This window comes from Mizuhopecten yessoensis, unplaced genomic scaffold (genome assembly GCF_002113885.1).
Source record: "Mizuhopecten yessoensis strain PY_sf001 unplaced genomic scaffold, ASM211388v2 scaffold11159, whole genome shotgun sequence".
In the NCBI taxonomy this organism is placed as follows: domain Eukaryota; kingdom Metazoa; phylum Mollusca; class Bivalvia; order Pectinida; family Pectinidae; genus Mizuhopecten; species Mizuhopecten yessoensis.
In genome coordinates, this window is record NW_018408909.1 from 459724 (window position 1) to 603902 (window position 144179).

Below are 144179 nucleotides of genomic sequence, written 5' to 3' on the forward strand. Positions count from 1 at the left end.
TTTTGAGAAGTTCTATCATGTCTCCTCTGGCACATCTGTAAGCCTATGTAGGGAGCTGTAATACCTTTGGTCTCTCTCGGTAGGACAGGTCTGCCATACCCGGTATCAACTTAGTGGCTCTTCTCTGGACGTTTTCAATGACTCACTGTAGAAAATATCAAGTTGAATTTTTCACTGATAAACCTAATAGTTCAACGGTAGAAATGTAATAAATTGTAGTCAACGTCTCCAAAAACAGATATTTTTTTTCATATATTAGACTTTTAGACATTTATTTCAAGAAAAGAAGACTGAGGCATTTTATTTTTACTTCTTTATGAGTTAAATGAATATGATAACTTATTAACAATTTAATGTTTATTTCATCCGACTCTATTGTTACAGTCGAAAAAACTGGATATTGCTTTTAGAAATTCGTTGTATCGATGTCAAAGTGGGGAAAGGATATGGCAAGAAGTTAATGTAAAAAACATGTACATGTAGTAGACCCCGCGAGCACCTGGTCATTTGGTACAGACATGTACTGACTGACATAATGCACGCTAGTGTAGCGGTGTATCTGTTGTAACCAGACCCGATAAAGCGCTGCGAGAGCGCAACAGTGTTCGGGTACAAACACAAGCACTGAACCTGTTAGACTCGGAGTCAGCGTGACCTAACACCGTGGTCAGCGTGCAGCTATGGTCATCGGCCTCCCAGTGACCGGTCGGGGTATGCTCACCTGTAATCGCTTGACCAGTTGAGCTAATGCTGTCCCAGGCATAACAAAGGTTAATGTGAGGCAACACTTCGGAGTCGGGAGGGTACAGGGCCAATCTTTGTTCCGTGGGAGTGAGTCGGGTGTTGGGTGTCCAAGCGGGCCACATTATCGTGAGATGATTTACTGATTGTCATGATGAAGACCAGGTACCGGCAATATGAAAAGGGCATTGTGACCAATTACAAACTACCCTAACCCGCCTTAAACACTCCTCATATTTGTACGAACATATGTGCATCTCTTCAATAGCAACAATTCAACTAGATGCCTGTCTCCAAGAAAGGAGCATTCTCTTCATTAAAATCAATAACTGCTTTCCATGAATATCATTACAGTTACAAATAAATCTAGAAAGTTACAGTGAATTTAATTATAAATTATATACAAAAGTTTAAGTCTTGATAACCTTTTAAATTTTCCGTCAAAAGCCCCGCTTGTTTTCGGTAACCAAGCAGTAATACGTCGCATATATTTCAGTAATGTGTTTCGAAAACTGTAGTTTAGGTGACTAGATAGTCATGAACAGGTGAGTGTGAAGATATATAATCTTAAGTTCTGAATAATGCCACGACATATTAGCATGCAAACAAATCTTTCAAATGCATGAAGTGTTACCTTAGTTGGTTTCAAGTTAATTTAATCGAAAAGTAGTAGATGGCATATGCAATCAGCTTAATGAGTAAAATGTTGTTCTTTATTTCGAGTATTTCGAAAAGAGTGTTATTGTAATAGTTCATGCCGAGGATTACAGGCGACTATAGTAATGAACAGGCGAGTGTAAGAGAGCCTCAATTATTCCGCGAGGTATTCGCAGTCAAGCGAATATTTCAAATGCAAAGAGTGTTACCTATCATTCTATCCCAACAAAAAATCGCCACGTCAAGAAATAAAATCATAGTAGACAAAGACTAAAGATAAACAATTTAATCAACTTGTATGGTTGTATAGTAATAATGGTATATTTTATTGTCCCTAATCACAGACGTTTTCCAATATACGGTCTTTGTTGCAAGCGAGTTACGCCCATCTGTATCTATCTAAGCGAGTCAATGTCAGGTCAATTGAATCATTTAGAACTTAAAGAAAGAAATCGTGCTTGGCAAAATTTCATGACGTATTTGAATTTTTATCTAGTTTAAGATGAAAGGTGAAGCTGACCTAAAGTGACCTCCCTCAGACGTGTTATGTAACTGTAAATAAATAAACCCTACGTGAACTTAGATGTTGTGTCCTCTCGGTGACCTTATACATGTTTATTATATGGTAGTTCTATCTCGAAACACCCCCAACAAGAGGTACAATAATGTCCGCTCAGCAAACACCATGCATGAGACTCCATTGCAATCTGTGAGCGCCGTAAACGGTGTAATTTTATTACGCCGGTGTGAGATAAAGAAACGTGAATAATCCACGGTGGCCTAAGCTGTTCCCGGGTGACAAGTCTAGGGTGACCTGCCCTTCACCTTGTTACACCTGGGCAACCAGGTGTAGTCCTACACATTACCTCATCATTCCACCGAGCTTATCATTTGGTCAAGGCATAAATTGTTATACTTAAATAGAAAAAAACACCGCAACACAAAATTAAAAAACCGTAAATGAATATTGAAATTGTTTTTCTCTGGAATCTAGAAGACATCAAAACAAGAGGTAATACATCATAGAACCAATACAAAAAACACGGGTAAAACATGTACCTGAGGAAGAATAAGAGTGTCCTATAATAATCCGATCACGAAGTCAAGGACATTTCAGTCGCCATCGACATACACATGTACCTATTTGATGACATGTTTCCACGATTGTCTGAAAATTATCCGTATTTTGGTCACCATTGTTTATTTTCGTCTTTTGTGTAAACCTTTCCAGCAATCGATTGTTTTTCGTTCTAGAGCTTACGTTTCGATATCTCTACGTCCTACTCACGTTTGCTTGTTTGCAAATCTTTACCAACACTATGTCCCCTATGTAATAACTGTGTTGGGGACGAATACCACTACTTATACCAATGTACTAATGTATCTGTTGTAGCTCTTAGACAACTTTATATACCAAATTATTATTGTGTCAACCCAGCTTTTATCAAAACGAAAGGAATGTTCTCAATATGTAACACGGTACTTTTAACAAAAGTAAGTAAATTTATACAAAGAGTAATGAAGTTACTTACTATCTAAAAAAAGTTAGCTAAAAGAATTATTGAAATGGATTGTTATTGTATATATTGTATCATGTGTCATATTATGTGTGTACTATGCCCATCAATGTATACTATGTATGTGTGACATCTTGTTACGCACGCATACGCGTAGCGTGAGTGTAAAAAACAAAACTTGAAACTTGTTTCGACAATAGAAAGTCTAAATATATCATAACAGACAATTTAAGATGTGTTTACAACCTTCCTCTGAAGTTATCGTACACAGAGGCTAGTCTATTTTTTCGTGATATGATACCAAGGTAAACTAAACTGTTTCCGTTTGGTAATTTTATGAATATTTTCATCCCCCAAAAGACTTTACTGCTATGAAGCTACCGAATTTCAAATGCTTCATATCGATTTGAATGCTCAGTATTATAATGATTGCACTTGCAAAGCAGCATTTGCATAGACACAGGTGAGGTTTTTTTTTATCATATTACGTTTAAATTTATCAACCCTCACTAATACCGTCAGTTATTTTATTTCAAACTTGCTTCGGTTTAATTTTCATGATCTAGGTCATATGTACAGAAATGTATTATTAAATGAAACCGATTGTTGTTCTGATAAAACGGCATGCGTATAATTGTGTTCCCGAGATCAGAAGATTAACTATGCTAATGTATAAAACCAATCCAGGATATTGTACAATAAAAGATATGGCACAGCGTCAACACATTAGTACAAGACATGAGAACACAACGTCGATACGGAAAAATATGAAGTCAACCTTTATTTCTGTAATATCATAGAACAACGACAAAATAGTATGTAGAGATGTTTTCTCTTTGCCCAACAATATTTAACAGCATCGCTTGTCAATCACAGCTTTTAAAAAACCCCAGTAACGAATATTTTTTTAAAAACTTTTAGTATTGCGTTTTGTTATGCCTGTTGTTTTTTTTTCAAAATGCTTTACGTCAATCAGTTTTCGTTTTGTTGATTTCAAATATTCAAAAGTTAACATACCTATGTGGTGAAGTTTGAATTATGATATATGATGTTAAAGCTTTACTAATGATATCTGCTTACACCCGTTTATATAGATAAACAATAACGTTATAGGGTATTGTAACAGTACTGATGTAAGTATCATATATCTGTCCAGAAATAATGTGGCATTATCTAGATGTTACTATATTAGGTGAAATGACACAACAGATCATGTGAACTATTCAGGGTTAATGACATACTGCTCATCACTAGGTGCTACGTACGGTTGGTGTCGGGTAACAGACAAACCACACAGCCGCGTAAAGCTGGAGGATTACATCGTCCCCGTGGTCAATATCAGTTTTGTTGAATTTGGTAAGAATATCAGTTTTCCAATGGTAATTTACATAATGCATCAGACACAGAAACAACCCAATAAACTTATCATAATCGTTAATGCCCTGACGTAAGGATTTCAACGACATCCCAGCTACAAGTAATCATTACTATAAGGCGAATGTTTCAGACGACATCTAAAATGTCAAAACTAAATGACATATAACCAATGACAGTGATTTTAGCATGGTTTATCAGTAATTGAGTTCTGTCAGCCGATATAGTCATATTTGTGTGCGAGTATCGGTATGTTAGAGCATAGCATTTTATTTCTTTCATATATGTATATCCATAACCGGTGTTTTAATTAGTAGTATTGCTATTTTGGATCAGAATATAGGACGAATTGATAATGTTGCAAATGACGTGATTCTCCAAAACTTCAAAAAAAACCGGGAGAATTGCGATCCTTGCTTTTTAGTTACAATATGAGATATTCACAATATTCAGATACTTGATGTGTCGCAATAAATATGTCGACAATATCAAACTGCGAACAATTTTCCAAAAGAGCATCCGTTGCACTATATACATTATGTGGCCGATCATGATATAGTTCAGAATGACCTCTCACTCACCACACCTATCCAGTGATCTGAAAAGTGTGGGTAAGAGGATTCCAAACGTGTATGTCAACACAACGCTATCAGGCCCGCAGCTGACTAAACGCTGGTTTGCAGATGAATTCACCCCATTTTTAAAAAGAAAACAAAACAATACAAAAAAACCACACTTGATTGTTCCACCCCCTTGCCCTCCTACTAAGGCCCTGTCCTGTACCCGATCCTAAATGACTCCACTCCGAATCGGGGCTAGCTACGCCCCTGGTTATACTTTAATGGCTATTACAGTTATCATATGAAAAATCATATATGGGTCTGATGACCACAGTTCGATGTCTTCATCGTAGAATGGAGCATTTGAGGTTCAGAGTCCCATGTTAACAAATATATTTGTCAATAGGATGCATGTATCCCAAACTTTCTAAGCACTATTTTCAAATGTTGGAATATCTATGACATTTTAATTACACACGCAAGAAAGGTTAGGATGGTCTTGATGAGGAAAGATAAGTTGACAAACATCATTATCATCATTTTTCAATTTACAAAATCGCCAGCGTGGTCAATGTTTTTGTTTACAAAATGTTTGATTTTAGTTATCGACAAACAGATTTAGTAATGCTAAATTTATTACCGCACGTTCAGCAAAGAATTTGTATAGCATGTAAACTTAACATTTAGTCAAGGAGGAATTTGGATGCTATATTCTATATATTCTGTTTTTCAAAACATTTCTTGTTATATAAAAATATCATACTTATATATAATATTGTATAAAATATTTTATCATGTATTTTTGTATAAAATGTCTCATATCATATACTGTTAGATTATATATTGTATAAGATATGTGTTTTATCTTATGTCATATCTTATATAAGATTTTATATAATATTTCTAATGCGATGTTATTTAATCAAGGTTTAACATAAAACAATTAAGTTGACTTGCCATACTCACATTTATTCAAGGGCCAATGTACAGACAGTATTTTATAAAATAATATAACATATTTTATATCTTATAAGACTTTGCTCATCGAATAAATGTTGGGTTGGCTCGCCATATATTTATTTGGCTTTTCAATTGTCAGAGATAGTGAGGAAATCTCTATGTATACTTTGTCGTTAGACTTTATCTTAAAGTCTACTTAACAAATAAATAGCAAAAACAAACCAAAATAGCAGAGATATATATGTACCAGAGGGTCAATACACAATATGAATCCATGCAATCGTATGTGATATTAAATTTATATATATATATATTTACAAAAGTATTCTGATGACAAATATACTTATTGTAGATAGAACGCTGACGTCATAAGATACACACATGACACAGCTATAAATGGTATACCCTACCCTATATAAATACTTACTTCACCTTGTATTAAAATCTTGACCCGTTCATGCACTTATAAATGTTACAATGGAGTCTTGGCCAGAGAAAGGTTTCGTCTCTCCTTGGGTTAGAACACGCAAATCTTGCATAACGACAGTCTCAAGCGACACCCTGAACATAGGTGAGTGTCATCAACACAATACATTGTCGGTTAAAAATAACAATGGAACAGAAATAGGAGGGTTTCTCTGAAAGGCATACAGTACCTCCTTCACCCAGGCACCATAATTATCGTCTGGAGAGATAAGCTAACTTTTAATAGAATTCCAGAAGCAAAGTAAACAGGGAGTGTGCTACCTTATTCAATGATCAGGTCAACGTGTAGAATTGACAAAAAGGTAGCGGATGGACAAGTGAAAATCAATTAGTCTTGTAGTATCTGGTACAATAGGTCACACTCATAGTTCTTGTCATTGATATATACTTTTATTTTCTTTCTTTTGTACAAATTTACAGTTGCATAAGCTGAGTGATGTTTGACGTAATAGAGGTCATACTGTGTAAAAAGAGGTCATACTGATAAATAGAGGTCATACTGATAAATGGAGGTCATACTGATAAAAAGAAGTCAAACTGTGTAAAAAAACAAACCAAGAGCATACCGAAGTATCAACGAAACCATATATAGAGCTGAAAAAAATGAAACTATAGCCAAATATGAACAAAGAGAAAATTTATATGGAGACCACTGAGTCAATCACAAGGAGAATAAGACCAGGTATCCAAGAAGGGTTAGCGTATTCTGCTTCATCGGCGACACCCACCATGTAAATCTAGGTAAAATCCAAGTGAATGTCACACCCTAATGCCGAGAACAGGGGAATTGACAACAAAATAACAAGGTACACTGGCAAGCATGATAAAAACACATCGACCTTCTTTTCACACAAACAAAATGCTTATGATATCATGATGGCAACCATTAAACTGTCAGTTTTCATCAACCTGATTCTATTTCAAATATAGTAAATAATACTATGAATGTCAAATTATTCAGATTCACTTAAAAATTGATCTTAAAAATATTTTACTCTATAATATATATGCTATCTTATTGAAAGATAATTAAAGCTATTGTCGTTGTGGAATCCCGCGTGTACAAGTGCTCAGATAAAGTTGTTATTTGATTGTTGATTCTCCCCACACTCAGGTAAAATTAAGCAGTTATGGCGATCCTAACGAACCGCGCAATCGTCAAGGGCGCATGCAATGTGTGACAAAATTAGAAGTGTTACCTTGCTTAAGTTTCAAAGTAATAGCCCGTGTGAGTTGTCTTTCCCTATGTAGGCAAAGACTGGTTTATCTTTACCCCAGCAAAAAGGGAATGTACCTTTGAAGTGTGGGGGAAAATTCCATCCATGTCCTGACATCTACTTCTCTAGGATGACGTGATATCCGCTTAGCTAGGATAACGCTATAAATGGTGCTATAGTCACTTTCTTGAATATCACTCATTATGTACGTGTGCTTCTGTTTGACATCAAATCTAATTTCCCTTTAAAACAATTTTGACTTGTATTTTACATTCTCTTTTTCATTAATATTTTATCATTCGGTAAAATTGGGAAAACCTACATTTATATATGAACAAAATATGATGTATTTAAGTGAAATAAAAATTATCTACGAGAAAATTAAATATACGTAAAACAAATATAAGAAAGAGCTATTACGGAGTTGGAAGCGTGTAATAAAAAGTACATGTATAACGAAAGTCAGCAGTGTTCTGAATGGAGTGTACACAATGTACAGAAACGTCCTGGAAGGAAAAGTTTATTACAACACTAATAGTACATTATAAACGGGACCAAGCTACAGCAGCGACCGAAAGTAATGGATTCTGTTTGTTATCTGTCTGACAGTAATATAAGTTCTGTTTGTTATCTGTCTGACAGTAATATAAGTTTTGTTTGTTATCTGTCTGACAGTAATATAAGTTTTGTTTGTTATCTGTCTGACAGTTATATAAGTTCTGTTTGTTATCTGACTGTAATATACGTTTTGTTTATTATCTGTCTGACAATAATATAAGTTTTGTTTGTTATCTGTCTGACAATAATATACGTTTTGTTTATTATCTGTCTGACAATAATATACGTTTTGTTTATTATCTGTCTGACAATAATATACGTTTTGTTTATTATCTGTCTGACAATAATATAAGTTTTGTTTGTTATCTGTCTGACAGTAATATAAGTTCTGTTTGTTATCTGTCTGACAGTAATATAAGTTTTGTTTGTTATCTGTCTGACAGTAATATAAGTTCTGTTTGTTATCTGACAGTAATATAAGTTTTGTTTGTTATCTGACAGTAATATAAGTTCTGTTTGTTATCTGTCTGACAGTAATATAAGTTTTGTTTGTTATCTGTCTGACAGTAATATAAGTTCTGTTTGTTATCTGACAGTAATATAAGTTTTGTTTGTTATCTGACAGTAATATAAGTTCTGTTTGTTATCTGTCTGACAGTAATATAAGTTTTGTTTGTTATCTGACTGTAATATAAGTTCTGTTTGTTATCTGACAGTAATATAAGTTTTGTTTGTTATCTGACAGTAATATAAGTTCTGTTTGTTATCTGTCTGACAGTAATATAAGTTTTGTTTGTTATCTGTCTGACAGTAATATAAGTTCTGTTTGTTATCTGACAGTAATATAAGTTTTGTTTGTTATCTGACAGTAATATAAGTTCTGTTTGTTATCTGTCTGACAGTAATATAAGTTTTGTTTGTTATCTGTCTGACAGTAATATAAGTTCTGTTTGTTATCTGACAGTAATATAAGTTTTGTTTGTTATCTGACAGTAATATAAGTTCTGTTTGTTATCTGTCTGACAGTAATATAAGTTTTGTTTGTTATCTGTCTGACAGTAATATAAGTTCTGTTTGTTATCTGACAGTAATATAAGTTTTGTTTGTTATCTGACAGTAATATAAGTTCTGTTTGTTATCTGTCTGACAGTAATATAAGTTTTGTTTGTTATCTGTCTGACAGTAATATAAGTTCTGTTTGTTATCTGACAGTAATATAAGTTTTGTTTGTTATCTGACAGTAATATAAGTTCTGTTTGTTATCTGTCTGACAGTAATATAAGTTTTGTTTGTTATCTGACTGTAATATAAGTTCTGTTTGTTACCTGACAGTAGTATAAGTTTTGTTTGTTATCTGACAGTAATATAAGTTTTGTTTGTTATCTGTCTGACAGTAATATAAGTTTTGTTTGTTATCTGACAGTAATATAAGTTCTGTTTGTTATCTGACAGTAATATAAGTTTTGTTTGTTATCTGACAGTAATATAAGTTCTGTTTGTTATCTGTCTGACAGTAATATAAGTTTTGTTTGTTATCTGTCTGACAGTAATATAAGTTCTGTTTGTTATCTGACAGTAATATAAGTTTTGTTTGTTATCTGACAGTAATATAAGTTCTGTTTGTTATCTGTCTGACAGTAATATAAGTTTTGTTTGTTATCTGTCTGACAGTAATATAAGTTCTGTTTGTTATCTGACAGTAATATAAGTTTTGTTTGTTATCTGACAGTAATATAAGTTCTGTTTGTTATCTGTCTGACAGTAATATAAGTTTTGTTTGTTATCTGTCTGACAGTAATATAAGTTCTGTTTGTTATCTGACAGTAATATAAGTTTTGTTTGTTATCTGACAGTAATATAAGTTCTGTTTGTTATCTGTCTGACAGTAATATAAGTTTTGTTTGTTATCTGTCTGACAGTAATATAAGTTCTGTTTGTTATCTGACAGTAATATAAGTTTTGTTTGTTATCTGACAGTAATATAAGTTCTGTTTGTTATCTGTCTGACAGTAATATAAGTTTTGTTTGTTATCTGACTGTAATATAAGTTCTGTTTGTTACCTGACAGTAGTATAAGTTTTGTTTGTTATCTGACAGTAATATAAGTTTTGTTTGTTATCTGTCTGACAGTAATATAAGTTTTGTTTGTTATCTGACAGTAATATAAGTTCTGTTTGTTATCTGACAGTAATATAAGTTTTGTTTGTTATCTGACAGTAATATAAGTTCTGTTTGTTATCTGTCTGACAGTAATATAAGTTTTGTTTGTTATCTGTCTGACAGTAATATAAGTTCTGTTTGTTATCTGACAGTAATATAAGTTTTGTTTGTTATCTGACAGTAATATAAGTTCTGTTTGTTATCTGTCTGACAGTAATATAAGTTTTGTTTGTTATCTGTCTGACAGTAATATAAGTTCTGTTTGTTATCTGACAGTAATATAAGTTTTGTTTGTTATCTGACAGTAATATAAGTTCTGTTTGTTATCTGTCTGACAGTAATATAAGTTTTGTTTGTTATCTGTCTGACAGTAATATAAGTTCTGTTTGTTATCTGACAGTAATATAAGTTTTGTTTGTTATCTGACAGTAATATAAGTTCTGTTTGTTATCTGTCTGACAGTAATATAAGTTTTGTTTGTTATCTGACTGTAATATAAGTTCTGTTTGTTACCTGACAGTAGTATAAGTTTTGTTTGTTATCTGACAGTAATATAAGTTTTGTTTGTTATCTGTCTGACAGTAATATAAGTTCTGTTTGTTATCTGACAGTAATATAAGTTTTGTTTGTTATCTGACAGTAATATAAGTTCTGTTTGTTATCTGTCTGACAGTAATATAAGTTTTGTTTGTTATCTGACTGTAATATAAGTTCTGTTTGTTACCTGACAGTAGTATAAGTTTTGTTTGTTATCTGACAGTAATATAAGTTTTGTTTGTTATCTGTCTGACAGTAATATAAGTTTTGTTTGTTATCTGACAGTAATATAAGTTTTGTTTGTTATCTGACAGTAATATAAGTTTTGTTTGTTATCTGACAGTAATATAAGTTTTGTTTGTTATCTGACAGTAATATAAGTTTTGTTTGTTATCTGACAGTAATATAAGTTTTGTTTGTTATCTGACAGTAATATAAGTTTTGTTTGTTATCTGACAGTAATATAAGTTTTGTTTGTTATCTGACAGTAATATAAGTTTTGTTTGTTATCTGTCTGACAGTAATATAAGTTTTGTTTGTTATCTGACAGTAATATAAGTTTTGTTTGTTATCTGACAGTAATATAAGTTTTGTTTGTTATCTGTCTGACAGTAATATAAGTTTTGTTTGTTATCTGACAGTAATATAAGTTTTGTTTGTTATCTGACAGTAATATAAGTTTTGTTTGTTATCTGTCTGACAGTAATATAAGTTTTGTTTGTTATCTGACAGTAATATAAGTTTTGTTTGTTATCTGACAGTAATATAAGTTTTGTTTGTTATCTGTCTGACAGTAATATAAGTTTTGTTTGTTATCTGACAGTAATATAAGTTTTGTTTGTTATCTGACAGTAATATAAGTTTTGTTTGTTATCTGTCTGACAGTAATATAAGTTTTGTTTGTTATCTGACAGTAATATAAGTTTTGTTTGTTATCTGACAGTAATATAAGTTTTGTTTGTTATCTGTCTGACAGTAATATAAGTTTTGTTTGTTATCTGACAGTAATATAAGTTTTGTTTGTTATCTGACAGTAATATAAGTTTTGTTTGTTATCTGTCTGACAGTAATATAAGTTTTGTTTGTTATCTGACAGTAATATAAGTTTTGTTTGTTATCTGACAGTAATATAAGTTTTGTTTGTTATCTGTCTGACAGTAATATAAGTTCTGTTTGTTATCTGACAGTAATATAAGTTTGGTTGCTATCTGACAGTAATATAAGTTTTGTTTGTTATCTGACAGTAATTTAAGTTTTGTTTGTTATCTGACAGTAATATACGTTTTGTTTGTTATCTGTCTGACAGTTATATAAGTTTTGTTTGTTATCTGACAGTAATATAAGTTCTGTTTGTTATCTGACAGTAATATACGTTTCGTTTGCTATCTGTCTGACAGCATTATAAGTTTTGTTTGTTATCTGACAGTAATATACGTTTCGTTTGTTATCTGTCTGACAGTAATATAAGTTCTGTTTGTTATCTGACAGTAATATACGTTTCGTTTGTTATCTGTCTGACAGTAATATAAGTTTTGTTTGTTATCTGTCTGACAGTAATATACGTTTCGTTTGTTATCTGTCTGACAGTAATATAAGTTCTGTTTGTTATCTGACAGTTATATAAGTTTCGTTTGTTATCTGTCTGACAGTAATATAAGTTTTGTTTGTTATCTGTCTGACAGGAATATACGTTTCGTTTGTTATCTGTCTGACTGTAATATAAGTTCTGTTTTTTATCTGACAGTTATATAAGTTTCGTTTGTTATCTGTCTGACAGTAATATAAGTTCTGTTTGTTATCTGACAGTTATATAAGTTTTATTTGTTTTCTGACAATAATATAAGTTTTATTTGTTATCTTATAGTGAAATAAGTTTTGTTGGTTATCTGATAGTAATATACGTGTTGTTCGTTATCAGACGGTAATATAAGTTTTGTTTGTTATCTGACAGTGAAGTGAGTTTTGTTTGTTATCTGACAGTAATATAAGTTTTGTTCGTTATCAGATAGTAATATTAGTTTTGTTTGTTATCTGACAGTGAAGTGAGTTTTGTTTGTTATCTCACAGTTATATACGTTTTGTTTGTTATCTGTCAGTAATACAAGTTTTGTTCGTTATCTGACAGTAATATAAGTTGTGTTTGTTATCCGACAGTAATATACGTCATATCGTCTTTCTAAAATTGTCTGGGGTGATGTTTTTTTTTTATCTGACGGTGAAATGAGCAAAAAATTACATTTATACTTAATTAATAGATATATAGGTTAAATGCTGTTTGTTATCTGACAGTGATATATTTTCAATCTTATTCGTATCAGATATTTTTAAAGATTAACTGTTGTTTGTGATCTGACAGTGATATTAGTCCGATCCTGTTTGTTATCTGATAGCTATAAAGGTTACATGTTGTTTGTTATCTGACAGTGATAGTAGTCCGATCTTGTTTGTTATCTTATAAATATAGAAGTTACATGTTGTTTGTTATCTGACAGTGATAGTAGTCCGATCTTGTTTGTTATCTTATAAATATATAAGTTACATGTTGTTTGTTATCTGACAGTGATAGTAGTCCGATCTTGTTTGTTATCTTATAAATATATAAGTTACATGTTGTTTGTTATCTGACAGTGATAGTAGTCCGATCTTGTTTGTTATCTTATAAATATATAAGTTACATGTTGTTTGTTATCTGACAGTGATAGTAGTCCGATCTTGTTTGTTATCTTATAAATATATAAGTTACATGTTGTTTGTTATCTGACAGTGATAGTAGTCCGATCTTGTTTGTTATCTTATAAATATATAAGTTACATGTTGTTTGTTATCTGACAGTGATAGTAGTCCGATCTTGTTTGTTATCTTATAAATATATAAGTTACATGTTGTTTGTTATCTGACAGTGATAGTAGTCCGATCTTGTTTGTTATCTTATAAATATATAAGTTACATGTTGTTTGTTATCTGACAGTGATAGTAGTCCGATCTTGTTTGTTATCTTATAAATATATAAGTTACATGTTGTTTGTTATCTGACAGTGATAGTAGTCCGATCTTGTTTGTTATCTTATAAATATATAAGTTACATGTTGTTTGTTATCTGACAGTGATAGTAGTCCGATCTTGTTTGTTATCTTATAAATATATAAGTTACATGTTGTTTGTTATCTGACAGTGATAGTAGTCCGATCTTGTTTGTTATCTTATAAATATATAAGTTACATGTTGTTTGTTATCTGACAGTGATAGTAGTCCGATCTTGTTTGTTATCTTATAAATATATAAGTTACATGTTGTTTGTTATCTGACAGTGATAGTAGTCCGATCTTGTTTGTTATCTTATAAATATATAAGTTACATGTTGTTTGTTATCTGACAGTGATAGTAGTCCGATCTTGTTTGTTATCTTATAAATATATAAGTTACATGTTGTTTGTTATCTGACAGTGATAGTAGTCCGATCTTGTTTGTTATCTTATAAATATATAAGTTACATGTTGTTTGTTATCTGACAGTGATAGTAGTCCGATCTTGTTTGTTATCTTATAAATATATAAGTTACATGTTGTTTGTTATCTGACAGTGATAGTAGTCCGATCTTGTTTGTTATCTTATAAATATATAAGTTACATGTTGTTTGTTATCTGACAGTGATAGTAGTCCGATCTTGTTTGTTATCTTATAAATATATAAGTTACATGTTGTTTGTTATCTGACAGTGATAGTAGTCCGATCTTGTTTGTTATCTTATAAATATATAAGTTACATGTTGTTTGTTATCTGACAGTGATAGTAGTCCGATCTTGTTTGTTATCTTATAAATATATAAGTTACATGTTGTTTGTTATCTGACAGTGATAGTAGTCCGATCTTGTTTGTTATCTTATAAATATATAAGTTACATGTTGTTTGTTATCTGACAGTGATAGTAGTCCGATCTTGTTTGTTATCTTATAAATATATAAGTTACATGTTGTTTGTTATCTGACAGTGATAGTAGTCCGATCTTGTTTGTTATCTTATAAATATATAAGTTACATGTTGTTTGTTATCTGACAGTGATAGTAGTCCGATCTTGTTTGTTATCTTATAAATATATAAGTTACATGTTGTTTGTTATCTGACAGTGATAGTAGTCCGATCTTGTTTGTTATCTTATAAATATATAAGTTACATGTTGTTTGTTATCTGACAGTGATAGTAGTCCGATCTTGTTTGTTATCTTATAAATATATAAGTTACATGTTGTTTGTTATCTGACAGTGATAGTAGTCCGATCTTGTTTGTTATCTTATAAATATATAAGTTACATGTTGTTTGTTATCTGACAGTGATAGTAGTCCGATCTTGTTTGTTATCTTATAAATATATAAGTTACATGTTGTTTGTTATCTGACAGTGATAGTAGTCCGATCTTGTTTGTTATCTTATAAATATATAAGTTACATGTTGTTTGTTATCTGACAGTGATAGTAGTCCGATCTTGTTTGTTATCTTATAAATATATAAGTTACATGTTGTTTGTTATCTGACAGTGATAATAGTCCGATCATGTTTGTTATCTTATAAATATACAAGTTACATATTGTTTGTTATCTGACAGTGATAGTAGTCCGATCTTCTTTGTTATCTTATAAATATAGAAGTTACATGTTGTTTGTTTTCTGACAGTGATAGTAGTCCGATCGTGTTTGTTATCTTATAAATATACAAGTTACATATTGTTTGTTATCTGACAGTGATAATAGTCCGATCATGTTTGTTATCTTATAGATATACAAGTAACATGTTGTTTGTTATCTGACAGCGATAGTAGTCCGATCTTGTTTGTTATCTTATAAATATATAAGTTACATGTTGTTTGTCATCTGATAATTGTTTCATATTTACTAAAACGAAAGGAGGTTACACTTTTAATGTAGATTGAAAAAAATCAGGGTGATATCGACAGGTTAGGTATATTACTGGTGTGTTATTCGTTACTGGTACTGCTTTATAACAGAATGAACGTATACCCACGCACTGATGGACCCTGGCCAGCACGTTATACATATCAAGGAAATGTGTAATAGTAAGATTTGCGTCAATAAATTATATCTACAAGACAATGGAACAAATGATGGTTCCGGAGTGTGACTGGGTAGCATCATATCATAGCTAAAGAAACATCGGTCGTGGAATGTACAATACTTCATCACGTAGTACTCCTAAAAACCAAAAATGTTTCAGCATTTTTATAATATCCTATCTTGTTTTTCTTCTTTCTTTCTTCTTTTGTTATTATTATTTTTCATTCAATGTCAATACATAATTGATTATTATATGGTTACATGAAAACATGATAAAAAGTATTGTATTAATTGATATTATTTTATTTGTGTTATTATTTTTACCGAAATGGTAAGACGAGCCAAACGTTTCTTCGTTCTGTTTCTATAGCCACATAACAAGAAAAGAGCGTTACCTGTGGTTTTGAAACCTTCATTTAACATAATCATTATCCACGTTTTGGCAAATAAAATCACTAAGCAACTCCGAGAGCAAAATGAATGGAATGACGTCAATTTCCAGCATTATGCCGAAAGAGGTGACTTTCTCACCAAACTCGACAACAAACATTATGACGTCATTTTTACGACAGTCAATTTTTTCCCCTCAATATCAATATAGCAGCTCCCTTGATTATGTAATTGACGTGTCAAAAACCGAAGTGAGAATGACACCCTTTTTCGATCTCAAAATCGATAAAATTTAATACTTACACAAGACTATTCATTTAGCAAAAGGAAAAATAATATTTCCCAATTTTGCCACGATAGTGACAATCTTCTCATAATCTCTAACAATCCAAATCTCTCGAATGCTATAATGTTTACTCTAGAACATGGCTAATTATCTTCGACATAGGGCTAGTGCTATCAAATTCATGTCGTGAGAAATAGATACTGTAAATGCAGCGGTCTCAAACTTTTTAAAAAAAACTTTTTTAAAAACCAATATTTAAATCTTCGACACAATTCATTAGTTTGGAAATATGTAATATCAAAATTTTGCTTCATGCACAATGTAAGTAGTAAACGTGTAACAACGTTTCAAGATCGACTGATCCCTTTGTCAAGCTATGACTAAATGAGCGTGTATTGTTAACCTGTACATCGATGTGACGAAATTGTATATTTCATATGTCACTCGACCCGGGACGCTTCGCCTATCGATAGAGAGCATATACTCACTGTATCTAATAGTCTACGGATAGGGTGTACATCTAGCCCCTCTCCCGTTAGGTCAGTATCGGGTCATACAGATGACTCTGCTAGTGCCCCCATCGTCTCTGTTCATGTTATACATTTTTCTGATTTTGATTGCTTCTTTGATTTGTCTCGTTCTTGTATGCTGTTCTCTTTCAACTATCTTGGCATTGTCCCAATCGACGATGTGATTATAGGTTAGCGTGATCTATTAATGCCGATTTATTGTACTGGTAGTCGGAGAAATTGTGATTTGTGGGGGGTTTCATGATACCCTATTTATGTTTCACGATACATTTTCGTTTGTTTTGGTTTATTGGGTTTCACGATACCTTTCCTATTGTTGTTTTGGGGGTTTCATGAAGACTTCCATTTTGTTATGGATTGTGGGTTTCACCATACATTTCCTTTTATTTTGGTTTGTGGGTTTCACCATACATTTCCTTTTATTTTGGTTTGTGGGTTTCACCATGACTTTCCTTTTGCTGTGATTTGTGGGTTTTATGTTACCCTTTTTGCTGTGGTTTGTGGGTTTTATGTTACCCTTTTCGCTGTGGTTTGTGGGTTTTATGTTACCCTTTTCGCTGTGATTTGTGGGTTTCATGTTACCCTTTTTGCTGTGGTTTGTGGGTTTTATGTTACCCTTTTTGCTGTGGTTTGTGGGTTTTATGTTACCCTTTTTGCTGTGATTTGTGGGTTTTATGTTACCCTTTTTGCTGTGATTTGTGGGTTTTATGTTACCCTTTTTGCTGTGGTTTGTGGGTTTTATGTTACCCTTTTTGCTGTGATTTGTGGGTTTTATGTTACCCTTTTTGCTGTGATTTGTGGGTTTAATGTTACCCTTTTTGCTGTGATTTGTGGGTTTTATGTTACCCTTTTTGCTGTGATTTGTGGGTTTAATGTTACCCTTTTTGATGTGATTTGTGAGTTTCATGTTACTCATTTTGCTGTGGTTTGTGGTTTTTATGTTACCCTTTTTGCTGTGATTTGTGGGTTTTATGTTACTCTTTTTGCTGTGGTTTGTGGGTTTAATGTTACCCTTTTTGCTGTGATTTGTGGGTTTAATGTTACCCTTTTTGCTGTGATTTGTGGGTTTCATGTTACCCTTTTTGCTGTGGTTTGTGGGTTTAATGTTACCCTTTTTGCTGTGATTTGTGGGTTTAATGTTACCCTTTTTGCTGTGGTTTGTGGGTTTCATGTTACCATTTTTGCTGTGATTTGTGGGTTTCATGTTACCCTTTTTGCTGTGGTTTGTGGGTTTTTTGTTACCCTTTTTGCTGTGGCTTGTTGGTTTTATGTTACCCTTTTCGCTGTGATTTGTGGGTTTTGTGTTACCCTTTTTGCTGTGGTTTGTGGGTTTTATGTTACCCTTTTTGCTGTGATTTGTGGGTTTTATGTTACCCTTTTTGCTGTGATTTGTGGGTGTCATGTTACCCTTTTGGCTGTGGTTTGTGGGTTTTATGTTACCCTTTTTGCTGTGGTTTGTGGGTTTTATGTTACCCTTTTTGCTGTGATTTGTGTAACCCTTTTTTGCTGGGGTTTTTGGGTTTTATGTTACCCTTTTGCAGTGATTTGTGGGTTTTATGTTACCCATTTTGCTGTGGTTTGTGGGTTTAATGTTACCCTTTTTGATGTGATTTGTGGGTTTCATGTTACCCTTTTTGCTGTGATTTGTGGGTTTTGTGTTACCCTTTTTGCTGTGCTTTTTTGGTTTTATGTTACCCTTTTTGCTGTGATTTGTTTAACCCTTTTTTGCTGGGGTTTTTGGGTTTTATGTTACCGTTTTGCTGTGGTTTGTGGGTTTTATGTTACCCTTTTTGCTGTGGTTTGTGAGTTTTATGTTACCCTTTTTGCTGTGGTTTGTGGGTTTTTTGTTACCATTTTTGCTGTGGTTTGTTGGTTTTATGTTACCCTTTTTGCTGTCATTTGTGGGTTTTGTGTTACCCTTTTTGCTGTGCTTTTTTGGTTTTATGTTACCCTTTTTGCTGTGATTTGTGGGTTTCATGTTACCCTTTTTGCTGTGGTTTGTGGGTTTTTTGTTACCCTTTTTGCTGTGGTTTGTTGGTTTTATGTTACCCTTTTTGCTGTGATTTGTGGGTTTTGTGTTACCCTTTTTGCTGTGCTTTTTTGGTTTTATGTTACCCTTTTTGCTGTGATTTGTGGGTTTTATGTTACCCTTTTTGCTGTGATTTGTGGGTTTTATGTTACCCATTTTGCTGTGGTTTGTGGGTTTCATGTTACCCTTTTTGCTGTGATTTGTGTTACCCTTTTTGCTGTGATTTGTGGGTTTCATGTTACCCTTTTTGCTGTGATTTGTGGGTTTTATGTAACCCTTTTTGCTGTTGTTTGTGGGTTTTATGTTACCCTTTTTGCTGTGGTTTGTGGGTTTTATGTTTCCCTTTTTGCGTTGATTTGTGGGTTTCATCATACCCTTTTGTTTCGGTTTATTGGGTTTCACGATACCGTTTCTTTTCTTGTCGTTTGTGGTGTTTCACGATACTTTTCCTATTGTTGTTTTGTTTGGTTTCATGAACCCTTCCTTTTGTTGTGGATTTTGGGATATTACGATACCCTTTTTTTGTTGTTTATCGTTGTGATATATCCTCCGTTATTGTCTTTTCATGTCGACTTTGATCAAGGAATTAGTTCTTGAGATGTGACAATGTGGTACATTGTATTCTTTATTTTACTTTTATCTAAAATGTATCAAACATAGTATAAGGATTTAATATATGAGTACATATTGTGGTGGATAAGGACAGTATGTACTGCCAATATCAACTGGCCAGCGTCTGTCCTTACACCTGTACGTCGCCTAACCAGGTCATGGCAGTCACTGGGTCGACCTGCTCTACGCATTATTGACCAACAGTGTCCGAATGTTACATAAGGGCCAGGTGTAGACTAACCACTGATAAAAGCCAGCCCAGCGCTTTGTTGACCAGTGGCCAGTAGCCTTATCAACACTACCCCGTTAAAAGAATTCAGATCCTGCTACTGTCACCTTATACACGTGAACATACGTCCTTGGGAGTAAAACTTCTATAATGTTAAGTACAATTATGATGTTATCTTACGGCAACATGTAGCTGAGAATATAGGTCGATGTATTTTCTAGTTTTGCATGCACTTTCACCAATAAAGTCATTATAGAGAAAACGATATCGTGTAATTTTATAACAGCAGTCTTGTATATATATACACATGAAGCTACCATAACTAGAAATATCACATGGTTCAAAGATATGGGTTACGTCACGGTAGGGAGGTCGGGGTTTTTGAATCTTTTGTTTTTGGGCTGTAAAGATGGGTGTAGGTATTGTTTATGCATATGTTATGTAAATATCAATCAATGGATATATCGGCCGCCACTAATGCAATATGATATATTCGTCTGAATGTTGGTTTCGTGTCTTGTTTTTGTAGGGATCATTATATCTTTTGTTTAGGTCCTTTTACACCTTATGTATAGATCTTCTTGTTGTGTCTCAATAGAAATTCATGAATGCATTTAATAAGGTGACTACTGAATATATCCATGGTATATGATGCGATGTTATTCTGAATCAAGTCATTTTTTGAGATTAAGAAAAAATAATCATATTCAAGTTTAAAAAGAATATCTTTTTTGAGCAAACTCTTATTTGTTTTCTTTCGAAATTGAAAAGATATTTTGGCTTTTTATAACCGAATTTTGTGAAGGATTGAACATACTTGTTCATGCTTGTTGGATAAATATTAAACAGAAAACATGTTATCTGTCGATGTTTCTCAAATATTGGCTGCTTTTCTTTGCGAAATTGTTACTTGTATTTATGATATCCGTTTATACTAGCTATTTCTTAGCAGATATATTGGTATCCCCCTATCCCAATACAACTATCTCAATAGAACAAAGACGTTTGGGAAATTACATCGTTCACAGACGAAGAATGCTGACCATAGGTTTACAAAAGGGTGGTACAAAAACTTTACTATGTTCTTGTCGTTTGTGAATACGAGTTCCCTATCGAGGGAGGTTAAGTAAGAAGTATATATACATGTATATGTAATATTTAAATCAAAAGTGTATACAACATTATATGTTTTATGTGTATATTGATTTTTTCTTCTTGTCGAACTCCTTCAATTAAGAGAATCAATGAACCTTACTGTGTCCCTTCCCCCAACCAAAATAACACGATTAACTTGCATGTTGACATCTGACGGTTCAATTAAAGTTTAAAGGTTTGTTTTATTTGTTCACATTCGTCTGGTTGCTATTTATACAATACTAAGTCTTAGTCATATTCTTTTCGAACATAACAGCTTGTCAGCCCGAAGTCGAGGTAGACCATCACAGGTTTGGGAACAGTTAATCATCTTATTTCAGCGTGCATTTTATTTTCCTTACATAACCTGTGGGTTGTAATTCAAAATACTTGAAAATACGACTGAGAGAGTGTAATTTACATATCAACAGTAAGTATCATTGGGATTAGTGTTCTCGAAAGAATTAAATTGAAGAAAGAGCCTTTTTGTGATGTAACGCAAATTTGATCGAAAATAAAGTAAGTTTTAACCGGTTATACAAATATTGCATTATCCACAAAAAATCATAAGGTTTTTTGTTTTTTCCGCCTATAAAGATTTAAGATATGAAATTTACATTTGCATGGCATTGTCACTAGATAACCTACTAAAAAGATGTGACCTGTGTCGTTGATGGGACTTTAAATGACATGCACCACGAGACACAATTCTTAGCCAATCAGCACGCGACAATACACTGTTCAAGTTTTTAAATAAATGCTCAATCTGTCGATAAGGCGTGAATTTTAGATTAAATTAAAATTGGTAACTTAAAAAACCCGTTAAAGGTGGAGAAAACGTAAATATAAGTATTGCTCTGTTTTTGTATGGCATTTATGATCTATTTGAATGACACAACAAATCACAATGCGCTAGTGCGTATTATGTTGTTTGCTTGCAAAGCTGTGTCATTCAAATATACCATAAATACCTTAGATCAACAGTTCAATGCTTATTTACTGATTCTACATACAGAATCCACATAAATCACACACTGATGACACATCATAGAGTTGATTTCACGTGAAATATTCCAAATAAGATGGCACAACAGTTAACATTTCAGAGTTGGAATAATGACAATCCATAAATGATACGATACTTTGTTTTCAGTTGATGATAAAAAAAAGAGTTGCCGATTTGGATTTCGCTATCAAAAGAGATTTTATTGGATCATCGGCCAAATTGTAGATCAGCATTTTACATCAGACAACAGTTTGGATTTTGTGTTCAGCAGAACACCTGTTGCCCTATGTAAAGTAAGATTTTTATTCTATAATACAGGATAAGCTCGGACGAATATTATTCCCAAATTGCTCATTATGTATATCATATCCTAGCATATTTCATGCTTAATATATCACTCTAGATACCCTTTAAAATAAATAGTTGCTGTTGTATGACAATTGCCACCCAAAAGCCCATCTCGATTCGAGAGTAAACATTCGACATCCCGTAAAACTTTCTCTTATTTCACTGTAATTATTGATCAAATAGAACTTGTTTTAGTGCTCAATACGAGCATGTACTTATTATGTAGTTAAGTGAGTCTTGCAACACACGTTCCTGTAGTAAAAGCTACTGCCGTAGTCAACATTGTTTATGTTTGTTACAATGTAGTAGTTTTGTTACAATGTAGTCGTTTTAAACTTTTAAAAAAGTTCGTGAATGAAACAAAACATGAATAAGAAAATCAATTTCAAAGGACATGTGACGTGATGGTCGATGTCTTTGATTATTCTCACTAGTGTTTCTCATTGTGTCGATGTCACCACTACACGACTTCTCACTTTGAGGACGAAATGTTACTTGATTGTCGTCCACGTATAGCAGAAGACGCTTTCCCTTCCGGGATACCTGGTCCTATTATTCAGTAGTTTCAATGTAAATCTTTCCTTCGTTCACATTTTGTCCTATTTTTATCGACATCAATTTACTATTTTGTTGTCACTTCGGTATTCTCTTGTTAGTTTTAGAACAGTGAGGTTGAGAATTTCAAATGATCGTTTGGGGTGCAAGTTCGTGTATTGACGTTTGACTAGATGACATCCCCAGTTTAGGTCATGTCCCAAACTGAGATTAGATGCTTAACATTGTTAATGAAGTATTCGTTTCACCAATGCATGTTTCTACACACAGAAGATTTTACCAGTGATTTTATCTCGACTTCTGTCCCATCATGTACAAAGTATAATAAACTCGTGTTTCGGTAGATTTAACCACACCAAGAATTGCACTCAATGGAAGAGTTCCTATAAATCTCCAATACACTTTCTCAAGTGATATTGATATTGATGTATTCGGGGACAAGAACAAGTTTCTGGCATACGACAGTACCAGTGCAACACAGGCTGTGCACTATGGGAAATTATGGTTGAACGGTTACAAAAATATTTCGAAATACCAATTCGTAATATATTTTATTTATTTCATACTAAAATCGGTTACACTATGGTTATACTATGTACATAAATCCTCTGCTGTGTTCAATAACTGATATGGAGTGAGAAGTCTGGTCCTTTATATCTGCTACAACACGGCGTTAAGAAAGTCCAACTTCTGAGCACGGTTCTTGGCCATCTGTTTAAAGGAAATGCAAACTAGGTATTTCTAAGGTCTCTGTAGACAGATATTTCTATTGATCCTCTTCCTAACATTTTTACTCATTAACCCCTGAAAACACATTTGAACTATTACAGTTCGTTCAAAGGTTGGGAAATTTCATTATAAAATTTCGGGGGTGAATGAGTTAAAGCATTTCTGTCTCTGTTAAAATATAAAACACATATCACACACGCCTATCATATACAAGAGCAATTAACATTTAAGATACATTGACAATCTTCTATCAATAAATCTGGCTAACTATTATGGGATATTACATAAGCATTTAATGAAGAACACGTGATGCACATACAAACGATTCATTACCTTAAACAGTTTACCAATGAAACATTTGCATGGAAGTAGTACTAAACATAGTTTTCGTCCCCTAATGTTAATTATAATATAGCATATAAACATATATCCTTACATATTCACATATCTAATTGTAACTAAGTGAAATAGACTTACAGCTAGATATCTCCGAATGTAACAATTAAGATACTTACAGCTTTATCTCTCTTTGACTTCTTGACCTTCATCTTGATTCTTTTCCCAGAAATAGCACTCCTGTTTTCCTCCTCTTTACTGTGCGATCTTTTAATGAACTAAACACAAGGACAAAAATACAGGGATCAGTGATTTTCGTAATTATTTAAATCTAAATGTTCCTTTCCAAAAAATAAATTTGGCAATAAATATCAATATATTCTGTAAGATTACTTTTTTCCAAAAAAAAATGTTGGCAAAAATTTACCCGGATGGAGATATTCAGGTCAATGGTCAGGGTATCCAAGTTTTGTTGTTATTATGTATCAATTAGCATTTGATAATTCTATTTTTTTTTAATTTATTTCATTTATTCTACGTATAACTACTACATGATTATAAGGTATATATCAGCGATCAACTTCCATGCAAATACACCATCACGCATTGTATAATATAGCAACAACTGTCATGTGATATTTATTTTCTATTTATATATTCTAGCCTTACATATAGTTTAAGGGGTGAATGCGGGTTGACACAATATGAATATGTTAATTGTAAGATAAAAAGAACTTGACCATTAAATAGCAGTTTGTATCGACATACATTTCTGGCTTCTGCTTAATAAGTTTTATTTCATACATACATACATTCGTAATTTGAAAGACATGTTTAAAGCAAATTGATGAAAGTACTAATATGCAATCGTGTTTTCCTGGCTGATCGAAGATAACTGCATTGTTCCTCAATGACTAGCATCATCGATGTTCCATAAAAAGTTATGTTCCGTTTTGTATATCTATATGATCATTACTGCTACTTTTCTCTTTGTCATATGAAGGGAAACTAGTTTCATCACTATCCCAATCTGCATCACACCCGCACACATCTATAAAATGCAGATATGATACTGTTTTACATATATCCTATGAACTTCTGTATTGGCGTCATATTCGTTAATTTCCTGGAGGTGAGATTCCAGTATGGCCTGTTATAAGTTTTTTGTAGAAGACATTCACGATCTGCCCGTTTCTTTGTAGACATCTACAAAAGTAAAGGAATGTTGTGTGTTTTGTACCACACTTAAATGTTCTGCCCCACTGGTGAACTATGTTGTATGCCCCACTGGTGAACTATGATGTCTGCCTCACTGGTGAACTGTGTTGTCTGCCCACTGGTGAACTATGTTGTCTGCCCCACTGGTGAACTGTTGTCTGCCCCACTGATGAATTTTGTTGTCTGCCCCACTGGTTTACTTTGTTGTCTGCCCCACTGGTGAACTGTTGTCTGCCCCACTGATGAATTTTGTTGCCTGCCCCACTGGTGAACTATGTTGTCTGCCCCACTTGTGAACTGTTGTCTGCCCCACTGGTGAACTATGATGTCTGCCCCACTGGTGAGCTGTTTTATCTGCCCCAGTGGTGAACTATGCTGTCTGCCCCACTGGCGAACTATGTTTTCTGCCCCACTGGTGAACTGTTGTTTGTCCAACTTGTGAACAATGTTGTCTGCCCCACTGGTGAACTTTGTTGTCTGCCCCACTGGTGAACTATGTTGTCTGCCCCAGTGTTGAACTTTGTTGTCTATCCCACTGGTGAACTGTTGTCTGCCCCACTGGTGAACTGTTGTCTGCCCCACTGATGAACTATGTTGTCTGCCCCACTGGTGAACTGTTGTCTGCCCCACTGGTGAAATGTTGTATGCCCCACTGGTGAACTATGCTCTCTGCCCCAGTGTTGAACTTTGTTGTCTGCCCCACTGGTGAACTATGTTGTCTGCCCCACTGGTGAATTTTGTTGTCTGCCCCACTGGTGAACTATGTTGTCTGCCCGAATGGTGAACTGTTGTCTGCCCCACTGGTGAACTTTACATCTTCAAGTTTACCCTCCTGAACATCTTTCATTGAAGCCTCCTTTACATCTTCAAGAGTACCCTCCTGAAAATCTTTCATTGAAGCCTCCTTAGCATCTTCAAGAGTACCCTCCTGAACATCTTTCATTGAAGCCTTCTTTACATCTTCAAGTTTACCCTCCTGGACATCTTTCATTGAAGCCTCCTTAGCATCTTCAAGAGTACCCTCCTGAACATCTTTCATTGAAGCCTCCTTAACATCTTCAAGTGTACCCTCCTGTACATTCCTCTAGCGCAGTCTCCTTCTTGCACATCTTTCATTGAAGCATCTTAAGGATCCTACTGGGAATCCTCTCCTACAGACACAGCAATTCATGTCTGCCATCTGCATATCTTTATATGATCACACCACCAACAGAAATAGGACAATCAACATCTTGTTTTTTTTATTATATTCTTTAGTCCAACGCATAAAGCTTCAGTTTTAGGCTTGAAAGTGACTTTTTGTATTTTGTCAGCAGATAGCTACTAAATGAATGCAGTTTTTAATAACATGGGTTTATCCTTGATATTAAATGTTATGACAAAGACACTGACTGCTGAATTGCTTTTGGACGCAAAGTTCATGAAATGCTTTTACAAGTCACTAACAAACTTTCTTCAGTTCTAGAATCATCATCATACATTCTCGGAACACATACTTTTTTTTTATAACTCTGTTGGTGTTGGTTTTGGCATTCCCTTTTACAGTTTTGCATTGCAGGACCTATTCAGCTTGTTATGGATAACCAAAATTATCATTTTTATAAACACATCTACATTTAATAAAAATATCAATAAAGCAGGTAATTACTAGTCTATTTACCTTTGAAACTGACTTCATTGGAGAATATATGAAAAAGTTGTCCATTTAAGAAAGAAAAAAAAGAATAATTTAATTAAGTAGAATTACTTCTTTATTTGGTCACTTAACTGACATTTGATGCTGAATAAAATGGCAAACATATTTCATAGAAACCTAATTATATGTTTTGGTCATATTTGGTGTTCTATGATATGTCTACTATATGTAGCTTTTAGACAAAAGCTTCTTCACATTACCTAAACACTGACATTTTTTTTATAAAATGATTAACCCTCCGGAACATGTTGATATATATCGCCAACGGTCTCAAATAAAAGTCCTACATAATTACATAAACCACAAAAACTACTAAAGGATTATTGGTAATCAGTAGAACATACAATCTAACTGTGTTGGCTCTGATCATTTATATACACTGTTAATTGGATATGTACTTTTACACCAGTTGAACGGACTCCGAGAAAAGGACCACTACAAACGGTAATTGTCCTGATTTTTGTCAGTTTTTTTATTTCCTAAATTTTATTTTTTTAAACAATATTATCGGAAAATAAATTTGGATCTTATATCATGTTGCATGATGAATGATTATCCCACTATAAGTTGTTTGGTTGCAATACAAAACGACCTATTCCAATACACCTTTGTTGTGCTTGGACGCCGCATTCTGGGCCAAGGGGAGACAACACTGTGAAAATTGTGATCTCTTGGTACACAAACTGTAAATCTGTACAAACTGTAAATCTGTACAAACTGTAAATCTGTTCATTGAATTTTGAGAACGATTTTGATAAATAAATCTTAATTCAAAATTGATAACTTGATAATAAGTATCAATGAGGAAAGATTTTCCAGGCATCTCATCTACAACACACACAAAAATAAACCCGGACAGTTGTACAGGGTTCATTGATTTATCTATTTCCATAGTGTTGTAAATTAAAAGGCATAATTTTGAAGTGCAGAGCTCAATAAATGTACTTCGTGGAATTATTTATCGGAGGCAAATTAGTAATGGAACGCTTTACGATTATGAGTGATCATATTTTCCCTATAAACAGGTGATTTAAGTGATTATCATATAGGAGGCACGGTAGTCTACTGGTAGGACGGCGGGCTTATGACCAAAGGGTGGCGGGTTCGAGTCACGACACTGTGTTGTATCTTTGAGCAAGATACTTTACTCCGCTTGTTCCAGTCTACTCAGCTGTAAATGAGTATGTGGTTGGGCAGTGCTAGAATTGTAGAATGCTAGCTATGAGCGCCGAAATGGCAGCACCGGCTGTATGTTCAACAGGGAGTTGAGAAAGATATTGGCTGGTTGCAAAGGCTCTATAACCACGGAAAATAATTTGTGAACCGCTTTGAGACGACCTACAAACTAGGTTGTGATAAAGCTGTATATAAGAACCTCAAATTTTTATCATTATTATTATAATTATGTAATTAAATGGATTATCATTTGACTAAATGAATTACAGCTATATTTATTTAATGGGTATCTTTAGATCTAATGCAGTATCTATAGAAGGTAATACAGTGTTACTGAATTTGATGTTTTTATTCTTGACAGATTTTGATTTTGGACATAGTATCTAACCCCATGTACCAAGTTTCTGTTGTCTCCAATACACATTAAATCAGAACATCTTATGTCAAAATTCTGATGATTCTTTGTAAAGAGATTTTTGCCTCCATTCATACTAAATAAAATTTTGCAATCAGATTGAAGGTGATCGTTCAAAAATAATTTAAACATAAGACAGGTTTACAGTTAATCTGGATATAGTGACAGGGGCAAGAATGTTAGTGTGAAATAAGGATATAACATCACAGTATGTATGTGTTCCATAACCAGACACTGCTAGTGTACAGATGTACCACCAACTTACCTTAGACAATTGTACAGGGCCACAGTCATCTTTGGAAAGCTTTCGGTGCTTCATTGACTTTTTCTTAAGTGTCAAAGAGTTGACACATCAAGATGTCCAGGATAAGTTTTGCACAAAGCCACATTTCATCACCAGGTCAAAGGTCAAGGTCACCATGGTTCATGCAACAGGAACAATCACCAATAACAACATAATTCTTCAAAAATTCAAACAAATCTCATTGAAATTGAAATGGCTAATTTTGTCCAAAAGGTTACAAATGTACCAATATACAGAATTATTTGTTCCCATTTTACTAATTGGTTGTTGTGTGATGGTATTTTTCAATCTATCAAACTGATTTAAACTATTACCTTATGTTTGTGATCATGTTTCCTCTTTTTCTTCTTCTCTTCCTCTGTGTTAAAAACCCATTAAAATATGATTACCTTGTAGACATTAATAACTATCTTCACACTATCAGTGAGCATGCAAAAGCTGTTACATATTTTGAATATAAACATTGTCCCGTTATATTCTGCAGTACTGTTAAACACTTCGAGCACCGTTAGGAGAATTTCAATTGCTTCAATCATCAAAATACAGAATTTGTCTGCTAGTTTTGAACTGTTGAATTTATTCTTTTTCTGAAAATCGTCTATTGTAGGAAGACTGATTTATATATCAAATTCAAATTGTGTTCATTGTCATTAAAGAAATCTTTCAGTTTGACTTTCTACAGACCTGATGAGCTAGAGCTGGACGATCTGCTCCACCTGTGCCTTTTCTTCTTTGATGGGAAATGTTCTGAAAGAGAAAATAAGAAGGTAGATCATTCATGAAGTGTTTTCAAGAAGTAAAATTCATGAAACCGTTACTAGCTTAAAATGTAAAGGTTTGGTTTGGTTTAAATATGTTGTTTAACGTCCTATTAACATCTTTTTATAAAAAATATTTATAAAGAAAGCACCAGTGGCTTGTATGTTCTTTATCATGGCATTAAATATCATAGAACACCAACAACGGATTCAACATGATTTGGTGATAATAATAATATGCAACATTTATACAGCACCCAATATTTTTTTGTAAAATTACTCTCAAGTGCTTTACAACATATGGTTAATAGTATTAGTTATAACTGATAAACAAAAAAAGGCATACAAATCACCATTATACATAAAGTGAGAAGATAGTCATCTCAATATGCATATAAATGAATATCCTAAAGGGTGATGTGTACATGATAGTTAAAGCTGTAATCCATAGCAACAATTCCCACAGGATATTGTATGTCATGGTGGCCTCAGTAGGTAGAGGATTCGTGATCACTTACAAACCTGAGATATAACAGTTTCCTGTCATTGTGATAGGATTTAAAGCTTTTTATGAATAAGCCGTCTGTGATAACCCCTGTTTCATTTAATACCATTGTTTTATTTTTTTCAGTATAAATAAATATGTTTGTTGCATTAAAAGCTCAAAAGAGCTAATGTTTCTTATTTGTTTGTATGCAACTCTAAATAAAGTTTCTTGTATCTTTTATGCTGCGCACCAGTAATTATTTACCACAGAAGTGGCATAAACAAAAGCAATTTTATTAAAACGTCTACAAACGGTGTGGTAAAGTCAAATGTCTGTTCGCAAAAGAATGTTTTATAGTACTAAAATTGTTTCAATCACTGCTGCCATGGCCCCAATTGTTAAGAAAAATGGCAACATTTTGTCCTTTACCATGCAATAAACTTATTGATGGGAGGGTGTCATCAAGTTGACATATCCCAGCTGTCTGTTAAAGATGTAGAAAACTGTGGGATTTAGCTTTTAAACAAAATGTGATATTTAGTTTTTTAGCAGCATTATTTCCTTGCTTGTCTTGTTATTGTTTGAAAATGGCTTTCATATACCAGTTGATATGGTTCAAAATTCATTTTGATGGGTTGTAAGCTGTTCCAGGTCAATGCTCAAGTTTAATTTTACTGACAGTATGTATGGAAAGCTAAGAACTACTTATTTAATGCTAGGAAAATAACCATAATAATTGATATTTTTTCCAACATTAAAATGATGCCAAAAGTAGCAGGAAGGTGAACTCATCCTTTGAACAGTACATAGTTGATTGTGTGCATACCACAAAACCCCAAAGACTGGACAAGTTTGTCCACTTCAATACTACTAACAACAAAAGGGTTCAAATTAAATTTTCTGGCTATGAACTACAGCTCAAAAACAACACTCAAAGGGGAATAACTCTAAATAGACGATTATTTTTCCAAGTTTTGCAATATGAGAATGATCAGTAATTTGTGCTGGCCTAGTGAAATCAGGAGAAGCTTGGCAGTACATGTATATATATATACCTGAGCTAGAACTGTGTGATCGTCTGTGCGATTTTTTCTTTCTATCTGGTGAGGAGTCTGAAAAATAAAATCTCAAAATAACAATTTATTTTTTCAGTAACGGTTTTAAACACGAAAGTAAGATGGTTTAAAAGACGAAACATGGAAAAATTAAGCTTTTCTCTTTCATTGTAGATTGATGGATTTAAAATATATGATTAACTAATTGAACTACACAGTTACTGGCAATTGAATCAGTCCAAATCTGGTGTAGAACTAATCTATTTCTTTTTACTTTAACTTTTGATCTGTTCAAGATTAAAGTATACGTTATTATACCTTTGTATTGGTTTTTTTCCTATCATAACTTCTAAATTTTTAACATTATAGAATACAAGTGTTTGGCAATAATTCAGCTGTTAATTTGAACCTTGCTAATTACATTTTCTGTTGATCTGTGTATCACTGCTCTTTCATGTAATGATGACACACATTAGTGTACACAAGGACTAAGATAGCAATCTTATCTATTTCCATGGTGTACACTAACATAATTTAAGACTAGATATTGCAAGGTCCTCTCATAATGCAATACCAATTCCTACTTACGATAAAAACAATTACGACAAATCACCGTGGAATCATACTCCAACTTTCTAAATTTGCAATAACAAGTAGAGTATCCGCAAAACAAAATTGCTTAACTCACAGGAATCCAATCTTTGTTAAGTTTTTAGATTCTATGTCTACAATTTACTTGCGATGTTATCTTCTTCTCCACTCCGGTGTACTCCAACAATGTTAGAGGTTTTACACGGCGAAAAACTTTTGACAGGCGCCGCATAACAGTGGCAGTCGGCAAAATCATATCCGATAGAAAAAAGGCCGACCAGTGGCCTCTCATTTTATAGGAGTATACTCCGGTGATGATATATAGTACTTGGTAATAACACAAAGCTGCTCATGTTCATAACTTAAAGAATTATACTACTGAAACCATTATTTTTATACCATGGGTTATTGAATTCTATCATCAATGACTGATTATCACAATATAACGTCCGAAGCTGTGTTATCATACTGTTTAGATAAACTGACCTGAACTTGAACTACTTGAACTTCTTGAACGTCTTTGAGACTTTTTTCTTCTCTCTGGCGACGAATCTAGAAATATCATCCAAGATAGCTAAAATACATATGAAAAGCTTTGATATGAAAGTATACCATTCTCCTGCAGAAATGCAAATTAATAAACAATAATAAATTATTTAAGTCTCATCACTTTAAATAGACAAAATCTGATTTCAAGAATCTCTCTTATAACAAGCAGGATGATCATTATCCTACAGTGGGAGCCTCCATAATTTCCACAGCAAAACTATGTGAATTGTTTTTTAACAATGTTCTACCAATCTTTTTTTATTTTTATTTTTTGTTAGACAAAAAGAAAGTTGAGATTGAGATTGTTGATCAATCTCATTACAACACACTTTGTTATGTCTTAAATTATTGAAACTGTATGAAAACATTGATTCCAACATCAGATAAATCAAATGTTAATGATTATAACTGTAACTTGATTTAGGCTTCAACATTTTCTTTTAAACAAATGATACATACATGTAATTTTGACATTTTGAAAAAAAACTGAATCCTCACAACTGATTATACCTGAATCGGATGAAGTACTGCTGGAGTCACTACTTTCTGAAGTAGAGCTGTCACGCTTATGTCTTCGCTTATTACTGACTGAAACAGAACAAATACACTTGATTAGTGACATTAAAAGTTGGATTGATTACAAATCTTATACATGTATCATACCTGTAGATTGTATAGGAGGTAAGTATAGATCCAATGTCTCATACCTGTCTATACAAAGTGACTACCCATTCTATTATTGTCATAATGATTAAGGTAAAGTTAGATTCCGCCTATCCAAGTCTGTGAAGTGCGACTTCTGGCATAGGTGGTATAGCATGTTGATTGTACTAACTCTGAAGGACAGTTATCTCTCCAGATCCACCATGGTATACCCTTAATAATTTGTAAATATAGAATGATTAAAATTATTGTTATTTTATATAGAAATAAGTAAGTCTACTTAAGTCACATTGATGGTATTTTAAATGTATTGATTTTTATCATTGTACTTTTAGCATACAGTAACCAGAGTATCCTCTGGCCCTGAGTCACCAGACCTGGACATTTTGACAGAGGCTGCATATCTCACTATCTGGCAAATTGTCATAGTCTGGTGTAAGGGCCAGAGGAAAATCGGGCTTAATGCACACATGAACATAAGAATAAGTTACTACTGTGTTTAATATTAGAATCTGATGAACCTCTAATGCCACCACACCACCCCCATCCGCCCCACACACCTCTAAAATAATGGTGTAATAATTATAAGGTAACACATTCCTGGGTCCCTGCATTGTCACTACAAGTTTGCAAACATCTTAAGAAAACAAACAAATATGTGTTGTACAAATTTAGGATATGACAAAATTCCTTCAAATTGAATATTTAAAAAATTGTTTATTTTTTGTCTTTATATAACTTACCTTTGTCACCTGCCATGTTGACAGCTTTGAAAATCAGGAATCACATCGAGGTCAGCAGATTACAAGCGTTTTGTACCATTCTACACTACAGTACTGGCATCAGATGCGGTGAGAATGTAGTGCACCTGTAGACAGAAACTATGGTTAAAGTCGTATAAAATAATAAGTACAGTAACATTTTGAAGACGGTCCACGTCGTGGTACCAGTAGGCCTACACTACAGTATAGTTTGTGGTTTACCTATAATTTGACCTACATGTACTTTCAATTTCTATGATAATTTCACAGTACTTGTCAGTAGTTTGACATCCGACTCGGCGGCTGCATCATTCCCAAATTCCTCATATATACTTTGGCATTCACGTAGTTTGAGGACCTGTCAAAAGAAACGCAAAATACTGTCTATAATATCCCCAATGTTGACTGAAATCTTGGTAGACTTACCACTTCGTCTAAACACAAGGGGCGTAACTCCTACAAAATGTAAGAAAATGGTATCACAACACTATTTCATCACCGTTTATCCAGGGGTCGACACTAACACTAGTCAGCTAATCATAGACTAGTAGATTTCAGCAAGGACTAGTGAAACACCTAACCTAACTGGTACATGTACTTTGGACTTTTGAAAAATATTATCATAAAATAAGAATATTCCCTTTTCAAAATTTAGAAAACTGCTTAAAATAAGATATATTTCCTGATAGTTGTCATTTTTTTTTAAACTTCACCATATTTTTATGGCAGTAGTTATTTTAAGTCCCCTACAGTTGATTACTTTTGATCTTTCGTGCTGTAGATCGCGATGTTTCCTTAAGGAAATATTGGACCAGTTAGATAATCTAATTCCGTGCATTGACAAAGGACTAGTAAATAATCTATTCAACTAGTCATGTAGAGTACCAAGCAAAATAAGTTAGTGTCTAACCCTGGTTTCGGGGTAAAATTGTACTTTTCCCTCAACAATGGAAACGTTTCTGGATGTGGCTCCAACTGTTTTCATACCTTCAAACTTTGGATTTTTTTTCCCCCGGGCCAAAAAGTGAAAAGACTAAATAAACAGTTAACAAGAGTACCGCAGGGGAGGAATAACATACAGTAGGCCTGTTCCGACCCTTACCAAACTCATATGTATTGCTTTCTTGTATTGAAGTGTATGAAAATATTTAAACGGGACAAGAAGAAACTACATGGATAACTTTCTAACGTTGATTTTATTCTGTGATAGGTATACGTCCGTCAAATATGTTCACGGGGCTATGATCAGAGGAGCGTCCGTCCGTTTCACTGTCCTCAGACTACCTTAGTTTTGCAAGGATAGTCCAACGATTTTGCAGTCGGTCTTCTATAGATAAAAAATAATGCTTTGTTAAGCTAAATTCTTGATTTCTTTCTTTTGTTAGTTACTTAAGTAATTGACTCCAGTTGTTTTTCTCAGACCGTTATATATGTATGTCCGGTGGGGGTTATATACTTATGTAACGTTAAATTATATTGGTAGGGAAAGTCAATGTCTTCTTCCTTTCGGTGTCTTCGCTAATTATAGGTTAGTCCTCTACAACACACCGTTTTGTGTGGTCTGACTGTGTACGGTTTCTTCATAAAACTCTTAAATATCCTTACATTAAAAAAAATCAGTTTTTGAAATCAAGATGAGACGAGAACAGAATTTTTGAGTATACTCGATTTCTGTTAGTTATAACAACCTGATATGTTGGGGAAAATAGACAAAAAAACATACCATTTAAACAAGCAAGTTTAATGTTTAATGTCATTTGTTAGTTCAACATTTTATACATATATATATACAAAAATGTGCATATTTTTACAACGTAAATTTAGCAGCAAATTATGTGCAATGTACATTCCAAATTTAATCGATAAACACGTGTGTCTATTGCCTCTTTCCAGTCTTTATTTCTTGTGTTTATAGCAGCTCATTTGCTCGCTAATAATCATACATACTTTGATAAACATGAAAACTACTTTTTAAAGCTAATGTCGCATCCCGTACACCATTTACATTATATTTTGATGCTATATTTTAATCTGTACAACATCTCACTAGATTTTATCTCTAATAAACTATTCTACATACATTTACTGACGAATTAAAGTATAAGAAAGAAAGCATATCATCTATTCTTTCTATCCTTCTTTCCTCCGTAAAATTCTGCAGTACACTGCAGTGTAACAGAGAAATATTGTAAGTATATATTTGTCCTTTTTACCACAATTATAATCTGATATCAGAACGAGTCCTGTTCTGGCGGAAGTAGTCTGTGATTGTCCTTTGGTTTGTCATCACCCCCTTGTGGTGTGCCTCGATATCGTCGTGTACCTCCCACACCGTGTCAAGGTGTTCCCCCAGATCGGGATGCTGTTCCAGATAACGGATACACAACAGAGCACCATGCTTCGCTTCTGAAGCTGTAATGATGCGCTTTGTTGATATAGGCAGGATTGTACGATGAGGACGTCTCTGATGACTTGAGCATTCTGAATTGTCTTTTTCCTTTGGAACGTATTGTCGCCTTGATGTACCGTGCGCCTCGTTTTCGCACTCTAATTGCAGCAAAGGAGAATGGGTAACACTGGTTTGAACGGAATTGCCACTTTCGTCAGCCTCGTTTACGTCATAGTAGTCGTTGCTGTTTTCGTTGTCGGAGACATATTCCTCCTTAATTATCATTTCAGTGGGTACAGCGGAAGGGGATATGGCTTGTGATTGAGAACTGTCACTAACGCTTTCTTTTTGCCCATATATGTTCATATAGGGAGGATAAAATTGGGATTGATCCATGATTCCAGACTCGTTTACATTGGAATCATAAACGTTAGTAAACATGTTCTGTGTACCATGAAGCATTGTTTCAGAATCAGAACCAGAATAATCGGGGAACTTTCTATTAAATGCCACTCCAGGGTTGCGATCGTTATATGAGTAGCAGTCCTCTAAAATCTGGAACCGTCCTGTGGTGCCCCTGCTTTTAATCCCATGGCGTTTCTTGAATTTGAATAACCAACCGTTAGAATACGAAAACGACTGATCAATATGTAATTCCTCTCCGAGGATTTTGGCATGTTCGATGATCATTTGATCCGATAAAGTAATCGATGTGTCGATTTTCCTTTGAGCCGATATCCACTTAAAAAGTTCCATTTCCAATTTGTTGTGTCGTCCACCCCTACTTCTCCTCATCTCTTCCTGGTCAGGTGTGATACTCAACCATTTATCCTTCTGGCGAAGTATCTCCCCTAGGGTTGTCCTTCCAGCCGGCAAATTCCATTTGTCTTTACAAAACTGGACAAGATTTTCCTGTGTTGCTTTCGGGTTAAATTGTTTATACAGACAAATCTCCCTTTTGTGTCTAGCTGTAAGGCCAACACGGGTTCGTTTGATTTTCTCTGTTGACAATCCAGACGTATAGTGCATGGTTGCGTCGTTGCGCTGATAACAGTGAACCTCGTCCGCCATTGTCCTTATATCGGAATGTGACCTAGTTTGTTCTTCGGTTGAATACGGCTCTTCCTCAAGACTTTCCATACCGCTCAAACAAACACGCAACTCGAAATTCAGTTACACTGACACAATGAATTACTGTAACCCACGAATTAAGTTACGTTCACAACATGCATATGAGCAGCTCCACCATGACTCCGGGCAGTTTACAGCGTATGCTGATATAGCGCATGCGTATATATACATGTGTGGGAATTAAATGGCAGAGTACGTAAGCGTGCACATATACAGCGTGTGTGTATACGGAGTTGTGTCGAGGACACTGTTGTGAACCGACTGCCGTCCGTTTAAACTAATGTATACAATGTGAACTTCTGAGTTAATCTGGTAAAAGCTTATTTCATCTCATTCATTGGCCGATTGGGACGTCATTTCAAATATCATTGTATTTGACTACATATCATCCCTATATGCCTACTTATAAAAAACATATCATAGTAAGGATCAGAGGCTTGTGCTTTACTACAGTTTCCCGTTCATTTGTGAAAAACGTTTAAATAAATTCAATGTATCTGCTTGGAAAGTTGTCATTGGGTATAATCTACCCACCCACTGTCCTTGGTGGTGTAAACGTGCGTATACATAGCCTTTGTCGTCTGCTCGTAATGTTACAGTGAGAGCTATTTGTTGTCGTGGAGCTATAAATAGACCCCGGTTACTATAATCCGACGTTCCGATAATGCTGCAAAACGCATGCGCTAATGGATCATAAACCGGAAGAGAAACACAAGTGTACGAACTGATGTGTACAAATTCAGACAATGTCCCAGACATCTGATAGGTTATCGGATCTGCATATTTAACGTGAGTAATGGTATACATTGAAGTTATAAAGTATGTATTCATTGGACTTATTTGACACGTTGAAAGCATGCATGACGAGTTAAAATTGGGAGTTTGAAGGTGAATTTGTGCTACCGGTCAAATGAATATGGCGGAAGAAGAGAAAAGGAGTTTTTCAGACACTAATATTGCTTCATTCACGGCTTTGTCAGACCACACGAGTGAATCACCGAGCTCAGACAACGATGACAAGGTTCCGTCGCCAGCAGAGGATACTGAGAACACGACAGAATCGTTAATATCAGTCACTGGTGATAACGACACAACATCTACAGCGATCACTGACAATACCGACACAACATCCACAACGATCACTGACAAAAACGACACAAAATCCACAGCTGTAACAGCTGATCGTAACCTTCGTAAGAAATTGGCCAAAGCCATGCATAAGGTCAACAACGAAGTACGGTTGGGGACTTTACCATCACTGAACGCTGGGGCTACAAAACCAGCAAAACGTAATAGGGTGGAGATCACGGCCAAACATAAACGTGAAATATGTGTCTACAAACAGTATCATCCTAAAATTACGTACGACGAGTTGGCAAAACATTGCTTAGGTAAATGGAACTTGAAAATCGGACGTTCAACTTTGAGTGATATTATTCGACAGAAAGAGAAGTGGCTGAATATCACTCCAGACCAAGAGGACTTGCTGAGAAGCAGAGGCGGACGCCATCGAAAGCTAGAGACTGAGCTTGTGAAATGGCTTGCAAATTTACGAAAATGTCATCCTAAACTAGTTTTCACTGACAAGTTTATTCTGGACAACGCAAGACAAATAGGATCGATTTTAAATATTGACCAGTCGTTTTCGTATTCCAAAGGCTGGTTAATAAAATTTAAGAAGCGACAAGGACTAAACACCAAGGATGGTAAAGAAATCGCCCGCAGACTGTCCTTGATGGAGTTTGACACAGGAAGTAGTATGGACCTCAGTTTATTGGAGGGGAATGAGGCGTTTACACGTGGCAGTCAATACAACGTTGCTGATTCTGGAGCCGATCAATCAGTTGTTGACGAATCGTTTCCTACTGTTACACATTCCTGGTCATTCTTAGGCGATTATCGAAACACTAAAGTAGCACAAACTTCCGAAATGTCAGATTCGAACCCGAACTCTCCACCCCCTGACAGTATGGTCATCAAACAGGAAGTGTGTAGTAACGATGGGGATTATGGGGAATGTAACGACACTGCATGTTCAGGAAACATGAACGTTGATCAGGAAGGTCAAGGTCAGAATCAATGGGAATCGGACTCGGATATTCCTAATTCGCTTTGTGTCGATCCTGACGGACATGACACGGAGATGAACAGCTCATTCCCCGTCCCAGTGTTGTCCTTCCGTACACGGCAAGGTAGTGCACATCCAGGGACATCATGTGAAAGGTCATTTGAGGGTCAATGTCTTGAGACTCATGAGCAGAAAGAAACGTCATTTCCTGGTAATACGTCAAACTATGTGTCTGTACAAGAGGCGAAGCATTGTGCCATTCGATGCATTCGATTTTTTGAAAACCATTCTGATTCGGGAGAACACCTTGATGCTTTGTGGAACGTGTTTCATACCTTGGATTCCATTCCAACACTGGAGATGTCAAGACAGGCTACTATCAATCAATATTTCAAGAAAAAATAGTCCAAAATCCATCGATATATTATAATGTTCTGTGGGAATGTGATTTCTTGTGGAAAATGTGATTCTGAAGACATGAGAGGAGCTGTTACAGAGATGGTAGTGTTTTTTTTATTATAAATAACGCACAAATCAGTACTTCTTCGTCCGTCGACTTATTATTTTTTTAACTGGAGTCGGTGGTCAATTCACATACTTATACAAGCATCCTGTATCTTTCTGTTCGTTTTTTATATACTTTTTAATTATTAAAAATTTGAACCAACTTTGCTATATTTATATAAACCACTGTTGCATATCACTAAGGATAATTGTACAGCTTTGAAGACATCTCGCACTGTTCATGACTGTCTGTAAATGTTTAGCTCTAGTCCTGGATGAAATTGTTCCCTGGTGCGTCCGTCGTTCGTCTATAAACCTTTTCCTTTAAAAATTCGACTCCTGAACCACTAATCATACTTTAAACAAATTAGATATGAAGCACCACTGGGCCAAGGGAACTTATTTTGGTATGTACTCTGTACTCTAAAACACACACGCATGCATCTTGCACACAGGGACGGCCTCCCCTATAAGGAGGCTGCGATATGTTCGTATCACCCAGCAGGACACCCCACCAGGTCACATTATACTGACAACGGGCGAACCAGTCGTCCCACTTCCGCTTCACTATCGAGTAGTTCGGCTATCCAGCAGACCAATAATGCCAACTGAATTGGGTAGGGTTATATATTGGCAATGCTATACGATGATAAATATAACCTGGACACGCGTACGGTAGCATGGGGTGTTACATGTAGGTGTATGTGGCTAAGGGACTCTCTCTTCGTCCCTCCCCACACGACATCACATTGTTCAGACCTTAAATTGCATCACAGACAAACAATCAAATATCTTTATGAGTTTTATATTCCTGAAATTCATAACAAAAATATAATCTGATTTAAAAAAAAATTATATAAATAGTACGTACCAAGACAAATATGTAATTACGTAAGTATGGGGCTTCCATGCAGCACCGGATATAGAAAAGTTACATGTATTTTTTTGCAAATTGATTTTGAGGTTACATAGTAAGGCAGGTAATTATATGGCATATTATGAACTAGGAAGGTATCCTATGAATATAGTTCGAAAATTTCGTATTTTCAAATATTGGATAAAATTAAGAGGTTCTGAAAACTATATTTTAAAATAATGCTACTCTGAGATACGATGTAACTAGGATATATGGTTAGTAAGGTGAGGCAAGAATTATACGTAATTGGTCTGGCTTATGTGTGGGAAGCCCCGAGTCTAAATAATGATACATATTTTTGTATATTCAAACAAGAATGTCTTGAAAAAATAACATCCTCTGCAAAAGGTGCACTTTTATCAATATATTTGTTATTTTATTTGTATAAATCTATCAATATCAATTATGTAAAACATCTTTATAAAATAAGACTATCAGCACACAGATTAAATATTGAATGTGGCAGGTAAAACAATATCGAAAGAGGAAACAGATTGTGGACATTATGTAATATGAATGAGGTAGAAATTGAATTTCGTTTCATTTTGAAATGTCCTTGTAATGCTGACATAAGAGCTAAATTCATATTTTATTAAACATATGTTTTATATATTATATTGTACTGTATATATATTGTAACTGATAAGTCGGAAGACTTAAAGTAATAACAAACTTGTAATGACATAAGTATATATTGATGTGACCGATTTGTAATTACATTAGTGTAATTATATTCATGAACTTTCGTTTATTACATCTGTATGATTATATGTGACCTATCTATAATTACATCTATAAAATGATACAATGATATGTGACAGATATGTAATTATATTAGAGTAATCATAAAACAGATCTGTTATTACATCTATAGTAATGTGTGTGACAGATATGAAATTACATTAGTGTAATCATATGACAGACCCGTAATTACATTAGTGTAATCTTATGACACACCCGTACTACATTTGTGTAATCTTAAGACAGACCGTAATTACATTAGTATAATCATATGACAGACATGTATTAATTAAATTTGTGTAATCATATGACAGAACCGTAATTACATTAGTGTAATCATATGACAGACATGTAATTACATTCGTGTAATCATATGACAGACATGTAATTAAATTTGTGTTATCATATGACAGACATGTAAATAAATTTGTGTAATCATATGACAGACCTGTAATTACATTTGTGTAATCATATGACAGACCTGTTATTACATTTATGTGATCTTATGTCAGATATGAATTACATTTATGTGATCTTATGTCAGATATGAATTACATTTATGTGATCTTATGACAGATATGAATAACATTAGTGTGATCATATGAAATTTCGGTAAATATATATCTATACTTTGGTATGTGAGGAATCTGTAATAACATTTGGTTGATCTTATGACAGACCTGTAATCACATCTATACACAATGATATTAGTGTATTCATATACCAGATATGTAGTTTCATATATAAAAGATATGTGACAGATGTATAATTACACACGTTAGTAAGAACGTGAAATATGTATCCTATGTATTTGCTCTCTTCCAACAATGTATAACATTCACAACAAATATTTCATCACTGATTTATAATTGTATATGATAGTGTTCTCCTTTTCAAACAAGAAATAAAAAGGGCACTTCATTACATCTTGCTTGTGACATTGCACAAATGTATCAGTCAAGACAAAACAATCATTCCTGTAAATTCATTTGTGCTGCACATATATAGTAACACTCTAGAATATTTGAAAAATTATTCACTTTTACAAAACAACGAAATCATTATATTATTATTTCCGTTTCCGGTTATCTAGATCTAGTTCCGCTTCCTCCTTGCGTATACCACATCACCAGTGTGTATGGTGTCATTATGGTCCATGGCAAGATGGATTCCCAGGCATGGTTTCGGACCATAAGGTGGCTTCAAACGGAACCTGTGAATAGATGGGAGACACAGAACATAATTCTTTTTGAGGCGCAGCCTGATGTCATCTATCTGTTCTCCTAGGAATATTAACCATATTTGTTTTAACATCATACGACATATCATTGTGGTTTATCAAGCTTTCTCTGAACTAAATAAGACTGTGGACTAGCCCGAAATTCCTCTGGCCCTGACATCAGACTAAGACATTTTGACAGATCGATATATATATCTAACAAAATGTCCAAGTCTGGTGTCAGGGCAAGAGGAAACTCAGGCTAGAACATAGGTGAACATCATAATGTGATCTAGAACATAGGCAAACATCTTAATGTGACATTGACAACAAAAGTCTGTTTGTTTTTGTCAGTAAATATTTCAATTTTTTTTTTATACCAAATACTTTGAAAGAAACTTCACATCAGAATTAAAATTTTCATGAAGTTCAATGTCACTGACATATCAAACATTTCCGACCAGTCCAATATAATATTGAACACGATATCGATCTGTGAAGGATTCAGAACATGAACTTCCACTTCTCCACTTACATGTCTGTGTTAAGTAATGGATTATTTCTCATACTAGTATTACTTTGACCGGATATGAATAATCCAGCTTATGGAGATTTCAAAACTCACTACAAAAGAGGAGAAGACTCACTTTTTCAGCGTGGTCAGTGGTTCCTCATCCTTGCTCTTCTCTCCCTTAAATGGATCTACCGTCACCAAGATACACCTGTAGACAATCACGTGTTATATCGTAAATCATGTTCATACAACTGTAACTAGGATACACATGTAAACAAACGTGTTATCTTATAGTGTTCATGTTTTACAGTGACTCTACTGGACTCATTGTGCTGTGAATATCGGTGTTGATTGGCTTGTTAACATAATGTGCTGGGTTCATTGTCCATGTTTGCGTTGTGTTGATTCTCTTTTTAACCCTGTATGACCGTAAATATGCTATGTTCATTCAAAATTAAAATTATGGTGTTCGAACGCCGCTTAACTTACGTATTTTTTTTTTTATATAAAATTGTCAATTTTGTGTCTACAGCAAACCGCAAAATGATTGCGCTGTATATCATACCTTGTGCATGCATCGATGTTTCTGAATGTTGCTTTACCGATCTTAACTTCGTCCCAATCATCCTGGAAGTGAAGAGCAACCCCACAGGTTATTCCATAAAATAGAACAATGAATTGGGTCATTTACCGTTAATGTATCTAAACATAGCTTACAGTGTCATTAATGACATGGTGTCATCCGGTAGTTGTTCTTAGACTAACGTGATTGCTACTAACAATGTATAGATCCTGTGACTTCCAATATATAGGAATCCATTGCGTGTACATTTAGATTTATTGTAAACATCAAGAAAAACACATGTACGAAACATGTTCAAATCATATTTCAGACACGTTTTAATTAATTTCATTTAAATCTGAGTAACATAAGTATGGCATACTTTTCGAAACTCTCAAACCAATACAAAAACTTTCCCGAAATATCCACATCGCCCGATATTTGCCCCCTGATAATATGGGGTATGAGTTACCTCATCAAAGGCTGGACATTCGTCCACCACAATGTTCGCCCGGAAGTTCAGCATGGTCACTGGCTCAGCCAATCGTTTGTTGAGCTCGTTAAGGCTTGCTGAGGTCATTAGCATATAACCACAATAGTCGGAGAACGCCAGCTATAATGAAATAGAAAAAAAAATCATAGGTGTCAACCTCTGAAACCTCCAATGAGGGAGATCTCCAACATTCCGCATTTCCAATGAGGGAGAAAGTGGTGAAACGCGACTAAAACCGCTTTGCTCAATTTATCTTTCCTTTATTATGCATCAAAATAACTCCAAAAAGCATCCATTTGATTCAGACACACCTGTTATGATCATTACACATACCCTGCAGTAACTAGGAGATCATTTGACCAAACGATGTAGATTTTGAGTTTGTGTGAGTTTCACTTGAATGTAGGAGTTTCGAGGGCGATTGATAATTTTTGGTCAAAATGAGGGAGTCTCCCTCCTAATAAGGGAGGGTTGACAGCTATGAATTTCAGTAAATACAGTTTTTTCTAAATTAAGACGTCTTAACATTATGAAACACCCTATCTGAATAAGTACTATATTTTTCTTTTTTTCCTGACAAAATATCTCAATTTGTTTTAACAAAGCTATCCCACATTGCTTTAAAGATATAACTACCGAAAACGGTCATAACTATGTACAGAGTTAAAACTGTATGAGACACGGAATGGAAATCTGGAATAATGATCTATCATGTTCCTCTCTTACTCTCCGACAGAATTTGTAAATAACGTAAATGGGCCATTCGACATGTCACTCTGAAACTGGTAGGTTGGGACCAATCTCTCCCCGGCTTCCTTGTCCTACACTTAATGTTTCTGTGGACGACAAGGAAAGCTGAGAGGTTGGGGCGGTGATTGTTATAACCTGTGTTTTGGCTACTATCTGACCTAGCGCGTGCCCTAGAATGGATACGATATTACCGTGTCGCCCTTTTTGGCGTTGTGTTTCCATAGTTTTGTGACATTAGACGCGTCACGCTTGTCCATTTCTGGGGACGAGAAGTGAACACGTAGTCCAGTCTTGCCAAGAAACTTGTCCATCCAGCTGGCCGCCTCATCACCGAGGTCCAAAGAAGTTGACCACTCCTCCTTTATTCTGTAGTAAATCATATAACAATACTATATTATTATTCGATGATTTCCACATTTATACGTAAAAAAAATAATTGTACAGCATTGGTTGTCTGAATATTTCATGATTATTGTGTCAAAGTCAAAGTATTTATACATTTAAGCTGTATTCTGAACAAAGAGCAAACATAAATTCGTACTTAATTTTCGAGACCCATGTCTTTGGTCCCTGCTTGGGGTGGATAGGGATAATGAGGGAGGACATCCCTGGGGCGTCCAGGAGCATAGTATCTCCCTGTAGACTGGTGGAAATGAGCGCCATCTTAGGGATCTGGCGCTGCGTGACGTAAACTCCCGTGCTCGCCGCCACAGCCCAGTGTCTGAAACGAGAAAACGTTATCGTACAATACTGTGGCGATTAATGAAGCGATTCAGTGCATTTCATCGTTAATCTTAAATAACTTTGATACACGTGGTTTATTATTAACTTGATACAAGCCTGGTCATTCCTGTATGTACAGTACAGGTGATGATCTATCATTCCCGTACAGTACACGTACGTGATATATATTATAACCCGATAGAAGTTTGATTACTCCCGTTAATAAGTTCACGTGATCTATCAATAACGACCCGATATAAGTTTGATCAATCGAGCGTTGTACACGTATCAATATATCTTCCCGCGCAGTACACGTGATACAGTATTTGCTATTTCACACTGTATCCGTTATGACGTCATCCTTTGCGCGATGATTTTGTCGATCTTTAAACTCCCGTTAAATGATGGTAGCTCGAGTCTCCTCTGGCCCTGACACCAGACTTAAGACGACTATCTGTCAAAATGTCGACGCATGGTGTCAGAGACAGAGGAAACTCTGGTTAAATCAAACGGAGGATATGTAAAAAGAGGTCAAGAATTTTGATATATTCTTGTGTAATTCTCTGGTTAAACCTTCCAACGTCAGGATTACTGAAGTTACAATTGATAATCACGTGTTGGGCAGTTTTTTTTCTCTCATAAACCAAAAACAAGGGAAATAAAGGTAATGTGACGTCATGTCGTGCGCATCCACTTGCAAGCGCTCTCTGCGCCCCTGAATTATGTCAGAACAATTAAAGGCTCAGATAGCTCAATGGTAGAGCGTCTGTCTAGAGTTCGGAGGGTCTCGGGTTCGAACCCTTTGTCTGGACTAAACTTTCTACTTTATGATGTTTGTATCATCCATTTCCATTTTTTATTTGCACAAATTTCGCAATTTATGGCATACACAATTTCGTTGAATCACAGGAAAGTTAACAAATTGACGGTTGGATTGTACTTACCCATAACATCAGTTTCCCGTGATCTATATATACCTTCCTGTGATATTAGAGTATATTTGAATTGCAACATATCTTATAATATATAGGTCCTAGTTATACACTGTACTTAAACATCTGCTATCAGAAAATTGTAAAATATTTCACACCTTATCAAAACTCCAACAGAAAGAATGGAATAGACATACAGCGGTGTCTGTTCACAGTATAAGTCGGCGCTATTAACTGGAAATATTAGTCCTAAAAGTCTGAAATTCTGCCATCTAACACTGTTAGGTGCAATATCTAGTTTATTGTCTCCATTGTATAGTGTTTAGATGATCTTGAAATCTGTGATGTCATTTATTTTTGTTTTATGGTGTTGCAATAGGTCATATATATATAACACACAGGGACCAGATAATTTGTTACAGCTATATTTGGACCTAAACTTTGGTGTTCAGAGTAATTTTACATGTTTAGGGGTTTAGGTCGACTTTCGGTAAAAACGACACTCCCAATGATCATCCTCTGTATGATCATATATAGGCTATAGCTGTAAATCATTCCGTAAATCATTCTCAGGCCATTTTGGTCTCTGTTGAGTATAACATATAGATAGAACACGACTTCGTGCTCAGGTCGCATGTACATGTATATCATGAGAGAATTTACTGATTGGCATTGTCAACATGCATTTGATAAATATATTATAGGGCGTAAAGGAAGATATAAATATCATTACATACTTCAATAACCGTCCATCTTCTAACGAAATTCATGTTGATAATACTTTAAAAAGAGTGCATCTTTTTAACAAAGAGTGATAATGCCTTAATAACTCTGTATCTTCTAACATAAGTTCAATGACTCACCTGTCTGTGACACCTTGAAATGTTAAGCCAGTGGGTGTGCAATCAGCCGAGTCGACTCGAAGCCCCCCGAGCGATTTGGTCGGGAACACGTACAGCTCCGAAATAGTTCCGACCTTCTCGAATGGCCTGGTTCGATACTTGTTGGACATCCAAACTAAACATGTGTATTTAAAGACAGCGACACCTGCCAGTGTCGCGGCTAGAGCCACCGCATTTGGACGATCCGACATTACGAAAGGCCTAGTTTAAGTTATAATATGCAAAACTCTCCTCGGATACGTGTAAACACACTGATTTATAGCGTTCTGATAATGTAGTAAGCAGGCGGTGTTGCATGAACAATTGTAACACCGTTCAAAGTTCCGGGGAAACATACGGTCTTTTTAAGCGCTAAGTTAAAACACGGAATTAGATTGCTAAGAAACTGACGTCACGTCGTGCGATGTTATTTTTTTAATGAATAAACCACTGTCTAGGAATAACATAGCCGAATTCCAGTGAATCAGTAAAACAGGTCAAAATATTAGGTCCAGCTGGCTATCTTAAAAACATCTGAGTATTTGATTGTGATAATGCGTCCCCTTGACCTATAGGCCTACCATGTTAATATCACTGATATTCTCTATGGACCTCACGGTGTAATCAAAGAAGAAGAAATCATTTAAAATTCTGAAAATATAAAAACCTCCATACTAATATATTACGGTGTATAACATGAAAGTATCATTTTAGATGTTGATAAATGTTAAAAGTAGCAAACGATATACTGCTTTGTCTAAAGATATAGCATCAAACACGGTCAAGTGGTGCAAAGGTGAAGGTCCTTTTAATTGTTCGTATAAAGAATGACATGTTCCGACGGCACCTGCTTGTGTTAACATCCATGATTCAGTATAGATGTTTTGGTATGCAACTTCAGTTGCATTTTGTTGGTATCTTTAATATGCATTTGTCAAGCTCCATGGCAGCCCTTCATTCAACTTCACAGTGTTGTGTTCAGATTGCTTTGGATTGTTTTGGAAATGTCAGTATTATCCTTGCACAGTATTGGGGTTATAATATTTGTTACAGAGACACATGCGACGTATTATATATCTCTGTTGATGCACGGGCTCTAATCTAATTCCGTGATTGATGTAAATATTCTAAAATAAAATACCGTATTCCTTAATTCACAGCTGAAGGGTGTACATTTCTGTCATGAGACCTTCTACATGACAGATCTTATCTTTTAAAAGTTATTAATAGTTATTTCATTATATTAAACTTGATGAATATTCTGAACATAATTGTAATTAATTGAAAGGGTCTTTTTAAACTGATGTTATTTTTTGGTTACACCGATATGTGTATAATATTGCACGGTACGTCGATGATTATAATGGAAGCATAACGATGCACTTATAGGTGTATAAGTTCTACTATTTCTATGAATAATTTCTTGTATTTTCTTAGATGATGTATGATGTTACATTTCTAACTTCAAAATGATACATTCTCATGCTTAAGGAATTTTTACAAAAGTCTTGATCATCAATATCATTATACAATGAATCAAAATTGGTTTGGCTAATTACCTCCCTTGTTTCAGTACTCTTTCTACTCGGAGGTTGAAAACGATTGACAACAAGTTTGTTTCAAAATGGCGTAGAGAACCTGTCGATGAACTGTCAATAGCAGGAATCAAATCACCAGTCATGTCTGCTAAAAAAGAAAGCACGGAGGTCAATGCCGCAGTAGAACGGCTTTTGGAATTGGGTAATGTATAGGTGTTCCTATTTCAATTTCCTGCGTGAAAAGAGGGTATGGAAGAAGAAGAAAATATAGTTCAGTATGTAGCTTTTTAATTCCTGTAGGAACTCTAGGTACTGTAGATCTACTGTATCTAAATCAGAGAAAAATATAACGATAGAGTTTCTATTGTTATAAATCTCTGATTTAGATAGAGTTCCTACAGGAATTAGTAGCTTTTAGGACCACAGTATCCAGATAAACGTAGACTTACATGTATAAGCTGAACAGAGCATTGTCTATTTTTCATTCTTCCCATAGGAGTTTTTATAAGGTTTAAAACGTTTTACCATTTTCTGATCGCAGTTGTTCAAGACGCTGTAACTAGGACCTGTGGTGATGAGTAAAATGGGATGTATTACAATATATGTGCTAATGTATGTGCTAAATATAGGATATGTTGAACATGTACTATAATATCACAGAAAGGCATTTCCAAGAGAAGGGAGAAATACTCAAATAGACAGAAACAGTCTACTTTAGCGGTATTTCAGAAATCGTCACAACTAATTGATGAAATGGTAGTTTAAGCATATAAACTTGCATGTTTTTGTACCTTGCAACATGTTATTGGACACTGAGTGAATATTGGTTAAGTGCCGTTTCTGTCGAATAGTCTGTCTGTGTGATATCTTATTGAGACTTTGCATTTTGCTCTATTATCCTAATATCTAAAGCCCAAAGGTCATCAAACGTAATATGAAGGTACGTACCAATATATCAAAATCACATATACTTTTAAGTTAAAAATATTTTCTGTTAATGGACTTATGCTAGACATTGCTTTTACTGTCAAAGTGGGAGCAGGAACATATATATGTTATACATGCTAACATATTCTAGTCTTCAGATGTTTTTTTATCCACTTAAACCACATTTGAATGCAACTATATTCAAGTTAATATGTATTCCATCTTTAGCTGACCGCATGAGGAGTGAGGATTTTGGATTCATCGAGAAAGATGTACAAAACATAGATGGAACCATAGAAGCAATTCAGGCATTAGTAAGGTTTCCTTTATTTAATATGTACTGAATAATTGTTAAGGTTGTACGAAAAACAGTTTTTGTTACCATTATCATTATCATTATAAATATTGTAAGAGTACAATATTGATTCAGTAAAATAAAAAGAGAAAAATTGACCTTTGGCCTCTTTCTAATGAAAAGATTCTTCTAAATTGAAAAATATATTTTTGCAATACAATAATGAACATATATATTAGGAAGCCATATATGTAAGAAATAATATCAACAGTTTTTTGTTATTTATCCATTCATTTCATTTCTCAGGAAGGGGAAAGATTTCGAGTCCATGAAAAACTTGAAACAGAAACAATTCATGCCAGTATTCTACGTCACAAACTTCAGTTCTTGCCAGGAGAAATTAAAAAGGAAATCAAAGGTAAAATATAATGTTGTGTAATTATATAGTTGAGAAGGGAATACAAGATAAATCTGAAGCTGATAAAACAAGGAATATTCCAGAAATAAATATCCAGAAATTCCTTGCCTGCCCCTTACCACTTTCACTCCTTGAAATCTGGAATAATCCTAATTTGTATTGATTATGATTGAATACAAGCCTGTATAACATTGAAATAGTCTTTAATAAAAGTGATGAAATAACATTGATCTATAGATGTCTTTTTGAAACTTATTTCAATTAAGAAGTCAAACAGGGATCTTATTTTGTGGTTTATAATTGATATATATATATTTTGCTCTGATTTGTAGCTGCTGTTGAGTCTGCCAGACAGTCCAATGCTGATGTCCTGCAAAAATTACAGGAACAACTGGATGGAATCAGCCACAATACAGTGTATCTTGAAAAAAGACAGCAAGAGCTGGATAAACAAAATGCCGTTTTACAGTGAGTTGACTGCTATTAGCTTGCTATAAGAATGTGTACAGGTACTGTTCATATATTAGAATACCTTTATAATGTAAATATCTACTTTAGATTATCCAAAGACAAGATACATTGTACCACAAATTTATATTTAAGGACATTTCTACATTGTAATACAGATGTATACATACAGATATTTTTGTTTTGACTTTTTTTATGTAGAGAATGTTCAAAATTTATCACACAAGGTGCACATTTTATGTTGCATACTTTTAATTAAGAGAAGTTAATGTTTTTGTTTTGGGCATCATGCTACCAATATACATGTACTGTTTATACATTTTGATCATGACATTCAGTATTTTATGAATGATCATAAAATGCTCAAATTTAATCACATACTTTCTCTTTCAGTCCACAGAGAGAGCTTGTCAAAGAACAACATGAGCAAATTATTTCACAGCTCAACCAACGCATGGCTGAAAAGGCCAGGTATGTATTTAGTTCACCTAAGCAATATGCAAGATACAATAATTATGGTTATTAAACATAAAAATGATATATCATGTGTCTCTTTGTAATTATATGGTATCTGACCAGATATCATGTATGTAATTGTTACCTTTTTTGTGTTTTTACATGGCATGTTACCAAACTCTATGAACAAAATTGACATGTTTTTTATTTTTTTTTGAAAGCTTGCAGATTACCCTGAATGAAACAAGGGATAAAGTAAGACAGACAAATCAGGATGTGAGTATCTTAAACCTGCATGTATTCCTGCATATTTCACTCATCATTATATAAATACAGTATCAAATTTGTAATACATTGTACATGTATTTAAAAAAGAACATTATTAAAGAACAGGTTCAATATAAGTTTAAATGGTTAACTACAGAATGTAATAGATCTTTGTTAATAACCTCACCATGAAATGGGGTCGGCTATTTCAATGTTTATGGTATGTTTTAGATTGTTGACCTTGAAGATGGAATCTTACAACTAAAAGAGGACCTGATTGTTGAGCGGAAAGAAGCACGGACAGAAAAAAAGAAACTGAAGAGGGCTGTGGTGAGTGTCCTTTGTTAAACATAGTTTATTGGCTTCATTGAAACTCTGAGAACCTGAATGATAGCTGATGATACAAACATGTACTGCTGAGCTAATTGTACAAACAGCTGATGATACAAACTTCTAATAGGTGATCATATATACTGCTAGTAGCTGCTGAAACAATCTGCTAGTAGCTGATGATACATACTGCTAGTGGCTGTTGTAACATACTGCTAGTAGCTGATGTAACATACTGCTAGTAACTGATGATACATACTGCTAGTGGCTGATAATACAATGTGCTAATTATAGCTGATGTAACAGACTGCTAGCTATATATATAGTGGCTGGTAATACATTGTGCTAGTAGCTGATGATATATACTACTAGGAGCTGGTGAAACATACTGCTAGTAGCTGATAATATGTACTGCTTGTTTATAAATATGCATACTGCTAGTATAGCTGATAATACATACTGCTTGTATTTGAATAAACATACTACTAGTAGTTCATTATACATTGTGCCGGTATACGTAGCTAATGATACATTGTGCCGGTATACGTAGCTCATTATACATTGTGCCGGTATACGTAGCTGATGATACATTGTGCCGGTATACGTAGCTCATTATACATTGTGCTGGTATCCGTAGCTGATTATACATTGTGCCGGTATACGTAGCTCATTATACATTGTGCCCGTATACGTAGCTCATTATACATTGTGCTGGTATCCGTAGCTGATTATACATTGTGCCGGTATACGTATCTGATGATACATTGTGCCGGTATACGCAGCTGATGATACATTGTGCCGGTATATGTAGCTGATGATACATTGTGCCGGCATACGTAGCTGATGATACATTGTCCCGGTATACGTAGCTGATGATACATTTTGCCGGTATACGTAGCTGATGATGCATTGTGCTGGTATACATAGCTGATGATACAGTGTGCTGGTATACGTAGCTGATGATACATTTTGCCGGTATACGTAGCTGATGATGCATTGTGCTGGTATACATAGCTGATGATACATTGTGCTGGTATACGTAGCTGATGATACATTTTGCCGGTATACGTAGCTGATGATGCATTGTGCTGGTATACATAGCTGATGATACATTGTGCTGGTATACATAGCTGATGATACATTGTGCCGGTATTCGTAGCTGATGATACATTGTGCTGGTATACGTAGCTGATGATACATTGTGCTGGTATACGTAGCTGATTATACATTGTTCCGGTATACGTAGCTGATGATACGTTGTGCCGGTATACGTAGCTCATTATCCATTGTGCTGGTATCCGTAGCTGATTATACATTGTGCCGGTATACGCAGCTGATGATACATTGTGCCGGTATACGCAGCTGATGATACATTGTGCCGGTATTCGTAGCTGATTATACATTGTGCCGGTATACGCAGCTGATGATACATTGTGCCGGTATACCTAGCTCATGATACATTGTGCCGGTATACGTAGCTGATGATACATTGTGCCGGTATACGTAGCTGCTGATCAATACTACCAATAGTTCAAGGAACATACTGCTAGTATCTGATGTTTCATGCTGCTGATAGTTGATAAAACATACTGCTAGTATCTGATGTTTCATGCTGCTGATAGTTGATAAAACGTACTGCTAGTAGCGGATACAATGATAGATCCTTTAATGCATATCATTATCAATGGAATAAATGTTATGTGATTGTTAAAGTTTTTGTGTTGGAGAATAAAATTCAGTAACTAAAATACATGTCAAAATGTTTGTGTTATTACACAAAGATATTTGTCAAGAACCTTACATTGGTGCCTCTATAATTCACAGACTGACACGACAGAAAAAACAAAAGACCAAAGAGTACTGAATATTGTAAAGAAGAAGTAAGTACATTGAAATATTCAGATCTGAACACTTTACAGATATTATATAGCTTCTCTGTAGATCTACCGACTCATGCACTAACATTGGATATAGGTATGTTAAGTATCCGTATACAGTATTTTCATCTGATGAAGGTGACAGAGTATAAAAATATATATAGGATCATGCATGAGTTTTCATTTCATATGAGACTTATGAAAGGAGTCTAAGAATTTTTCGATTAAACAGCCTCTAGTGAGCTAAAATGAAAAATTCGTGACAAGTTTCATAAATTTCATATGAAATGAAAATGAGTGTAATATCCCTTTTATCACATAATAAAGATTTGTGGCATTTATTTGTGTAAAACGAAAAATTTCATGCAACCTTGAAATGTGAAAAGCCGCCTTTTTGACTCCAGTGTGTAAGTCTGTGACGTGACGTACTTGTCCTAAGTGTGACGTAACAAGTGAAACTTGCAACCAATCACAGGGCTGATAGGTCATAAACGTGGGTTATTACACAAAAAAATAAATACATAGATTCATCAAAATGTCACAAATAAACAGCTGAATGTGCCATATAAACCTGTATACAATCTTTACCATATAAACCTGTATACAATCTTTACCTACTAACCTGAAGAAAATGTTAAGTAACAGTGATTTAGGACTGGTGTTACATAGCCATGCTGCATAATGTTCTTATCCAGGTACATGTTCGATTTCCTTTAATTTATTGCATGTATTTAATTTATCCAAAATAAAATCTTATTTCAACAATCACTTTTTAGGGAACTTGATGTTGTCCATGAACAGTTACTGGAGAGTGAGGGGAAACTTGAATCAATAAGAAGGGTATGTTTTTTATCTGTGCTGGATTCTGACTAACTAAATAAAGAAAATGTCAATTACATATATATATGTATATATACTGTGACAAATTGATATTACAAATATTCGTCTGTTTCTCTTCAAGATTATGAAAGTTGAAAAAATAGCAGTTTTATTACATATTTCGTGTTATTTAAAACATATTTACTTCATTTAATAAATACTGATTTATAAAGAATTGGTAATAAACCGCACTCTGAACGTACATTTTGCAGTAATAATATGGATATTTGATGCACAAGTTTTCTTTTAATTTTTTTAAATAACTTATATTTTTAGGATCTTAGAAAATATGAGACATCAAAAGCTAAATTGGAAGGTCAGGAGAGGGCATTGAATGCTCAACACCAGAAACAACTCAAGCAAAACGGTGAACTTCGTAATAAGGGGTAAGGGAATAACAAAATCATACATATGTTGTAGAATTGGCAAAATACTTGTTTAATTTCCTATTCCAAATTTTGCCAGTTTTAAAAATGACTGCAGCCAATACTTAACACTTTTTATTTATCCTTGACAACCAAATTTCAAACCTGTGTAGATATTTTTTTCTTTTAACATTGTTGGGAAATACATGTATATATATTGCACCTGAAGCTATTATATTTTGTGTGATGTTTTTGTTTAACAGTTAGATATGTACGTACTGTGAAATTCATGTGTTGAGATGTATTCATTTTCCTACAGCAATGCAATAATCAAGGAAGATATGCAATCTCAACAAGATTTTGAAGATAATGAAAAGCAGCTACGGAAAAAAGTAGAAAAGGTAAGTTTTTTCCCAAAACTGAAATTTTTGTATGTTTTTGATCATCACTAGTAACCTTGACAGTCTTTTTTTTATTTTTTTTTTATTTTCAAGGTATTTTTAATATTACAATAACATATACATTTCATTATACATAATGATCGAATTCCAATTTCACACATACTTTCATACTAAATCAATATTGCTCTTCTTGTAAATGACATTTTATTTTTGTAATGTTATATTAGAAAGGAAGAAAAATCAGATAAGAGCCTTAACAGTCGTAGTAGTGTTGTATTTTATCCATTTCTCTATAGTTAAATACTCTATGGCACTTTAACATTACAGGGTCAAACTTTCGCTGTTTCTGGAGTAGATTTGCTAGATCAATTTACATTTGTACATGCTGTAAAAGTCCTAACTTTTTTTTTTAGCGGAAGGGAAACAAATTACTATATAACATAAAATGCTTGTTGTGTATAAATGTTCATGGTTTTCTTGGTTGCTCCACAACATATAAGTGTTATACAGTAAATATAAGTATAATTCTCTAGTGTTATACAGTAAATATAAGTATAGTACTCTAGTGTTATACAGTAAATATAAGTATAATACTCTAGTGTTATACAGTAAATATAAGTATAATACTCTAGTGTTACTAAAGTATCTATTGTGGGGCCCTGTCTCCTGTATTGTAATAATTAATATCACATGTAATATTGATTTAATAGATGAAGTATGAAAGTGAGAGGGAGGAAGAGAAGAGTATGAGGCTACAAGGACTGAAGATGGAATTACATTTAGGTAAGGTTTGATGTTGTAGACTTAATTGTAGGCTTCAATACAAGTCAATGATCAGCTTAGATGCAGTATGCAGTAAATGCAAGACAAATAGGTCTGAACATGACATTGTGTACAGGATCTAGGTTAAGCTGTGTACAGGATCTAGGTTAAGCTGTGTACAAGATCTAGGTTAAGCTGTGTACAGGATCTAGGTTAAGCTGTGTACAAGATCTAGGTTAAGCTGTGTACAGGATCTAGGTTGAGCTGTGTACAGGATAGGTTAAGCTGTGTACAGGATCTAGGTTCAGCTGTGTACAGGATAGGGTAAGCTGTGAACAGGATCTAAGTTAAGCTGTGTACAGGATCTAGGTTAAGCTGTGTCCAGGATAGGTTAAGCTGTGTACAGGATCGAGGTTAAGTTGTGTACACCATCTAGGTTAAGTTGTGTACAGGATAGCTGTGTACAGGATCTAGGTTAAGCTGTGTACAGTATAGGTTAAGCTGTGTACAGGATCTAAGTTAAGCTGTGTACAGGATCTAGGTTAAGCTGTGTACAAGATCTAGGTTAAGCTGTGTACAGGATCTAGGTTGAGCTGTGTACAGGATAGGTTAAGCTGTGAACAGGATCTAAGTTAAGCTGTGTACAGGATCTAGGTTAAGCTGTGTACAAGATCTAGGTTAAGCTGTGTACAGGATGGAGGTTAAGCTGTGTGCAGGATCGAGGTTAAGCTGTGTACAGGATCGGGGTTAAGCTGTGTACAGGATCTAGGTTAAGCTGTGTACAGGACAGGTTAAGCTGTGTACAGGATCTAGGTTCAGCTGTGTACAGGATAGGTTAAGCTGTGAACAGGATCTAAGTTAAGCTGTGTACAGGATCTAGGTTAAGCTGTGTACAGGATAGGTTAAGCTGTGTACAGGATCGAGGTTAAGTTGTGTACAGCATCTAGGTTAAGTTGTGTACAGGATAGCTGTGTACAGGATCTAGGTTAAGCTGTGTACAGCATCTAGGTTAAGTTGTGTACAGGATCTAGGTTAAGCTGTGCACAGGTTTTATACTATACACAAAGTTAACTTGAGATATTGTGTGTTAACTTTCAGATCTGGAACAAAAGATGAAAGTAAGACAGGTAGATGCTGAAAATGTCTCTGACCTAAACGATGAGTAAGTATTATACAACTATCATATATCAGTGAAAGTACATGGAGTGTATAATAACTTGAGTACATATATTGAAGTACAGTGTATATCAATTAAGTTTGAGTACATATAAATACAGTGTTTATCAATTAAATTTGAGTACATATAAATACATTGTTTATCAATTAAGTTTGAGTACCTAGGTGTGCAGTGTTTATCAATTAAGTTTGAGTACATATAAATACATTGTTTATCAATAAAATTTGAGTACCTATGTGTGCAATGTTTATCAATTAAGTTTGAGTACATATGTGTACAGTGTATATCAAAGTAATTATAAGCACAATTTCGATTCACTACTAGTCAGGAAACCTTGTAATAGACCTCAAAGAGGGACTTGAGATAAATGTACATTATAACAAAATGTATATTATGAATCTCCAGGTAGCCCTGGGTTAAATTATCTATTGTCTACATCTGTATCAACATCACATGTTTATATGTGAAATACATTATTAATAAGTTAGATGTGGTACTTTTGTGAAGCCCAGTGCTAGATTGTCTACATCTGTATCAACATCACATAGTTATATGTGAAATACATTATGAATAAGTTAGATGTGGTACTTTTGTGAAGCCCAGTGCTAGATTGTCTACATCTGTATCAACATCACATGTTTATATGTGAAATACATTATTAATAAGTTAGATGTGGTACTTTTGTGAAGCCCAGTGCTAGATTGTCTACATCTGTATCAACATCACATGTTTATATGTGAAATACATTATGAATAAGTTAGATGTGGTACTTTTGTGAAGCCCAGTGCTAGATTGTCTACATCTGTATCAACATCACATGTTTATATGTGAAATACATTATGAATAAGTTAGATGTGGTACTTTTGTGAAGCCCAGTGCTAGATTGTCTACATCTGTATCAACATCACATGTTTATATGTGAAATACATTATGAATAAGTTAGATGTGGTACTTTTGTGAAGCCCAGTGCTAGATTGTCTACATCTGTATCAACATCACATGTTTATATGTGAAATACATTATTAATAAGTTAGATGTGGTACTTTTGTGAAGCCCAGTGCTAGATTGTCTACATCTGTATCAACATCACATGTTTATATGTGAAATACATTATGAATAAGTTAGATGTGGTACTTTTGTGAAGCCCAGTGCTAGATTGTCTACATCTGTATCAACATCACATGTTTATATGTGAAATACATTATGAATAAGTTAGATGTGGTACTTTTGTGAAGCCCAGTGCTAGATTGTCTACATCTGTATCAACATCACATGTTTATATGTGAAATACATTATGAATAAGTTAGATGTGGTACTTTTGTGAAGCCCAGTGCTAGATTGTCTACATCTGTATCAACATCACATGTTTATATGTGAAATACATTATGAATAAGTTAGATGTGGTACTTTTGTGAAGCCCAGTGCTAGATTGTCTACATCTGTATCAACATCACATGTTTATATGTGAAATACATTATGAATAAGTTAGATGTGGTACTTTTGTGAAGCCCAGTGCTAGATTGTCTACATCTGTATCAACGTCACATGTTTATATGTGAAATACATTATGAATAAGTTAGATGTGGTACTTTTGTGAAGCCCAGTGCTAGATTGTCTACATCTGTATCAACGTCACATGTTTATATGTGAAATACATTATGAATAAGTTAGATGTGGTACTTTTGTGAAGCCCAGTGCTAGATTGTCTACATCTGTATCAACATCACATGTTTATATGTGAAATACATTATGAATAAGTTAGATGTGGTACTTTTGTGAAGCCCAGTGCTAGACATGAAAACCATCTTTACATCTAACGCAACCAAAAGTGAATCTTAATTTTGTTCTGGTGTTATCAAAATTCAAAATCCATTGAGTAACCAAAGCACACCCTATACACAGTTGACTGAATTAACACTTTATGTTTGTACTAGCTCTGATTTACATAATGTGTATACTCAGGCTGCAGGCAGAGAAGCGAGCACTGGCCATGAAGGCTGAGGAGATGGGTAGGATGCAAGCAGAAAACGTTGAAATGCACGACCAGATAGAGAACCTAGATGAGTCCCACAGGTAAGTGAGATATACTTCCAGACAAATCACGTCCTTATAAAAATAATGAAATACATAGAAATAAGCAGCCTGGAATATGCTAATACTATACACATCAGATTTTCTCAAAAGAACAACAATTGCTATGCAGTATTTCAATGTTTATTTCAGGGCAGTGATGGCTCAACTCAACAAGCAGATAGAGGACTATCGGGAACAGCTGGGCAAGGAACGCAAGGAAAGGTAGGATGTCAGTTAGTTAAAACTCTTGTTGTTTCTTGGTGCTTACTGGTATTTTCCCATGTTTATACTTTTTTGTAGTTTGTATTCCTTTAACTTTTCTCCTCCTGTTTCAAATGCATAAAATATTGTTTAATAGAAAATGTGAATTGATTTGCAGAAATAATATTTTGGTATTTTTCACATATATAGATGCCTTTCATTGTAAGATAAATTGTTTGAGGACCAAAAGAGCTTTTGCTGTTGCAGTTTGTGGAATCGTTTGTCTTCTGGTCCATAGTTGCTACAAGGGGTGTTAACTGCTCGCCTGGACCCAGAGAGATAGGCCAGATTGGGGAAATAGGGGAAATCTAAACAAAGACTATTCCTAAATAGGGACAGACATATTTTAAATAAAATAAGAGATTCAGTTTTGTAAAAAATAAAGGTAATGTCCCAACCATGAGCAGAGGAGTGGAACCTATTTTAGAAAATATGTATATTAGTCCAATATATATCTTTAAATACTCCTTTAACATTGCTTTACATATTTCAACTCTTAATTGATGATTGTAGATATGATTCTGAAGTGATTTGCACATAAGATACAGTCTAACGGTGAGAGTATTTGAGAAAAATGTTCGTTAGTTTGTTGACATACATGTAATTGCACCTTTTGGTGACGTATGGGAAGTATGGAAAAAAGGGGAGATATCTTTAAATGACAGATCTTGAAATTGATCTTGAAAGTAGAAAAATCCTGTTTTTGAATGTTTCGGTAATTCCCAGAAGAATAAACTAGATACAATAGACTGAAATGGGAGGTTGAGAATGAGTTTTATAAATCAGTGTCAGGAAGTGGGATTCCTAACTACAGTCAACAGTCAATTGATAGAACTATATGAAGAGTAGCACATTCATATCAAGCTGTCTCATTTCCTTAATTTCTCCCTTTTTTATTTTAACATTCACCTTTTGTTATGTATGTTTCACTCCTTTTTTTTTATAGATAATTTAACTTTTCATGTTGTTGATTTACTAGAACCACCAAATACCCAACAACACTATGTGGATGTTTGATCTTGTATATGTTGTACCTGGTATTTTATTTTACTAGAGTCATGTAGTAAATTATGAATATAAATAATATGTATTAAATTGATTCACATATATTTTTTTTATCTGAAATTATCATTTTTTTTTTCTTTTCTACTACATGTACTGAGTTTACCTAGAATTCTATGTAATTTTTGATGTAACTACTCCATGAATAGTCACTGACAGCTGTAACAGTGTGACAACTCTGAGTTAAGTACAACATTATCATATGTTACTGGGAATTTGGTGTTGACATAATTTCTTCTACACCTTGTTGAATAAATTAATACACAGATAAAATGATTTCATCTTTTTCTGTTTTGCACATTTCTTTCACTTAGCCCTCCCCCAGAACCTGTGCCAGTGGTAGAACCCCCTGCACCCTCTCCGTCCCCTCCTCCTCCCCCACCCCCTAAACCAAAGAAACCAAAAAAGAACAAATTGTCCAGTTACTACCTACAGACTGGAAATGAACCCAATTATGGACCCCCAGCTGCCCCTCCCCTAATAAATGTTCCCCCACGGCCCCCGTTATCCTCCTCCTCTGACGAAGATGACACCGATGAGGATGGGTAATTATAAGATGTCACATGACTTGATCTGAGTGCTATTAATATCACTAACGGATTCCTAATGGTGGACAGATACTCTGCAGTAATCAGATTGATAATAGAGAGTGGGTTTACTTTTATAATGTGTATACCGTTAATTCATTTTAATGATTGTTTGATGTATTGAATCTTGTTGCAGGTAAGGATGAGTGTATGAGTTATCATATTGTAATCTAGTGTTGAGGTGTTAACCTTAGTTTCTTGAATTGATATTATGCAGTGAATAACAAAGATGATACTGTATATATAATCAGATATGTAGACAATTAGGTGGTGTGTAGCTTCAGACATGTTGTGTATGTTTGATCAGTGATGATACTGTAGATATATAAACAGATATGTAGACAATAAGGTGGTGTGTAGCTTCAGACATGTTGTGTATGTTTGATCAGTAATGATACTGTAGATATAAACATATGTAGACAATAAGATGGTGTTGCTTCAGACATGTTGTGTATGTTTGATCAGTGATGATACTGTAGATATAAGCAGATATGTAGACAATAAGGTGGTGTGTAGCCTAAGACATGTTGTGTATGTTTGATCAGTAATGATACTGTAGATATAAACATATGTAGACAATAAGGTGGTGTGTAGCCTCAGACATGTTGTGTATGTTTGATCAGTGATGATACTGTATAAATAAACAGATATGTAGACAATAAGATGGTGTGTAGCTTCAGACATGTTGTGTATGTTTGATCAGTGATGATACTGTATATATAAACAGATATGTAGACAATAAGGTGGTGTGTAGCCTCAGACATGTTGTGTATGTTTGATCAGTCTCTGTAGTTATAATGTAGCTCTGAGATGATGTACAAAGCTAGAAATACCTTCTGGTTTTTTCTATGAGAAAATATCACTTGATCATCTCATCCTTTGGGTATGTACCAGCTGTAACGTTGAAATAAGTCAAACACTTCTGTTGTGTTATGCTACTTCCACTCATTATAATGATGGCGTGTAAGTAAATGTTTCCCGTTCATACTTGCATGAACACTGGACAAATCCAGATTAAATCTCTTTATGTTTTATAATTCTGTGCTTACCAAGGTAAATAGATTGCAGTGTAATACTGAGGTTGAAGGTGTTCAATATTATTTGGGTTTTCAACATTCCAACAAGATATAGTGATACTTGATTTGCATCCAGTTGTTTTTAAACTACATAGTGTATGTATTAAGATGCATGTTCTAATGAAGTTTTCAATAGATTTACACAGAATCAGAGAGAAAAGTAAAATTAAAACAAATCTGTACCACATATATATGTGTCTCTAACAGCATGCTGGACAGTTTGTGTCTATTCTATAAACCATATATATTCTGGTGTCACAGTTGTTTTACTATAACATTTAAACTTTATTAAGATATACAATATACATTACAGTATAACTCAAAAGGGTAAACTTATATTTACAAAAACAATACAAATCACGAGATGAAAAATATTTGTACCTGATAAAACAAACAATAAACGACAGATTATAAATAATCTCATTATTAGTCAAGGGCAGATTAAATGTTATATCTGAATTACTTAGAAGTTTGTGATAATGATATATTATATCAGATGGTGATTCATTATATAGAAAACATATTACATTATTTGATTATCCTGGCATTATATTAGTCCTGTATATAATTTTAAAGTATTAAACTTTGATAATACATGTAATTAACTGAAATTATAGCTTTCATTATGTCATTTACAGATGCTAAATAAATACATGTGAAATATATTTCATTGGTTGAAGTTCAATTGATTTTGTGGAATTTGAAGGAAAAACACCCAACATAATGAAACATTTTAAGAAATGTTTGATATCTGATGTGCTAGTTTGACCCATGAGGTAGATTATCTTTAAACATGTAAAACTGTTCTGATATAAAAGTAAAGGAATACTGATGCTTTTGAGGAATTCAGAATCCAAGTTAATCGTAAGATTTTATTGGCAGTGTGAGATTGTGAGGTAAAGCTGTAACTTAAATTCTGACTGTAGAATCCAGGTGCAAGACGAGAAAAACAGTGTGTCGAAGAAAGTGGAGGACTTTAAGGTGGACAACCAGAAGTATCTATCAGACATGAACAAGAAGATACAGGAGGGCAAAGTCCGCCATGTCGATCTCTCGAATGAGGTGAGGGACACTTATCATCCGAGTGAAAACTTGTATCCAATTGTTAATCTAGGCCTTCTAAAAATACTCAGAAAATAAACAATAATTACAGGAATAACGTCAATTATTTTTAAATATGAATGTAAGAAAAATGAATGTTCTGGACAATCAATTTTAGTCTGAATTATCAGTACAAATAATAAAAATCTGGATGATCAGATCATGCAATTGGATTATAAAGTATAAGATAAAAAAAAACGTACAATTTTTTATTTTTTTTCCCCCTTTTTTCTAATTGATGCCACCAAATGGTTTTCCCTGTTTTTAAGACTTTTTAAAATGAACTATGCAATTGATTTTTCCAGTACTTCTTCATTTTTCTCAGCTTGACAAGCCCTAATAGGGAGAGCAAAAAAGAACAATTAAACTGTAGTCAAAATTTTCCAGTATGCAATATATATAGGTTTTTCAGAACCATGAGCTGTGGTGGCCACAAGTACCATAATGTTGTCACATCAGATCTATATTCAGTTTATAATACTTTTTAGTACATATATTGAATACAAAAATAAAATCTGAATAACAATGTTTGATTTGTCAACCTACCAGGGAGCCAATTTACAACGGGAACTGAAGCTGGATGAGCAGGAGATCTCCAACCTGTCCAGTGACCTTAGCGAAGTTCAAGGTCATTACGAAACCATGTACACCAGTATGCAGGGCCGCATAGAATTGATGGAGGTAAACAATTGGGACATCAGGCTATTTTTAGTTATATTTTATTAGATGTACATTTTCATCATCTTCATAATATATAACAGAAAAAATACAAAGTTGCACATATTGTTCTGTGAGTGCATCAATGATAAACATCAAATGAAAATATTCTGAAAACAAGAAAAATGAAAAACTAAAAGAACTTCACATTAATCTAGGTATGTACTGTTTAATGTATGGTCTTTTGATAAAATGTTATTGCATTGTTAATTACATTATGTATATGTATAATTAAATTTCAGATAACTCCAAATTAAAATCTGCAATTTTGTGGTACAGTAAAAACATCATTAATGTAGGCAAAAATGACCAGAAACAAAGATTTGGCTATTAACTGAATATAACAAGAATTGTGTGAAACAAAATTATATCTATTTAGATCATATTTTAGGGATGCAGATTTTTTATTTCAAAAGTAATTGACTTACTCGAGATAGGTATTATATTCTTTATAAATATAAGTGTAAGAACTCTCTAATTCATTGAAATAAATAAACAGAAATATTTTTTATCATCATGTCTTTCTATTCACAGATGCAAATTGTGCAGTATGAACGTGCGATCGTGGAGAAGAAGAAGAAAATTGAAGAAGAGACACCAATATTTCACGATTTAGAGAAATTGTTTGAGGAGAGAACTAATGCTTATGATGAACTGAAAAGGGGCATAGCTAGTATGTGAAACGCTTTCTGTTCCCTGTCACATTTGTGACTGTGCACGGCCAAATTTCACGGCAAAACGTTCTCAGAGAGTTTTTGTTATTTGCATGATGTGTTTACGCGTGTGTCTTGTTGATTTGATGATTTAAATAGTTCACTGCTGTCTAATACACAAATGCTTTCTTCAGTAACTTCCCTCTTTGTCACAGAGGTACCACAGTGAACTGTAACACTCAAATTTTGTTGCAATGTTTATTCTTTTATGCAGTAGATTTTAGTATTTTTGCACCAAAGTTTTCAGTCATAGGAGGAGCCCTGTGTTTTTCTCCCAATATTGATCATTGTTGATTTAATACAGATATATTTACATATAAGGTCCCTATAATGTTCTAAAATATTTGGATAATCATTCATCAGTAAAAATGTACTGAAATATTTTATCTAAATCAGTCCATGCTTACTGACATGACGAAAATATTTAGAAATTATCTAATAGATCAAGTTCACACAACTACAACTAAATTTCCAACTTGACCTTGAAAAGATAGAATGTTGTTTAGTTGCTAGCTCTATATTCTAGTTCTACAAATCATGAACAGTAGTATTATGTAAAGTTTAGGGCTGGTGTGTCAATTAATGTTACAATGTGCTAATAGATTTGTCAATTTAATGCTTTTGTAACAGAAGAGAAAACTCTCAGAACGTAAGAAAGTATTTGCAAAACACCCAGAAATTTGTTAAATGGTATGGGTAATTTTGCATCACAGATTGGGGATGGCCTGCGCATCACATACAAGTCATGTCCTCCTGCTTAATGTTGCCTTACACAATATTAGTAACACAGTGACCAGATATAGACAGATATTGGGTCTGTAACAAAGTTGTACCAGTCCAATATTTCTCCTTATTGGGTGACTTAAGTATAGTACTGTGTAAAAAATTATCCTGTTGACATGCAACTCTTCATTTATATTTAATTCTATAAAAATGACCCCGAGGCATCAGTATCTCATTCAACCTTGGCTTTTCGAAGGCTTCAAACTTGTATTATCCTGCTGTGTTTCGCTGAAGTATGTTATCAAGTTCTTGTCGCCACCTTATCTGCCGTGAGGATATTGTACAAGTTCAGCTTTAAATCACTTGTTGCTTATTTCTTTGTCTGGCATGGGACCAAAATATTTGGATCTTGCATTGTTGTCAATATCAGAGAAAAGTTCCAACGAGGAACAGTAACTCATGCATTGATGTGATTTAGAAATTAATCGCGCTTTTAAGACCGTTGTTGCGATATAAAAATTTCCTCTCCTTTTGAAGACCGTTAATGTGATGTAGCAAGTTACTTGCCCTTGACAGACTCTTTCAAGGTACCGTGTGACGTCATTTCCACTAATTGATACAGTTTTTGCAGTCAACAGGATAAATGTGTTAACATGTGTCAAAAATATATGGTGTAACAGTATTGTGTCTAAACTGAAGTAACAGGTGTATGGAAGACACAATAGTACAATAGTTAGCAGAATAGCAGAATTAATTAGTATAATTAGAATTGTGTAAACTTCATTTTTTCAGATGTTATTTTATTTTTCTGCTAATAAGAATTCAAACTAACTGGATGAAAATTTAAGCTCTATTTTGGCAAACATTTACTTACAAGTATAATTAAATGTTGCATAATATTCTTTGTGTTACACATTAACGCTGTTTGATCTTCTAGAAATGCGCCAGAAGAAGAGCGCTCTGGATGAACAGATACGGAAAACCTTAGATGCCAAGGACAACCTAGTTGGACCAAAAGTAATTTTTATTGATGTTTTTTTTTCATCATTTCACACTGGTGATTTACCTCAGGCAAACTTACTGAATCTGTTGAATTCCACAAGGCACTCTCGATGTCAATTAGTTTGAGCAAAACGATTCACTAAACTTAATATAGAATAAGCTTGAAATCTAAATGTTTCTTCAGAAATAAATTCTTCAAGCTTAATTTGAATTGTTACGAATAGTTATCGTAGTCATAGATTTTGCACAAGTATATTTCTTAAAGGAAAAACTAAAGGAGTCCTTAAGAACCAAGCGAGCTGAATCCATAGAACAGCTGAAGAAACACGGCGAGGAAAGACAGAAAATGGAGAGGGAAATATATCAGGCAGGATGTAAACTGAAGAGGATAATTGAGGAGAACAAGAAGATTGAAGATGTATGTATAAGACCATGGTCAGATCTGTTTTCGTCTTTGTTTACAAAGCCCAATAGAGGGCTTGTAATGGTTGTCATGAGAGCCCAACCATTAATATTGACCACGGGAGGCTAAATATTTGATACAGGCCTAATAGGGCACAAGTATTTCATCTATGAACCTAATGGATGATATCTGAGCCCAACCATTAATATTGACCACATGAGGCTGAATGTTTGATATAGGCCTCATAAGGCACCCATATTTGTTAAAGGGACCTTATGGTTAATATCAGAGCCCAACCATTAATATTGACCACAAGAGGCTTAATGTTTGATATAGGCCTCATAAGGCACCCATATTTGTTAAAGGGACCTTATGGTTAATATCAGAGCCCAACCATTAATATTGACCACAAGAGGCTTAATGTTTGATATAGGCCTCATAAGGCACCCATATTTGTTAAAGGGACCTTATGGTTAATATCAGAGCCCAACCATTAATATTGACCACAGGAGGCTTAATGTTTGATATATGCCTCATAAGGCACCCATATTTGTTAAAGGGACCTAATGATTAATATCAGAGCCCAACCATTAATATTGACCACAAGAGGCTTAATATTTGATATAGGTCTCATAATCAAGGCACCCATACTTCAGAGCCCAACGATTAATACTGACCACAGGAAGCTTGATATTTGATATAGGCCTCATAAGGCACCTATATATTTGTTATTTATTGTTATTTATTATAGTGACCCAACAGTTGATGTAAGGATCAAGGTTGATCAGATCCCAACGTTTACTTTAGACCCTAAATGTTTTGAAGATTGGGGCCTAATTTATTGATATTGGAATATTGGAACCTAATGGTTGAAACCAGAGCTGAATGTTACCTTATGTTATGTAATCATAAAAAACTAATGGTTGATAAATATATTGAAGACATCAGTTTGATATACATGTACTAATAGTCTCCATTTGTTCAAAGTGATTATTTTAACTCAAAACTCTGTTTGTTATTGACATTTATTATAGTTATATTTTAGATTGTGTTCCCATGTGTTGAGGAGATTTCTACCACAAGGTACCGGTGTGGATCTGTCTTACAGAATAGTGGGTATACCACAACGTACATGTGATTACTCCATTTTAAAAACAGAATTGTTTTTTGTAGGGATGTAACAAATATCGAGCTGACATGGATGAACTTCAGAAACAAATGGATGAAGATGAACATGTGAAGGAAATGCTTCAAAATACCCTGGCAGAAGCAAAAGGTAAAGCAACATTCTAATTCATTTGAGATGTAACACAACATTTGATTAGTCAATCATAATAATGTGCTACGTACATTACAACCACGATATACTGTCCGCAAATTTCTCATTTGCATATGTAGCCCGGATGGCAATGGTTAATGACATCAATGACCTCGATTGACCCTCCATGTCATGAAATTGATTATTCATCATGTCTGAAACAATAGCGTGACCCGAAAGGTCAATGTACCTGGGTAATTCCGCCAGAATTGCAAGAAAACACTCAACAATATATTTTGCTGGTTTTGGCTTATTTAAATTATAATGGGGATAATTCTTCTATATTTGAACATTTGTGGCGGTACATCCCCTTCACCAGTAAAACTCAATTTGTGACATTATAATTACGATGTAACCCCTAACTAAGGCTGGCTTTCAAATTTTATAAAATCGTTTTTGTATTTGTGAGAAGAATGTTATGTTTGAGAACAAAATTTTGCATTATTTTGAGAGTAAAGATATAAAATATTTTGTGTTACAGGCTGCCTCACAGACAGCTGGAAAAGTGACAGAAATATGGAGGAGGTTGGTACTTAACAAAGCTGTGCTGCTCAACAAACTTATCATCTTATTGAAAAAAATAATTCATCAGATGATATTTAAATGTATGATTGTAAAATTTATCAATGATATTGAAATAACATACTGAATCACCTTCTTTAAAAAAAAAAATCCAAGGATGGTACATTTATACTATACGTATACAGTAATTATAATTGATTGGATGTATACAATCTTTACAGAGGTATACCGAGCGTGACTATACGTATACAGTAATTATAAATGATTGGATGTATACAATCTTTCCAGAGGTATACCGAGCGTGACTATACGTATACAGTAATTATAATTGATTGGATGTATACAATCTTTACAGAGGTATACCGAGCGTGACTATTCGTATACAGTAATTATAATTGATTGGATGTATACAATCGTTACAGAGGTATACCGAGCGTGACCAGATCATTGTGGACGACCTTGGAAAGCTCATGCACAAAACAGAAAAGCGAAGTGAAAAAATATCTGAGATTTCAGATAATTTAGAGGGGGAATTGATGATGTTGGCTGGATTCCTGGAGAATCTTGCTACACGAAGACCAAGAGGTAGGTGTCAGTTTTGTGTTTGAGAAAAAATGTGTTCATTCATATAGTGGTAGAGTAAATAATCTTTAGAATTGTAAGGAATAAAATTCTTCATGTTTGTTTCACTGTAGTATGACTTAATCGAATATATTTCATTATATAGAATCTTTATATTCAATAAGATCAATTTTATTCAACCACGTAATTCTTCAAAAAGTTTTATTCATCAAGGGGATTCTTAGATTTTACGATAGATTTATTCTGTTAGAAATATGTATTAAAAGATGTAGTCTAATTAGAGTAAGAAAATATTAGTTTTCTTACATAAAAGTAAGTATGTTTGCCTTCTTATTCCTCTATAGCAGTGAATACTTAGTATGCCTACCTTCCTCAATTTCTCACTTTTGAATCAGAATTTTGAATTTATGGTTTAGTCAAGGCAGGGATGACTGATTATTGATTAAATCCAGGGTTGAAAAACATTATTCTGATGTTTTAACACAGCAAATACAAGAAGCATTTAACTTTTGGAAATTTGTTCAAGTTGCAGACATACCAATTTGCTTCTTAGACAGTAAGATTGAAAAAGTGAAAATAGATGTTTCTATCATGAGTTTTTAGGAAGAATGAATTCATGATATTTAATGAATTAATGTACATTGTACATATTTACAATTAAGTGTAAAATTCATGTTGATCTTACCTGAATTAGATTGTACAAAGCCGGTGTTAAGCAACTCTTCCCCTCTATATGTCTAGAAACACAGCACAACTTGTATGGTTTAGTTTTACTACTGTGACACTTTGTACTACAACGTAGTTCCTCTAAAGTCATTATGTGTTTGATATTAACATGATTTCTTGTTTCCAGTACACAGATCTGCTGGGGCATGGGGTGGGGGATATTGATGATCATGTACATTTATTTGTCATAAAGTAACAATGTGTATCATATTCTTCATCAAAATTGTAATCACAACTTTATAGGGAAGAAAAAGCAGAAGGACAAGAGGTAACGTTCATCTTCGCACGTAAATTAATTTCTGTTGTTATTTTGTCAAACCACATGTCAAGGTCAGACTGATTATGTCGTATCATTGTGTATGGAATAGTTGGCTATGACAATCCGCTACCACCAAACGCTTTTCATATGTCACCAACCCACAGCGTACACGGGCTAGATTCCTAATGAATGTATGCTTCGTCATGTTATTGGTAATTGCCTGAAGTTAAAAGCATGAACCCTTGAGCATCACCGATACCCTAATATGTGTGTCAAGTATTTAAAAAAAAATACATTAACTATGAGCAACAATAAATTTACCCGGGTTTTTATTTGGCATGTATTTAATGATATAAAAATTTAGTGACAGAATTTACTTAATTAAATTTATTTAGGAAAAAGAATTAAAGAATTAACCCAACAACTTGAAAATTGATTTCCTTAGCCTCATTTTTAATTTTTTGTTTGATAAGTTTTCTTTATGTGCTTCCAAAATAAGGTGTCACTGAAATGCTTTTTGGCTATTAAATCATGAATATTATATGTAAAACATTAAATTTATAACTATCTAACATTTGTTACTGTTTAATTCTATGGTTATTCAGCATCTGTTACAGTGTAGAAAGCATTGTATGTAAATATCTTCCTAGAATTTGAAATATTTATGAAACATAGAATTTTATTGCTAGGTTTAATTTGTTATGCAAGTAGCTGCAGCAAAAAATCAAGCTAGCTATATTAGGGAAAGGTTGATGAAGTGTTTTGATGTACAAATATATAGTTTGATATTAGCAATTAAACCATCTTTATCTGATTATCGGATAAAGGACTTCTTAAGATGGAATTATTGCTTCAACCAATGTCATAAAATATATCTCACCTCTTGTACGTTTGTTCAGACTGTTGGTCTTCAATGGTTAGATACGTATACATGATAAAACAAAAGAATTAACTAAAAAAAACTTGAGATGTGATTTAAATATTTTCATGTTCATTTTCTTTCTTTTAGTTTCAATGTGTATAAAATATATATCTATTGTTTATTTTTCTGGTGAAGTATTGGTATTTGATTTAGTTTACTTATCTATTTCTCAACAGAGTTAAAATGGTCACACAAGAAGTTTTCTTGCAGTTTTTCATATTCTCATTTTGTATTGCACCAATGAATTTACCCAGTTTTAATATTTAAACCTATAATGCCATAACAATTATATAAAACTAATTATGTTAATACATTTTCAAGAAAATCTTATGTACCTGGTATTTATATTTTAATTGTATAGTACACATCTCTGAAGAAAAAACCCAGGTATTACTGTTCCACATTTACATTATAACGAGGATAATTAGCTCCCCTGATTTGGTGGTTAAATTATTTGCAGGTGACAGATATGGATATGACATGTTATAATGTTATGTATGTGCTCCTCCTCAACAGAAAAAATTATAAGCATCCCTCTGGAGACCTGATCATTGAATCCAGGTTATATGAACCTCAAGGACATGAAATTCAAATCTACATGTATTCTGAAATCTTTGTGTTGTAGATATATAGTACTGGAGTATAAAAAATCAGTAGAATTTAAGTTTATAGTCAGGAGAATGGTAGTAGGGTTATCTATTATGGTTTTGGTATAAATATTATTTTCTTATTGATTAGACATAGTTTTATTTTCCAGATTTATAGTTCACCATCATCGAATAACGAGCTTTGTCCTTTAAACAATCACTATTTTTCAAGTAAAACAGATTTTTCTCAAACTTCTTAGTAGGTAGGTTCCCCTGGTCCTGTAGTAGGTTCCCCTGGTCCTCCTGGTCCTGTAGTTGGTTCCCCTGGTCCTGTAGTAGGTTCCCGTGGTCCTCCTGGTCCTGTAGTAGGTTCCCCTGGTCCTGGGTTGATTTCTTAGGTAGTAGGTTCCCCTGGTCCTGGTTTGTACATGTATAATTGGTCCTGGTTTGATTTCTTATGTAGAAGGTTCGCCTGGTCCTGTAGTAGGTTCCCCTGATCCTGGTTTGCTTTCTTATGTAGTAGGTTCCCCTGGTCCTGTAGTAGGTTCCCCTGGTCCTGGTTTGCTTTCTTATGTAGTAGGTTCCCCTGGTCCTGTAGTAGGTTCCGCTGGTCCTCCTGGTCCTGTAGTAGGTTCCACTGGTCCTCCTGGTCCTGTAGTAGGTTCCCCTGGTCCTGGTTTGCTTTCTTATGTAGTAGGTTCCCCTGGTCCTGTAGTAGGTTCCCGTGGTCCTCCTGGTCCTTTAGTAGGTTCCCCTGGTCCTGTAGTAGGTTCCCCTGATCCTGGTTTGCTTTCTTATGTAGTAGGTTCCCCTGGTCCTGTAGTAGGTTCCCGTGGTCCTCCTGGTCCTTTAGTAGGTTCCCCTGGTCCTGTAGTAGGTTCCCCTGGTCCTTGTTTGATTTCTTATGTAGAAGGTTCCCCTGGTCCTGGTTTGATTTCTTATGTAGTATATTTCCCTGGTCCTGTAGTAGGTTCCCCTGGTCCTGGTTTGATTTTTTATGTAGTAGGTTCCCCTGGTCCTGGTTTGATTACTTATGTAGAAGGTTCCCCTGGTCCTGTAGTAGGTTCCTCTGGTCCTGGTTTGATTTCTTATGTAGTAGGTTACCCTGGTCCTGGTTTGATTTCTTATGTAGAAGGTTCCCCTGGTCCTGGTTTGATTTCTTATGTAGAAGGTTTCCCTGGTCCTGTAGTAGGTTCCCCTGGTCCTCCTGGGCCTGTAGTAGGTTCCCCTGGTCCTGTAGTAGGTTCCCCTGATCCTGGTTTGCTTTCTTATGTAGTAGGTTCCCCTGGTCCTGTAGTAGGTTCCTCTGGTCCTGGTTTGATTTCTTATGTAGTAGGTTCTCCTGGTCCTGGTTTGATTTCTTATGTAGAAGGTTTCCCTGGTCCTGTAGTAGGTTCCCCTGGTCCTGTAGTAGGTTCCTCTGGTCCTGGTTTGATTTCTTATGTAGTAGGTTACCCTGGTCCTGGTTTGATTTCTTATGTAGAAGGTTTCCCTGGTCCTGTAGTAGGTTCCCCTGGTCCTGTAGTAGGTTCCTCTGGTCCTGGTTTGATTTCTTATGTAGTAGGTTCCCCGGGTCCTTGTTTGATTTCTTATGTAGAAGGTTCCCCTGGTCCTGGTTTGATTTCTTATGTAGTAGGTTCCACTGGTCCTGGTTTGATTTCTTATGTAGAAGGTTCCCCTGGTCCTGGTTTGATTTCTTATGTAGAAGGTTCGCCTGGTCCTGTAGTAGGTTCCCCTGATCCTGGTTTGATTTCTTATGTAGTAGGTTCCACTGGTCCTGGTTTGATTTCTTATGTAGAAGGTTTCCCTGGTCCTGTAGTAGGTTCCCCTGGTCCTCCTGGTCCTGTAGTAGGTTCCCCTGGTCCTGGTTTGATTTCTTATGTAGTAGGTTCCCCTGGTCCTGGTTTGTACATGTATAATCTAAAATTTCTTGATCAGAAAAACATTTCATGACCAGCGCAAGCAGTAAGCATCTTTGATTTTGACACTTAATGTTTGTGTATTATGCTGTTTCTCAAAAAGTACCGTAGTTAAAAGATCTTTCTCAAATTTCATATGTAGGTTCCATTCGGTCCATTGTTGTGAATGTTTAAATTTTTGAAAAATTGACAGTTGAAGTTTTTTATCACTTTTTCTCAAGAAATACTGGAGAGATTTTCCCCAATTTTATATGTAGGTTCCTTTGTGGTAGTGCTTTAATTTGAGACTGATCAGAATTTTGGATTTTCGTGGTTTAATTGAATGGTATCACAATTTCTCGGACATCTTTTTACACATTAAGTACTATTCTAATCAACCAACAATTACCTCCCTTTGAAAGGACTTTGGTGAAACACAGTTGTACACAATTTTAATCAAAAGTTACGAGATGAATTTGCTGTTGACAAGATATTTAGATCCAACAGATAAAAAAACAAAAGATTGAACTTGCAGAGAACTTATAGGGCTTCCTTTGTATGTACATGTATGTTGTTTGTTACATGTTGTTGTGGCTACTGTAATGCTCCCAATACCAACTGATCTGACCTAAAAAGATGCATGTCATTAGGATAATCTCAACTTTATTTTTTTTGACATTTAATTTTCAACATTCAAAGGACTAATCAATATTTATTTTTAATTCAAAATAAGTCCATGCTATTATAACAATGAGCTCAGTAAAAGTGTGTTTAACACTACAGGAAAGCAGTGGTGTACGTCTGCTAGGTTCCAGAACTAAAATTGCACTAGAGACATATACAATGTAATAAGTGTGCTAGTATGTTCAACTGAAAATGTTGACAATGCTTGTAATCCTCACAGACAATGGCTGCCGGATGCATGCTATTTCCGCCAAACTTAGTGAAAGTTTTTGTGTTGGCATGTAATTATGGATGTTTCTTTATCACGACATATTTGTTACATGCAAATGGTACTTCTAGTTACAGCTGAAGATATAAACTATACTGTTGTTCAATTGGAATACAATTGCTCTTAATTTGTCCATTTCAAGATGTCTGTTACTTCAGATATTAAAGCATGAACCTCAGTTACCACTACCGTATATCAGTCATTGATAATCATTTATGTAAATGTTTTCCAGATTAATTTTCAAACAATGTTACAACCCTTATGCATGCTGTATGACATTTCAGCATTTTCCTAATCAATGGTGAACAGCAATCTTGGAGTGTTTTTTTTTTATTAAAGAACCGTAAAAATCTCGTGTAATTTGTACAGTTGAGTGTCACCTTTGCATGTTCATTGTATCTTAGCACATAAAAGCTGGAGGGGAGAGGGGGATTTTTTTCTGCTTTCTTGTTTATATATAATGTTGAAAGAAATACACTACAATGTAAAATACAATTCAAAGTGACTTTCACAAGTGTTCTACTGTAAAACAATGTGACAAATTTTTAGCTGACCTGGCCCGAAGCAACGTCCTTCGTCCCGCAACTTTTTCCTTTAAATCGCTACTAGTCCTTAACGGCTCAGTGGATTTTGACCAAATTTTGTATAAACTGAGGTGTGTGGGCCCCCTTCTTTGGGGCAGATTATGGGAAATAGAGGATCTAGAGCATCTTGGGAAAAGAACACCAACTTTGTTTCTTGTACTCCTTTGATAAACCTGTATGGTACTCAGCAGGTTTTAAATTGAAAATAAAATACCAGGTGAGCTATTAAGCCCCCTGGGCCTCTTGTTACAAGATACTATGCTGAAATACACATAAGGATGTCCAATCTGCTGATCAGATACTCATGTTTGGCCAAAGTAAGTCACCACTGTCCACTAACACTCTTGCTTTTACAGTACATGTTCATTTAGATGTATCTTTTTATATACCTATGCAGTCATTTCTTAGAATTCTTCCATGTTAAAATATTTTTTATTTAATCTCATAAACCTGTAATATAATATTTCAGACACTCCCGTAAGCAGGACAAGGTCTGCTCGTTCAATCCATCTCGCAAGGCAAGAAACTGATCTGTCCACACAGAAGCATACACCCATACCCCCAATTTCATCATCACCAAGGAAACGGGACACACCATCTCCAAGGAAACAGGACACACCATCTCCAAGGAAACAGGATGGTCGTGTCTCTCGACAGGATGCCAAAAAGGGAGGGGCTTCTCGACAGCCGAGTGCTCGAAGTGTGGTTATCATGGAAGCATAACAAAAAACTTTGTAAATATTTACCTAGTATGAATTCACTGTGATATATTTTATGGAAAATTAAAAAATAAATAAATATATAATCAGTTGTTTTTTTAAGTACATTGTACTTACTCAGAAAAACAGCTACATGTATACAGAACCATAAAATTCATGGAAAGACAGGATCGAAAAATAATACATATTTACTAGCAAAATCGGTACAGGTACATCTGAACAGTTGATAATCCTTTATCCCCAGCATGCTTCTGGCCGAGTTTAGTGATCCCAGGTCTCTTGGCTATACACTCTTACCATGATATCCAGGAACATCTGAACACTTGATAATCCTTTATCCCCAGTATGCTTCTGGCCAAGTATAGTGATCTTAGGTCTCTTGGCTGTACACGCTTACCAGGATATCCAGGTACATCTGAACAGTTGATAATCCTTTATCCCCAGTATGCTTCTGGCCAAGTATAGTGATACTAGGTCTCTTGGCTATACACTCTTCCCAGGATATCCAGGTACATCTGAACATTGGATAATCCTTTATCCCCAGCATGCTTCGGGCCAAGTATAGTGATCCCAGGTCTCTTGGCTATCCACTCTTACCAGGATATCCAGCAACATCTGAACATTTGATAATCATTTATCCCCAGCATGCTTCTGGCCAAGCATAGTGATCCTAGGTCTCTTGGCTATACACTTGTACCAGGATATCCAGCAACATTTTACCAATGTCCAAGGAGAGTTCACTCATCCTCCGAGATATAACTTACTTCCCAAGGTTTTAATTAATATCCCGCGATCATGTAATTAATATCACTGGAATTTGGTGTGATTACAAGGCGATTACCATTAGGAAAAAAATCACAAACAACAGAATTAGAATTATGATCTCTCATTTAATCTCCCATTCATACGGTACTTATACAGTGCACGTCTGTGTGTATATATATTAATATTATATGTAACCTCATCATAACAAAAGAGGAAGATTTAACAGAAAAGACTAGATATTTATAGGGTTAAACCAAAACCTTACAAATATTGAGGAACCATTCTGGATCTGTAAAATAGATCCGATTAAACCTTCCCTTTCCTAAAGTAGTACATACACATATTATATGTATCTATGTCTGTGACCTTATCCTCTCTTTCAAATATTTGACTTTAGACTCGATTGTAGAAGGTAAATGAAGTACATTATCTAAAAGTCGGACATGGTAGACATGCTGTTATATAACCAGCTATATATAAATCTAAACTAAATTTTTGATCCACAACTCTATGTTCTTATCACTTCTCTAAGTGCTAGTACAAAATCACACTGCATAATCTTAAATTAAAAAATATGATAAATATGAGCTTATAATGGATACTGTTCTATTGTCTATATTTATTGTTTAATGTTTATTAGCTATAAATGTAGGACAGTATCTCTGCACTTCTTGTATAATCAGGTATGAAGTAGGTAGGAAACAACCAAAGATATATACATGTACGTACTGTGTGTTGCACTCAAGAGGAACAAAATCATAGAATAAAAGTGTGATTTTTAGACTCGTACCTATCAAATCTTACCCGCTACGCATGGATGCAATCCCATCTGGACGTAGTTTGGATGCACATTTGAAGTATATTATACTAACCTAAAGGGCAATGTCTTATGAAATAAAAATAATAATAAGATGCTGACAAAATACATATATTACATTTAAGTATAAATAGAGGAGTACATGATTTAACATTGATGTATTGGTACACTTCACCATAATTTTCAGCAGATATGGAGGGAAACAAAACACTGAAGACAATCTTTGTACAAAGAAAAAATATTCATTTATATGCACTCAAACTATTAGTTCGATCAAACATACACTGTAGACATTTAAAAACAATGCTACACCAAGGTACTTAAACATCAAATGTAAATGGAATGGACACAGAAATCATACACTATGGTTATAACGCTCTACATGTACACATCTTCATATTAAAATTGCAAGTATAAGAAAGAAATAAAAGAGTATTTGAAAACATAACATATAGCATGATCTCTCTAAATCTAATATGTATAAAGCCACAGTATTCAAGTCTTAAGGCCTTTTTGGGAAGATAACGAACATGAGCACAAAGAAAAAGGCCAAAATGGCCTGGATTTGTTGATTTTTTGTCCAATCTGCAGCTCACACTTTTTCTCAGCAAACACAGACAGTGGTAATGACAGCAAAATAAAGATGAACATTCAGATATTGTATTGTAATAATGTCAACACATATTCCCTGGTCCCTGTGTATTCAGCATGTTTAATTTTACCTTTCTTTCCTTTCACATGTTCACAGATAAAAAAACTGAAGGAAATAAAAAAATAGTTCTTAACTTAAGATGGTAACAATATTTTAGAACAGATGCTAGGAGTATAAATTGTATATACAAAAACTGTATATACTAGTATTTCAACTTTTTTTGTTGAAAGCTAAATGTTACGACAAATTTTAATCAGTTTACCTAACAAATTCTTCTAAAACAAAAGTTACCTCACAGACATCCCCAGTTTCTCCAATGACTACAGCAGTGATCTTAACACACTTCCTACTATTGTACAGACTGGTGTTTCAAGATGAATTTAAAATGCATAATATTAAGTTACAAACAACACTGGTTCTTATGAGTGTCTTACAGTACCCTATATATAATCTTGTTTCAGATTTCCCATCTGTAATAATATGCTAACAAATGCCCACCATCATATGCCGGTATGTTCACAAGTACAAAAAGAGGTTTTACCGAGTTTAAGTTAAAGATCAGTTTGAGATCCATTAAATGGATCTAACCAACAATTGCACATTTATAAAGACACTAATATTTTGTTTCACAAATATTAAGTGAGACGACACCAACATTACCCAATTGTAATTGGAGAATGGTTATTTAGCCAATTAACTCTGCTGTTTCTATAATTTATGTCATAGAATATTCTTGTGTATAAACCTAAACACATCTCGCATACAAATTTGTAATTTACCTATTAGCCAATTCTAAAAAGCAGTGTTTTTTACAAATGAAGTATAAGACACCTGCAATTTTCATTCCACTTGTTTTTCATCACACGTTGCCATAGCAATGTTCCTTGATGACGAAATAAGTAAACATTCCTGCGCTGTAGATAAATTGCCCGGCAACATTTCCCACATATCACATTTACATCATCACACTGTATGGACACTTCACGCTTCCTCTCTCATGGCAGATATACAGTTTTTAAGAAGTTGTACTTGTGCCTGTGTGAAGAATAATTGAAAAGTTCATTAAATTTTCCGAAATACATGTATTTTGAAAAAATGCAGCTATTTACATTTCCACTTGACAAAATTAATATAAATATTCTTATAACATAGCAGAGTTCCTCAAACTAAGACAAGAGTCTTGAATTCTGAGGTCCTCTTTTAAGATAAGCAAAAGTTTTCAGTATTGAGAACCAAATAAAGATAAAGTCTTGAGTCTAATTGCCCTCTTAAGATAGACATCCCTTATAGAAAACAAGGAAGTAACTCTAACTACCGCTCTGTGTGTGTAGCCTGTCTGTATAAGCTTTATTGTTTTTATTTTGCAACAATTTTAAAACAAGATTAACTTATATTAATCATTCTTGTTGGCTAGGGGTTCGGTGAAAGGGGAGTGTGCTATCAACTGCACCACTAACCACCCACAGCCTGTCTGTCTAATGAAGGAAGATCTACATGTTCCTACCGTGGCATGCTTAAGTGCTAGCTCTACTAAATCCACCCACAGCCTGGCTGTCTAATGGAGGAAGATTTACAAGTACCTACCGTGGCATGCTTCAGCTCTAGCTCTACTAAATCCACCCACAGCCTGTTTGTCTAATGGAGGAAAATCTACATGTACCTACCGTGGCAGGCTTCAGTTCTAGCTCTACTAAACCCACCCACAGCCTGTCTGTCTAATTGGAGTGTGCTATCAACTGCACCACTTACCACCCACAGCCTGTCTGCCTAATGAAGGAAGATCTACATGTTCCTACCGTGGCATGCTTCATTTCTAGCTCTACTAAATCCCCCCACAGCCTGTCTGTCTAATGGAGGAACATCTACGTGTTCCTACCGTGGCATGCTTCATTTCTAGCTCTACTAAATCCCCCCACAGCCTGTCTGTCTAATGGCGGAAGATTTCCATGTACCTACCTTGGCATGCTTCAGTTCTAGATCTACTAAATCCACCCACAGCCTGTTTGTCTAATGGAAGAAGATCTACATGATCCTACCGTGGCATGCCTCAGTTCTAGCTCTACTAAATCCTCCCACAGCCTGTCTGTCTAATGGGGGAAGATTTACATGTACCTACCTTGGCATGCTTCAGTTCTAGATCTACTAAATCCACCCACAGCCTGTCTCTAGGGGTTCGGTGAAAGGGGAGTGTGCTATCAACTGCCCCACTAACCACCCACAGCCTGTCTGTCTAATTGGAGTGTGCTATCAACTGCACCACTTACCACCCACAGCCTGTCTGTCTAATTGGAGTGTGCTATCAACTGCACCACTAACCCCCCACAGCCTGTCTGTCTAATGAAGGAAGACCTGCATGTCCCTACCGTGGCATGCTTCAGTTCTAGTTCTACTAAATCCCCCCACAGCCTGTCTGTCTAATGAAGGAAGATCTACATGTACCTACCTTGGCATGCTTCAGTTCTAGTTCTTCTAAATCCACCCACAGCCTGTCTGGCTAATGGAGGAAGATCTACATGTATCTACCTTGGCATGCTTCAGTTCTAGCTCTACAAAATCCTCCCACAGCCTGTCTGTCTAATGGAGGAAGACTTACATGTACCTACCGTGGCATGCTTAAGTTCTAGCTCTACTAAATCCACCCACAGCCTGGCTGTCTAATGGAGGAAGATTTACAAGTACCTACCGTGGCATGCTTCAGCTCTAGCTCTACTAAATCCACCCACAGCCTGTTTGTCTAATGGAAGAAGATCTACATTTACCTACCGTGGCATGCCTCAGTTCTAGCTCTACTAAATCCACCCACAGCCTGGCTGTCTAATGGAGGAAGATTTACATGTTCCTGCCGTGGCATGCTTCAGTTCTAGCCCTACTAAATCCACCCACAGCCTGTCTGTTTAATGGAGGAAAATCTACATGTTCCTACCGTGGCATGCTTAAGTGCTAGCTCTACTAAATCCACCCACAGCCTGTCTCTAGGGGTTCGGTGAAAGGGGAGTGTGCTATCAACTGCACCCCTAGCCGCCCACAGCCTGTCTGTCTAATGGCGGAAGATTTCCATGTACCTACCTTGGCATGCTTCAGTTCTAGCTCTCCTAAATCCACCCACAGCCTGTCTGGCTAATGGAGGAAGATCTACATGTACCCACCGTGGCATGCTTCAATTCTAGCTCTACTAAATCCACCCACAGCCTGGCTGTCTAATGGAGGAAGATTTACATTTACCAACCTTGGCATGCTTCAGTTCTAGATCTACTAAATCCACCCACAGCCTGTCTGTCTAATGGAAGAAGATCTACATGTACCTACCTTGGCATCCACCCACAGCCTGTCTGTCTAATTGGAGTGTGCTATCAACTGCACCACTTACCACCCACAGCCTGTCTGCCTAATGAAGGAAGATCTACATGTACCTACCGTCGCATGCTTCAGTTCTAGCTCTACTAAGACCACCCACAGCCTGTTTGTCTAATGGAAGAAGATCTACATTTACCTACCGTGGCATGCCTCAGTTCTAGCTCTACTAAATCCACCCACAGCCTGTCTCTCTAATGGAGGAAGATTTACATGTCCCTACCGTGGCATGCTTCAGTTCTAGTTCTACTAAATCCACCAAATTCTTCCTGAAGTACTGTATCCTACGCCCCTTGAATTCTGTTAATTCTGCAAAAGATTAAAAAAAAGTTGACCTATCCACCATTTTATTAGGGACAGACTTAGTGGTCTTACACCAAGTGACTGGTTCCCAACAGCTTTGACCGTCATCATTTTTTGTAGGCAGGCTTGCGTTACAGTAATGGAGTATTTTCAATCACAATGACAACAGTCTTGGATTATTAATTTCATTTAAGTCAAGATGAAAACATCCAGGAAATCATTATACATGTAATGCTAAAATGCTTAAATTACTTAATCAATGAAAGTTAATAACACTGTTTTTCAAAGCTTTTGATTAAATGAGTTTTAATTTTAAATTTATTCTATGCAGACTGAATGTAGGAATTAAATCTTCCATACTGATTTTCTTGTCTCAATATCATTTAACAACTGAAATTTATCAAACACTAAGTATATTTAAGAATTAATATTGAGATATTCTTGAAATCGTAAGTAAGAAAATCAAACCCTAATTACAACTTCAAGCTGACCAGGGAATCACCTAAACAGGTTAAACAAGGAAATACTTTGGAAAAGAGTTTACCTTTTTTGGCAACATCTGATATCTTTTCAAATTTCTCGCAGCATTGTGTTTGGTGTTTTTCGGCCTGAAATGTCACAATAAAAACATTGATCAACATTTAAAAACAAACAGGTTGAATAAGAGGAACATTTATGATACATTTACTATCTACTGTGATCAGCATGGTGCTTTCTAAAATATCTTTTTTATGATACAATAACACATTCAAAGTAATTACCTGTGCAACCTCTTTGTTTTTAGTTCTAGCTTTTTCTAAGGCTTTGTTGGCAGACTCGTAGTCGGCAAGCGACCGTGTGCGTCTGTACAGGAGGTCCTTAGCAGCAGCCGAATCCCTCATGTAGTAGCGCAGGGTGTCACTTAGCTTCAGGTCTTCGTCTGAGGACACCCGGCCCTCTAATTTCTACAGGAAATAACAACATAGCAATAGACGTTTAAAACCAGCCCTGGTTGGATTTAAGGTGTAGAGCATTCAACAAGAGTTTAAACCCTGGTATTTGATATAGTAAGGTGCGACTCCCCCTGTCAGGGGGACGTAGTATTTGATTTCCAACTGTCTGAAGATACTTGTCTAGATATTGTTTATTTCAGGGCAGCTCTTCAAGAAAGTTTCTCTAGAACATGTCAAAGTTTATGCTATATATATGTATGTGAAATATAAAATAAAAAGCAGCTGGAGAGATACACTCAGGAATTACTAGTGTTCTTTGATCTCCATATAATGAACACAGGACCAAAATGTTTATCCCAGGGATTGTCTGCTTATAAAGTCTAAAAGCTTTATAGTTGGCAGTAAATGATATCTGTGTGATAGATCCGAGGCCAACCTATTCTAACGTCATATTCTAAGTTAATGAGGGTTAATAAATACAGAAAATCTGGAAACGTAAACAATACGGTATATATGCACTGCCAGCACACTGGTGTTGAGTTCCAGACCCATCACTGTTCAATTATGATAATAACAAGATGTCCATTCTATTATAAATTACTGTACTTATTTACAGTATTGATTTAAAATAAACATAATTGTACCACAATCAAAATATGAAAACTATAATTTGTCATGAGATTTCTGCAGACACTATATGTTTGAACTATAAACAAACAACAACTTACTCTTGCTTTTTCTAATGTCTCAGCTACTTTAGTAAACACTCTGGAAATAAAACAGAAAAATGTCAAAATCTACTGAGGTGAACTTTGACCACCTTTAGGAGCTTGAGTTTGTTACTAATACACAACGATGGGAGCAGGGATGGGGTTTGAACCATTTTCTCAGAATCAATGTTATTATGCTTTCTGTCCAATTTTAGAAACTGTTTCAATAGGTAAGGACAGCTTCCATTTCAAACTAGATGTGTAGGAAAGTAGACCAAACAATGGTTTTACATAAATTAATGCCAGATAATGAGAACTATTCCAAAATTAATTTTATGAAACACTTTAATCAGAAATACATGGGTGGCATAGTAATCCAGATTAAACCTACTGTTGTTTTTTTTTTTTATACCATTTCACTTTTTTGAAGTCGATGGTTAATGACCTGCCAATCTTCACTCATAATTAATACACGATTATATTCTATACAAGTCAGAATAGTCCTAAACTAGAAATGTACTCCGGAGGATAACTCATACCCTCCGCAGCTGGTAATTTATACGTCATTTAGTGACCTTGACCTTGGGGTCAACTTACTGAAATAGGAACTCGTTTGAGATACTTTGGCTCTTTACATATAGGCGAAGTTTCATGAATATACATAAAACAGTAAAGTCAGTAGAAGCCATGCCAAGTAAATAATTTAATTAAAATGCTGGTGCACAAGTACATCAGATAGTGATCAAATATCAATGCAAACTTTCAATGAAAATAACTTCGTTGCGAGGGGTATAACTAGAACACTGACATGTCTGCAAGGGCCCTGCCATATGTCTGACTATAACCTCCCTTCCCCATAAATCTATTTTTAGTTACAGTGACCTTGACCCTAAAACCTTTTTTAAAACCCTATATGTTGAGATAAGGACTGTAAACAAACAGAGACAGGAAAATCCTAAACAAAATTAAAATTTTAAACTAAGACATGTATTATTAAGTTGGTATTTTCCGACAGAGGGGTTTGTATTTCCCGACAGAGGGGTTTGTATTTCCCGACAGAGGGGTTTGTATTTCCTGACAGAGGGGTTTGTATTTCCCGACAGAGGGGTTTGTATTTCCCGACAGAGGGGTTTGTATTTCCCGACAGAGGGGTTTGTATTTCCTGATGAGAGTGTCCACTCACTTGTCTAGTTCCGTATTCTCTATTGTTGCCATCTGTACAAACCCTGAGGAAATCTGAATGTAATTATCTGCTACAGCTGGAAGTCAACAAAATTGTTTAAAATTAAAATATGGCAAACTGAAATATTTTAACATAATGAACTCTTCATTACATTATTCTGGCAATTCTACAAACAAATAATGAATACATTGTATTATAGGTTCAATACTGATAAATAACATAAGAGTAGTTCACATGTAAAATGTTAATAACCCTTTCACCACTGTAGACCATTATGGGCCAAGCCAGATCAATGCATGGAAGAGTTTACTTAAGTTACAAAGGGGTGAAAGGGATTAACTACGGAATCTAGATGTAGATATTCCATTTTTTCTGTTCTTAATTAATAGTTCACATAGTTTTGATATCAGTATACATTATTCATTGATGTTCAAATAGCAGAATAACTCTTGCGACAAAAACCTTGAAATAAAAGAAGAATTAATTATTGAAACTTACTTTTATGTGATCTTGTCATCTTATCTGATTTCATTGTAGCGTCCTTTATTTTAACATGGTATTCCACCAAAAATCCTTTTTCTTTCTCAAAGAAATCATCGACATCCTGTTTCAAAACAAAGTTTTCAAATTAACAAAAATCATTTTTCTTTCCATAAAACCATAAATAACGTTTTTTTTTATCTTTTATTCTCCAGTTACAGAACTTTGACCCATAACCAACCAGTTTACACTCACTACCAATTTACAAAATATACACCACAAATATGAAATGACTAGGAGAACTTAAATCAGCCAGTGGGCTTACATCCCAAATAACAAATTGAACACCCCTATAAATACAATTCATACATATATGAATCATTTAGTGCATGTTTAATTAAGTACAAGATATTTGAATTTCAAGAGTGTATTGTACAATGTATTGTACATTGGATTTTGTCTGCAGCAACTTTGATCACGTAAATTCATAAAAAATATCATACATGGCAATGCACAACTGTGGACAAGTCTGATTTACTTAAGGTATATTTAGACAGTTTTTTTTTTATTGCACATTGTATATAAGGAATATTCAATGTAAAACTAGGGAGAATTTAGTCTATTTATGAAAGCTCTCATGTTTTGTGATGCCTCACCTCATTATCATGCCAATAAGCAGTGAAGGTAAGAGAATATCAATGATAACGTCCCTCACCTTTTGTGATGCCAGTAGCACCTCGTCAGCTGTTTTAGTGAGGCCTTTGAAGAAACCTCCAAGCTTTTCCTTCTTATTCTTCCCTCTCACACTTAACTGGAAACGAAACAGCAATGCTGCTATACGTAAGAAATGTACACTTACATGCGTTACATAGCAGCACTTCATATTGACGATATGATTTCAAAACACACAAGAGATTTTTATGATTTTCATTTTCAACAGAATAAAATTGTTTGGCAATTAATCATATAGAATTGGTCCTCAAAATCAGCATTTAATAATTGATACCCACATAAGGGCGGTTCCAGAAATAACCGTATTGGGGAGGGGTGGGAAACCCCACCACTCATCAAATAGGGAAATGATTGGATTCCAGGAAGGGTAGACATATCTGGTTGTAAATAACACCAGCCATTGTATCAATAGATGCCTCTCATCTCCCGCATGCATTTAATTATGGAATAACCCAAAACAGATAACACTAAAGAGTTGGCTAAGTCCAATAAGGACAGTAAAATAAATATGAAACCTGAAACTTTGTCAAATTATGATTGTAAAGGAGAGAACTTTCGGTGAAGAAAGAAACAAAGTCCTGTTTTTCGGTATATTGGTCTATAGTTAAGTTTGAGACAACGTTTATTGTGCGCGGGCACAATTCAGGTTCTGTAGTCTTTTTCCTTATTAAAGGAAATGTGTCACAACCAAGTAACAAACTTACATCTTGATCGTATTCTAGGAAAACTTCAAAGTTGACATCTGTCCTGAGTAGGGGGTGGCCAGCTATTCGTTGGAGAAACACTTCATGCATGGCAACAGTTTTCTTGAATGTGGCGAGGTATTCACTAAAACAACATAAAAATGTAAAGAAAATATTGATATTGTAAATCTGAATTGTTCAACAGTCTACATCTGAATTGTTCAACAGAGTCTACCTCTACAGCTTGATCACCTGTTTACCTCTACAGCTTGATCACCTGTTTACCTCTACAGCTTGATCACCTGTTTACCTCTACAGCTTGATCACCTGTCTATATATATAGCTACCTCTACAGCTTGATCACCTGTTCACCTCTCAGTTTTTCTCTACAGTTTACTGGTAATACACATGCATTTTCCCAGAATAGTACATCTAATTTACCAGTATTAATCATGTCTCTATCTACCTCCCTAGTTCACCCCTGAAATTTCATAATGAACTATTCCAACCTTTGAATTGGAAGCGTTCAAATGTGTCCTCAGGGATAAATGAGTTAGTAATACTCACGCCTCTAACTCTTGCTTCATCTTGGTGAACTCCTCCTTGGTCATTGTTCCCTCCCCTTCTCCCAGTCGCTGCAGCTTTTCCCGTGACGCATCAAAGTCTGGTCGTGGGGGTGCAGGGGGTATCTGGATGTTTACAAATACCAAAATGAAGTTACATATCATGAAAATATTAAGATTAGTTGGTATGCCTTAATATTTCCATAACTGCCATTGGTTTTATTACTCCAGCCTATGGGATGTTATAAAATAACCTTACATAACATGATGTTACGCTGTCTTTATCTACTTTTTTGTTACGAGAGAAACAACATTACTGTCCAATTTGTGATTATGATTTACATTCAATGTTGAGAATTAATTCTTGAGCGTAAGCAACTAACTGAAGCATGCAGGTAATATCACTTCAACGGATATACCAGTAAATGTTGATGTGAGCTCGGTTATCGTTATCTATTGGATATATTCTATATACATTTAGTGTCAAAAGTTAAGATCTTAAAAGTGAATTTACAGTTAGTAAACTGAGCAATGCTTATATACAAGTGGCATTTTTAACTTCATGAAACATATTACAGGTAGTTATCCAACGAAAAGATTCAATTTGCTAGCAACAATAAAAGGCATAACATGTATAACAAGTATTATTTTTTTTATTTTTCAACTGTACCAGAAATCTCCTGAGCGACATTTTATGCCCTTGGCAACTGTGTATCATACCTGCACTAGGAAATGACTATGGGTAACATTACTGATTAGAGGGGAGGGGAAGAAATCATGGTAACAAATATTCTTTCATACAAAACTTACAATAACACCAGCATACTCTTCGTTCTCCACGTAGCGATCGTGTAACCAAATGAACTCCTCATGCTGCCGTACAACAGAAAACTCTCCCTCCTTGAACTTTTGCAATGATGTCTAGAAAGAGAAAAATAAGCAGGTTTATATATATATTCTTTCCTCAAGCCTGCACAGGAATAGTTATTTACAACAATCACACCTCAACATCTTCTATGCAAGTTTCTGTATACTGAAAAATAATCTTATCAAATGTTTCCTTCTTTGATGTCTTTTGAAGATCAAAATTAATGAGATTTTGACTTCAAATTGGCCATTATACTTTGATGCATTTATTTTGGTAAAACAACAGTTAATTAAGATTTTTTTTTTTTTTTTATCAAAACTGATTCCCTGTCACCTAGAAACTGTGTTTGCTTACCTTAGTGTGAACTGTAAACTTGACTTTATCTCTCTCACTTAAAGCATCAGAAATGTCGACTTGAAGGGATGTATCTGTTGACAAATCTACTGTCTCAGATCTCGGCTGCAGCGAAAACAATCAAGAACAAAAATAATAACATCCTTTAGAAAGATGCCAGTTTATTTTCAAACATACTGGTACCAGTGATAACTAAATGTTCTTCAGCAAACGAAATAGGCCGGACAATGTGGACTCCAAAGTTGATGTAAACATATGTACAATCTTCCTTTTCAATTAATTGATCAAGATTTAAATTTATATCTGAAATATAATATAAGTTGGTCAAATAAATGAATCTCAAGATTCCAAAGTGAGTGACTGCTTGTAGAACTTAAAGTTTTCAACTATCATATTTTAAAGAAGAAAAGTTTTTGTTACCCAAAATTTGGAAATTAATTTAACCATTGTAACGGTTGTCCAGACTTGTGGTACATGTACTTCTTTCTGCAACATTTTTAATGAGTTTAGAAGTGTCATAAGCTTACTAGTAAATGTAAATATAACTTCATTTACAGTTCATTACCCGAAGGTTGTTTTATCATTAATGTGAGACACATTTTTGGAAGAAGGTGAAATTGAATATTTGGTGGCGTTTCCCTGTTTAGAAGCTGAGCAGAATGTTTTCCTGACCATTTCCAATGTTGATGAACTGGAATAAGTAGTATAGATAACCAGTGATTACAGTAGTTCAGTAGCATGTACTTAGATCTTTCGGTCAAAAGTCAGAGGTCACCAGTTATGTATGGACTGGAAGTTCCCCCTTTGAAGGATAACCCTTAATGTTGAGGTAATAGCATGACCCCTATGGAACTCTCCCTACCACCTTACCCACCACCATGGTCTTCGGGGGATTACTTATTTACAACCACCACCACACCCTGGCCCAATTGTATAAAACATCTCAAAGTTAAGGAAAATCTCAAGCAATGTATTGTCTATGGGAAATCTTAGACTTGAGGAAATCTCAAGAGTTGAGAAGTTTTATACAAGTGGGCCCCTGACACCAGCACAGGAAAGCTAGAAGTGATTGATTGGAGGCCTGTGTTTTAAGTGATGGAAGAAGCTGTAGTACATGTAGAAAATCATCGTGTCACCAGAGGGATATAGCTTGAAACTCCATGGACATATCAGCCGGACGAACAAGGCTCGGACATATCAGTCGGACGAGTGAGGCTCAAATCTGCAGCCCAATGTGATGGCAGTCATCTTTTTGTCATGCATCATTGAAAAGTCCAGAGCTTTTGACAATTGCACCATCGGAACACAAAGGGATTAATTTATAGAATTATAAACCTTGATCAGTTATAGAGTCTCAGTCTGGATTTCCCCTGTGAAGGTTCACGGAAAGAATAGAACTGTGGTATCCCTCTACATATCGTAAAAGGTGACTATTGTGTGGGGGTCCCTGCAGGATCAGGTGCTTTTTATGTGTCTTCTGCTAATTAGGGGACATTGAAGAAATCACAGTTGATCTGCTGCAACATTTGGAACCTTTATATCGTCTCTATATATGGATAATCCTGAAAGGGGCCATTGACCCCTGGGCCTCCATGTTCCAATTATCTTTTAATTTTACATAGAATGGCTCCTATTAATTTTGATATTGACTAAAAATTGCTGAGATGGGACATTCCAAAATCCTTAAAATGGTAGTTCTTATTCCTTGCCTGATGTTCATGATCAGCATTAACGGTAGTCGTAACAACTGGTAGGGCTGTAACGGTCCACCGCGGCGCACCGAAAACTGCGCTAAATTGCTTCGGTTCACAATATGTTTTTTCTGTGTTTCGGTTCAGTTCGGTTTTTAGTATTACCCGACTTCCGGAATTTAACCATACATGTGTAACGTAAAATTTGATTGGCTCGTATGATAAAACCTGTGCAGTAGTTGTGGCTGTTACAAATTTTGCATAAACAAACATGCTACATATATGGCGGAGCTTCAATTAAAAAACCCTCCCGCTTCCTTTCGCTCGCCTGTTTGGCAGCATTTTGGATTCCGGCTAAATGTTCCCGATGGAAAATCACACCGCATATGGTTCGTAGATGTAAGTTACAAGTCAGGGAACACGACAAACATGGGGACGCATTTGAAGAGGAAGCATAACATTTCGTCATCCTGTATCTTATCAAAATGTATCGTATCGTGGGTGAATATCGTGATACGTATCGTATCGTGGCATAGGTGTATCATTACAGCCTTAACAACTGGTTTCCCATTTCCAGTTTAATGTGACCAGTTGGAATATAATACTGTTGGGGTGCCTTCAGCATGGTATTTCAGTCAGGTAGCACTCTAAAGTTGATATCAGATGTGCGCTATCACAAGATGGCAAACACAACATACCCTGCATCCAGCACATATACACACAAGCACACATACATTACACACATGGAGGTACGTCCTTAAATGATCATAGCTGTCAAATAAAACCAAACCCAGTCTGTTGTGTACGTTACAGTTCATGATTGACACTCCTTATAACATCTCAGGAAACCAACCAACTAAACAGCTAACAGGTCCAGTACACTCTGCCGATTGAGCTATATAGCTGTAAAGACCTATAATAGCTCTATTGACCTATGTGAAATAGGTCTTTTGAGCTATTTTCAATTGATTTTNATACGTCAAAGATTTCGGTGAAGGAAAGAGATATATAACTTGACTTGGTCAGTCAATGTTGACCTGCCTGCAAATACATTCATGGCGTCTATATTTCAGTGATTCCATGGCCAGGATGAATTGGGTACATTATAGAATATAATTTAATCATACCGGAGTAGGATATTGCAATGGATTATTGGAAACAATATTAACATATAGGAAAACCTAATTGACTGGAGTAATGTTATACAGAATGGCAATTGGGAAACTCCGGGAGTGCTCGCTCTAGTATTCACAGCCTACACGTCTTTACCGGTCTTGTTTTACCTTTTAGTTTTACACCCCTCCCCCTTTTCCCAAATGATGGCGAGCGACTGAATCATTACCGGCAAACAATACGCATTAAATGCAATTTTATGTCTTATAGTCTATGGTCATCATCTGTGTTTACATTAGAAATGTCCATTTGTAGTATGTGACGTCTGTAAGGTGAACAATGCCGAGTTGACTCATCACCGTACAGGTAAAATCTGGTGAAGTCACTAACTGTTTTGGAACTTTAGTGGATGTCAAGGTAGCAATATTTGCATGTTTACCTTGTTTTCCTGGTCCCCTTCCAAAAGGTCAGGCCCGTCATCCAAACCGTCCTAGAAAAAAAAGAGAAACATATGCATTAAAACATAAATCAGAGAAATAAGTTACTATTTACATATCCACAAACAGGAAACATCAATGCACACCCACCATCATGGCTGCAGCTAATCACGTGATTATAAAATTCGGAACCCATCGTGATTTTTCATTTTCTAATATATTTCGAAATATTTTCTGAAAACAAGTGACTTATTTCCCTTTGACCATATACAGTAGTAAATTAACAGTCATAATAAGGATACATTTTTTAATGGCTTATGTCTTACAAATACTCAAAAAATTAATAACTTATTTATCAAATTTAATTTTATAAAAAATAACGTTATATCACTGAAAAAACACAGGGACTCGGTTTAGGGTTTTTGAGTAATAACGTAAATTGTATTTTTTCGGTAAATATTAAACGTAACGTATATTTATACAACACCAGTAAATAATAGCAACACCCTTTTACCCGGTTTTTGCATACATTCTAAAACCTCATAAAAATTGAGGGTACCGACTTTTTTTTTAAAACTAAGGAACTAAATTTGTATACGGTTATAAAAACGGATAAAAAGTGTTGTTGTTATTATTTACTGGTGTGTATACGTTAAGATTTACAGAAAATATTACGATTTACGTCATATATTACTCAAAATCTCGAAACCGAGCCCCTGTGCTCAGAAACTGTTGCATGATTGACGAGCGACTGTCATTTATGACTAATATTTGCCCCAATAAGACAAACATGTACTGTTATACGTATTTATTTCAACTCAATATACATAACGTTATATATTTGTAAAAGAATACCTGACTTTTTTTGTTTAAAATACGTGCATATTCCGCCCAATCATTATTTCATTTTCAAATGTTTCTAACTTTAGATTAGGCCTATATGCAACCCCAACCCACACCCCAGTATTTTCTTTTTCACCCTCCTACCTGACTTATTTAATTTCTTGTTTTGTATAAGACCATCTTTGTGCAGTAGCGTAGGCTCGAGTAAGCACATGCCTACACATGATTTTGTCACTAAGCTTTTTAGTCTGTAAATTCAAGAAATTGAAAAGTTGATTATATGTTTTCATTAAAGTAAAGGATGACACTACATGTTTATCCATGCTGTTTTGTATAGGTCTAGTACAAAATACGGAAAGTCTAGTTATCGGGAAAATCGAAATATCAAAAGGCACTAGGAAGTAAAAAGTAGTAAGGAGTAGAGAGAAACATGAAGATCCCAAACCTTGCAATGTGCGCAGCAGATTTATTATGGTCGCTTTTGTGTCCCCAAAAAGAGGGCACCAAAGCGAATCCCCTATTCTGCACGCACGGGATATCAGTCGGATTTATGATAAGGTGACTCTTTTCCCTGCACGATGTGACGACAGCCACTTTTAGTTTCTAAGGTAATGAAGATTATTTAAGTCTTTCTTTGAAAAACTTATTTAACTTGCAGCAATTATTTGCTACACTTATCCCAAAGAGTAAAACGAAACTAGCCACTTGAAAAACAACAGGAAAATAAAGCACAAAATCTGTATTTCCTGACCCCGATGTACAAACAACACTCAACAATCCGCATGGCAGGCATGTATTCGTGTGTGTGAGCAAAGCATCTAGCATTTAAATCTTTGTCTCACAAACACTATAACGTACATTGTCTACGTGCAAACATAGCACTAAGAATGCTTGACAACCAATTAAGGTAACATCTACGTTGTGTTTATATACTTTCCAATTCTTCGAAAGACGAATTACTAGTTAATCACATTAGTTAAAGCATTAAAATCTTTCCGAATACCCATTACTGATAAAGATATCGACCTTCCTCCTTTGTATTGGATTCCGAAACTCTTCAGAATCCTTAAAAACAACGTTTTATCGCAACGTTTAAGAGTCCTTATAAAAAATGAGTTATCGCGATCTCATCTTTTTTTGATCAACCAAACCATTATGCAAACCTTTAATACATACCATTCTTAGTACCATTTTATCCGGATTACAGTCGTATGGTGAATCCGTATACTTGCTAAGTAGAATAAATGGAGTATGGATTTTGAAAAATTCAAAAGATCTTTTGATCAATCTTTGAACATTCTCTTTTCAAAAGTTTTTTTTCTATGAAACGAAACAGACGAAACGACTTCTTTCTCTTATTACGAGAGTTTACTTTTCAGAGAGAAGGGCGAACAGTGATATACATTTATTGTTATAGGGCTGTATACTTATTTTTGAGCATCTCTTGTGAAAAGCACAACAAAGGTTAAAATAAATATACAGAGGATTGGATTGATAGAATGATTAAGTTCCTGGTTATCAATAACTTTGTTAAGCTCGATGACAAGACTTTCCAGCAGTGAGCAGACTGTAGGCATTCCAATGGTAATAAATTAAACTGAGCCCCTCTCCTATGGTCGACTTTTTGTTTATAGTTGTTAGGACAAAAAACACCTAGCCAAGTCCTTCAGTTGTGCATTCAGATCGATCGACGATGTAATGTGTTAAAAAACCATTGATTGAGTGCGTCGATCGTATATACCCTCCCGAGCTTGAAATTAAAGATACATGTACTATAGCCGTTTTCCTCGATCTTTTCTCACAGCATGATCAAAAGGGACCTCTTACAAATATACGCTTTACAATAAGTGGGGCCATTTTTATTTTCCGATCATAAAGTTTCCTTTTCTCGACAGTAACATTCATGCCTCCCCATGTTGCAGTTAATTTGGTCGGTATTTAAGAGCTTGCATCAGATAGCATAACTTCATGACTTCATCATGATATAATGGATGTCGACTGCTGACTGACAAACTTACAACACAGGGTTTTAAAAAAGGCAGGTTAATGAAGACTAGTGGCCAGTTTTATAGCCGCCAGCATGATCAAATATACCTTTTCTAAGTGTAATATGAAGGTCGTTATTTTGTATTATGCTCGTTAGGATGGTTTTGTTGTCACTACCACAGTTCTCACTTTGAGTACGCCACATTCCTTTGATTTTACCACGGATTTAAATTAGATATCTAAGTCTGTGATTTTGCTTAGATTTACATGTCGGGTGTCGTCGATGAAGCAGAAGACGCTTACTCTTCCGGAACTTCTGGTCATATTCCCTTGTATGTTTTGAAGGGTTTCAATCCTTTTGTTAATATTTTGCTTTAGTTTTATAGATTTTGAGTTTAAGCTTTTGTTCTGTTGACGTTTAGGTATTCTCTATTTTAGAACCAACATAAAAAGTTGAAGGTAGTTTATATATTTTTTGCTAAACGATTCCTGATTATTTTATTTTAAATCATTTTATAAAATATTGTCACTGGGAACTAGTCGAAAATGTTTGCTTACATACTCTCATTCAAATTCATTTTTAGAAATTGGCGTATAATTTCGTATCACTTTTACATTTAATTATAAAACGCTCTGGTATTTTTAACAATTGATTTTATTAAATCTTTTAAACTGTTGTCATTGAACTAAAATACATATTTACCAGCCAATTCTCAGCTTCACCCCTGATTGTACAGGGTTTAATGTCCTTTCAACAGCTAAGGTCATTTAAGGACGATATGCTACAATACCAATTATTTTAGGTGACATCTATTCGAATCAGTGATGGCCAGGCCTCCATATATATACTGAATAGTGGATATCTGATAACCTTAGGCCAAGGCCGAACAGAAGTGGGTGTTGTGTCCCCGTTTCTTTTGTTATTGCCATTTATAGGCTCGGGATCCCTACTGTATCTAATTTGTGTACATATGTTACACTGAATCCAGGATAAAACAAACATGTATAAGGTTTGAACGATTTCGATTGACAATGATCCTGCCAAAATATTTCTTTCAAATTAAAGATGGTAAATTTGTATGCGTTATTGAAAAGGTGGGTCCATAGGAATCAATATAAACAACAAATATTTAAATATGAAAACATTTAATTAGGACGCCACAAGTACATGTACAGAATGAAAAATAGGCCTATTTGTAGTTGATAACGGATCCAGGAGTAGTCACTAAAGTCGCGCGACTTGTGTTAGTGTGAGGCACTGTCAGTGTAGGGGGTTAGCTCACGATCATCATTGGGAACACGAAACAAAACTCGTAATTGTTGTTTTCGTCCTTCAGGTCCCACTGTACGTCTAAACTGATCTGAAATGGGAAGCATGTATATTGAAAATAGGACCGGAGTGTCGAGAAAAAGGTCACGAGACAGAAAGAAACCCGTCAGTTTACCCTTCAGAGTATTTCATACGTCAAATATAGCTGTATATACATATATACAAAAAAACCAACAGAAACACGAAATACTCTGACAAAACCGTGACCATTATGATTAAAGATAACCAAATGAAGAGTGCAATCAAATTCCTTTCATGTTGTAGTCCTGACCACAGGGACCTGAGGATTCGTTGCAGCTATATTTGAACCTAAACTAAGATGCTCAGGATAATACGGGTTTAGATCGAATTTCGGTCATTGGGGGCGGCATTTTTACCGAAAGTTGATCCAAACCCCTAAAATGTGTAGAATTACTCTGAACACGTTAGATTAGGTTCAAATATAGCTGTAACAAATTCAAAGGCGGACGAACATAGGCGATTTAGTTATTAAAACATAACAATAAATGTATAATAATTAATTCAACGGCGGACAAACATAGGCGATTTAGTTATTAAAACATAACAATAAATGTATGATAATTAATTCAACATAGTTAGTTCTGGGTAAAGTAGAAAACAGGAGGCGGTGTGGAGGCTGGCGTGATGATGCAGCCGAACTTACCATTGGGTATGTTGGAATGACCGCGAAGTATTGAACGTATGTATACTTTGTTGAGCTGGTGAGGGGACACTGCAGGCCTGACTCTTTACACCCGTTAGAGTTGGGCATGGCAAACTTGACCGGTATTCCCATCACTATGCCGTATATCTCCGATGTCAGCGTTGTGGAGGCGACGGCTAATGTAAATACAGAATGAGACAAGGTCCACGTTATATAGATGGTAAACATATGTTACAAAACACCCATCACAAAATCTTGGGGAGTAACGTTCCTCCAGTTTTAGTCTAGATGGGAGGATCTCAGAATTTCCAATATTAAGATACAATGGAAATGCTTTTAGCGTTTGATAAAAAGTGAAATTATACCACAAACACGTACTTATCATTAATATTAAGAATTAACCTAGTATTCCAACAGTACTCGTTTGGAATATTGAAATCAAGATACATGATTTGTTTGCCTTAATCTCAGTGTTTGCGTTCACTTTCCGATTGTTATACATTGAGAAAACAACTAAACTTGTAAACTTGCACATTGTTTTTTTTACTGGAAAATGTTAGACCTACATTTTGATTTTTTAAGTAAGTATGACCCAGATTACTCACGTGCTGTAAAGTTGACCGTGACTGTCACATTCATTCCGTGTTTGAACTCGCATGGTTGTTTAGAACATGGGCTGATGTCTACACTATCGATAGTCTTCTGAGCTTTCTCTGTAATGACAAAACAGTACGTCATTCAAGTCCATCAATGCATGCACACAACATATACCCTTAATAGCTTTCTACTTTCTCTGAAATGACAAAAATATACATAGAACACACCAGCATGTAAGTACGTCATTCAAGTCCGTCAATGAATACACTCAACATATAATCTTAACAGCTCTACTTTCTCTGAAATGACAAAAGAATTGCGTCATTCAAGTCCATCATTAAAGTGTATCAATGACTTCACACAATAGGTACTCTTACAGTAATAGCTTTCTACTTTCTCTGTAATGTTCAATAAAATAAATCTAGGAATATCGTTTAAAGCACTCGTTCGTTGAAAAAGAAAAAAAAAAGTACAAATGAGTTCCTGTCTCTTAGCTATAAATAATAATTAAAAAATTCTACTTTCGATTAAAAAGTATTCCCTTCGGTTCAAGGAAAAAATGATATACGCACTTTGTATCATTTAGTTTTTGCAAGAATGTACTGATTCTGGAAAAATAATAACTATTTATATATTGCGTCATTTTTTTCATTGGAATAATAAAAAAAAGTTGCAGTGTTGGGAGTTTGGCGTGCGTCCAGTTTATTCGTCGGTAATTAAATTGCGTACGCCTGTATGTAATTAACTATAATATTATTTAACATAACCTTTAATGATAATAACACTTTTAGGGGTTTAGGGGGTACAATTCATTTAGTAAACAAAGAAGGCTAATCTCCCAAGAGTCTCTCTTTATACAATAACAAAACAATTAGTAATCAACATGCACTATCATGCTATGGTTAGACAAATACTTGTGTTAATCGAGTATTTGTGACATTTTTCCTTAAATTCATTTACCTTAAACAATGGTACAAGAGTATACACCAATAGTTCTGGAGGATCTGTTAGTATAAAACGTTATACCCACTGACCTGGGTGCTTGTTAACCTAGAGTATGGTCATCTTATTTCAATCTGATTTCTATTGCAATCGAGCTAACGATGCTCTGTGTCCTGTTGAACTTCCGTCTTCAATGACATGTGGAAATTCAAATATATCTATAGGTTGCTTAGTTCATACACAACTCATGTGTTGGAATTTTTCTTCGTCAATCTTTGTGTTAGAAAATATTATATATAAAAAAATATCTGTGCAAAATTTATTGCGTGAGCATTTTTTGCACGCTCATGATACTGATTTGGGTCAGAACAGTACACCAACAATAAACTTACCACACGTTTTAAACTCGATGGGTTCTGCGGTACAAATGGCCAAGACGGTTACGGCAATCACCGTACATATTAGCACTGTGAGAGACATCCTGTTGGTATCAGCTGTACAGCAAGAAGTCAACAACAATACTCCTCATCGTTTTTATATAACCGGTAGGCCTATGTTACCCCAGTTCTTCACCCCTGTTACGCTGTCTTCAACCAAAGTGGAGACACGTGTATAGTCGGCCTTGTCTCGAATGCACATCCGGTTCAAAAATACCTCGTCTCTCCTCCTAACAAAATCATTTTTGTTCGGAACTATTGTTTTGTGGTAAGGTTAATAAAAACAGCACTTGTGGTAAAGCCAGTCCAGAGTTTCAAAATTTTTCGCTGAAGATAATATTTGTTATGCCAGTGACGGTGAAGCACAGTTCTAATACCTAACTTGAGTTTGAAACGCATTGAAATACGATTAAGGAAATAGTGAGAACGTGATCGCTTTGCACAAAAAAACAGACCCCTCTCTCAAGAAAAGAAAGAACACAAATAGAACAGGGTAAAGAAATACCCTTCGGAATCACTTGATGAAGGAACTTGCAAAAATTATTCCAAATGTAGTACGTTGTAAATAAAGTAAAATAATCCCAAGAGTGCAACCTTTAAGTCAAATACAAATCCTGATAGTTCATTAATGCAATCTGTAATCGTCAGCATACACATGATTTTTTTATTCAAACTGAAATCTGTCCAACAAAATTAAATATATAATTGCCTACATCAAAATTAAATTTATTTTTCATAGCCCTGCATGCTCCTGAAATGCCATTGAAGATGACAATAACATGGACTCTGGAGTGATTCTATTTTCTTTGTCAGTTTGTTTTATACTAACATCTTCATAATCAATATTATTTTAATCAACTATCGTTATAATTGTCTTTCAAGCATGACCCAATCCCATTTTTGTCTGTATATGTGCTTGTTTTCTGTTTTATTAATGAACAAATACAACATTGATAACATGTCGGCGACGTATCAGCGATATGGGCCAGAAATAGTCTGCTCGAGTGTTTGTTTCCTCCAGTCTCCTTATAGCATGAGATTATTCTCAAACTTATCGAATATTTAGATTATTTTTGTTGACCAAAGATAAGTCATGTTACGGCTACGATGTCAACAAAGGACGGTACCCCGTATGGGATTGGCGGAAACAGTGATGACATTTCTGTCTTGTATTTCAATTATTATAACTGACTTTTTACAATTCCCATAGAACTAGTCCGAATACATGTCTTAGATCCTTTTCTGTCCAAAAGTGAATGTGTTTTATCACTTTTCCCCTCATTTTTTATATTACATTTAGCTGAGCTATATTTTGACAGATATTGAATTTTATGGATAAAGTTTTCATATTCAGTGTTTATGATTGTTTCATATGATATCAATGTAGAGAAACAGAAAGAAAATGACCGATGGAAGTTGGAAGTAAAAAAATATTGTTAATGCTTATCCATGTTAAATGTCTTGCAAAAACTGATTCTTAGGCCCAAAACTCAGTGTCTTCACATGTGTATTTTCGGAAGAAAAAACCAAACATCTGTTAATTGTTACCTCGATAATGAGTCATCTTTATCTTGCATTGGAAAGTGTTTCTCAATTTGTTTATTTTATATCTTTCAGCAGCCATATTCTAACCACGTTCCGTCTCACACACACAGCCTCTGAAATACACATGTTCTGTGAACACCGGCACTCTAAAACAAAGTATCACTGTCCTTCATTTTGAAAACCGCTATCAGAATTGGCTCTCTATAAATAGATTCCACATCCATATTAAGACTTTTATCGTGGTGTCTATTAAGTTATTAACCCGATGTGTTACGATATCTGCCTAAGTGTGTCTATACTGGGACACGGCTGGTGTTCTGGTTGATGGCCATCGGTGAACAGGTTCATTTTTACATCGGGCTGGCAATGAATGATTAAGAATTTTTTTCATTTTATTTTTGTCAATAAATAAAAGCCTACGTGATAGCAGCTGTGGTGCTGTAATAGGTAGGACAGCTGTAATAGGTAGGACAGCTGTAATAGGTAGGACAGCTAGCCGGTTTATAATTCAGCTAAATGTAACTGTGGTTGGTAAACTATGTAACTCTGATTGGTAAGTCACTAGACTATTTTTGGTAAGCCATCTAAGTCTGGTAGGTAAGTGTAGTAGCCGTGGTTGATTAGCCACGTAACCATAATGGAATGCAAGTCAGACTTTAAACGCAGCTAGGGTGAGGGTACCCAAATTTGAACACTTTGTAAAGAAACATATTAATATTTCCTATAAAGTTTTTGAAAGACCAACTTTTTACTGTAATGAAACAGTACATGTCTTTAGCCTTCATTTTATGTATTTCTTGGGTTTCAACAGCGCGTGTGTCTATTTATAGAGCTCATTAAAGAAAGTCAGATTAACTTGAAATTTTAAACTGGTCGAGTACCCAAAATCGAGCACTTTATCATATAAGTCAGCTTATGAAATAACTGACAGCAATCAAATTATTTTCTTCATTTCAAAAACGTTTTGAAAATTTCTAACAATTTTTACTCATTTATACCCTAAAATATTCGTTTGAACATAAAGTTTTCCATGTTTAGAAATATGATCAAATATTTATGTCTTGGCATCGTACTGTTGCCCGCGATTTATTTTCATTTCATTTTTTTTTAATATTTCAATTGAGTTTATGAGCAATGTTCAAGAGTTAGGCAGATGAAATTTTCTCAAAATGCATAAAACTATATCAATTTTGATTGAGAATACATGCCATTCATTTTTATTGCAAAATACAAATTGCTGCGTCATATATATCAAAAGTATTCTATTTTGGGTACCGTTCCATTTTGGGTGCCCTCACTCTAGTACCAAAGGGACATAACCTAGTGTTTCCTTAATGAATCAATGTAGAGTGTTCCCGTAAAATGACAAGGTCCTGAGATAGAACCACTCCCCAAATTTAGGAGTGTGCTAACAGAAGGTGCATGATTATTTTACCTTATGACCTTCTGACCACATAATCGACAGGGTTCTGAACTGTGAGAAGCCGTTATATATACGTCAGTGGAAGTATATCTTATTTTGACCACTAAACGGACACTATGGCCTTGATATTTGATCTTCTCTCTATATGTCGTCATTCAACAGGAATAGATACTTGGTGGACAGATATATTACTAAAAAATCTAAAAAATCTAAAATTACTTCAAAATCCCCCCCTTGTTTGGATAATTATCCTATACAGTATTCAGGTACTAAATAGACAGCTACTCTTCTTTGAGCCGGGGAACTGTTTTTGCGCAACTGATCACTTTTGCTTGACTTCGCCGTTCTTTCAATATCCTATATAGAAAGTTACTCAAGTAAGAGTCCTAGAACGATTTTCGCAGAATATCTCGTGCAATGGTTCACTAAGGTTTATCATCAGATGAGATGTAAAAACCGACTTATAGAGGCTGGTTGAATAATGAATATACGACTGTTCTAGCGACACTAGGGGTCATAATCACCATGTCCTTCCGTCGACCTGTCCCTCTGTAGACGCATTCATACCTTACAAACTTTGTCTTCTTTTGCAGCTCCTTTCATCAAACACCACATGACAATTACAAGTATACCTTCACTACATCAGATTCCAAAATTACACAATACTCCTTTCAGCTGTTTTTTAATATCAGTAATTTGTTAAACTAAACCTCGAAATAAAACTCAAATATGGATATATTGAAGTTTTAAAGTAAGTAAAACGTTAAAGATATACTACTTTCGCAACACGATAGATAATACAATAATTACAGTCAATATGTCAATACAACAACGGGAACAAGAGAAAACATCAACACGAAGGAATGTCCTGTAAACACTGACATCAGTTAGTTTTGAAATCAGTTGTACTGGGAGGACAATACGCGTTTCTGCCTCCGCTTGACTATGTTGCAATATTCAATAATTTTATATTTGTATTCAATAATTGAAAATATATGTGCAATAATTTATATTTGTATTCAATAACTATAAATATATGTGCAATAATTTATATTTGCATTCAATAATTGTAAATATATGTGCAATAATTTATATTTGTATCCAATAATTGTGAAAATAAGTGCAATAATTTATATTTGTATTCAACAATTGTAAATATATGTGGAATAATTTATATTTGTATTCAATAATTGTATTAGAATACAAGTTTTTTTTAATTGAACATAAAAAAATTTCCGAACATTTTTTTTTCGAATACATATTTATTTTTCGAACAAACTTATATTTTATTGCACACATATATTTTTTATTTATATACTTTTATCAAATGAGTTTGGTTATAAGAAATATCTTGATATAGTAAACGTTATTTCTTTTAGAAAATCTTTAACAGCGCTTCGCATATCTTCCCATAGATTAAATATAGAAACAGGGAGATGGCATAGACCTAACCCAATACCTGCAGAAATGCGATATTGTAGTGTGTGTACAAAAATTGAATGTGAATATTATTTTGTTATGGAATGTCCGTTATACTCTGAAATTAGATCAACATTTTTGAAAAAGAAATATTACTGTAGACCAAATATGGACAAATATGTTGAACTTGTTTCTTCTGAAAACATTTTTTTTATTAGAAATTTAGCTATGTTTATTTACAAAGCTAATGAAATTAGACATTGAATTTTGTTTAATGTGTAACTCAAATTAATTCCTTGCATCCTTCGCTTCGCATTATTTTTTTGTTAAAGTCTATTGCATCCTGTGTTCATGCTTACTATTGTGAATGAATATGTTCCTTGTGAATGTGTGTTATTTTGCTGCTATAAAATTCATGTAAATATGTATTTATTATTACCATCATGTCATTGTCATGTTTAAATGTGTGTAAAGCACAAAGGCATTGTTGCCTATTGCAAATCAAATAAAAGGAAAAGGTATATTTTTATTGAACAATTTGGATTTTTATTGATTTTTTTTAAATTCTTATTGAACGTATATTTTTGTTATTGCATACCCACCATGCTGTACTTTGTTAAACCCAGAAAACAATGTCCTCACCGTTCTAAGACTCGTTGAACCAGTGTTTATACATATATAATTGTGGTAGATACATAGTTTTAAGTTAAATGTCAGGTCATGATTACGACCCTAACATTTCTAAGTAGTAAACAAGTATCATATATCAAGAACAACCTTATGCTTAAAATAGGCTTTGGAATATGACATATAAACTCCTTAAGCTGGAGAGGATAGTGTGTTAATGCTGGGAAGACGCATGTTAAAGACTGTCACGCTTGTTATATAATGTAGTGGTGAGGTCAATGTTATTGTCACACGCTAGTTATAGAATGTAGTAGTGAGGTAAGTGTTACTGTCACACGCTTGTTATAGAATGTAGTAGTGAGGTAACTGTTACTGTCACACGCTTGTTATAGAATGTAGTAGTGAGGTAACTGTTATTGTCACCCGTTTGTTATAGAATGTAGTAGTGAGGTAATTGTTATTGTCACACGCTTGTTATAGAATGTAGTAGTGAGGTAACTGTTATTGTCACACGCTTGTTATAAAATGTAGTAGTGAGGTAACTGTTATTGTCACACGCTTGTTATAAAATGTAGTAGTGAGGTAACTGTTATTGTCACACGCTTGTTATAGAATGTAGGAGGGAGGTAACTGTTATTGTCACACGTTTGTTTTAGAATGTAGTAGTGAGGTAACTGCTATTGTCACACGCTTGTTATAGAATGTAGTAGCGAGATAACTGTTATTGTCATACTGTATGTAAATGTGATATATATTGAAAATGAGACGACTATTTCTAGCATTATAAAGTGAGGTAAATTTTATTGTCATACTGCATTTCATGTTGTTGTTTTCACTCGCCTTTCGTTAATAAGCTTACATATTCGTTTCCTTTTTACAACCACAGAGCATAGCACTTTGTCGATTATTATGTTCTGTACTGCAATTCTGGTCATGAATGCTTTGGTTGGTGTAAAAACGTGGACATTTTCCTATGGTTGTCACCACAACGTTGAAGAAGAAGAGTAGTGTAGATGCTGCGTTATTTATTATACAAGTTTTATAGGATACTACGGACTTCCGATAAAGTATAAACGCAAATATCGACTAACACACTTAATTAACAGTCAGTGATCTCGGAATAGCATGAACGTTTTACTTAGGATGACTTAATTATTTCTGTTGAGATGTCCATGGATGCACGTTTTTATACTTTTATTTTAAATGTATTATTCATTTGTACACTTGGCTGTTATCTATTACATCTCTGTGTAGAATTTATTTGATAAATTATCCTCACTAACATTCAATAATTTTAATTCAATATATTCGATAAAAGAACAGTGGCCAAAGGGAGTTAATCATACTATGACACAGAAGTCCTGGAATTTGAAATGTGGTTTACCAAAAGTTCATATTAGGTGTTCCTCATTTCCTGATAGTACACAGGTTCGAAGAAGCCATGTATGTAAGAGTTGACATATTTTGGTTGATGCAAATTAAAAAACAAAATCTTAAAATGGGTTTGATAGCTGAACTACATGTAACTAACTTACTACTTGTCCATTTTTAAACCTATCTAATCGTTTGCGCACTCATTTATTGCAGAAATACTAGTACCTTGTTCATGTCTCATTTGTTTTTGAGCATGGTAGGATGGGGTTTTATATTTCACTTAAATTAAATTAAAAATAATAATAACGCGTGCCGTTGTTTTTGTGCACGTTAGGGGAGGGAACTATGTATTCTCTAAACACACCGTTCATAGCTAGATATGGACATCATTATCATCCTTTGATATGGCCATTACAAAAGGTACTCACTTTTTATATTTGTTCCCTAAATATTTTTTTCGTTGACCTCCATTATAACACAATACCATATTGGAATTTTCTGAAGTACACCTGTATTCATTTTGATACGCCCGTCAAATTTAGGACGTTTTATATGTTATGGTGTTGTCCATCTCTGCGTACGCTCATTAAATTATTGTTCCGGACAACATTGGTTTCCATCCGATTTCATCGAAAATTAACAAGAATTACCACCAGCAGATGTAGCGGTATATGTGTCTGGTTTATTGATCTTATGATAATCTACAGAGATGTCCAACTAGTTCATCAGATTGCATCCAGTTACCCGGGTATTTGGTAAGGTCAGCATTGACGTTTACCTACAGGATTGTAAACCGGCTAAACTCACTATCAAACCTCGTGGCTATTCTATTTCATGAAGGTTAGCTCCCCCTCCCGAGAAGTAAGATTCCAGCTTGCATCGTTAATGGAGTGTACATAGGAAAGTTGATTTGCTACTCCAGACCTTCATCGCTTCTAATTATAAAGATATTCAGTGGTCTGTTCTAACCAGACAGTTCTGCGCCTTAGAATATATTTTGTAAATTTCCAAATGTTGTATATTATTATATCTACCTGAGAATGTTAACCACTAAACTACACTAAAATGGTGATCTATTTGAGAGTAATGACCTAAACGTTTAACCAGGGATCTTTACCTGAGAATGTTGGTTAGTAAACAACTGAAAAGGGTTATCTATTTGAGAGTAATGACCTAAACTTATAACCAGGGATCTTTACCTGAGAATGTTGACCTGTTAACTACAAAACGATGTTTTATACTTAAGAGTTTTGGTCTGTTCCCCTGTTCTAGATGTTGTAGTATATCCCTGGTTCCAAATGTGTGAAAATACTATTATATTTGGTTCATCAAATGCATTTTTGGGTCCTCTATAATGTAGCATCGGAAATCTGTTATGCAAATGTTTGTCCGGAAACTAGGTTATCATATTTTATCGCAGTAGTCTAAAACTTGTTAGATACTAGTATTCTCATATATGGCAGTACCCCGTCCATTACACCGAGATGTTTTAATTGTTTATTTGATTTACCTATTTGATCGATTTCGAAAATGTATTATAAAGATGGCCATGTAATGGTTCAATGCTTTTCTGTTTAAGTTTAACATTTCCCAGCTTGAACATTACGTTTTAGAGTTATATAATGTTGATAGAATCGTTACTTATGTGACATCAATTAAGTTTTTTGTCTCATTGCGTTGGAGTTACACGATGCTGGAGGACTACATTATGTTTAAGTCATTATGGTCACAGCCATAATTATTCTCTCCAATGATTATTTTCGACTCCTAAAGCTAGGGAAAAGTGTTCTGTGTGGCGTTCTCGACCCCCAACAGAGTTACTTATACAAAAAAATACCCACACACTTTGGAATGGCAATGAGTGGATTACTATTGGCTGGTTACTTTAATATGTCTCTATGGCGTGTTTGCGCACAGACGTTAGCGTGTTACTTATTCTATGTGAATGTGAAATCAAGCTAAATACGAAGATTGAGCACCAGAGTAGGACGGGTATAAGTAGTGTACAGATACTACAATCACGTCATAATTCAATCAATCCTAATGTGATTTGTTCATCAATAAACATGTGAAGGGTAACCAATGGTGTCTAACCAATTTCTTAGACATAAAGAACATCTCAAAACATAAATATTGATTTTTTTTTTTCGACAATTACGAGATCAGTAACTCGTATATACGAGAGGCTTTGTGGTAATTTCGACATGGAAATATTTCTACAAGTTGCACTTATGACTCTTGTAACAGACAATTAAACAACACTGAAAAATAACATGGTTTCAACATCTTCCATGATTAAGACATGCTTATTCGGCAAAACTCGAACTGCACGGTGCTTTCTTTTCTAGATTCGAAGAGGTACCTCACGCTGGGTGCCACGGGTGGCACAGGTATCGCTTACACTTCCGACACTCTATCGTCCCTCCTGGGTTTATTGGGGATCATGATGATGTCTTTCTTTGTTTGGTTGTTTCCACGGTTTCTGTTGTTCTCCGTATCGACTCTCCCGATTGTATTCTTGTATTGCGACGCTAAGCTGCATTAATCTCCTTGTAAGTGATGAATCTTTGGTGCCAATTGCGTACGCGGTACATATATTGTGCATTATAAATATATAATCTTCACTGTTTTGCATTAAAAAAAATGCGTTATGGGACGTGCCTGTGAGTAAAACCGAGTACTCAATATCTTAGACTAGCTGTCGATAGGGGTTCAAAATAGGTTATTTAAAGAAAATTCACGTAGTTGTTCATCTTTTGTAAATATTTGGAAAAAGATAGATTACAATATATAACAATTTCAACTTTTCATGTTTTAAAGGATTAAATCAATATTCGTCCTTGACCTCAGTAGACACGACACACATCTCTTACTACTCAACAAATCTGTGCTTATTCTTACATAATGACACAGAGGGAACTGTGCTATCTATCACGTTAATGTGTTTACTCACCTAAACTGTCTCTTTCGTCAAAGAGTTAGTTGAAATGAGAGAGTAAATAATCTTCCAGTTTCGATACGATGCTATATCAAATAGCATTAGGTTTCCATTACCGTTGTCAAATTTTAGGAGGGAACATATTTAATATCAAATGTGTCATTTCTAAAAATATTTAAGAAAATACCAGGCCATTATGTTATAGTAGGATCTATACAAAAAGTGCGTGGGAACAAATAAAAAACGAAACATTATCAACATTTTATAACATTATTCACACAAATGTCCTGTATTGAAGCCATCTCATTAGTTGTGATATATATAGAGGATCTGACACGAGTGTTCATATAATATTGAATTTATTAAACGAGTTTATTCATTTCATATGAAATTTATAAACGAGTTATATAAATTCAATATTACATGAACACGAGTGTTAGATTCTATTTATTATATAATTCGAGAAACACTCTTTTTCTTGACACGACTCCTCTATATAAACTACAGATGGCTGACGAAAGGACGCATTTCATGCATTTTGTTTGGAGCTCGCTGCGCCACAAACTTTTTTTTCAGAAACTTCTTCCCCAGAACCTTTTCAATGAACAAACAATCATTTAGAATTGGCGTTTACGAAAATAGCAGTGACGTCACATATTTGGCACAACGGCGCGTGCACTGTCAAGGTAAAGGTCATACCAATACACATCGAAGTCTGCACTTTTTAAAAGTTTATATGGACTGGAGTGATTGTCACTCTCTATAACACAGGGGCATTTCTTTGGAGAGGGTTGTTGGTAAATGTGAACTTCGATGTTTCCGCCTGTCACTGAGCCAGAAAATATACTGTAGAATCGAATCCGCCATGAAACTGGAATACTGATGAAGTTGACCGGTTACACGTGTTCGCCATTGATTGTGTGTATGTCGGAGGAGTTCAAGTGGAATTTGAACATGCATGTGTTGAATTTGTGTGAAGCTAACACTCGTGTTTATATACTATTGAATTTATTAAACTCGTTTGTTATTTTTATTCTCCCAGTGCCCCTGCCTCTGCTATCAATGCAAACACTAATTCGGTCAGCCATTTTGTTTACAAACGTAGAAGTTGTAGTGCTTAGGAATATGACCTGTTTCCCACGATGACAAAACTCATTTGCATGTTTATTGTACGTGTGCTATATCGTTTTTATTTAACAGCAATATTGCACGGAAATAGCCTGTATTATATAATCAAATTTAGTGTTAAGTGTATATCCTAACGGACTGAAGGCTAAACAGCAGTATATAGTTAGTTGTTTGATATAAAACGAATATACTGTGAAATAAATGTTATAAAATGTTGAAAATGTTTCGTTTTCGATTTGTTTCCACGCACCTTTTGTATAGAATTTACATAAACATAACTGTATGGTATTTTCATACATTATTTTTAGAAATGACACATTTGTTACTAAATATTTCTGCTCCTCATAGTTGATAATGATAATGGAAACCTATGGCTATTTAATATAGCTTTGTATAGCATCGTATCGAAACTGGAAGGTTATTTACGGTGTTTTCATTTTGCCTAGTGAAGAGCAAGTCTACTTTTGGAATCCAGGCGTTTTCATGTTTGACCTTTCCTCGATATGTAAAGTTAATATATACCTTTTACGCTAAGTGTTAAACATAGGAGTAACAGAGATAGTACAATGAACTCCAAATTGTATCAACAATGTATAGTTTATATATACCTTTCACCCTAACTGTCAAACATAGGAGTAACAGAGACCGCACAAAGATCTCCAACTTGTATCAACAATGTATAGTTTATATATACCTTTCACCCTAACTGTCAAACATAGGAGTAACAGGGATCGTACAATGAACTCCAACTTGTATCAACACTGTATAGTTAGTATATATCTTTCTCCCTACCTGTTAAAAATAGGAGTAACAGAGATCGTACAACGAACTCCAACTTGTATCAACAATGTATAGTTCATTGTACTATATCTGTTACTCCCATGTTTAACAGTTAGGGTAAAAGGTATATATAAACTATACATTGTTGATACAATTTCGAGTTCATTGTACGATCTCTGTTAATCCTATGTTTAACAGTTAGGGTAAAAGGTATATCCTAACTATACAGTGTTGATACAAGATAGAGTTCATTGTACTATCTCTGTTACTCCTATGTCTAACAGTTAGGGTAAAAGGTATATCCTAACTATACAGTGTTGATACAAGTTGGAGTTCATTGTACTATATCTGTTACTCCCATGTTTAACAGTTAGGGTAAAAGGTATAGTTAGTATATACCTTTTACCCTAACTGTTAAACATAGGAGTAACAGATATAGTACAATGAACTCCAACTTGTATCAACAATGTATAGTTTATATATACCTTTTACCCTAACTGTTAGACATAGGAGTAACAGAGATAGTACAATGAACTCCAACTTGTATCAACACTGGATAGTGAGTATATACCTTTTACCCTAACTGTTAAACATAGGAGTAACAGAGATAGTACAATGAACTCCAACTTGTATCAACACTGGATAGTGAGTATATACCTTTTACCCTAACTGTTAAACATAGGAGTAACAGATATAGTACAATGAACTCCAACTTGTATCAACAATGTATAGTTAGTATATACCTTTTACCCTAACTGTCAAATATAGGAGTAACAGATATAGTATATTGTATCAACAATGTATAAATCTTTCATTTTTTTTCAGAATAACAACATTTTCATACTGAAAACATGAAAGATTGATACTTGTTTATACTTGAATGTAAGTGTAGTTTTAACAAAGACAACCATTGAATGTGTATACGGTTAGTGTACTTTGCAATAACACTGAATATATAGGAAACATTGAAAGTGCTTTCTCTTATGTTAAGTATAATAGTAGTAAAAGTGAAAACTCACATCGTTTTAATCATATTCGACGATGTTTATATAATTTTAAATGCAATCGTTTCATATGATATTTCAGTGTTTTTTTTCTCGTAACTGGCATGTGTGTTGATAAAGGGATACTCGTTTTTTTCTATTTTTTGGTTTAAATCAATAAATAATCTTTCATCTACTTGACTTTCGGAATTATTACAATTACAATTATTGCAAGTTTATATGAAAATTCCAGTCTACTTTCATTTTTTTTTCTTTTCTTTTTTGTGTTTGATTTTTCATTTCAAAATTCATGTGACAGAAAGAGATACGCCTTAGTCAGGTGTTTGTTTATTAAGAAATACTTTAATTAATCAACCATATGGACATCGAGTGCTGAACTCGTCATACACCTTTCAGCATTACCGACATATTTACTGTGCCATTCATCCTATCAGCACCTCGTGTATATTTGTCCACTGGAACTGTTCAGCCAACCACGGGACCAGTAGAGTCGGTTAGTTGTGCTGGTAAAACGAAACATACGATGTTGTTGCCGCTATCGTCTTTTATCTCCCATTGGACAAGAAGCCTCATCTTAAAAATGGAATCAAAGACAATACAATGTAAATTATATTTTATGTTACGTGTGTTTTCCTTGTTTCAATCTATATAATATAATCACCAGAAATACAAAGTAAAGTATATTTTATGTTACATGTGTTTTCCTTGTTTCATCTACATAATATAATCACCAGAAATACAAAGTAAATTATATCTTATGTTACATGTGTTTTCCTTGTTTCAATCTATATAATATAATCACCAGAAATACATGTAAATTATATTTTATGATACATGTGATTTCCTTGTTTCAATCTATATAATATAATCACCAGAAATACAAAGTCAATTATATTTTATGATACGTGTGTTTTCCTTGTTTCATCTACATAATATAATAACCAGAAATACAAAGTAAATTATATTTTATGATACATGTGTTTTCCTTGTTTCAATCTATATAATGTAATCACCAGAAATACATGTAAATTATATTTTACGATACATGTGATTTCCTTGTTTCAATCTATATAATATAATCACCAGAAATACATGTAAATTATATTTTATGTTACATGTGTTTTCCTTGTTTCATCTACATAATATAATCACCAGAAATACATGTAAATTATATTTTATGTTACATGTGTTTTCCTTGTTTCAATCTATATAATAAAATCCCCAGAAATACAAAGTAAAATATATTTTATGATACATGTGTTTTCCTTGTTTCAATCTACATAATATAATTACCAGAAATACAAAGTAAATTATATTTTATGTTACATGTGTTTTCCTTATTTCAATCTATATAGTATAATCATCAGAAATATAAGAAAGCAAGAGTTATTTGTTTGGTAGATACAGAGAGTCAAATAAGGTTAAAATTCTACTGACCATTTTGTATTATTTTGCCCGGGTAGCAATGATCAGTGGTAATAAGGTCAAAACAATTATATTACATTTTTAAAGCGTTTGGATGCACATGTATAAGCACAGCAAGAGCATATATATAATTAACTACTAAATATATAACTTAATACTAAATATATAACTAAATACTAAATATATAACTAAATACTAAATATATAACTAAATACATAACTAAATACTAAATATATAACTAAATACTAAATATATAACTAAATACTAGCTATTTAACTAAATACTAAATATATAACTAAATACTAAATATATAACTAAATACTAAATATATAACCCATGGCCACAAAATATCAGCCATCCTAACTGTAAACTGCAAGAATGATTACCAGGCAAAAGTTTACCCTTAAGTTTTTATTGGTGATATCACAAGTCCAGTACTATGTAAGAAGTACCTGTGTTTTCACAGTTTCAGTCTATATAAAAGTGATGACAGCCGAAGCTTGGGCGTTGTGAGTTACAGGAGAAAGTAATTTGATTAAGTTTACAGCATGTTTATTTATAAAAGAAAAATCCATTTTCCTTCAGAAATTTCGAGTTTGAACGCACGTACATGTATCAGTGAAAAAACATACTAAGTTGTTGTTTCAGAACAAGTAAGGTTATTGTATAGTTTCATGACAATGTTTTACAGAACAATTTTTATTGTAGTGTTTCAAAATATCTTCAAATGCATTGTTTTAGGACACTTCTAAGAGTACAAGGACACCTCTCAGAATATTGTTTTGATAAAACAACTGTAAATTTATTATTTCAGAAAGCATGTTTGTGTAAGAAAATTTGTTCATGCAGTACTGTTGCAGTATTGTGTCATAACACTTTATAACTTTAAAACCCTGCCAGTACACATGAACGTATATCATTTCAGGACGAGCATTATAGCACTTGTTCAACGTATCACTTTAAGAAACATAATTCGAAATAACACGTGGTATTCATGTAACACATTTTGTGTGGCATAACCAAGTAATTATCATTGAGTAGTTATGTAACATATATAGACGTAGTTTGTATGGCGGATATGTAACATATATAGACGTAGTTTGTATGGCGAGTATGACCAACTAAACTATTGGGTAGTTATGTAACATATATAGACGTAGTTTGTATGGCGGGTAGAACCAACTAACCATTGGGTAGTTATGTAACATATATAGACGTCGATTGTATGGCGGGTATAACAAACTAACCATTGGGTAGTTATGTAACATAAAGACTTAGTTTGTTTGATATAGCTAATATTACTTACCAGTGGGTAAACAGGTAACACGGATACGTAGTTGGTGTAGATGTTTCTGGAGTTGGCAGCAACTGGACAGGCTAAGTTATTGCTTTTGCAGCTGTCGTGTGGCACTGTGAGGAATGGCACTGGAAGTCCCAGAATTATCCCATACACAAAAGTGGAAACGTTAGATGTCTGTACCTCTGTAATATCAAAAACATATTGAAATGAAATATAAATAGTTTTGGTTTTATCGTTTGCAAATATAAAATTAAAGATAGACCATAATTATAGTCAGAGATGTAGTGGTAACAGTATTCATTATTCTAAAAGGCTGACTTGTTCGGGCTTGCGTCCATACATATTATTGCAAGTGTTTATTATTATTTCAAAGTGTCAGTTAAACATCATAGGATACATTTATGTGTATTTAGAACGCTATAGAAAAAGTGTTTGTATTGAAAACTTTAGTCCTTTCTACATGAGTAACCAAAGCTAGAGAAGGCCGTTTATGTTTAAAAGTAATACGTTCTCATTTTATACATGCATACACTGTATCACGAAAATGGGGAAATCCAGCTTCAATAAAAAACGTTAAAATAGCAACAGGAATTCCCAAAAGTTGTCCGAACTTATTTTCCTGATTCATTAAAAAAATAAATTAGATTACGTGTGCCCTTTTGAGCCAATCACGATCCTTTTCACAGGCATAAACATACCAATTTGGATAATACATACATACATGTATCCTTGAAAATATCGCATTACACAAACAGAAGCAAATCATTTGATTAATTTTGTTTTAGGATATTAAGTTAAGGACAATAACAATAAAAAATATATATATAAAGATGTTGAAATGATCTGAGATGTCGAGAGTACCTGAGTAAATGTCGACATCAGTATAAGTTATTGCCGAATATACTCGCAGTTTCCGATTTAATTTTCCCTAGATATTTATCCAATAGTATGTGACTTGACTTCGTCGTGTTAATATTCGGTTGTGATATCGACTTACTACATACACTTGTTTCTCTTTCAGCAACAGGAAACAATATTATATTCAACAGATTATATAACCGACTGTATATGTATGATTATTCATGCCCTGGCTTGATGATTCGTACCTAAATTAAACAATCGCGTATTCATTTGTGAATTCAATATTTGTCATATGATGTTATGAAAGCATTAATACCGTGAGCACTAGTGATAGCGGGGTATTCCTTTAAGGAGTTTTGTATTGACCTTAAACATTAGTTACTAGACTTATTGTGTCAATACTTGACATAAACTGTTCTCTCGAGAGAAAATATTAACATGCTTGATTTAATGACAAAATAAAACAAATCAGTTCTACAGATGAATCAAGAAAGGGGCGTTTTTATATTTTCATTCGTTGATTCATGCATACTGTTGGAACTCTGAACAAAATGCATTCATGGTCTTAGCGATACATATTTCCGCTTAAACAATATGCGGTATTTATGTATGGCATATTACGGAACCCAACTTCCGCTGATGCAGATCATTATGGCTAAGGTGATGCAGCTGACTACAGAGCGTGTTGGCTATTCTTTAACTAGTATTATGTACTTTCTATCATCTTCCCTATAGTGCTCTAGACATTCTAAATCTGCAATCAAGCATTATTGTGAGCAAAGAAGACAGGAAAGATTTTTTTTTAAATTTCAATATAGATTAGCATGACAATTCGTCTTTATCCCCACAGACAAAAGCATCGGTTGCATCTGTGTATAATCTCAAATTAATGTCAATTCGGCTTAATAATAATCCTTCCTTTTGATCGCACACACGCTGGCTCAACTCTTGTTAGTTTATCGCATTCAAAAATAAAAATTCATCTGTTAGTATTGCCTATCTATTGAAGTGACAAATGAAAGCCATTGTGATGGTAATGTAGAATAGAATAAGAACGAGTGCTGGCACTGCACTGGATGTCACCATTTCAGTGTAACCTGTTTGAATCGACTTTAGCTATTTTGACAATTGATTCTTTATTATATTAAATAAAATGTTAGCTTTCTGTTAATACGATATTCTTAATATACCCGTAAGCATCCGTATGTTGGTGAATATCTGTTTAATTAAGAGGATAGGCCTTACTCTAATAAGTAAATTGATCTTCGCAGTCTACGCCGTATGTGTTAGGTATGTATTGTTGTACTACCATACTCCTACATTTACTGGAGTTCTGAACAACTCCAACATTTACTGGAGTTCTGAACAACTCCAACATTTACTTGAGTTCTGAACAACTCCAACATTTACTGGAGTTCTGAACAACTCCAACATTAACTGGAGTTGTTAGTTATTCCTACATTTACCGGAGTTCTCTACAACTCCAACATTTACTGTTGTTCTTAACATCTACCTCATTAACTGGGGTTCTTAATTCCCACATTTACTAAAGTTCTTAACAATCCCTGCATTTACTTGGGCTTCTAATCATGAAAATAACTTAAATTATTTCATTTAGCTGGAATTGAGTCGACTACCACATTTTCTTTGGTTGTAACCGGTCAATTCAATACACAACGGATAGTTCTAGGAGCAGTATTTACCGGGGTTTTGATAACGTATAGCATTGAAGCTCTCCTCTAGACATATTAAATGGACCTTGTACTTACTTGACGTGAAATCAACCTCTACCGACACATTGGTTCCTCGAAGCAAGTCACACGGATTGTGCAAACAGGGAGGCGTTAATTTTATGGAGTTTATATGCCCTGACGTTGAGCCTGAAAACAGAAAATTATAGCAAACAAGCTTCGAATATTCACGTTAAAAAGCTATTTCTTCGCCTTTTGCCTTTTCTGATATCAAACTTGTAAAAAGATTTGAAAGTGAATATTTAACCAAATATGTATAAAGGTACCGGCGGCTTCGTCTCTGGTTTCTCTTTTTAAATGGATGATTAGACAAATTAGCCATTCCACAGTGAAATAATCACCAGAAATACGAAGTAATGTTTCGTTAATGCAGAACGTCAAACATAGTAAGTATTTCTTAACAATAAAGTCATTTCGTCCCTCATAAGTGGTAGTAAAGTAATCAGAATAATTGGAATACAAAACGATATGAGCTTTCCTGCTTAGAGCATATACATGATTTACAACTCCCAATAAAGGTTCTACAGGAAAGGCTATTTAATTATCATTATTCGACACCACATAATCACAAAACAAACACTATTGGAAGTACAAAATTTAGATGGTAGATATTTCTTGATATCTTTCTTGTCATTTTGTAAACGAATTTGATTTGATTATCCGTACAACTTCAACAAAACTGTAAAGCGGTGGTGCTTCGTCCTCGTACACAAATGACAATACCAATTACATCAAAGATAACTTACCACAATCTCGGTAGTCGGTTAGGGCATTAATAGCGGATAAAGTTAAAATAACGACCAAAATGCTCAGTGTCTTCATTTTGACGGCAGGCTGAAAAAGTGTGGCCCAAACAGACATATATAACTCTTTTGTGTGGTCTGATGTCTGGAAAAGGAGATGGTCTGATTTTTGGAAGGTCAGTTTGAACGTTTCTTATTTGTTTATAGACGTGGCGCGATATGTCTCCCTAGGAATGTTGATCCCCTAGCTTAACCTTATCGGTGGTGGGGTGTATCTACCCATGGTTTGACTGGGTGCCAGCCGGATACGGACTTTGTCCATAGCTTTTAGAATAGCCTTGATAAACTGTTAAGTGTATCTGAGTATGCTTATCTGTCCTTGAACTCATATATTACAATTTTTGTCGTCTTGTCCATTTTGTAAAAGAACCGATATTATATACCAGGACTAAACTGTTTCAAAATATCTGAATTACGTACCTGGTTTGAAGCAAATGCAATTAAATAGAGATAATTAAAGCAATCCGATAATAGCAGTGTCGATGAAATTAATTACAGAATAGGGGATTTTTTTAAAAGAAAATATTATCCATGCAACATCTTTTACGTTTCAGCAATTTTCTCCGATCAGTTGATAAAATATCTTAATTTTTGTAAGAATAATCTTTATTTAGCAAAGTGTGCCAAGTAAAAGAACATAAAGCACTGCAATAAAACGACAAATATTCCTTTGACACATGACCGATACACATACTAACGACCGATACACATACTAACGACCGGTACACATACTAACGACCAGTACACATACTAACGACCGATACACATACCAACAACCGATACATATACTAACGACCGTTACATATACTAACGACCGATACACATACCAACGACCGGTACACATACTAACGACCGGTATACATACTAACGACCGGTACATATAACAACGACCGATACATATACTAACGACCGGTACACATACCAACGACCGGGACATACACCAACGGCCGGTACACATACTAACGACCGGTACATATACCAACGACCGGTACATATACTAACGACCGATACACCTACTAACGACCGGTACATATACTAACGACCGGTACATATACCAACGACCGATACACATACTAACGACCAGTACACATACTAACGACCGGTACACATACCAACAACCGATACATATACTAACGACCGGTACATATACTAACGACCGATACACATACCAACGACCGGTACATATACTAACGACCGGTACATATACCAATGACCGATACACATACTAACGACCGATACACATACCAACGACCGATACACATACTAACGACCGGTACACATACTAACGACCGATACACATACTAACGACCGGTACACATACTAACGACCGGTACATATACCAACGACCGATACACATACTAACGACCAGTACACATACTAACGACCGATACACTTACTAACGACCGATATACATTCCAACGACCGATACATATACTAACGACCGGTACATATACTAACGACCGATACACATACCAACGACCGGTACCTATACTAACGACCGGTACATATACCAACGACTGATACACATACTAACGACCGATACACATACTAACGACCGATACACTTACTAACGACCGATACACATACTAACGACCGGTACATATACCCACGACCGATACATATACTAACGACCGGTACACATACAAACGACCGATACATATACCAACGAGCGGTACATATACCAACGACCGGTACACATACTAACGACCGATATACCCATACTAACGACCGGTACACATACTAACGACCGCTACACATACTAACGACCGATACACTTACTAACGACCGGTACACATACTAACGACCGGTACATATAACCACGACCGATACATATACTAACGACCGGTACACATACAAACGACCGATACATATACCAACGAGCGGTACATATACCAACGACCGGTACACACACCAACGGCCGGTACACATACTAACGACCGATACATATACCAACGACCGATACACATACTAACGAACAGTACACATACTAACGACCGATACACATACTAACTACCGATACACATACCAACGACCGGTACATATACTAACGACCGGTACATATACCAACGACCGATACACATACTAACGACTGATACACATACTAACGACCGGTACACATACTTACGACCGATACATATATACCAACGATCGATACACATACTAACGACCGATACACATCCTAACGACCGATACACATACCAACGACCGATACACATACCAACGACCGGTACTTATACTAACGACCGATACACTTACTAACGACCGATATACATTCCAACGACCGATACATATACTAACGACCGGTACACATACAAACGACCGATACATATACCAACGAGCGGTACATATACCAACGACCGGTACACATACTAACGACCGATATACATACTAACGACCGGTACATATAACAACGACCGATACATATACTAACGACCGGTACACATACCAACGACCGATACATATACCAACGACCGGTACATATACCAACGACCGGTACATACACCAACGGCCGGTACACATACTAACGACCGGTACATATACCAACGACTGGTACATATACTAACGACCGGTACATATACCAACGACCGATACATATACTAACGACCGGTACATATACCAACGACCGGTTCACATACTAACGACCGATATACATACTAACGACCGGTACATATAACAACGACCGATACATAACGACCGGTACATATACCAACGACCGGTACACATACTTACGACCGATACACATACTAACGACCGGCACATATACCAACGACCAGTACATATACCAACGACCGGTACATATACCAACGACCGGTACATATACTTACGACCGGTACACATACTAACGACCGATATACATACTAACGAACGGTACATATAACAACGACCGATACATATACTAACGACCGGTACATATACCAACGACCGGTACACATACTAACGACCGATACACATAATTACGACCGGTACATATACCAATGACCGGTACACATACTAACGACCGGTACATACAACAACGACCGATACATATATACCAACGACCGGTATACATTCTAACGACCGGTACACATACTAAGGGCCGGTACATATACTTACGACCGGAACATATAACAACGACCGGTACATATAACAAAGACCGATACATATACTAACGACCGATACACATACCAACGACCGGTACATATAATAACGACCGGTACACATACCAACGACCGGTACACCTACTAACGACCGGTACATACAACAACGACCGATACATATATTAACAACCGGTACATATACCAACGACCGGTACATATAACAAAGACCGATACATATACTAACGACCAGTACATATAACACCGACCGATACATATATTAACAACCGGTACATATACCAACGAACGGTACATATACCAACGACCGGCACACATACTTACGACCGATTCACATACTAACGACCGATACATATAACAACGACCGATAGATATATTAACGACCGGTACAGATACCAACGACCGGTACACATACTTACGACCGATTCACATACTAACGACCAGTACATATAACAACGACAGATACATATATTAACGACCGGGACATATACCAACGACCGGTTCACATCCTAACGACCGATATACATACTAACGACCGGTACACCTACTAACGACCGATACACATACTAACGGCCGGTACATATACCAACGACCGATACACAGACTAACGACCGATTCACATACTAACGACCAGTACATATAACAACGACCGGTACATATAATAACGACCGGTACACATACTAACGACCGGTACACATACTAACGACCGGTACACATACTTACGACCGATACACATACTAACGACCAGTACATATAACAACGACCGATACATATATTAACGACCGGTACATATACCAACGACCGGTACACATACTAACGACCGGTACACATACTAACGACCGGTACATATACCAACGACCGGTACACATACTAACGACCGATACACATACTAACGACCAGGACATATAACAACGACCGATACATATACTAACAACCGGTACATATACCAACGACCGGTACACATACTAACGACCGGTACATACACCAACGACCGATACGCATACTAACGACCGGTACACATACTAACGACCGATATACCACGTATATATATTATAAACAACCACGTATATATATTATAAACAACCACGTATATATATTATAAGCAAACCACGTATATATATTATAAACAAACCACGTATATATATCATAAACAACCACCTATATATATATATATATATATATTATAAACCACCACGTATATGTATTATTAACCATTACGTATATGTATTATAAACCATCACGTATATATATTATAAACAACCACGTATATATATTATAAACAACCACGTATATATATTATAAACAACCACGTTTATTTATTATAAACGACCACCTATATATATATATATATATCATATAATGCAGCATTCCTTGGGCTTATAAAATGGGAACCAAAACATGTGGCGTATTTTTTGGTCCCCACCTTAAACCAGAGACAATATTAACATTTTTCATGAATAATATTAAAATTCTATAACTGTCGTCTTTTCTAATGAATAAAAACGGCCATTATCAATGCTACACCAAGGTCGTTGTTATATATATTGAGTTGGTCCTGTATAAATATTGATATAGATCTAATTTGTTACCTGGGATCGGTCAATACCTGTCAATACTTCGGCACTCCTGTGAATTTCTTTTTATCTATGTAACACATAATTTAATTCCTAATTTTTTATGTAACATGTGATTGAATTCCTTTTTATTTATGTAACACGTGAATGAATTTCTTTTTATTATGTAACACATGAATGATTCCTTATTATTTGTGTAACACATGTCTGAATTCCTTTTCATTTATGTTACACATGAATTAATTCTTTTTATTATGTAACATACGAATGAATTTCTTGTTATTTTGTAACACATGAATGAATTCTTTTTATTATGTAAGACATGAATGCATTTCTTTTTATTATGTAACACATGAATGAATGTCTTTTTATTATGTAACACATGAATGCATTTCTTTTTATTTATGTAACACATGAATGAATTTCTTTTATTTATGTTACACATAAATGAAATCTTTTTATTTATGTAACACATGAATTAATTTATTTTATTTATGTAACACCTGAATGAATATCTTTTTATAATGTAACACATGAATGAATTTCTTTTTATTTATGTTACACATGAATTAATTTATTTTATTTATGTAACACATGAAGGAATTTCTTTTTATTCTGTAACACATGAATGATTCCTTGTTATTTGTGTAACACATGTCTGAATTCCTTTTATTTATGTTACACATGAATTAATTCTTTTTATTATGTTACACATGAATTAATTTCTTTTTATTCATGTAACACGTGAATTAATTCCTTTTTATTATGTTACACATGAATGCATTTCTTTTTATTATGTAACACATGAATGCATTTCTTTTTATTTATGTAACACATGAATTAATTTATTTTATTTATGTAACACATGAATGAATATCTTTTTATAATGTAACACATGAATGAATTTCTTTTTATTTATGTTACACATGAATGAAATCTTTTTATTATGTAACACATGAAGGAATTTCTTTTTATTATGTAACACATGAATTAATTTATTTTATTTATGTAACACATAAATGAAATCTTTTTATTATGTAACACATGAAGGAATTTCTTTTTATTATGTAACACATGAATGAAATCTTTTTATTTATGTTACACATGAACTAATTTATTTTATTTATGTAACACATGAATGAAATCTTTTTATTATGTAACACATGAATGAATTTCTTTTTATTATGTAACACATGAATGAATTTCTTTTTATTTATGTTACACATGAACTAATTTATTTTATTTATGTAACACATGAATGAATTTCTTTTTAAAATGTTACACATGAATGAATTTCTTTTTATTCATGTAACACGTGAATGAATTCCTTTTTATTATGTTACACACGAATGCATTCTATTTATGATGTAACACATGAATGAAGTCTTCTTTTTACGTAACACATTCATGAATTCCTTTTTATTTTGTAACACAAAATTAGTTTCTTTTTATTTATGTAACACATGAATGAATTTCTTTTTAAAATGTTACACATGAATGAATTTCTTTTTATTATGTAACACATGAATGAATTTCTTTTTATTTATGTAACACGTGAATGAATTTCTTTTTATTATGTTACACATGAACTAATTTCTTTTTATTCATGTAACACATGAATTAATTCCTTTTTATTATGTTACACATGAACTAATTTATTTTATTTATGTAACACGTGAATTAATTCCTTTTTATCATGTTACACATGAATGCGTTCTATTTATTATGTAACACGTGAATGAAGCCTTTTTATTACGAAACACATTCATGAATTCCTTTTTATTTTGTAACTCATTCATGAATTCCTTTTCATTTTGTAACACATGAGTTAATTTCCTTTTTTATTGTTATCACTGTATTGTTTATTTCAATATGCCCGTACATTGGTCATTAATTAGAAATTTAAACAAAATTCACGATAAAAACACACACAAAATGCCAATATCGATGATCAAAGACTTAAACTGTATACTTATAATCAATGACCTCAGTCGTATTATGATAATTAATTACCTTAGTCGTATTATGATAATCAATGACTTATTATGCTAATTAATTACTTTAGTCGCATTATGGTAATCAGTTACCTAAGACGCAAGCTTGCCCTAAAAGTATTAAAAAGTTTTTTTTTAAATTTGAGGTATTCCTATGGTATCCCGCATTTTTGTCTGACCTTAGTTTAGGTAAACTTAATATAAAAACTGTGCTATATTTAGTGTTGTATTAGCATTGTCTATGTCCTGTTTAGCGAAAATTTCTGCCAAGATGTGAGAGAAAAATAGTCAATCATTATGTAGGTATTATCAATAAGTGTACTCAACCATCGGATGCAGAATTTGGTCAGGATCTCGGTAAAGCCTCGGTTCTTTACCCAAATTCTACACCCTTATTATCTTATTGTAAATTGTAACAATTTTTACTTGAATAGAGTCTTAAAACGACTTATTAGTGTCCTTACAGAATCATATTTAAATAAGTTATGTTATATCATTGAAGAATGTCATAAAATCATGGAAAACATCAGAAGAACTATTTCTTTTACCTGAGCCTTTGTTAAAATCATTTCTATATTCTATTCCAATTGCACCAAGTTCATAATAGCCATGGCATGAATAACCATCAAACACAATCTCATTTTATAAAAGTTTATTTAAAAAAAAAAAAAAATCCTTCTTTGTAGCAGAAACTGATAACATGTCAGTATGAAACACACACAAAGGACCGCATTATCATACTACCTTATTTTTGCACTCATCTTCACATGCGTGCTAACTGTTAACGTACCGGATGGTGAATTAAAAAAAACTTATGCGTAAAACAATTAATTGCACAAATGTATATGTTTGTATGCGGGGCCGCGTTGGACAATTCCACTAGCCTTCCACCACTGGGTCGGGGTTTCGAGACATACATGGGGCAGGACTGCCAGGTACTAACCGTAGGTAGGTGGTTTCTCTCTGGGAATTCGGTTTCCTCCACCAACAAAACCTGACACGTCCTTAAATTACCATAACTGTTAATAGGACGTAAAACACAAGAGGCCCAGAGGGCTCGCCTGGATATCTAAGCAATCGTGGCAAAATATTCTCCAAATGAGATCCAAAGAAATATGGCAGACCCCAAGGCCAATCCTTGTTGATATCTGTATTATATTGTTCATGCCCAGCAAGTTTATGTATGGCTATGGGGGTGGGGATCTCAACTGTTTCCAAGCTGTGACTCAGAAACTAGGTCCATACGGTTGTGGACAGACCCCAGGATCAATTATAATATCATATCTGCATTCGTCTCTTTTTTGCCCAGTATTTTTACTTATAAATTATAGTTTTGGGTTGGGGATCTCAACCATTTCAAAGTTATGACCCAGGAGTTAAGTCTGCAAAGGTTGGGCAGACCCTAGAATAAATTATAATATCATGACTGCATTCGTCTCTTTATGCCCAGCATTTGTATATATAGTTTTTGGTTGGGGATCTCGAACATTTCTAAGTAATGCATTTTTTTGCCCCCCCCCCCCTTTAGCCCAAGGGGTTCAGCCCTATCATTTGTACAATTTTGAATCTCCACCACCTAGGGATGCTTCTAGTAAAATATGGTTGATATCCATCTGTTAGTTCCAGAGAAGAAGTCGCTTAAAGCAATATAGCCAAATTGCCCCCCCCCCCTTTGGCTCCGCCCCTCAGCCCCCTGGGGTCACCCCATCATTTGTACAATTGTGAATCTCCACCACCTAGGTATGCTTCCGGTCAAATATGGTTGATTTCCATCTCTTAGTTCTAGAGAAGAAGTCGCTTAAAGCAATATATAGCTAATTTGCCCCTTTTGACCCCGGCCCTCAGTCCCACCATTTGTATAATTTTGAATCCCCACCACCTAGGGGTGCTTCCAGTCAAAAATGGTTGATATCTATCTCTCAGTTCCAGAAAAGAAGTCGCTTATAGTAATATAGCCAAATTGCCCCTTTTGGCCGCGCCCCTCAGCCCCCTGTGGGGTCAGCCCCACTATTTGTACAATTTTGAATCCCCACCATCTAGGTATGCTCCGGTCAAATATGGTTGATATCCATCTCTTAGTTCGGGAGAAGAAGTCGCTTACAGTAATATAGCCAAATTGCCCCCTTTTGGCCCCGCCCCTCAGCCCCCTGGGGGTCAGCCCCACCATTTGTACAATTTTGAATCCCCAACACCTAGGTATGCTTCCAGTCAAATATGGTTGATTACCATTTCTTAGTTCCAGAGAAGAAGTCACTTATAGTGATATAGCCAAATTGCCCCCCTTATGGCCCCATCCCTCAGCCCCCCCCTGGGGGTCAGCCCCACCATTTGTACAATATTTTTGAATCCCTACCACCTAGGGATACTTTCTAGTAAAATATGGTTGATATCCATCCCTTAGTTCCAGAGAAGAAGTCTCTTTAAACAATATATAGCCAAATTGCCCCCTTTTAGCCACGCACCTCAACCCCTTGGGGGTCAGCCCCACCATTTTTACAATTTTGAATCTCCACTAGCTAGGGATGCTTCCAGTAAAATATGGTTGATATCCATCTCTTAGTTCTAGAGAAGAAGTCGCTTTAAGCAATATATAGCCAAATTGCCCCACTTTTGGCCCCGCCCCTCAGCCCCCTAGCGAGTCAGCCCCATCTTTTATACAATGTTGAATCCCCACCACCTAGGGATGCTTTCAGTCAAATTTAGTCAAATTTCAATCAGTGGTTAAAAAGAGAAAGTCGTTCAACGCCACGGTATAAGCTTCGGACCAGGTGAGCTAACAAGCAATCCAAACCAAATTGATGCGAGCATGCGCGTGTGAATCTACCCTTGAGTGAGCGATGGTATGTCAACATGGAGTTATATGACTTATACTAAGCGTAAAGCACTGACCTGTCAACCAAATGTGTCCATATATGTCTAGAATTTCTAACTCTCACCACATGTAAATATGCTAAATGCTAAACGTTATCTTAATTCAATTCATGATATTGCTGTCAAGGTGTGCCGGGTTTATTTGTCTGTAAATATGTTTATGGGAGAAATGGAATAAACTACTATTTAAACTAAAACAATTAAAATTCATTACAATACCTATTAAACGATCTGTACTAGGTTTGCGGTTTTGAAACAGTCTGCGTAGTATAACATGTTACATCTAAAATAGTTCAGTTGATTGTTAACACAAAAGGACACCAATAATGATCCCAATTAGCCCATACATAATCACAAAGTATAAGTCTTTTTGACAAACGATCCCAATGAATCCAGACAAAGTCCCAATGTACAAGTTGCTTTGACAAACGATCAAAATAAATCCAGACAAAGTCCCAATGTACAAGGTGCTTTGACAAGCGACCCCAATGTGTCAAGACAAAGTCCCAATGTACAAGGTGCTCTGACAAACGACCCCAAGTGTCAAGACAAAGTCCCAATGTACAACGTGCTTTAACAGTCCCATTGTGTTAAGTATTTTCACAAACGATCTCTATGTTTCCATACATAATCACAAAGTACAATGTGCTTTGCCAAACGATCCCAATGTGTCCAAATGTAAAAAGGTGCCAAGAAAGACGATCTCATTGTGTCATTCCCAACGACAAGTGTCTTTGACAAACGATCCCAATTTGTCCATACACAGTCCCAATGTTCAACGGTTCCTAGACAAACGATATCAATGTTTCTATATACAGTTCCAACGACAGGTGTCTTTGACAAACGATCCCAATTTGTCCATACACAGTCCCAACGTTCAGGGTACCTAGACAAACGTTATCAATGTTTCTATATACAGTCCCAACGACAAGTGTCTTTGACAAACTATCCCAATTTGTCCATACACAGTCCCAATGTTCAAAGGTTCCTAGACAAACGATATCAATGTTTCTATATACAGTCCCAACGACAAGTGTCTTTGACAAACGATCCCAATTTGTCCATACACAGTCCCAATGTTCAAGGTTCCTAGACAAACGATCCCAATTTGTCCATACACAGTCCCAATGTTCAATGTTCCTAGACAAACGATCCAACTGTGTATTCATGAACAATCCCAAAGTACAAAGTATCTTGACAAACGGTCCCATTATGTCTATACACTGTCCAAATATTTAAAGTATCTTGACAAACGGTCCCAATATCTCTATACACTGTCCAAATGAATAAAGTATTTTGACTAACGATCCCAATGTTTCATTACACAGTCCCAATGAACAAGGTGATTAACAATCAATCCCTATGTGCCCATACACAATACCAAAGTATAAGTCTCTTTGACAACGATCCCAGGGTGTATATACACAGTCCAAATATATACAAGGTGCTTTGTCAAACGATCCCAAGGTGTCTATAAACAGTCCCAGTATGTACGAGGGACCCAGACAAACGATCCCAATGTGTCTATAAACAGTCCCAATGTACAAGGTGCCCGGACAAACGGTCCATACGTGTTGAAATTATCACAACCCAAATCAGCTCCAATCTTCAGATGTCAGAATAACAAGCTTCTAATGATTGTGTTTGTCAGCGAATAATCATGGTGCTTAGGTACATATTAATCCGTATTTGTTACAATAATCATGGTGCTTAGGTACATATAGATCCGTACTGGTTACAATAATCGTGGTGCTTAGGTACATCTTAATCCGTACTCGTTACAATAATCATGGTGCTTATGTACATATTAATCCGTACTGGTAACAATAATCATGGGGCTTAGGTACATGTTAATCCGTACTGGTTACAAAAATCATGGTTCTTAGGTACATATTAATACATACTGGTTACAATAATCGTGGTGCTTAGGTACATCTTAATCCGTACTGGTTACAATAAGCATGGTGCTTAGGTACACATTAATCCATACTGGTTACAATAATCATTGTGCTTAGGTACATATTAATCCATACTGGTTACAATAATCATGGTGCTTATGTACATATTAATCCGTACTGGTAACAATAATCATGGGGCTTAGGTACATGTTAATCCGTACTGGTTACAATAAGCATGGTGCTTAGGTACATATTAATCCGTACTGGTTACAATAATCATGGTGCTTAGGTACACATATATACAAGGTGCTTTGTCAAACGATCCAAAGGTGTCTATAAACAGTCCCAGTATGTACGAGGAACCCAGACAAACGATCCCAATGTGTCTATAAACAGTCCCATTATATACAAGGGACCCAGACAAACGATCCCAATGTGACTATAAACAGTCCCAGTATATACAAGGGACCCAGACAAACGATCCCGATGTGTCTATAAACAGTCCCAGTATATACAAGGGACCCAGACAAACGATCCCGATGTGTCTATAAACAGTCCCAGTATATACAAGGGACCCAGACAAACGATCCCGATGTGTCTATAAACAGTCCCAGTATATACAAGGGACCCAGACAAACGATCCCGATGTGTCTATAAACAGTCCCAGTATATACAAGGGACCCAGACAAACGATCCCAATGTGTCTATAAACAGTCCCAATGTACAAGGTGCCCGGACAAGCGGTCCATACGTGTTGAAATTATCACAACCCAAATCAGCTCCAATCTTCAGATGTCAGAATAACAAGCTTCTAATGATTGTGTTTGTCAGCGAATGATCATGGTGCTTAGGTACATATTAATCCGTACTGGATACAATAATCATGGTGCTTAGGTACATATTATTCAGTACTGGTTACAATAATCATGGTGCTAAGGTACATATAGATCCGTACTGGTTACAATAATCGTGGTGCTTAGGTACATCTTAATCCGTACCGGTTACAATAATCATGGTGCTTAGGTACATATAGATCCGTACTGGTTACAATAATCATGGTGCTTAGGTACACATATATACAAGGTGCTTTGTCAAACGATCCAAAGGTGTCTATAAACAGTCCCAGTATGTACGAGGAACCCAGACAAACGATCCCAATGTGTCTATAAACAGTCCCAATGTACAAGGTGCCCGGACAAACGGTCCATACGTGTTGAAATTATCACAACCCAAATCAGCTCCAATCTTCAGATGTCAGAATAACAAGCTTCTAATGATTGTGTTTGTCAGCGAATGATCATGGTGCTTAGGTACATATTAATCTGTACTGGCTACAATAATCATTGTGCTTAGGTACATATTAATCCGTACTGGCTACAATAATCATTGTGCTTAGGTACATATTAATCTGTACTGGTTATAATAATCATTGTGCTTAGGTACATATTAATCTGTACTGGCTACAATAATCATTGTGCTTAGGTACATATTAATCCGTACTGGTTACAAAAATCATGGTGCTTAGGTACATATTAATCCGTACTGGTTACAAAACAATTATGCTCGTGACGTTGGGGTTTTCTTTTTGACTACATAAAACGTGTACCTAACAAGGTGGACGGCATCCCCTAGCACAATAACAGCAATCACACTTATCAGAACCCCTGCACCTAGCGTTGCTCCCATGGTCGTAGCGCTCACACGGTAATCTGGAGCGCTGGTAATAGATCTTATATAAGAAGACGTTTGTTTCTTGTCCACGGTTAGTTCTTTCTTAAGTTCCTTTAGTTTTTCGTCCAGTGTGATATTAGAGGTGACAGCACATATACATCTACACGTAGGTGGAAGGCCAGTATTTGTCGTCATCAATGCATTTGGGGTTGTAGTTATCGGTGTATTGTTTATAGTTGTTATTGCTGTTGTAGTTGACGAAGCTGAAGTAGTTGCTAAAGTTGAAGTGGTTGTCGGAGTTGTGATGGTTGTCAGAGTTGCAGTTGTTTTAGGAGTTGAAGTAGTTGTTGGAGTTGTAGTGGTTGTTGGAGTTGTAGTAGTTGTCAGAGTTGTAGTGGTTGTCGGAGTTGTAGTGGTTATCGGAGTTGTAGTTGTTGTCGGAGTTGTAGTGGTAGTTGTATATGTAGTGGTTGTCGGAGTTGTAGTAGTTGTCAAAGTTGAAGTGGTTGTCGGAGTTGTAGTGGTTGTCGGGGACGTAGTGGTTGTCGGAGTTGTAGTGGTAGTTGGATATGTAGTGGTTGTCGTAGTTGTAGTAGTTGTCAAAGTTGAAGTGGTTGTCGGAGTTGTAGTGGTTGTCGGGGACGTAGTTGTTGGTGGATAACATATTGATGTATTATCAACAGAAGGAGGAATGAAACCGGTCACTATTCCGGGTTCTGAAATACGAGATGTTGAAGTTGACATTATTAACATTATAATTCAAACTAAAGCATACATTAAAATAGAATAGCAGCTTTCTTACTTTTATGTCTTTTGAGTTAAGTTATCTTTTAACATGATTTAAAAAAATGAAACAATAAATATATAATCTATTATAAAAGGAATACAGCTTGCAAATAAGTGCATAAAACACAACATAAGGAACACCGTAACACTTGTGACGTATCGCGTGTTATAACACGTCAACACAGCCTGACAGACAACCCAGCAATCAGTTTAAATAGCATACCGTTGTAACAAGAATTTTGATGCTGAAAGATCATTAATATCATTCAATTGTCTGAAAGGTAGGCAATTTCTTCCTATCCTCTGTTGGTTGTTATAGAAATTCCTTCTTAAACCAAGCTACAAAATGTAGTTGTTTGAAAGAGCTTTATCTCATGTCTCAAACCGATAGTTATAGGTAATTTTCTCAAACAGCTTGATCACTAAAGTAGTGAGCTGAACCCTTCATCAAGTTGGTGGAAGACGGTAACCCTAACTATCAACAGCTGGTTGACAGTTCCATCCCATCGTTACCATAGTTAGTCTCCCCTACACACAGCTGTTGGAAATAGGCTGTTATCCAGACCCCGCATTGGTTTTGATGGACAGTTTCCTTCCCACACACAAACTAGTGGAAGTAAACTGTTATCCCAACCCCGTGCTGTTTTGATAGGCTGTTCCTACCCCACACCAACGGAATAGGAAGTTTTCTACCACTCCAATCTGGCTAAAGTAGACTGTTATCACAACCCAAACTATTTTTGATAGTTCCCTCCCAAAATTAACATAGATGTTATAGGAAGTTCCCTCCTTCACCAAACTATGAAAGTAGACTGTTATCCCGACCCCGAACTGTTTTTTTATATACAGTTCCCTCCCATAATTAACCTAGATGTTATAGGAAGTTGCCTTTTACACAAAGCTAGCGGAAGACGAGAGTCCAAACATATTTTCAAAAACGCTACCTTAAACATTGGAAATGAATGCTAAAAAGATACATTTTAATCCTTAAATAGAACTAGACTATATCATTGAATATCTTTTCACTGGTAATTTTCTTTTTTTCAGCGTGAAGCTTTTTCTCTGTGACACAACTGGCTAAGTGACTGAGTTAGGGAGTTTAATCCCACACACAGCAATATAGATAACATATTTCGTAAACTAACGTTGTTCTATTGTTTGTCAGTAAATTTACAAAATACAAAAGAAAATTCCCCTTACCTTCATAGCATCTTTTCCAACTGACTATTGAGTCTGTACCATGTGCGGTTACCGAATTTTGGTCACAAAAAGCCTTGTAATCACCTTTGTCCGATTCAAATCTTAAGGGGTTTTCATGGATAGACGGAACACACATCTTGGAACTATTAACATAGGTGACCGCCCAACATTCACCATTCTTCGTATTCCTCGCCATGATTTGACTACAGTACTGCTCACACGCATCTCTATCAGTTGTAGATATGATCTTTGTTGTATCAATCTGTTTTGTACAAGCTCCCAAAATGGTATCTCGTTCGTAGGTACATGGACCTATCACAGAAAGATCAATGAATTAGCGTAGGTTTGGATTTTGTTTCGAGGGGGGATGTGGGTAGGGGGATGGGTCATATACAACGAGCAAACATATAAAACGAAGGAAAGAAAAAAAACCTATCAAATAATACAGTTATACAATATGCATTTCTTAAAAGACTACGTAACATCAACATGTAATAGGTACTAGTTATGCATCTACTTGGTGATGCATGATATCATTGGCATGCTCTAATTGGTTCAGTGAATAGAGAGAACTGATGTCCCAGTTCACAAATTACATGGTACATGTATGTAAATACTGGTTCACCGATGGTCAACACAGCTAATGGACCATGACTTGATGGGACAACAAAAGGTTAGTAATTGCTTACAACTGGTGCAATTCACTTTCAATAGTATCCATAATTAACAATATAAACTAAGGTTATAGTGAAACGTTAAACAAAAGGTTTAACATGTACCTTCCTAGCTCAAGCTAAGGAAATAATGCTGACAACACGCGAACACATCTCTTCAAATAATAAACTCGTTAAATTTACCTACACATTGTACTTCATAGGAAACAGTACATATGTTTTGTTCATCATTTTATTGTGTCTAGGAACTTAACCCCACTTACCAAGATCTTCTTGACAGACAGACTTGTAACCGGTGTGTTCGCACGGTGAAAAGTTCCATTTCATATCACCTTTCTTTCCAAAACCACATCGCTCGTTTTGATAAAGGTCTGCAATAGTTGGAATCCCGCCATCAAATCGTTCAAACTCTGTGACATTTATCTTTTGACAGGTGCCGTCCCACACATAGGTTGGTATTAGATGGTCCGCCAGGTACATACCAAACCAGTAGTCACTGTCCCTAAACATAAGGTACATACCAAACCAGTAGTATTTGTCCCTAAACATAAGGTACATACCTGCTATTTCAGGAGATATCCAAAATGTCAATTTTCATAGGACATCACACGACAGTTGGCAATAGTTTTTGTTTACTTTAGCCTACAGCTCAGGTGACCTAAAACCCAACTTCATCAATAAAGGGCAAAACTCTATTATATATCAACAACAGGAGATAAAAAACAAAGTCGATTATCAAAGACAACAACCAAAAACAGTTATTCGAGAAAGGTTAGTCTATAACCGAATACTGAAATAATAACCGAATACGGGGATAATAACCGAATACAGGGATAATAACCGAATACAGGTTCTATAACCGAATACAGGGTCTATAACCGAATACAGAGCCTATAACCGAATAAAGGATATATAACCGAATACAGAGTCTATAACCGAATACAGGGATAAAAACCGAATACAGGTTCTATAACCGAATACAGGGTCTAGAACCGAAAACAGTGAAAATAACCGAATAAAGGATCCATAACCAAATAGAGGGTCTATTCAACCGAATACAGGGTCTATAACCGAATACAGAGATTATAACCAAATGCATGGTCTATAACCAAATACGGATTCTATAACCAAATACAGGGATTATAACCGAATACATAGTCTATAACCGAATACAGGGATTATAACCAAATACGGATTATATAACCTAATACAGGGATTATAACTGAATACATAGTCTATAACCAAATACGGATTATATCACCGAATACAGGGATAATAGGCGAATACAGGGTATATAACCAAATACAGGCATACAACCGAATACAGGGTCTACAACCGAATGCAAGGGTAGTAACCGAATACAGGGATTATTACCGAATACAGGGTCTACAACCGAATATAGGGTCTACAACGAAATACAGGGAGTATAACCAAATACAGGGTCTATAACCGTATATAGGGTCTACAACCGAATATAGGGTCTACAACCGAATATAGGGTCAGCAACCAAATACAGGGATTATAACCGAATACAGGGTCTACAACCGAATACAGGGTCTACAACCGTAACAGAGATTATAACCGAATACAAGGTCTACAACCGAATACAGGGTCGGCAATCGAATACAGGTATTCAATCGAATACATGTATATTACCGAATGCAGGTGTAATAACCGAAAACAGGGATTATAACTGAATACAGGGATTATAACCTAATACAGGGATTATAACCTAATACAGGGATTATAACCGAATACAGGGTATATAACCAAATACAGGGATACAACCAAATACAGTGTCTACAACCGAATACAGGTATACAACCGAATACAGTGTTTTCAACTGAATACAGGATCTATAACCGAATACAGGGATTATAACCGAATACAGAGTCTATAACCGAGTATAGAGTCTACAACTGAATACATGGTATATAGCCGATTACATATAGATAGATGATCGGTCTAAGATAATGTGAATTATATCAGCATATATATATCATTGGACAGACTTTACCGCTACACAGTGCATGGAGATAATCTACAACAAAATAGAGCACCACTTACTGAGAAGGTCTACTTTGCCAATATACTATGTATAATTAATAGATTATAACAAAATAGACTATACCAACTATAGGGTTTCCAGTGCAAGTCGCTATCTTTGTAAAAAGTGATCATTTGCTGTGTGGCTTCGGATGTGTCGTCCAGCAGACGTGTATGGTTGGTATTGCAGAACAGGGTGGCATCGTACCATGATGTTTCCATGGAGACGAAGATCAGCTTCCGCTTCACAGTTGTGGGGGGATATGGATTTTGTACTAAAAAATATCAGATGCAGTCGTGATCAAAAGAATTGTAATATTCATATTAAACAAACCCCTTAATAACTAATGACGATATCCATTCCTAATATTGTAAATATATAATGACTGAAGTACTAGTCGTTAGCATTTATGATTTTATGCAGCACTGTTTCTTCAAAATATCTTCCCCAAATGAGCGTTTAAAACACAAAAAATATTCCATTTTAAACAAACTTGTAAAACAGACCTGTTTGCGGGAATAAGTAAGTATTTTCTTTCGTAAACATTTCCGACAGGCTACAAACGTCAATATGGAACCATTTAGGAAATGCAGCCACCGTTTGAATTTGATTTCATGCATAATTGCTATCCGAATACCCTAACATTTAGGCGATAAGAACGCGTTTGTGGAGATATCCTTTCATTGTTGATGTGTGGTCTACCGTAGTAAATAAAAGCATGTGAGATGTAGTTATATATTGCAGCGGAACTGGACTGGGTCGATCGTCGGCGAACAGGAAAACCCGGTCTAGCCGTACGATTTTCCGCTCCTATTACATATGGTGCCTGTGACCAACCCTTGTTTCAAGTACTAATTGAGTGCTTGACAAAGGATACCCGAGCCTGGGTTGTAAATAGTATTTTCTGCAGGGGCGTAGATTTAGATTAAGAAATGAAGAATGTAGCGGAACTGGACTGGGTCGATCGTCGTCGACCAGGTAGCTCACCTAGTAGAGCATCTGTCTAGAGTTTGAAGGGTCCCGGGTTTAAACCCAGTCTGGCCATGCATTTAAAAAATATCTGGGAGTGAAATATCTACCAAGTGACTTCCTGTTCATTACAATCATTCAAGCAAGAAAGTCAATTACACCAGTTTTCAATTTCAACAGATTTTTCACAGATTCGCGTGAAAAACGAATACTTATATAAAAATATCACCAACACGTATTTTCATTTTGCTGTGGCTGTCATCATTTCAGAGGGAAAGGGCTGTTGGCACTCCACATGAGGAAATGTCGCAACGTCAACGTCAAGTTTCACAGCAAAATGGTTGCAGTGCAAATACAATAACCTTTTGTTGAGTCGTCTGCCTAAAAACTTGGTGGGCATCTGACCGTCCAGGAAGCGGCAGATCACATGTAACGACCGCCCGGGAAGACAACCAGCGTGACATCCAAAAGGTCGCTGCTGATAACAGACCATGCAGAACCAGAACCGCCTGATACCCTGTTGCATCTGTGTAATAGCATTATTCCTGATAGTGAGACCTCGGAAACATTTATTGATTGGTCGTGTATCTGGCCAGGTTATCCGAAACCGTTTGAAAGTTATTCGATTTAAAGCGCGGCGTCCAACACGACACAACGTCACCGTAACAACCGCTTTAATCACCAACGTCGTTGGTTGTTAAAGTAATGGAAAAAGTTCCTGCCACCGATTAATCCATATTGGGTGATCACGTGGTGATAGGAGTTGTAGAGTCTGGAGACATCGGCGGGGTGAACGCTTTACGAACTGCTGCGTCTTTGAACGGGACCGTTTCAGTGGCGGAAGTGTGATGGTCTGGGGTGGTATTTGTGAAGGTAACGTAATAGATATACCGTAGTGGCTTGGCATTTGATAAGGATGCATTATAGAGGAGAGATTTTGAGGACGGTTGGACTTAAAAATGTACAAAGTCATGGTCCTGGCGATATTTTACAACAATGTGACGCATCATTGCATATGAGTTGCGACAGTAGATGTTTTCTCCAGCAAAACAATCTTCAGGTATTGGATTAGCCATCTGAATCATCTTATTTGTCGCCCAGGTCGGGATTTTCATTGGCGACTCGTAAAAAACCCTGTCAAAATCAGCCATCTTAATTACAGGATTAGCCTTGACCAATGCATGAGACAATATCCCCGCCTACATTATCCATCAAAATCTTTTGTTTTAAGTATAAGATAACTTTTGTATTATAAAAGACACTTATAAGACACCGTATTTGTGTATAAATAACGTACATGAAGTTTAAGAGATATCAAATATGTCAGTCGCCTTATATTTTCTTTATAAAAAAAAATCTAATCTATTTTATGAGATTCATTAAACGATGAAAATTTGTTGCATAATATACAATATATAAGTAATATATAAGTTATATTAGAAATTATATACTATATAATACGTTTTTAGCGTATATATTAAACAATATATGTATATCTATTATGATATATTTCTAAAAGGTTTCCTGATGAGATAAAATAAAACACCATTATAATTTATTTTATAACGCTCGAAATTCTTGCGAGATTGACAATTAAACAAACATTTTAAAATGGTAGCTCCTGATGGAACGTTTTATCTTTTTTTTTTTTACTAGGTTGCCTTTTCGACTTTGAAGCTTTATATTTTGAAGAAAATCAGCAATAATAAATTAGGATTGACATACTAAAACATCGAATAGAAACTCACCTGTAATTCGTGTCAAAACAAAGCATACGATGATGGTCACCATTTTCTGAAATAAAAATGTAACATACTTTATAAACTTAGCCCCGTAGATCAATATATTACAATAAAAAAAAAGTTTTTTCTCCAGCAGTACAAAGGTTTAGAAATGATGCTACAAACATGTAAAACAGGACAACATACTATGACGTCAATTGACGGAGACAACAAAAAAGTTCGGAAGACAAAGGAAACTAAATAAACGAGAGAAAACATGGAAACAACACTAACCATGGAGACAACAAAAACCGGGAAAAAACAAAAAACCGTAGTAACGACAGTAGCAATGGAGACAATAAAAGAAAGAACCAAATTTTGTACCCACAATAAAATCTCAAAATGTAGGTAAATATGTCGGTCACAAATAATCTAGCCTTCTCCTCAAGTGACTGGACTGATCGAACAACAACAACAACATAATAACAACCCACCACCACATGTAAACATGTCTTTATATAGTCACTGAGGTCACTTATTGGAAAACAAAGGAAATCAAAATGCCTCCCCCCCCCCCCCCCCCTCCCTTAACAACATGTTATTTTAGTTCAGCAATAGCAGAAATATGATTTGTCTTTTGTGGCATTCCTTTAGTATTGTATGCTTGCAGTATGAACATGACAAACGTTGAAATCCTTAGCGACAGCGGAAATGGAAAAATGTTGTTATCGATTTTGGATGATGTAGTTGTGAGTCGGTCTATGAAACTCCCTGAATATAGATGTTGAAATGTTATGAGTGACTTAATGATTCTTTTAGACTCTGTTAACTAAGCCCCAGAGTGTGCATAACGTCCTACATAATACTCGGGTCCCAAGTACTGTTTACCAATATGTGAGTTCGGGTTCTGATAGAGTTTTTCATGCTTTCCCCACGGAAATCGTGGTTGTATACAGCTTTCTACCTGTGATGCGTATTTTGAGAAGAGATCACGTGACATCCTTACACATTAGTCATACACTAGTGCATGCCGAGTCCTTCGTGAATCTCAACAAGACCACTCACGACAAAGTAGGACCTAAGACAAACGTGAAATTAACGGATGTACCACAGAAGGTGCAGACAACGAACCATTGCTGCTATAATTAATCTTACGAACAAAACTTAAGGATTCGCTTTCAAATTACGTTATATATAGAACCATTGATACACCTCATTCAAAAACCTAGAAAACAAATCCTTCTAGTAAAATAACATGGTTGTGGCGATGTTCATTAAACGTAATTATCGTGTTCTGAATAATTGACGTGTTATCGTTTTTCTTGAGGTTATTAACGAATTTCCGTCAAAAATCATTATCATTTACTTGTAAATTTATACTCATGGTATAAGAAATACAACATTGTACGTACATACCCTTATAACATTTTAATTTGTAATTAACAGCATGTTTGTGGTTACGGCTGACTCAATTATATTTATAGCTAACATATCACACAAAGCTATAGATAGTGAGATAATAACGTAGGGAAACAATGTATACGTAAACGAATGTTTAGTGATGCAGAATCTAGCTTTATCTTATAGAGATTTTAAAACAATTTTATAGCAAAATAACCCCAAGAGAGATTAACCTCATCGTAAATAGTTCACTTTTGTCATTTCAATTGGATTAATGCGTTACTTTATTGAAGACATATCTAAAATTCTGGTACACACAGGGGGTCATAGAAAACAAATGTTAAATCCGGGTACACGCTGCAGTCAAATAAAACATGTCTTAAATTCTATTACACGAGTATGTAGTGTTCTTGATGTCAAGTGGGATCATCCACTCCGAAGTCAATGTGTTACATTATTTGTTATCTTCTCGGATAGAAATGCTTTACATGAAATTGTTCATATTTTAGCAAAAGGATTCATAAGCACACTGAATTCCAATGGTGGCGGCTATACGATTTCAGCATTCATTCTTTCAGATATATCGACGATGTGTTCTCTTCAAATAACAAAACCATTTGACTACGTTGATCGTGTTTATTTCCTCCTGCACTGGACATCAAGGACACTGCATAATCTTCTTCATAAACCGCTGACCACGCGGAAGTCTTGTTAAACAATTTATTAATCGTGAGGATTTCAAGTTTCTTATCATGAACTTTCCATTTCTTAACTTTTGATAGTAACATCCCTACAACACCGTCTTCGGGTTTTCATGTTGCAGATAATTTGGTATTAAAGGTTTGCTCGGAGTTTTTCATCGGAAAAGTATAACAAAACCTTTCGACAGATGAAGAATTATAAAGGGTATTTGCAAATTTTATGATTACCATCAAGATATCAATGGAAACTATATTTTCCTGTGCAATATGAAGGATGATGATCTTGGTTATGTTTTAAATGGTTTATTCTCGTGTCGTTGTCACCACCTCGTTTCCCCTTTGATGACCTACACGACAGGTCGTCAATGCAGCAAACGAGAATACCCTTCCGGACCGCCTGGTCCTATTCTTTGGTATTTGTTTTCTCTTTCGTTTTTATTTTCCCGGATAGAAATGCTTTACATTCAATTGTTCATTGTTTAGCAAAAAGCATCAATAAACCATTCTGAAGCTCAAGCCCCGGATAGCGACACGAGTAAAATAGCAATATATGGAAAAGTCTCATGTTATTGCTGAAGAATTAAACTGATAAGGATGCAAGTATTTCTTTTTTTATTATGTCACTTTATTGTCGTTGTATGAATTCAATTTCATCAGATTCCATCATAATCATTACAAAGATGAACGTAAGACAGATGTTTCCATTATCTAGAAGTCATTGCTGATGCTAGAAGACTTTGGTTCAAATGAAATATACAGGAATATAGCGTCGTGTGTTGTGTTTGTTTTCAATACAAAATGGTACATGACATCTTAACAATCTAAGAACACTCCATTAATTCCTGATTTATAAAACAAATGCTTTACAATCAGCGTCGAACTTTTTTCTAAAAAAAAATCCGAAATCATACAAAATTAATGCTGGATGTTTCATATCGAATTTTAATTAATGAATTTTAGCACATTCAAAACAATTTCGATACAAACTTATCTATTCCATATTAAATTACTTCCCCGTCATTATATGAGCCGATTTTTTTTTTTTAAATAATGATATCAGCAATAACCACGTCAACAATGTTTTATTTATGATTGTCATTCAAAGGTTGCACGCCTGAGATGTCCGCCTGATAAACCTGCGCTTGTCACCATATCATCTCTCACCGTGTGACATATCGACAGAGACCGTTAAGACGGATGTGTATTTAAACAAGACAACAATGGTGTAACAACGATGCAATATTTTACGTGTATCGAGGCAATCATATCTGAACAACATTAACGTCTGTACAAAATTGAGGAAAAACGTGATTAATGTGCTGGATGGAAGTTACCGGAAAAACGGTAGTTTAAACGACCTGAGCGTGTGATTAACTTGAATACTACGCTGTGTTTCACTTGCACATGCACAATTTAACACACAAGAGCAAATATGCTGAAACAGAAGTATAGCCGTCAAAATACTTTATCAAACATTTTATGTAGTCTGCCAATAAGCTTTTTTTGGAATATTTCAGCATTTATTTGCCGAAAGCAATTTCAGTCATGAGTGCCACATTGGAAATTTGTAGCAGCATTAAAATGTTTCCAGCTGTTTTCTCGTAGAATCGTGTGTAACTACCGTAAAATTGTGAGTGTCTTCCCCGTTGAATTGTATTTGTCTACCGTAGAATTGTGTGTGTCGACCGTAGAAATGTGTGTGTCTACCCTTATAATTGTGTGTGTCTACCCCATAGAATAGTGTGTGTCTACTGTAGAATTGTGTGTGTCTACCCCGTAGAATTGTGTGTCTACTGTAGAACTGTGTGTCTACTGTAGAATTGTGTGTCTACTGTAGAACTGTGTGTCTACTGTAGAACTGTGTGTCAACCGTAGAACTGTGTGTCTACTGTAGAACAGTGTGTCTACTGTAGAACTGTGTGTCTACTGTAGAACTGTGTGTCTCCTGTAGAACTGTGTCTACTGTAGAACTGTGTGTCTCCTGTAGAACTGTGTGTCTCCTGTAGAACTGTGTGTCTACTGTAGAGTTGTGTGTCTACTGTATAAATGTGTGTCTACTGTAAAACTGTGTGTCTACTGTAAAACTGTGTGTCTACTCTAGAACTGTGTGTCTACGGTAGAACTGTGTGTCAACCGTAGAGCTGTGTGTCTACTGTAAAACTGTGTGTCTACTGTATAACTGTGTGTCTACTGGAGAACTGTGTGTCTCCTGCAGAACTGTGTGTCTACTCTAGAACTGTGTGTCTTCTGGAGAACTGTGTGTCTACGGTAGAACTGTGTGTCTGCTGTAGAACTGTGTGTCTCCTGTAGAAGTGTGTGTCTGCTGTAGAACTGTGTGCCTCCTGTAGAACTGTGTATCTACTGTAGAACTGTCTGTCTCCTGTAGAACTTTGTCTACTGTAGAACTGGGTGTCTCCTGTAGAACTGTGAGTCTCCTGTAGAACTTTGTCTACTGTAGAACTGTCTGTCTCCTGTAGAACTTTGTGTCTACTGTAGAGTTGTGTGTCTACTGTAAAACTGTGTGTCTACTGTAAAACTGTGTGTCTACTTTAGAATTGTGTGTCTCCTGTAGCTGTGTGTCTACTGTAAAACTGTGTGTCTACTCTAGAACTGTGTGTCTACGGTAGAACTGTGTGTCTGCTGTAGAACTGTGTGACTACTGTAGAACTGTTTGTCTACTGTAGGATTGTGTGTAATGTTGCATTAAGTTAGATTCTGTGTAATGTTGCATTAAGTTAGATTCTGTGTAATGTTGCATTAAGTTAGATTCTGTGTAATGTTGCATTAAGTTAGATTCTGTGTAATGTTGCATTAAGTTAGATTCTGTGTAATGTTGCATTAAGTTAGATTCTGTGTAATGTTGCATTATGTCAGATTGTTTGTTATGTTGCATTTTTTAAGATTTTGTGTAATGTTACATAATGTAGCATTGCGTGTAATGTTTCATTATGTCAGATTGTATGTAATGTTACATTATGTCAGATTGTTTGTAATGTAACATTATGTAAGATTAATTGTAATGTAACATTATGTAGGGTTTTTTGGAGTGCTGCAATTTGTAGGATGTTGTTTTATGTTTCATTATGTAGGATGGTGTGTAAAGTTACATTATGTAAGATTGTGTGTTATATTACATAATGTAGGACTGCGTGTAATGTTACCTTATGTAAGATTATGTGGAATGTTACATAATGTAGCATTACATACAATCCTACATAATGTTACATTACACACAATCATTATACACAATCTTACATAATACAACATTACACACAATCCTACAAAATGTAACATTTCACACAATTTTACATAATGTAACACTACAAACAATCTGACATGATGTAACATTACACAAAATCCTACATAATGTTACATTACACACAATCATTACTCACAATCCTACATAAAGTAACATTACATACAATCTGACATAATGAAACATTTCACACAATCTTAAATAATGTAACATTGCACACAATCTTACATTATGTAACATTCCACATAATCTTACATAAGGTAACATTACACGCAAGCCTACATTATGTAACATCACACACAATCTTACACCCCCCAACATTACAAACAATCCTACATAATGAAACATAAAACAACATCCTACAAATTGCAGCACTCCAAAAAACCCTACATAATGTTACATTATGTTAGATTGTGTGTATTGTTACATTATGTAGTATTGTGTGTAATGTTCCATTATGTAAGATTGTGTGCAATGTTACATTATTTAAGATTATGTGTAATGTTACATTACACACAATCTTACACCCCCCAACATTACAAACAATCTGACATAATGCAACATTACACACAATCTGACATAATGCAACATTACACAGAATCTAACTTAATGCAACATTACACAGAATCTAACTTAATGCAACATTACACAGAATCTAACTTAATGCAACATTACACGCAATCCAACTTTATGAAACAAAACCAAAAATCTTACATAATGTTACATTACAAACAATCATTAGACACAATCTTACATATTGTAACATTATAAACAATCTTACATGATGTAACATTACACACCATCCTACATAATCTAACATTTCACACAATTCCAAATAATGTAACATTGCACACAATCTTACATTGGGGAACATTACACATAATTTTACATAATGTAACACTACAAACAATCTGACATAATGCAACATTACACAGAATCTAACTTAATGCAACATTACACGCAATGCTACATTATGTAACATCACACACAATCTTACACATAATCTAACATTTCACACAATCTTACATTGGGGAACATTACACATAATTTTAC

At 35.0% G+C, this 144179-nt stretch overlaps 8 protein-coding genes and 1 long non-coding RNA gene across 17 annotated transcripts; 2 read left to right on the top strand and 7 right to left on the bottom strand.

Moving 5' to 3' along the window:
* Nucleotides 1-17349: 17349 nt before the first annotated feature.
* LOC110467101 (sporozoite surface protein 2-like) lies at nt 17350-18441 on the bottom strand. Its single transcript, XM_021524017.1, has one exon. It carries the CDS (start codon nt 18439-18441, stop codon nt 17350-17352), a length of 1092 nt encoding a protein of 363 aa, XP_021379692.1.
* Nucleotides 18442-23476: 5035 nt separating this feature from the next.
* On the bottom strand, nt 23477-34164 carry LOC110467100 (uncharacterized protein DDB_G0280579-like). Of its 2 annotated transcripts, none has more exons than XM_021524015.1 (10): nt 34117-34164; nt 33673-33797; nt 32777-32854; nt 32204-32269; nt 31127-31183; nt 29511-29573; nt 29141-29184; nt 28788-28850; nt 24197-24295; nt 23477-23663 (listed from the first exon to the last, which is right to left on the bottom strand). In XM_021524015.1, exons 2-10 carry the CDS (start codon nt 33686-33688, stop codon nt 23613-23615), a joined length of 537 nt encoding a protein of 178 aa, XP_021379690.1. In that variant the 5' UTR covers nt 33689-33797; nt 34117-34164; the 3' UTR covers nt 23477-23612. The 2 variants fall into 2 exon arrangements, with proteins under 2 accessions (XP_021379690.1, XP_021379691.1); XM_021524016.1 differs by lacking the exon at nt 34117-34164 and adding an exon at nt 33964-34107.
* Nucleotides 34165-35908: 1744 nt separating this feature from the next.
* Nucleotides 35909-37150, bottom strand: LOC110467102. Its single transcript, XM_021524018.1, has one exon. It carries the CDS (start codon nt 37148-37150, stop codon nt 35909-35911), a length of 1242 nt encoding a protein of 413 aa, XP_021379693.1.
* A 3484-nt stretch (nt 37151-40634) lies between these two features.
* LOC110467078 (mitochondrial amidoxime-reducing component 1-like) lies at nt 40635-47748 on the bottom strand. The gene is made up of 7 exons (XM_021523981.1): nt 47496-47748; nt 45519-45698; nt 45169-45343; nt 44207-44347; nt 43738-43799; nt 43306-43380; nt 40635-42652 (listed from the first exon to the last, which is right to left on the bottom strand). The coding sequence occupies exons 1-7, from the start codon at nt 47723-47725 to the stop codon at nt 42535-42537; spliced, it is 981 nt and encodes a 326-aa protein (XP_021379656.1). The 5' UTR covers nt 47726-47748; the 3' UTR covers nt 40635-42534.
* LOC110467077 (uncharacterized protein DDB_G0284459-like) lies at nt 47735-76534 on the top strand. Of its 3 annotated transcripts, XM_021523978.1 has the most exons (27): nt 47792-47811; nt 49087-49253; nt 50207-50292; nt 50580-50691; nt 51024-51159; nt 51553-51630; nt 51837-51891; nt 52114-52212; nt 54037-54092; nt 54866-54929; nt 55245-55354; nt 55653-55734; nt 56445-56517; nt 57595-57658; nt 59636-59746; nt 59897-59968; nt 61384-61614; nt 63659-63794; nt 64383-64514; nt 65085-65223; nt 66924-67003; nt 67254-67406; nt 68565-68667; nt 69191-69234; nt 69654-69816; nt 70783-70807; nt 76211-76368. In XM_021523978.1, the coding sequence occupies exons 1-27, from the start codon at nt 47807-47809 to the stop codon at nt 76269-76271; spliced, it is 2637 nt and encodes an 878-aa protein (XP_021379653.1). In that variant the 5' UTR covers nt 47792-47806; the 3' UTR covers nt 76272-76368. The 3 variants fall into 3 exon arrangements, with proteins under 3 accessions (XP_021379655.1, XP_021379653.1, XP_021379654.1); XM_021523980.1 differs by lacking the exon at nt 70783-70807 and having other exon boundaries at nt 47735-47811; nt 76211-76534; XM_021523979.1 differs by lacking the exons at nt 61384-61614; nt 70783-70807 and having other exon boundaries at nt 76211-76534.
* On the top strand, nt 71862-75857 carry LOC110467079. 6 transcript variants are annotated; one of them, XR_002464799.1, is made up of 7 exons: nt 71862-72595; nt 72831-72908; nt 72969-73025; nt 73056-73133; nt 73221-73442; nt 73530-73721; nt 73908-75857. It is a non-coding gene; the product is annotated as an uncharacterized LOC110467079 (long non-coding RNA). The 6 variants fall into 6 exon arrangements; XR_002464802.1 differs by lacking the exon at nt 71862-72595 and having other exon boundaries at nt 72756-72908; nt 73530-73643; nt 73701-73757; nt 73980-75857; XR_002464798.1 differs by lacking the exon at nt 71862-72595 and adding an exon at nt 72759-72794.
* Nucleotides 76535-77330: 796 nt separating the features above from the next.
* On the bottom strand, nt 77331-92288 carry LOC110467081 (sorting nexin-6-like). The gene is made up of 14 exons (XM_021523986.1): nt 92245-92288; nt 92097-92147; nt 88854-88958; nt 88442-88552; nt 87636-87757; nt 87090-87213; nt 86369-86464; nt 85672-85777; nt 85174-85249; nt 84009-84048; nt 83110-83292; nt 82893-82956; nt 82269-82354; nt 77331-79729 (listed from the first exon to the last, which is right to left on the bottom strand). Exons 1-14 carry the CDS (start codon nt 92248-92250, stop codon nt 79676-79678), a joined length of 1224 nt encoding a protein of 407 aa, XP_021379661.1. The 5' UTR covers nt 92251-92288; the 3' UTR covers nt 77331-79675.
* A 3764-nt stretch (nt 92289-96052) lies between these two features.
* Nucleotides 96053-99068, bottom strand: LOC110467092 (epididymal secretory protein E1-like). Its single transcript, XM_021524006.1, has 4 exons — nt 98849-99068; nt 97523-97630; nt 96918-97093; nt 96053-96284 (listed from the first exon to the last, which is right to left on the bottom strand). Exons 1-4 carry the CDS (start codon nt 98934-98936, stop codon nt 96198-96200), a joined length of 459 nt encoding a protein of 152 aa, XP_021379681.1. The 5' UTR covers nt 98937-99068; the 3' UTR covers nt 96053-96197.
* Nucleotides 99069-111442: 12374 nt separating this feature from the next.
* LOC110467093 (epididymal secretory protein E1-like) lies at nt 111443-117369 on the bottom strand. The gene is made up of 4 exons (XM_021524007.1): nt 117215-117369; nt 116487-116597; nt 113863-114038; nt 111443-111704 (listed from the first exon to the last, which is right to left on the bottom strand). Exons 1-4 carry the CDS (start codon nt 117327-117329, stop codon nt 111597-111599), a joined length of 510 nt encoding a protein of 169 aa, XP_021379682.1. The 5' UTR covers nt 117330-117369; the 3' UTR covers nt 111443-111596.
* Nucleotides 117370-144179: the final 26810 nt, after the last annotated feature.

Bases quoted from the DNA above. Each gene is read 5' to 3' on its own strand.
- LOC110467092 (XM_021524006.1), bottom strand. From the start codon at position 98,936: ATGTCTCTCACAGTGCTAATATGTACGGTGATTGCCGTAACCGTCTTG. The intron at 97,631-98,848 runs GTAAGTTTATTG...TTGTCATTACAG, and splicing joins CATCGAGTTTAAAACGTGTG to AGAAAGCTCAGAAGACTATC. The intron at 97,094-97,522 runs GTGAGTAATCTG...TATTTACATTAG, and splicing joins CACGGTCAACTTTACAGCAC to CCGTCGCCTCCACAACGCTG.
- LOC110467078 (XM_021523981.1), bottom strand. From the start codon at position 47,725: ATGTCGGATCGTCCAAATGCGGTGGCTCTAGCCGCGACACTGGCAGGT. The intron at 45,699-47,495 runs GTGAGTCATTGA...TTCTCGTTTCAG, and splicing joins TTTCAAGGTGTCACAGACAG to ACACTGGGCTGTGGCGGCGA. The intron at 42,653-43,305 runs GTGAGTCTTCTC...ATCTATTCACAG, and splicing joins CCACTGACCACGCTGAAAAA to GTTCCGTTTGAAGCCACCTT.
- LOC110467093 (XM_021524007.1), bottom strand. From the start codon at position 117,329: ATGTCTGTTTGGGCCACACTTTTTCAGCCTGCCGTCAAAATGAAGACA. The intron at 116,598-117,214 runs GTAAGTTATCTT...TTCTGTTTTCAG, and splicing joins AACCGACTACCGAGATTGTG to GCTCAACGTCAGGGCATATA. The intron at 114,039-116,486 runs GTAAGTACAAGG...TTGATATTACAG, and splicing joins AGAGGTTGATTTCACGTCAA to AGGTACAGACATCTAACGTT.
- LOC110467102 (XM_021524018.1), bottom strand. From the start codon at position 37,150: ATGGCGGACGAGGTTCACTGTTATCAGCGCAACGACGCAACCATGCAC.
- LOC110467077 (XM_021523980.1), top strand. From the start codon at position 47,753: ATGCAAAACTCTCCTCGGATACGTGTAAACACACTGATTTATAGCGTT. The intron at 55,735-56,444 runs GTAAGTTTTTTC...TTGATTTAATAG, and splicing joins TACGGAAAAAAGTAGAAAAG to ATGAAGTATGAAAGTGAGAG. The intron at 59,969-61,383 runs GTAGGATGTCAG...TCTTTCACTTAG, and splicing joins GGCAAGGAACGCAAGGAAAG to CCCTCCCCCAGAACCTGTGC.
- LOC110467101 (XM_021524017.1), bottom strand. From the start codon at position 18,441: ATGACACCCACAAATCACAGCAAAAAGGGTAACATAAAACCCACAAAT.
- LOC110467100 (XM_021524015.1), bottom strand. The intron at 29,185-29,510 runs GTCTGTAGAAAG...TTTTTAACACAG, and splicing joins GTCCAGCTCTAGCTCATCAG to AGGAAGAGAAGAAGAAAAAG. The intron at 24,296-28,787 runs GTAAGTTGGTGG...CCTTGTGTTTAG, and splicing joins GCCCTGTACAATTGTCTAAG to TTCATTAAAAGATCGCACAG.
- LOC110467081 (XM_021523986.1), bottom strand. The intron at 86,465-87,089 runs GTAAGTTTGTTA...TTTCGTTTCCAG, and splicing joins TCCTAGAATACGATCAAGAT to TTAAGTGTGAGAGGGAAGAA. The intron at 84,049-85,173 runs GTGAGTGGACAC...TTTTATTTCCAG, and splicing joins GAGAATACGGAACTAGACAA to AGTGTTTACTAAAGTAGCTG.